The sequence below is a fragment of the Oncorhynchus kisutch genome, linkage group LG9 (assembly GCF_002021735.2).
Source record: "Oncorhynchus kisutch isolate 150728-3 linkage group LG9, Okis_V2, whole genome shotgun sequence".
NCBI lineage: Eukaryota > Metazoa > Chordata > Actinopteri > Salmoniformes > Salmonidae > Oncorhynchus > Oncorhynchus kisutch.
The window spans coordinates 43,418,995-43,561,494 of record NC_034182.2 but is presented as its reverse complement, the minus strand read 5'-3'; the positions used below and the strand labels follow the sequence as shown (position 1 = coordinate 43,561,494).

The 142,500-nt window shown below is 45.5% G+C and overlaps 3 protein-coding genes, 1 non-coding gene and 1 pseudogene across 5 annotated transcripts in view; 1 reads left to right on the top strand and 4 right to left on the bottom strand.

Moving 5' to 3' along the window:
- LOC109876775 (tyrosine-protein kinase TXK-like) overlaps window positions 1–5,035 on the top strand; it is a 29,196-nt gene extending 24,161 nt beyond the window's left edge. Inside the window, 4 exon segments of the mRNA XM_031832645.1 lie at window positions 2,635–2,699; window positions 3,874–3,992; window positions 4,482–4,639; window positions 4,869–5,035. Coding sequence (XP_031688505.1) covers window positions 2,635–2,699; window positions 3,874–3,992; window positions 4,482–4,639; window positions 4,869–4,940 — 414 coding nt within the window. The 3' untranslated portion in view covers window positions 4,941–5,035.
- A 32,149-nt stretch (window positions 5,036–37,184) lies between these two features.
- On the bottom strand, window positions 37,185–49,287 carry LOC109887450 (RING finger protein 150). Of its 2 annotated transcripts, XM_031832644.1 has the most exons (7): window positions 49,064–49,287; window positions 48,461–48,826; window positions 45,310–45,560; window positions 44,271–44,425; window positions 43,304–43,400; window positions 41,907–42,159; window positions 37,186–39,704 (listed from the first exon to the last, which is right to left on the bottom strand). In XM_031832644.1, exons 2-6 carry the CDS (start codon window positions 48,750–48,752, stop codon window positions 42,136–42,138), a joined length of 819 nt encoding a protein of 272 aa, XP_031688504.1. In that variant the 5' UTR covers window positions 48,753–48,826; window positions 49,064–49,287; the 3' UTR covers window positions 37,186–39,704; window positions 41,907–42,135. The 2 variants fall into 2 exon arrangements, with proteins under 2 accessions (XP_031688503.1, XP_031688504.1); XM_031832643.1 differs by having other exon boundaries at window positions 37,185–39,704; window positions 48,461–49,287.
- A 10,077-nt stretch (window positions 49,288–59,364) lies between these two features.
- On the bottom strand, window positions 59,365–124,896 carry LOC116375239 (FRAS1-related extracellular matrix protein 2-like; annotated as a pseudogene).
- A 1,029-nt stretch (window positions 124,897–125,925) lies between these two features.
- On the bottom strand, window positions 125,926–135,703 carry LOC109909809 (uncharacterized). The gene is made up of 7 exons (XM_031832641.1): window positions 135,532–135,703; window positions 132,477–132,908; window positions 129,987–130,025; window positions 127,658–127,737; window positions 127,446–127,533; window positions 126,973–127,080; window positions 125,926–126,469 (listed from the first exon to the last, which is right to left on the bottom strand). The coding sequence occupies exons 1-7, from the start codon at window positions 135,584–135,586 to the stop codon at window positions 126,198–126,200; spliced, it is 1,074 nt and encodes a 357-aa protein (XP_031688501.1). The 5' UTR covers window positions 135,587–135,703; the 3' UTR covers window positions 125,926–126,197.
- Window positions 135,704–140,020: 4,317 nt separating this feature from the next.
- trnah-gug (transfer RNA histidin (anticodon GUG)) lies at window positions 140,021–140,092 on the bottom strand. Its single transcript has one exon. It is a non-coding gene; the product is annotated as a tRNA-His (tRNA).
- Between the last annotated feature and the right edge of the window lie 2,408 nt (window positions 140,093–142,500).

Genomic DNA, 142,500 nt, shown 5'->3' with positions numbered 1-142,500 from the left:
ACAGAATACAAAACACATAACCAATAGGGAGAGACCTGGGCTCATATCCACAAAGCATCTCAGAGGAATTTAGGATGTTCAGACACTGCTCAGAGTCCTGAGACAGGAAATGTCCCACCCTCACAGCATCCTTCTGGGCCTGTGTAGGGAGCTCATTAAAATGGTATTAGGATCCTTCTGGGACTGTGTAGGGACCTGATTAGAATGGTAGGATCCTTCTGGGCCTGTGGAGGGACCTGATTAGAATGGTATTAGGATCCTTCTGGGCCTGTGTAGGGACCTGATTAGAATGGTATTAGGATCCTTCTGGGCCTGTGTAGGGAGCTGATTAGAATGGTATTAGGGTCCTTATGGACCTGTGTAGGGACCTAATTAGAATGGTATTAGCATCCCAGAGTTGCGTCTTCACTGTTGATGTTGAGACAGGACAGAGGAACTCTGCCTAGAAGGCCAGCATCCCAGAGTCGCCTCTTCACTGTTGACGTTGAGACTGAACAGTGGAACTCTGCCTAGAAGGCCATCATCCCAGAGTCGCGTCTTCACTGTTGACGTTGAGACAGGACAGTGGAACTCTGCCTAGAAGGCCAGCATCCCAGAGTCGCCTCTTCACTGTTGACGTTGAGACTGAACAGTGGAACTCTGCCTAGAAGGCCAGCATCCCAGAGTCGCCTCTTCACTGTTGATGTTGAGACTGAACAGTGGAACTCTGCCTAGAAGGCCATCATCCCAGAGTCGCGTCTTCACTGTTGACGTTGAGACAGGACAGTGGAACTCTGCCTAGAAGGCCATCATCCTAGAGTCGCGTCTTCACTGTTGACGTTGAGACTGGACAGTGGAACTCTGTCTAGAAGGCCATCATCCCAGAGTGGCGTCTTCACTGTTGACGTTGAGATTGAACAGTGGAACTCTGCCTAGAAGGCCATCATCCCAGAGTCGGGTCTTCACTGTTGACGTTGAGACAGGACAGAGGAACTCTGCCTAGAAGGCCATCATCCCAGAGTCCCGTCTTCACTGTTGATGTTGAGACTAGTGTTTTGCGCATTGACTGACCTTCAGGTCTTAAAGTAATGATGGACTGTCGTTTCTCTTTGCTTATTTGAGCTGTTCTTGCCATAATATGGACTTGGTCATTTACCAAATCTTCTGTATACCACCCTTACATTGACACAACACAACTGATTGGCTCAAACGCATTAAGAAGGAAAGAAATACCACAAATAAATTAACTTTAAACAAGGCACACCTGTTAATTGAAAAGCATTCCAGGTGACTACCTCATGAAGCTGGTTGAGAGAATGCCAAGATTGTGCAAAGCTGTCATCAAGGCGAAGGGTAGCTATTTGAAGAATCTCAAATATAAAATATATTTTGATTTGTTTAACACGTTTTTTTGGTTACTACATGATTCCATATGTGTATTTCATAGTTTTGATGTCTTCACTATTATTCTACAATGTAGAAAATAGTAAAAAATACAGAAAAACCCTTTAATGAGAAGGTGTTCAGTAGTCTAGAAGAGGAAACAGGAAAACATTATTTCAACTCAGGAACCACTGACTCACTGCCTTCTATAAACAAGACACCTGCTGGGAACTCTTAACTGGTGGGGACAGTTAATTAGGCTAATTAAGGTTAATTAGGTTAATTACAGTTAATTAGGTTAATTACAGCTAATTAGGTTAATTACAGTTAATTAGGTTAATAAAGGTTAATTAGGTCAATTAGGTTAATTACAGTTAATTAGGTTAATTACAGTTAATTAGGTTAATTACAGTTAATTACAGTTAATTAGGTTAATTACAGTTAATTTCAGTTAATTAGGTTAATTAGGTTAATTAAGGTTAATTGGGTTAATTAAGGTTAATTAGGCTAATTACAGTTAATTAGGTTAATTACAGTTAATTAGGTGAACTAAATATCTGTTGACTAGGTGGGACTATTATGACTAAAGAGTTTTCATGCATAGCTTTTTAGTTTTACCCATAAGAGTAGAGGAGTAAAATGTCTCTTCTCAGAGAGAGACACAGAGAGGCACAGACAGAAAGACACACAGAGGGAGACAGAGACAGAAAGAGAGCGAGAGAGAAGGAGAGAGACAGCAACAGAGAGAGTGTGTGTGTGTGTGTGACCATGTGGTTCGTTATCTCCTCTCTCAGGCAGCACGGAAATGTCTGGTCAGCGACAGAGAGAGTGTGTGTGTGTGTGTGTGACCACATGGTTCGTTATCTCCTCTCTCAGGCAGCACGGAAATGTCTGGTCAGCGACAGAGAGAGTGTGTGTGTGTGTGTGACCACATGGTTCGTTATCTCCTCTCTCAGGCAGCACGGAACTGTCTGGTCAGCGACAGAGAGAGTGTGTGTGTGACCACATGGTTCGTTATCTCCTCTCTCAGGCAGCACGGAACTGTCTGGTCAGCGACAGAGAGAGTGTGTGTGTGTGTGTGACCACGTGGTTCGTTATCTCCTCTCTCAGGCAGCAAGGAACTGTCTGGTCAGCGACAGAGAGAGTGTGTGTGTGTGTGTGACCACGTGGTTCGTTATCTCCTCTCTCAGGCAGCAAGGAACTGTCTGGTCAGCGACAGAGAGAGTGTGTGTGTGTGTGTGTGACCACGTGGTTCGTTATCTCCTCTCTCAGGCAGCAAGGAACTGTCTGGTCAGTGACAAGAACGTGGTGAAGGTGTGTGACTTTGGAATGACCAGGTTAGTGACAAATGTATCTCTCCGTTTTATTTATTATCTCTCCTTTTCTATTTCTCTCTCTTCCTTTCTCTTTTATGTATATTGTTGAATTACAGTATAGTACAGTGTTACAGGTCTGTCTGTCTTCCTGCCTGTCTGTCTGTCTTCCTGCCTGTCTGTCTGTCTGTCTTCCTGCCTGTCTGTCTGTCTGTCTGTCTGTCTTCCTGCCTGTCTGTCTGTCTGTCTGTCTGTCTGTCTGTCTGTCTGTCTGTCTGTCTGTCTGTCTGTCTGTCTGTCTGTCTTCCTGCCTGTCTGTCTGTCTTCCTGCCTGTCTGTCTGTCTGTCTTCCTGCCTGTCTGTCTGTCTGTCTGTCTGTCTGTCTTCCTGTCTGTCTGTCTGTCTGTCTGTCTGTCTGTCTGTCTGTCTGTCTGTCTGTCTGTCTGTCTGTCTGTCTGTCTGTCCTGTCTGTCTGTCTGTCTTCCTGCCTGTCTGTCTGTCTTCCTGCCTGTCTGTCTGTCTTCCTGCCTGTCTGCCTGTCTGTCTGTCTTCCTGCCTGTCTGTCTGTCTTCCTGCCTGTCTGTCTGTCTTCCTGCCTGTCTGTCTGTCTGTCTGTCTGTCTGTCTGTCTGTCTGTCTGTCTGTCTGTCTGTCTGTCTGTCTGTCTGGCTGGCTGTCTGTCTGTCTGTCTACCTGTCTGTCTGTCTGTTACCTGTATAGTAAAGGTACTGTTACCTGTCTGTCTGTCTGTCTGTCTGTCTGTCTGTCTGTCTGTCTGTCTGTCTGTCTGTCTGTCTGTCTGTCTGTCTGTCTGTCTGTCTGTCTGTCTGTCTACCTGTCTGTCTACCTGTCTGTCTGTCTGTCTGTCTGTCTGCCTGTCTGTCTGCCTGTCTGTCTACCTGTCTGTCTGCCTGTCTACCTGTCTGTCTGCCTGTCTGTCTGTCTGCCTGTCTGCCTGTCTGTCTGTCTGTCTGTCTGTCTGTCTGTCTGTCTGTCTACCTGTCTGTCTGTCTGTCTACCTGTCTGCCTGCCTGTCTGTCTGTCTACCTGTCTGTCTGTCTGTCTGTCTACCTGTCTGCCTGTCTACCTGTCTGTCTGTCTGTCTGTCTGTCTGTCTGTCTGTCTGTCTGTCTGTCTGTCTGTCTGTCTGTCTGTCTGTCTGTCTGTCTGTCTACCATAACATTATTAATGTGTTGTAGATACGTACTAGACAACCAGTACACCAGCTCTACAGGCTCTAAGTTCCCAGTCAAGTGGTCTCCTCCTGAGGTGTTGCACTATAACAAGTACAGCAGCAAGTCTGACGTCTGGTCCTTCGGTGAGCACAGGCAGTGTGTTCTGATGTGTGTGTGTTCTGATGTGTGTGTGTGTTCTGATGTGTGTGTGTTCTGATGTGTGTGTGTGTTCTGATGTGTGTGTGTTCTGATTTACTCTGTGTGTGTGTGTTCTGATGTGTGTGTGTGTTCTGATGTGTGTGTGTGTTCTGATGTGTGTGTGTTCTGATGTGTGTGTGTGTTCTGATGTGTGTGTGTTCTGATGTGTGTGTGTTCTGATTTACTCTGTGTGTGTGTGTTCTGATGTGTGTGTGTGTTCTGATGTTTGTGTGTGTTCTGATGTGTGTGTGTGTTCTGATGTGTGAGTGTGTTCTGATGTGTGTGTGTTCTGATGTGTGTGTGTGTTCTGATGTGTGTGTTCTGATTTTCTGTGTGTGTTCTGATGTGTGTGTTCTGATTTTCTGTGTGTGTGTGTGTGTGTGTTCTGATGTGTGTGTGTTTGTTCTGACACCCTGATGTGTGTTTATTTGTAGGTGTGTTGATGTGGGAGGTGTTTACTGAGGGGAAGACACCGTTTGATGGGCGGTCTAATGTCGACGTAGTGGATGAGATTACCAGGGGTCACCGTCTCTACCGACCTCACAAAGCTTCCAACGATGTCTACAAACTCATGTACCAGTGCTGGCACGAGGTAACACACACACACACACACACACAGAGACACACACACACACACACACACACACACACACACACACACACACACACACACACACACACACACACACACACACACACACACACACACACACACACACACACACACACACACACACACACACCTCTGCAGGCAGGTTGATTACAGAGTCAGCCTTCAGGGAATTGAGACTGAAAGATGATGTGTTTTATTGTTTTGTCAGAGACCACAGGGCCGCCCTTCTTTCTCTGAGCTGTTGAAGAGGATCAGACTACTGGCTGAATTGGCTGACTAGACACACACACACAGCTGTTGAAGAGGATCAGACTACTGGCTGACTAGACACACACACACAGCTGTTGAAGAGGATCAGACTACTGGCTGAATTGGCTGACTAGACACACACACACAGCTGTTGAAGAGGATCAGACTACTGGCTGAATTGGCTGACTAGACACACACACACAGCTGTTGAAGAGGATCAGACTACTGGCTGAATTGGCTGACTAGACACACACACACAGCTGTTGAAGAGGATCAGACTACTGGCTGAATTGGCTGACTAGACACACACACACAGCTGTTGAAGAGGATCAGACTACTGGCTGAATTGGCTGACTAGACACACACACAGCTGTTGAAGAGGATCAGACTACTGGCTGAATTGGCTGACTAGACACACACACACAGCTGTTGAAGAGGATCAGACTACTGGCTGAATTGGCTGACTAGACACACACACACAGCTGTTGAAGAGGATCAGACTACTGGCTGACTAGACACACACACACAGCTGTTGAAGAGGATCAGACTACTGGCTGAATTGGCTGACTAGACACACACACACAGCTGTTGAAGAGGATCAGACTACTGGCTGAATTGGCTGACTAGACACACACACACAGCTGTTGAAGAGGATCAGACTACTGGCTGAATTGGCTGACTAGACACACACACACAGCTGTTGAAGAGGATCAGACTACTGGCTGAATTGGCTGACTAGACACACACACACAGCTGTTGAAGAGGATCAGACTACTGGCTGAATTGGCTGACTAGACACACACACAGCTGTTGAAGAGGATCAGACTACTGGCTGAATTGGCTGACTAGACACACACACACAGCTGTTGAAGAGGATCAGACTACTGGCTGAATTGGCTGACTAGACACACACACACAGCTGTTGAAGAGGATCAGACTACTGGCTGAATTGGCTGACTAGACACACACACACAGCTGTTGAAGAGGATCAGACTACTGGCTGAATTGGCTGACTAGACACACACACACAGCTGTTGAAGAGGATCAGACTACTGGCTGAATTGGCTGACTAGACACACACACACAGCTTTGAAGAGGATCAGACTACTGGCTGAATTGGCTGACTAGACACACACACACAGCTGTTGAAGAGGATCAGACTACTGGCTGAATTGGCTGACTAGACACACACACACAGCTGTTGAAGAGGATCAGACTACTGGCTGAATTGGCTGACTAGACACACACACACAGCTGTTGAAGAGGATCAGACTACTGGCTGAATTGGCTGACTAGACACACACACACAGCTGTTGAAGAGGATCAGACTACTGGCTGAATTGGCTGACTAGACACACACACACAGCTGTTGAAGAGGATCAGACTACTGGCTGAATTGGCTGACTAGACACACACACAGCTGTTGAAGAGGATCAGACTACTGGCTGAATTGGCTGACTAGACACACACACACAGCTGTTGAAGAGGATCAGACTACTGGCTGAATTGGCTGACTAGACACACACACACAGCTGTTGAAGAGGATCAGACTACTGGCTGAATTGGCTGACTAGACACACACACACAGCTGTTGAAGAGGATCAGACTACTGGCTGAATTGGCTGACTAGACACACACACACAGCTGTTGAAGAGGATCAGACTACTGGCTGAATTGGCTGACTAGACACACACACACAGCTGTTGAAGAGGATCAGACTACTGGCTGAATTGGCTGACTAGACACACACACACAGCTGTTGAAGAGGATCAGACTACTGGCTGAATTGGCTGACTAGACACACACACACAGCTTTGAAGAGGATCAGACTACTGGCTGACTAGACACACACACACAGCTGTTGAAGAGGATCAGACTACTGGCTGACTAGACACACACACACAGCTGTTGAAGAGGATCAGACTACTGGCTGAATTGGCTGACTAGACACACACACACAGCTGTTGAAGAGGATCAGACTACTGGCTGAATTGGCTGACTAGACACACACACACAGCTGTTGAAGAGGATCAGACTACTGGCTGAATTGGCTGACTAGACACACACACACAGCTGTTGAAGAGGATCAGACTACTGGCTGAATTGGCTGACTAGACACACACACACAGCTGTTGAAGAGGATCAGACTACTGGCTGAATTGGCTGACTAGACACACACACACAGCTGTTGAAGAGGATCAGACTACTGGCTGAATTGGCTGACTAGACACACACACACAGCTGTTGAAGAGGATCAGACTACTGGCTGAATTGGCTGACTAGACACACACACAGCTTTGAAGAGGATCAGACTACTGGCTGAATTGGCTGACTAGACACACACACACAGCTGTTGAAGAGGATCAGACTACTGGCTGAATTGGCTGACTAGACACACACACAGCTGTTGAAGAGGATCAGACTACTGGCTGAATTGGCTGACTAGACACACACACACAGCTGTTGAAGAGGATCAGACTACTGGCTGAATTGGCTGACTAGACACACACACACAGCTGTTGAAGAGGATCAGACTACTGGCTGAATTGGCTGACTAGACACACACACAGCTTTGAAGAGGATCAGACTACTGGCTGACTAGACACACACACACAGCTGTTGAAGAGGATCAGACTACTGGCTGACTAGACACACACACACAGCTGTTGAAGAGGATCAGACTACTGGCTGAATTGGCTGACTAGACACACACACACAGCTGTTGAAGAGGATCAGACTACTGGCTGAATTGGCTGACTAGACACACACACACAGCTGTTGAAGAGGATCAGACTACTGGCTGAATTGGCTGACTAGACACACACACACAGCTGTTGAAGAGGATCAGACTACTGGCTGAATTGGCTGACTAGACACACACACACAGCTGTTGAAGAGGATCAGACTACTGGCTGAATTGGCTGACTAGACACACACACACAGCTGTTGAAGAGGATCAGACTACTGGCTGAATTGGCTGACTAGACACACACACACAGCTGTTGAAGAGGATCAGACTACTGGCTGAATTGGCTGACTAGACACACACACACAGCTGTTGAAGAGGATCAGACTACTGGCTGAATTGGCTGACTAGACACACACACACAGCTTTGAAGAGGATCAGACTACTGGCTGACTAGACACACACACACAGCTGTTGAAGAGGATCAGACTACTGGCTGAATTGGCTGACTAGACACACACACACAGCTGTTGAAGAGGATCAGACTACTGGCTGAATTGGCTGACTAGACACACACACACAGCTGTTGAAGAGGATCAGACTACTGGCTGAATTGGCTGACTAGACACACACACACAGCTGTTGAAGAGGATCAGACTACTGGCTGAATTGGCTGACTAGACACACACACACAGCTGTTGAAGAGGATCAGACTACTGGCTGAATTGGCTGACTAGACACACACACACAGCTTTGAAGAGGATCAGACTACTGGCTGACTAGACACACACACACAGCTGTTGAAGAGGATCAGACTACTGGTTGACTAGACACACACACACAGCTGTTGAAGAGGATCAGACTACTGGTTGACTAGACACACACACACAGCTGTTGAAGAGGATCAGACTACTGGTTGACTAGACACACACACAGCTGTTGAAGAGGATCAGACTACTGGTTGACTAGACACACACACACAGCTGTTGAAGAGGATCAGACTACTGGTTGACTAGACACACACACACAGCTGTTGAAGAGGATCAGACTACTGGTTGACTAGACACACACACAGCTGTTGAAGAGGATCAGACTACTGGTTGACTAGACACACACACACACAGCTGTTGAAGAGGATCAGACTACTGGTTGACTAGACACACACACACAGCTGTTGAAGAGGATCAGACTACTGGTTGACTAGACACACACACACAGCTGTTGAAGAGGATCAGACTACTGGTTGACTAGACACACACACACAGCTGTTGAAGAGGATCAGACTACTGGTTGACTAGACACACACACACAGCTGTTGAAGAGGATCAGACTACTGGTTGACTAGACACACACACACAGCTGTTGAAGAGGATCAGACTACTGGTTGACTAGACACACACACACAGCTGTTGAAGAGGATCAGACTACTGGTTGACTAGACACACACACACAGCTGTTGAAGAGGATCAGACTACTGGTTGACTAGACACACACACACACAGCTGTTGAAGAGGATCAGACTACTGGTTGACTAGACACACACACAGCTGTTGAAGAGGATCAGACTACTGGTTGACTAGACACACACACACAGCTGTTGAAGAGGATCAGACTACTGGTTGACTAGACACACACACACACACAGCTGTTGAAGAGGATCAGACTACTGGTTGACTAGACACACACACACAGCTAGACCAGGTGAAAGCTATGAACCATTATTGATATCACTTGTTAAAGATTTTTAAGCCTTGGGACAATAGAGTACCACAGTATAATACCCATAAAACCTAGCGGTCAAATAGGAAAATGGTTCCAATCATTTTTCCCACAGGGGATTTTCGAAACACTGACAATAAGGACTGTGTTTGGTGTAGGTTCACCCTGACGTGACATTTTGATGACTGTATATATGTTTCTAAACTCTCTTAGTGGAAAAATGAATGGAACCATTTACCTGTTCAACCGCTAGGATTTATGGGTATTATGACACCTCCACTGTGGGGCTCAATTGAGATATGGATTGTGTATGTGTGCCATTCGGAGGCTGAAAGACCAAAATGTAAGTGCCTTTGAACGGGGGTGCTGGGTTTTTCACCCTCGACTGTGTCCCTCGACTGTGTCCCTTCTGTATCAAAAGGACATCCAGCCAATTTGACACAACTGTTGGAAGTATTGGAGTCAACATGGACCAGGATCCCTGCTTTCAACACCTTGTAGAGTCAACATGGGCCAGGATCCCTGCTTTCAACACCTTGTAGAGTCAACATGGGCCAGCATCCCTGCTTTCAACACCTTGTAGAGTCAACATGGGCCAGCATCCCTGCTTTCAACACCTTGTAGAGTCAACATGGGCCAGCATCCCTGCTTTCAACACCTTGTAGAGTCCACATGGGCCAGCATCCCTGCTTTCAACACCTTGTAGAGTCAACATGGGCCAGTATCCCTGCTTTCAACACCTTGTAGAGTCCACATGGGCCAGTATCCCTGCTTTCTACATCTTGTAGAGTCAACATGGACCAGCATCCCTGTGGAACGCTTTCAACACCTTGTAGAGTCCACATGGGCCAGTATCCCTGCTTTCTACATCTTGTAGAGTCAACATGGACCAGCATCCCTGTGGAACGCTTTCAACACCTTGTAGAGTCAACATGGGCCAGCATCCCTGCTTTCAACACCTTGTAGAGTCCATGTCCTGACGAATTGAGCCTGTTCTGATGGCTAAAGGGGGCCTCAATATTAGGAAGATGTTCTTAATGTTTTGTACACTGAGTATGTAATTGCAATTTTAGAAATACTCTTGACATGGTAAAAACAAGTATTGTATTCATATAATTAGTTTGTCAATGTACATAATATTTTCGCCATTATTTTTTCAATAAAACAACTTCTGAAAGTACAGTATAGCATGGATTGTTCTTTGACTGTGCAGTTTAACAGCTTCAGGGGTGTACTAGAGACCAACAGGTGGCCTAGCAGCAACAACCAAGTATCTAACTTTCTGGGCGAACCCGAACAAAATTCACATAGAAATGTGAGTTATAGATCTGTCAAATCTACTTGAAAACAAGTCTAAGAAGCGGTAGATCTGTTCTGTGTGAGCTACTTCTATGCTTCCTGTTCTTAAATTTAGTTTTTTGCATCTTTTACTTTCTGTTTTGTACATCAATCGAAATGCTTCTAGTTTCGACACCAGTTGCAAACAGCTGAAAATAATATTTCTGTTTATGGAAAATATAGTAGACTCTGTAGATGTTACAATGACTCTCTACACTATAGTAGACTCTGTAGATGTTACAATGACTCTCTACACTATAGTAGACTCTGTAGATGTTACAATAACTCTCTACACTATAGTAGATTAATGTAGATGTTACAATGACTCTCTACACTATACTAGATTAATGTAGATGTTACAATGACTCTCTACACTATACTAGATTAATGTAGATGTTACAATGACTCTCTACACTATAGTAGATTAATGTAGATGTTACAATGACTCTCTACACTATACTAGATTAATGTAGATGTTACAATGACTCTCTACACTATACTAGATTAATGTAGATGTTACAATGACTCTCTACACTATACTAGATTAATGTAGATGTTACAATGACTCTCTACACTATACTAGATTAATGTAGATGTTACAATGACTCTCTACACTATACTAGATTAATGTAGATGTTACAATGACTCTCTACACTATAGTAGATTAATGTAGATGGTACAATGACTCTCTACACTATACTAGATTAATGTAGATGTTACAATGACTCTCTACACTATACTAGATTAATGTAGATGTTACAATGACTCTCTACACTATAGTAGATTAATGTAGATGTTACAATGACTTTCTACACTATACTAGATTAATGTAGATGTTACAATGACTCTCTACACTATACTAGATTAATGTAGATGTTACAATGACTCTCTACACTATACTAGATTAATGTAGATGTTACAATGACTCTCTACACTATACTAGATTAATGTAGATGTTACAATGACTCTCTACACTATAGTAGATTAATGTAGATGTTACAATGACTCTCTACACTATACTAGATTAATGTAGATGTTACAATGACTCTCTACACTATACTAGATTAATGTAGATGTTACAATGACTCTCTACACTATACTAGATTAATGTAGATGTTACAATGACTCTCTACACTATACTAGATTAATGTAGATGTTACAATGACTCTCTACACTATACTAGATTAATGTAGATGTTACAATGACTCTCTACACTATACTAGATTAATGTAGATGTTACAATGACTCTCTACACTATAGTAGATTAATGTAGATGGTACAATGACTCTCTACACTATACTAGATTAATGTAGATGTTACAATGACTCTCTACACTATACTAGATTAATGTAGATGTTACAATGACTCTCTACACTATAGTAGATTAATGTAGATGTTACAATGACTTTCTACACTATACTAGATTAATGTAGATGTTACAATGACTCTCTACACTATACTAGATTAATGTAGATGTTACAATGACTCTCTACACTATACTAGATTAATGTAGATGTTACAATGACTCTCTACACTATACTAGATTAATGTAGATGTTACAATGACTCTCTACACTATACTAGATTATTGTAGATGTTATAATGACTCTCTACACTATACTAGATTATTGTAGATGTTATAATGACTCTCTACACTATACTAGATTAATGTAGATGTTACAATGACTCTACACTATACTAGATTAATGTAGATGTTACAATGACTCTCTACACTATACTAGATTAATGTAGATGTTACAATGACTCTCTACACTATAGTAGATTAATGTAGATGTTACAATGACACTATACTAGATTAATGTAGATGTTACAATGACTCTACACTATACTAGATTAATGTAGATGTTACAATGACTCTCTACACTATACTAGATTAATGTAGATGTTACAATGACTCTCTACACTATAGTAGATTAATGTAGATGTTACAATGACTCTCTACACTATACTAGATTAATGTAGATGTTACAATGACTCTCTACACTATAGTAGATTAATGTAGATGTTACAATGACTCTACACTATAGTAGATTAATGTAGATGTTACAATGACTCTCTACACTATAGTAGATTAATGTAGATGTTACAATGACTCTCTACACTATAGTAGATTAATGTAGATGTTACAATGACTCTCTACACTATACTAGATTAATGTAGATGTTACAATGACTCTCTACACTATACTAGATTAATGTAGATGTTACAATGACTCTCTACACTATACTAGATTAATGTAGATGTTACAATGACTCTCTACACTATACTAGATTAATGTAGATGTTACAATGACTCTCTACACTATACTAGATTAATGTAGATGTTACAATGACTCTCTACACTATAGTAGATTAATGTAGATGGTACAATGACTCTCTACACTATACTAGATTAATGTAGATGTTACAATGACTCTCTACACTATACTAGATTAATGTAGATGTTACAATGACTCTCTACACTATAGTAGATTAATGTAGATGTTACAATGACTTTCTACACTATACTAGATTAATGTAGATGTTACAATGACTCTCTACACTATACTAGATTAATGTAGATGTTACAATGACTCTCTACACTATAGTAGATTAATGTAGATGGTACAATGACTCTCTACACTATACTAGATTAATGTAGATGGTACAATGACTTTCTACACTATAGTAGATTAATGTAGATGGTACAATGACTCTCTACACTATAGTAGATTAATGTAGATGGTACAATGACTCTCTACACTATACTAGATTAATGTAGATGTTACAATGACTCTCTACACTATACTAGATTAATGTAGATGTTACAATGACTCTACACTATACTAGATTAATGTAGATGTTACAATGACTCTCTACACTATACTAGATTAATGTAGATGTTACAATGACTCTCTACACTATACTAGATTAATGTAGATGTTACAATGACACTATACTAGATTAATGTAGATGTTACAATGACTCTCTACACTATAGTAGATTAATGTAGATGTTACAATGACTCTCTACACTATACTAGATTAATGTAGATGTTACAATGACTCTCTACACTATACTAGATTAATGTAGATGTTACAATGACTCTCTACACTATAGTAGATTAATGTAGATGTTACAATGACTCTCTACACTATAGTAGATTAATGTAGATGTTATAATGACTCTCTACACTATACTAGATTAATGTAGATGTTATAATGACTCTCTACACTATAGTAGATTAATGTAGATGTTATAATGACTCTCTACACTATACTAGATTAATGTAGATGTTACAATAACTCTCTACACTATAGTAGATTAATGTAGATGTTACAATGACTCTCTACACTATAGTAGATTAATGTAGATGTTACAATGACTCTCTACACTATAGTAGATTAATGTAGATGGTACAATGACTCTACACTATAGTAGATTAATGTAGATGGTACAATGACTCTCTACACTATACTAGATTAATGTAGATGTTACAATGACTCTCTACACTATAGTAGATTAATGTAGATGTTATAATGACTCTCTACACTATACTAGATTAATGTAGATGTTATAATGACTCTCTACACTATAGTAGATTAATGTAGATGTTATAATGACTCTCTACACTATAGTAGATTAATGTAGATGTTATAATGACTCTCTACACTATACTAGATTAATGTAGATGTTACAATAACTCTCTACACTATAGTAGATTAATGTAGATGTTATAATGACTCTCTACACTATAGTAGATTAATGTAGATGTTATAATGACTCTCTACACTATACTAGATTAATGTAGATGTTACAATAACTCTCTACACTATAGTAGATTAATGTAGATGTTACAATGACTCTCTACACTATAGTAGATTAATGTAGATGTTACAATGACTCTCTACACTATAGTAGATTAATGTAGATGGTACAATGACTCTACACTATAGTAGATTAATGTAGATGTTACAATGACTCTCTACACTATACTAGATTAATGTAGATGTTACAATGACTCTCTACACTATAGTAGATTAATGTAGATGTTACAATGACTCTCTACACTATACTAGATTAATGTAGATGTTACAATGACTCTCTACACTATAGTAGATTAATGTAGATGTTACAATGACTCTACACTATAGTAGATTAATGTAGATGTTACAATGACTCTCTACACTATAGTAGATTAATGTAGATGTTACAATGACTCTCTACACTATAGTAGATTAATGTAGATGTTAGAATGACTCTCTACACTATAGTAGATTAATGTAGATGTTACAATGACTCTCTACACTATAGTAGATTAATGTAGATGTTACAATGACTCTCTACACTATACTAGATTAATGTAGATGTTACAATGACTCTCTACACTATAGTAGATTAATGTAGATGTTACAATGACTCTCTACACTATACTAGATTAATGTAGATGTTACAATGACTCTCTACACTATACTAGATTAATGTAGATGTTACAATGACTCTCTACACTATACTAGATTAATGTAGATGTTACAATGACTCTCTACACTATACTAGATTAATGTAGATGTTACAATGACTCTCTACACTATACTAGATTAATGTAGATGTTACAATGACTCTCTACACTATACTAGATTAATGTAGATGTTACAATGACTCTCTACACTATACTAGATTAATGTAGATGTTACAATGACTCTCTACACTATACTAGATTAATGTAGATGTTACAATGACTCTCTACACTATACTAGATTAATGTAGATGTTACAATGACTCTCTACACTATACTAGATTAATGTAGATGTTACAATGACACTATACTAGATTAATGTAGATGTTACAATGACTCTACACTATACTAGATTAATGTAGATGTTACAATGACTCTCTACACTATACTAGATTAATGTAGATGTTACAATGACTCTCTACACTATAGTAGATTAATGTAGATGTTACAATGACTCTCTACACTATAGTAGATTAATGTAGATGTTACAATGACTCTCTACACTATAGTAGATTAATGTAGATGTTACAATGACTCTACACTATAGTAGATTAATGTAGATGTTACAATGACTCTCTACACTATAGTAGATTAATGTAGATGTTACAATGACTCTCTACACTATAGTAGATTAATGTAGATGTTACAATGACTCTCTACACTATACTAGATTAATGTAGATGTTACAATGACTCTCTACACTATACTAGATTAATGTAGATGTTACAATGACTCTCTACACTATACTAGATTAATGTAGATGTTACAATGACTCTCTACACTATACTAGATTAATGTAGATGTTACAATGACTCTCTACACTATACTAGATTAATGTAGATGTTACAATGACTCTCTACACTATACTAGATTAATGTAGATGTTACAATGACTCTCTACACTATAGTAGATTAATGTAGATGTTACAATGACTCTCTACACTATACTAGATTAATGTAGATGTTACAATGACTCTCTACACTATACTAGATTAATGTAGATGTTACAATGACTCTCTACACTATAGTAGATTAATGTAGATGGTACAATGACTCTCTACACTATACTAGATTAATGTAGATGGTACAATGACTTTCTACACTATACTAGATTAATGTAGATGGTACAATGACTCTCTACACTATACTAGATTAATGTAGATGTTACAATGACTCTCTACACTATACTAGATTATTGTAGATGTTATAATGACTCTCTACACTATACTAGATTATTGTAGATGTTATAATGACTCTCTACACTATACTAGATTAATGTAGATGTTACAATGACTCTACACTATACTAGATTAATGTAGATGTTACAATGACTCTCTACACTATACTAGATTAATGTAGATGTTACAATGACTCTCTACACTATAGTAGATTAATGTAGATGTTACAATGACTCTCTACACTATAGTAGATTAATGTAGATGTTACAATGACTCTCTACACTATACTAGATTAATGTAGATGTTACAATGACTCTCTACACTATAGTAGATTAATGTAGATGTTACAATGACTCTACACTATAGTAGATTAATGTAGATGTTACAATGACTCTCTACACTATAGTAGATTAATGTAGATGTTACAATGACTCTCTACACTATAGTAGATTAATGTAGATGTTACAATGACTCTCTACACTATACTAGATTAATGTAGATGTTACAATGACTCTCTACACTATACTAGATTAATGTAGATGTTACAATGACTCTCTACACTATAGTAGATTAATGTAGATGTTACAATGACTCTCTACACTATAGTAGATTAATGTAGATGTTATAATGACTCTCTACACTATACTAGATTAATGTAGATGTTATAATGACTCTCTACACTATAGTAGATTAATGTAGATGTTATAATGACTCTCTACACTATAGTAGATTAATGTAGATGTTACAATAACTCTCTACACTATAGTAGATTAATGTAGATGTTACAATGACTCTCTACACTATAGTAGATTAATGTAGATGTTACAATGACTCTCTACACTATAGTAGATTAATGTAGATGGTACAATGACTCTACACTATAGTAGATTAATGTAGATGGTACAATGACTCTCTACACTATACTAGATTAATGTAGATGTTACAATGACTCTCTACACTATAGTAGATTAATGTAGATGTTATAATGACTCTCTACACTATACTAGATTAATGTAGATGTTATAATGACTCTCTACACTATAGTAGATTAATGTAGATGTTATAATGACTCTCTACACTATAGTAGATTAATGTAGATGTTATAATGACTCTCTACACTATACTAGATTAATGTAGATGTTACAATAACTCTCTACACTATAGTAGATTAATGTAGATGTTATAATGACTCTCTACACTATAGTAGATTAATGTAGATGTTATAATGACTCTCTACACTATACTAGATTAATGTAGATGTTACAATAACTCTCTACACTATAGTAGATTAATGTAGATGTTACAATGACTCTCTACACTATAGTAGATTAATGTAGATGTTACAATGACTCTCTACACTATAGTAGATTAATGTAGATGGTACAATGACTCTACACTATAGTAGATTAATGTAGATGTTACAATGACTCTCTACACTATACTAGATTAATGTAGATGTTACAATGACTCTCTACACTATAGTAGATTAATGTAGATGTTACAATGACTCTCTACACTATACTAGATTAATGTAGATGTTACAATGACTCTCTACACTATAGTAGATTAATGTAGATGTTACAATGACTCTACACTATAGTAGATTAATGTAGATGTTACAATGACTCTCTACACTATAGTAGATTAATGTAGATGTTACAATGACTCTCTACACTATAGTAGATTAATGTAGATGTTAGAATGACTCTCTACACTATAGTAGATTAATGTAGATGTTACAATGACTCTCTACACTATACTAGATTAATGTAGATGTTACAATGACTCTCTACACTATAGTAGATTAATGTAGATGTTACAATGACTCTCTACACTATACTAGATTAATGTAGATGTTACAATGACTCTCTACACTATACTAGATTAATGTAGATGTTACAATGACTCTCTACACTATACAAGATTAATGTAGATGTTACAATGACTCTCTACACTATACTAGATTAATGTAGATGTTACAATGACTCTCTACACTATACTAGATTAATGTAGATGTTACAATGACTCTCTACACTATACTAGATTAATGTAGATGTTACAATGACTCTCTACACTATAGTAGATTAATGTAGATGTTACAATGACTCTCTACACTATACTAGATTAATGTAGATGTTACAATGACTCTCTACACTATACTAGATTAATGTAGATGTTACAATGACTCTCTACACTATACAAGATTAATGTAGATGTTACAATGACTCTCTACACTATAGTAGATTAATGTAGATGTTACAATGACTCTCTACACTATACTAGATTAATGTAGATGTTACAATGACTCTCTACACTATAGTAGATTAATGTAGATGTTACAATGACTCTCTACACTATAGTAGATTAATGTAGATGTTACAATGACTCTCTACACTATACTAGATTAATGTAGATGTTACAATGACTCTCTACACTATAGTAGATTAATGTAGATGTTACAATGACTCTCTACACTATAGTAGATTAATGTAGATGTTACAATGACTCTCTACACTATAGTAGATTAATGTAGATGTTACAATGACTCTCTACACTATAGTAGATTAATGTAGATGTTATAATGACTCTCTACACTATACTAGATTAATGTAGATGTTATAATGACTCTCTACACTATAGTAGATTAATGTAGATGTTATAATGACTCTCTACACTATACTAGATTAATGTAGATGTTACAATAACTCTCTACACTATAGTAGATTAATGTAGATGTTACAATGACTCTCTACACTATAGTAGATTAATGTAGATGTTACAATGACTCTCTACACTATAGTAGATTAATGTAGATGGTACAATGACTCTACACTATAGTAGATTAATGTAGATGTTACAATGACTCTCTACACTATACTAGATTAATGTAGATATTACAATGACTCTCTACACTATAGTAGATTAATGTAGATGTTACAATGACTCTCTACACTATACTAGATTAATGTAGATGTTACAATGACTCTCTACACTATACTAGATTAATGTAGATGTTACAATGACTCTACACTATAGTAGATTAATGTAGATGTTACAATGACTCTCTACACTATAGTAGATTAATGTAGATGTTACAATGACTCTCTACACTATAGTAGATTAATGTAGATGTTAGAATGACTCTCTACACTATAGTAGATTAATGTAGATGTTACAATGACTCTCTACACTATAGTAGATTAATGTAGATGTTACAATGACTCTCTACACTATACTAGATTAATGTAGATGTTACAATGACTCTCTACACTATAGTAGATTAATGTAGATGTTACAATGACTCTCTACACTATACTAGATTAATGTAGATGTTACAATGACTCTCTACACTATAGTAGATTAATGTAGATGTTACAATGACTCTCTACACTATACTAGATTAATGTAGATGTTACAATGACTCTCTACACTATACTAGATTAATGTAGATGTTACAATGACTCTCTACACTATACTAGATTAATGTAGATGTTACAATGACTCTCTACACTATACTAGATTAATGTAGATGTTACAATGACTCTCTACACTATAGTAGATTAATGTAGATGTTACAATGACTCTCTACACTATAGTAGATTAATGTAGATGTTATAATGACTCTCTACACTATAGTAGATTAATGTAGATGTTATAATGACTCTCTACACTATAGTAGATTAATGTAGATGTTATAATGACTCTCTACACTATACTAGATTAATGTAGATGTTACAATAACTCTCTACACTATAGTAGATTAATGTAGATGTTACAATGACTCTCTACACTATAGTAGATTAATGTAGATGTTACAATGACTCTCTACACTATAGTAGATTAATGTAGATGGTACAATGACTCTACACTATAGTAGATTAATGTAGATGTTACAATGACTCTCTACACTATACTAGATTAATGTAGATGTTACAATGACTCTCTACACTATAGTAGATTAATGTAGATGTTACAATGACTCTCTACACTATACTAGATTAATGTAGATGTTACAATGACTCTCTACACTATAGTAGATTAATGTAGATGGTACAATGACTCTCTACACTATACTAGATTAATGTAGATGTTACAATGACTCTCTACACTATACTAGATTAATGTAGATGTTACAATGACTCTCTACACTATAGTAGATTAATGTAGATGTTACAATGACTTTCTACACTATACTAGATTAATGTAGATGTTACAATGACTCTCTACACTATACTAGATTAATGTAGATGTTACAATGACTCTCTACACTATACTAGATTAATGTAGATGTTACAATGACTCTCTACACTATACTAGATTAATGTAGATGTTACAATGACTCTCTACACTATACTAGATTATTGTAGATGTTATAATGACTCTCTACACTATACTAGATTATTGTAGATGTTATAATGACTCTCTACACTATACTAGATTAATGTAGATGTTACAATGACTCTACACTATACTAGATTAATGTAGATGTTACAATGACTCTCTACACTATACTAGATTAATGTAGATGTTACAATGACTCTCTACACTATACTAGATTAATGTAGATGTTACAATGACACTATACTAGATTAATGTAGATGTTACAATGACTCTACACTATACTAGATTAATGTAGATGTTACAATGACTCTCTACACTATACTAGATTAATGTAGATGTTACAATGACCCTCTACACTATAGTAGATTAATGTAGATGTTACAATGACTCTCTACACTATACTAGATTAATGTAGATGTTACAATGACTCTCTACACTATAGTAGATTAATGTAGATGTTACAATGACTCTACACTATAGTAGATTAATGTAGATGTTACAATGACTCTCTACACTATAGTAGATTAATGTAGATGTTACAATGACTCTCTACACTATAGTAGATTAATGTAGATGTTACAATGACTCTCTACACTATACTAGATTAATGTAGATGTTACAATGACTCTCTACACTATACTAGATTAATGTAGATGTTACAATGACTCTCTACACTATACTAGATTAATGTAGATGTTACAATGACTCTCTACACTATACTAGATTAATGTAGATGTTACAATGACTCTCTACACTATACTAGATTAATGTAGATGTTACAATGACTCTCTACACTATACTAGATTAATGTAGATGTTACAATGACTCTCTACACTATAGTAGATTAATGTAGATGGTACAATGACTCTCTACACTATACTAGATTAATGTAGATGTTACAATGACTCTCTACACTATACTAGATTAATGTAGATGTTACAATGACTCTCTACACTATAGTAGATTAATGTAGATGTTACAATGACTTTCTACACTATACTAGATTAATGTAGATGTTACAATGACTCTCTACACTATACTAGATTAATGTAGATGTTACAATGACTCTCTACACTATACTAGATTAATGTAGATGTTACAATGACTCTCTACACTATACTAGATTAATGTAGATGTTACAATGACTCTCTACACTATACTAGATTATTGTAGATGTTATAATGACTCTCTACACTATACTAGATTATTGTAGATGTTATAATGACTCTCTACACTATACTAGATTAATGTAGATGTTACAATGACTCTACACTATACTAGATTAATGTAGATGTTACAATGACTCTCTACACTATACTAGATTAATGTAGATGTTACAATGACTCTCTACACTATACTAGATTAATGTAGATGTTACAATGACACTATACTAGATTAATGTAGATGTTACAATGACTCTACACTATACTAGATTAATGTAGATGTTACAATGACTCTCTACACTATACTAGATTAATGTAGATGTTACAATGACTCTCTACACTATAGTAGATTAATGTAGATGTTACAATGACTCTCTACACTATACTAGATTAATGTAGATGTTACAATGACTCTCTACACTATAGTAGATTAATGTAGATGTTACAATGACTGTACACTATAGTAGATTAATGTAGATGTTACAATGACTCTCTACACTATAGTAGATTAATGTAGATGTTACAATGACTCTCTACACTATAGTAGATTAATGTAGATGTTACAATGACTCTCTACACTATACTAGATTAATGTAGATGTTACAATGACTCTCTACACTATACTAGATTAATGTAGATGTTACAATGACTCTCTACACTATACTAGATTAATGTAGATGTTACAATGACTCTCTACACTATAGTAGATTAATGTAGATGTTATAATGACTCTCTACACTATAGTAGATTAATGTAGATGGTACAATGACTCTACACTATAGTAGATTAATGTAGATGGTACAATGACTCTCTACACTATACTAGATTAATGTAGATGTTACAATGACTCTCTACACTATAGTAGATTAATGTAGATGTTATAATGACTCTCTACACTATACTAGATTAATGTAGATGTTATAATGACTCTCTACACTATAGTAGATTAATGTAGATGTTATAATGACTCTCTACACTATAGTAGATTAATGTAGATGTTATAATGACTCTCTACACTATACTAGATTAATGTAGATGTTACAATGACTCTCTACACTATACTAGATTAATGTAGATGTTACAATGACTCTCTACACTATACTAGATTAATGTAGATGTTACAATGACTCTCTACACTATAGTAGATTAATGTAGATGGTACAATGACTCTCTACACTATACTAGATTAATGTAGATGTTACAATGACTCTCTACACTATACTAGATTAATGTAGATGTTACAATGACTCTCTACACTATACTAGATTAATGTAGATGTTACAATGACTCTCTACACTATAGTAGATTAATGTAGATGTTACAATGACTCTCTACACTATACTAGATTAATGTAGATGTTACAATGACTCTCTACACTATAGTAGATTAATGTAGATGTTACAATGACTCTACACTATAGTAGATTAATGTAGATGTTACAATGACTCTCTACACTATAGTAGATTAATGTAGATGTTACAATGACTCTCTACACTATAGTAGATTAATGTAGATGTTACAATGACTCTCTACACTATACTAGATTAATGTAGATGTTACAATGACTCTCTACACTATAGTAGATTAATGTAGATGTTACAATGACTCTCTACACTATAGTAGATTAATGTAGATGTTACAATGACTCTCTACACTATAGTAGATTAATGTAGATGTTATAATGACTCTCTACACTATACTAGATTAATGTAGATGTTATAATGACTCTCTACACTATAGTAGATTAATGTAGATGTTATAATGACTCTCTACACTATACTAGATTAATGTAGATGTTACAATAACTCTCTACACTATAGTAGATTAATGTAGATGTTACAATGACTCTCTACACTATAGTAGATTAATGTAGATGGTACAATGACTCTCTACACTATACTAGATTAATGTAGATGTTACAATGACTCTCTACACTATAGTAGATTAATGTAGATGTTATAATGACTCTCTACACTATACTAGATTAATGTAGATGTTATAATGACTCTCTACACTATAGTAGATTAATGTAGATGTTATAATGACTCTCTACACTATAGTAGATTAATGTAGATGTTATAATGACTCTCTACACTATACTAGATTAATGTAGATGTTACAATAACTCTCTACACTATAGTAGATTAATGTAGATGTTACAATGACTCTCTACACTATACTAGATTAATGTAGATGGTACAATGACTCTACACTATAGTAGATTAATGTAGATGGTACAATGACTCTCTACACTATACTAGATTAATGTAGATGTTACAATGACTCTCTACACTATACTAGATTAATGTAGATGTTACAATGACTCTCTACACTATACTAGATTAATGTAGATGGTACAATGACTCTACACTATACTAGATTATTATAGATGTTAATGACTCTCTACACTATACTAGATTATTTTAGATGGTACACTATACTAGATTAATTTGTCACATAAACTAAAATTAGACAAACTACTATAGTTTTAGCAACCAGGACATGGTTGAGTGATTTCTGCATAGTGCACCTTTGAGTTGTATTAGTTATACAGATATACATCGTACAACGAAATGCTAACTTGCAATACCACTAATCAACTAATATTTTATTTATTAACAACAAATCAATACATAAAGCACATGAGGGAACACAAGCATACATAGATTACAAACAATGGACAATCGAGCTAGGGGCGGGGCTATAGGGGCGTGGTTAGGGGGCGGGGCTAGGGCGGGGCTAGGGGGTACAATATCACATTACAATTACACAAGGACCTTAAGGGACATGTATATATTTACAGTTCTAACAGCTAGTCGAGCATTTAACCGTCTTAAAATACAGTTCAATTTCTGTTTGTAGGGTACGAAAATGTGGTTTTCTGTTTGGAAATTTACATTTGTGTATATGAAATTTGGCCAAAAGAATAATGAAAGGAATTACATAAAAATGATTCTGCTTATTTCTATTGTATGTAAAGAATCCAAACAGTACATCTCTCCACAATAGTGTAAAATCTTCATAAATGTGTTCAATTATAAACCTACTGATGTCTTGCCACACTTTTCTTACATGCATACAATGCCAAAAAAGATGCACAACTGTTTCTGGGTGGTCATTACAAAAGGAGCAATTTGAGTTGCTGTTTTCCTTAAACTTCTTCATATAGTGGTTGGCAGGATAATATTTATGAATAATTTTAAAGGAAACTTCATTCATTTTGTTAACAAGTAGGTATGTGTGTGGCAACATCCAAACTTTTTTCCAACAGATATTATCAATAAATCCATTCCAATAAGGCATGACATAAGGTATAGATACAACATCCTGCTGAAACAAGGATCGTATCGCTCTGTTGTTGAATGGACCAAAAGAGAAACAAATCTTTCCTACTGATGAGTCAACAGGGTCAACAGAAGGTAGGCTCTGAGGGTCAGGTCTTGACATGTTCCTGAATAACATAGCAACACCTGAGGGAATGGCATCAAAAAAAATTGCAAAATCTTATAACTGAGTAAAAGACCCTCTGCATTTACCAGTTGGCTCACCAATAGGATATTATTTCTGAACCAATATTCTAAAAACAGAGAGGTATTTTTATACAATATATCCCGATTAGGTGTGTTATAGTTGACAAACGGTAAACTCAGCTATATGACACAGATGCAGAATGTAAACGGCACAGTGTGTTTCCACAACAACAGAGTGTTGAAGTGTGAGGCTCAACTTCTCTCCGGGTTTAGTCCCCTGCCTACCATGTTGTGAGAGCGACATCTTGTGAGAGCGGAGTCTTGCATCTCTCTCATCTCAATATCTGCGGTGCGGCTCGTGGCGATATCGTTTCGCTGAGTCTATTACCTTCAAACTGTCACTAGTAAAGTAATGCACTACTCCATTCCCGCTGGGCACAGACGTCAGTTCAACATCTAGTTTTGATTTACATTTGGTTGAGTTGTCAACTACGGTGAATTCAACGTGAAATCAACAACAACAAAAAGTCACCATGTCGTGATCAATTCGACAGTAAATCATCTCGGTTGTCCCACGCGGCTTTACGTTGATCGATTAGAATGATATCGATCTGATAAGGATCTGAACGTCTTTGTACAGAACATTAGTCCGCTAAATCGGTCAACAAACCGTTGAAGTTTTGAAGTCGGCCTCCGGCTCAGCTGAGACAGGAAGGATCCTGGTCCTAATTCAGAACGGTTCTTTTTTATTTGATAACATTTCTAATTACAACACAAATAAACATATACTTCTAGTGATGTCCTATTTTCTTCGTGAGAAACATGAAATAACATTAAAGTAATGTTTTGCCAGTGACAACAGTTTTAAAAGTTAAAGTACCTCCAGTAAAATAAACAAACAAAAAGGTCAGGGGTTACAATTGTAAAAACCTACGATAGAGTTGTAAGAATAAATGTGTTGTTGTTGTTGTTATTGTAGTATCTGGGATCTACATCTGTTTATATTAGTTACTGTGCTGTTACTAAGCAGTAATGCATTACGGCAGTGTTACGTTACTACACCTAATAGGAAATGCACATGCGCACTGGAATGCCGGGAACTGTAGCGCACGAGGGGTTTTTGACTAAACGAAAACTAACTGTACTCCCGTCTCCTGCCTGGTCATTTCTCCACAACACAAATATCACAGTTATTGACTAATATTTGATTTCAAGTAGATTAGTTTGTGCATGTAAAATGTACAAGAGAGCATGAAGAAATTAACAACTAACTCAAGTAGCTTTGTTTTCATTTGAATAACAACAAATGACATATTTCCTTGTAAATACACGGGTCTTATTATTAATTGAAATTAAACATTTAATTACTTGACTCGCTCCTTAATAACTTCACAGAGTCACATAAAATTGTGTATAATAGTTTCCCCTTCTTTATCACCGAAAATGTGTCATGTCCTCTTAAGTCCATGAATAGTGAATCATTTTACTTGATTTGATTTACAAACATTTTGGCAGGGAGCAACCAAGCTATCTTCCATTCAATGTCATATATATTGTGTTACAGAGAATTTGCATCTGGGGGAGATCTTGTTGTTGGAGTGAAAGAAGTTCCCTTATTAAGAATGTAGGATTACATGTGTTATCCAGCAGGGGGCAACCTTCTACCATACACTGTGCATCTATCGTGACATGTTCTCCAAAACACTAATGAGTATTCATTTATCGAGTATGTTCTGAAGTTATTGCTTTTCATATAGAGTTGAATTCTTTATAATGTATTGGGAAAATAGATGTTTCTAAGAAATTCCTATAAGAGACGATATTAAAATCAAATCAACATTTATTGGTCGCAATTTATTGGTCACATGCACATATTGTATTTAACAGATGTTATTGGTCACATACTGTATTTAACAGTACAACAATACACACAAATCTAAAAGTAAAAGGCTGGAATTAAGAAATATAGCAATATTAGGATATAAATATATTCTATAAATATACTGTGCATTCGGAAAGTATTCAGACCCCTTGACTTTCCCACATTTTGTTACGTTACAGCCTTATTCTAAAAAATGTTTTGTCTTCTTCAGCCATCTACACACAATACCCCATAATGACATCACAATACCCCTTAATGACATCACAATATCCCATAATGACATCACAATACCCCTTAATGACATCACAATACCCCTTAATGACATCACAATACCCGTTAAAGACAAAGCAAAAACAGGCTTTTAGAATTTTTTGCAAATGTATAAAAATATCACATTTACAATTTAATGATGCAATTCCATAGAATTAAAATGAATAGAATGTGCGTCCTCATTCAAGTCTATGGGTGGACTGGCGTCCTTTGCAAGTGTACCCACAGGAGCAAAGCAGGAAGTAAAAGCATGAAGTGTACCCACAGGAGCAAAGCAGGAAGTAAAAGCACGAAGTGTACCCACAGGAGCAAAGCAGGAAGTATATGCAGGAAGTGTACCCACCCTTTGCTGTGATTTGTTGAATCAACAACTGACATTACAAAATATAAATTCCATTGCATGAGCCACAATCAGCATCATTTGAATGAACATTCTACATTACCATGGAAATGATTGCGTCACAATATCAGGCAGCCATTGCAATTGTACCCATGAGTTTTGAGTTTACCACTCAAATGGCCTGTTCTATTCATTCTATTTACCAGTCATATGACCAGGGTTAGAGGTTTCAAGCCTGTTCTATTCATTCTATTTACCAGTCATATGACCAGGGTTAGAGGTTCCAAGCCTGTTCTATTCATTCTATTTACCAGTCATATGACCAGGGTTAGAGGTTTCAAGCCTGTTCTATTCATTCTATTTACCAGTCATATGACCAGGGTTAGAGGTTTCAAGCCTGTTCTATTCATTCTATTTACCAGTCATATGACCAGGGTTAGAGGTTCCAAGCCTGTTCTATTCATTCTATTTACCAGTCATATGACCAGGGTTAGAGGTTCCAAGCCTGTTCTATTCATTCTATTTACCAGTCATATGACCAGGGTTAGAGGTTCCAAGCCTGTTCTATTCATCTAATTTCTATAGTCCCCCTCTTCAGAGGAGGAGCCTACAATGTTCTTTCTGTGAGTCTGTCCTCTCCTCAGGACTGACAGAAGGACAGACTGTCTGTTGCTCCTCTTCAGTAACGACACCAAGTCTCTGTTCCTCTTGCTATTGGTCCACGCCACGCTATTGGTCCCGCTGTGTTGGCGAGGGAGCCTTCCTATTGGCTTAGAGAGCAGTCTGTGTCCAGGAAACAGCCAATGAGCAGGGAGTCTGAAACAACTGAGCAAATTGTAGCGGGACAGAGCTGGCCTGCTATTGGCCAGAAGGAGGGGAAGGTGCAACTTTGGGTAAGGGCGGTTGAGGGGGTGACCAACTGTTTTGGCAAATAGTGGTTGATTAACATGGGCTTTCCTGTTCACAGTCGTAGTTGTGGTTGGAGCTGTCGTTGTAGTTGTGGTTTTAGCTTTGACCGTTTCTTGTGATTGCGGTGGTCTTGTGGTCAGATGTTGGTCCGGGTGTTGTCGTTCCCCCGGTATGACCCTGCAGGGGTGGTAATGGATCACAGGAGACCCATCTATGTCAACCACCCGGTAAGTTTTAGATGTGGTTGTAGGTTTGACCGTTGGAGTCGGCGGTGGTGGTGTAGTCGTGGCGAGGACTCTTCCACAGGGTGGGTACACCGGTGACCCGTCTAGCTGTACGACCTGGAACCGTGTCAGCCAGGGGTCAAAGGTCAGCCCAGGGTCAGGGTCTGTCTGATCTAGAGGGAGAGGTCAGTGTTCAGATTAAGGGTGCTTTTTAATTATTTATTTTTTTACAGAGGATCAACTATTCACCTCGACACAACTCAAACACTAAGGACTGGATTCAATCCGTGGTGCAGAAGATCCGCGCTGCAGCGTGATTGAAATGTGAAGGTCCTTTCCAATTGAGTCGACATACGGTGAATGGAGTATCTACAAACGTGGGAACTTCGCCTCTGAATTTTGATCGAGCAACAGCGCGCATCTTCAGTGCCCGAGGCTAACGCAAACATTTAAAACACACATTTAACAATAACACTACCATTTAACAATAACTATCAATTAACAACAACACTACCATTTAACAACAACACTACCATTTAACAACAACACTACCATTTAACAACAACACTACCATTTAACAACAACACTACCATTTAACAACAACACTACCATTTAACAACAACACTACCATTTAACAACAACTATCAATTAACAATAACACTACCATTTAACAACAACTATCAATTAACAACAACTACCATTTAACAACACTACCATTTAACAACAACTACCATTTAACAACAACACTACCATTTAACAACAACTATCAATTAACAACAACTATCAATTAACAACAACTACCATTTAACAACACTACCATTTAAAACACACATTTAACTTAACTACCTTTTAACAACAACACTACCTTTTAACAACAACACTACCATTTAACAACAACACTACCATTTAACAACTACCATTTAACAACTACCATTTAACAACAACACTACCATTTAACAACAACACTACCATTTAACAACTACCATTTAACAACAACACTACCATTTAACAACAACACTACCATTTAACAACAACACTACCATTTAACAACAACACTACCATTTAACAACAACACTACCATTTAACAACAACACTACCATTTAACAACAACACTACCATTTAACAACAACTATCAATTAACAATAACACTACCATTTAACAACAACTATCAATTAACAACAACTACCATTTAACAACACTACCATTTAACAACAACTACCATTTAACAACAACACTACCATTTAACAACAACTATCAATTAACAACAACTATCAATTAACAACAACTACCATTTAACAACACTACCATTTAAAACACACATTTAACTTAACTACCTTTTAACAACAACACTACCTTTTAACAACAACACTACCATTTAACAACAACACTACCATTTAACAACTACCATTTAACAACTACCATTTAACAACAACACTACCATTTAACAACAACACTACCATTTAACAACTACCATTTAACAACAACACTACCATTTAACAACAACACTACCATTTAACAACAACACTACCATTTAACAACAACACTACCATTTAACAACAACACTACCATTTAACAACAACACTACCATTTAACAACAACACTACCATTTAACAACAACACTACCATTTAACAACACTACCATTTAACAACACTACCATTTAATAACACTACCATTTAAAACACACATTTAACTTAACTACCTTTTAACAACAACACTACCATTTAACAACAACACTACTATTTAACAACACTACAATTTAACAACAACACTACCATTTAACAACTACCATTTAACAACTACCATTTAACAACAACACTACCATTTAACAACAACACTACCATTTAACAACTATCATTTAACAACAACACTACCATTTAACAACAACACTACCATTTAACAACAACACTACCATTTAACAACAACACTACCATTTAACAACAACACTACCATTTAACAACAACACTACCATTTAACAACAACACTACCATTTAACAACAACACTATAATTTAACAACAACACTGGAAAGTGTAAAAGTCATATGTTGTTTGTCCAAAACGTTGATATGACTGAAAGGACATAAGACTTCATGTATGTATCCCACCTCTAAGACAGCGTCACGGTGAACCCTGTTCCACACTGATTAACAGTAGCTGCTGTTGTTCTGATGAAGCCATCTGATCCCAGACATATTTCATCAAAAAATACATGTTCAACTTGGCATCAGTGTTAGTGCAGTCAACAATCTGTTTTTACTTATATTGTGTATCATATTGTACAAAAGCGAATTAAACTAACTCTGTAAAAACATTTTAAAAAATTGTTTTATCAGTGTTATTTTCTGATAGTGGCAGGTTGAAAATACAATCTACACAGGACTTTCTCATCAGCAGGTTTTGCATAGGTGGAGTTTTGGCTTGAACACCAGGTGGTCAATTAGTTAATAGGCCAATAACAGAGTTCCAAACCTCTCTGCCAATAACAGAGTTCCAAACCTCTCTGCCAATAACAGAGTCCCAAACCTCTCTGCCAATAACAGAGTCCCAAACCTCTCTGCCAATAACAGAGTTCCAAACCTCTCTGCCAATAACAGAGTTCCAAACCTCTCTGCCAATAACAGAGTCCCAAACCTCTCTGCCAATAACAGAGTTCCAAACCTCTCTGCCAATAACAGAGTTCCAAACCTCTCTGCCAATAACCGGGTTCCAAACCTCTCTGCCAATAACCGGGTTCCAAACCTCTCTGCCAATAACAGATCGTTTTCAGTTTTACACTCCCCACTCAGACCACTCCCAGGCAGTCTTAGCTAAATTCTTGCTTGAGAGTTTTTTGCCAAAAAAACTATTTTAGTTTTTTTACTTAATTATTACCCAGAAATGATTTGATATTGATATAAAAAAAAACATTTGCGTTGGATCTTTAAGCTTCATACACTATTAACACTCAGTAAATAATAACTCTACCAGACTGTCTAGAGGGATTTAGACTAGAGGGATTTAGACTAGAGGGATTTAGACTAGAGGGAATTAGGCTAGAGGGAATTAGGCTAGAGGGATTTATACTAGAGGGAATTAGGCTAGAGGGATTTAGGCTAGAGGGATTTAGGCTAGAGGGATTTAGGCTAGAGGGATTTAGACTATAGGCTAGAGGGATTTAGGCTAGAGGGATTTAGGCTAGAGGGATTTAGGCCAGAGAGATGTAGGCCAGAGAGATTTATGCCAGAGGGATTTAGGCTAGCCTGTGTTTAGGGTTCCGGTTCAGATAAGCCTGCGCACCTCAAACTTTTCTCGCAAAATTATTAATGGATGTCAATGAGTATGTTTACATGCACACGAACAATAAGATCCTAGACTGATTATGACAGTAGGCTGAGTAGGACAGTCGTGTAAACACCTTACTCATCTTAAATCAGCACGAGGTCATAGTCGACGTAAAGCAGTCGACGTCGATTAAAACACCTTGTTTTCGATATTCTGAGAAGACGTAAAAGAGCTTTAATCAGAGTTCCTGCTGTACATTTAACCTGTACGTGTACCAACAGCCTCCCTCACCTGAGTGAAGTGAGTTTTTTACAAAAACAACTGAAAGTACGGGTCTGAGAAATAGTTTTCACATACAAACTTTACAGGTCCGAACTCAGAACCAAATAGGATTCCCAAACATAACATGATCACTGTTGGGTGGAGCGTTTCTTTTCATTGGCACTTCTCTGCATTTATCAGAGTCCCATCAGGAGCCCGATGACAGACGTGTCCATGTAAACAGGATTATGAGGGAAATCGTTCTTCGTTCTCCTTGCAAAGCGTGTAAGTGTTTCAATCAAACTACAGTATTATATTAATCTGACTATTCACATTGTAACTCTAGCCAATGTTAGAAACATTGGGTTTTTAGCAGATCTCACGTCAAAACACAGCCCTTCATTTAGCTGTCGAGACAGTAAGAAGTGACAGTCTAACAGGGAGTTCAAGGTTTAGTTAGTGTAGGAAGTGACAGTCTAACAGTGAGTTCAAGGTTTAGTTAGTGTAGGAAGTGACAGTCTAACAGTGAGTTCAAGGTTTAGTTAGTGTAAGAAGTGACAGTCTAACAGTGAGTTCAAGGTTTAGTTAGTGTAGGAAGTGACAGTCTAACAGGGAGTTAAAGGTTTAGTTAGTGTATGAAGCGACAGTCTAACAGTGAGTTAAAGGTTTAGTTAGTGTAGGAAGTGACAGTCTAACAGGGAGTTAAAGGTTTAGTTAGTGTAGGAAGTCAGTCTAACAGGGAGTTAAAGGTTTAGTTAGTGTAGGAAGACAGTCTAACAGGGAGTTAAAGGTTTAGTTAGTGTAGGAAGACAGTCTAACAGGGAGTTAAAGGTTTAGTTAGTGTAGGAAGTCAGTCTAACAGGGAGTTAAAGGTTTAGTTAGTGTAGGAAGTCAGTCTAACAGGAAGTTAAAGGTTTAGTTAGTGTAGGAAGTCAGTCTAACAGGAAGTTAAAGGTTTAGTTAGTGTAGGAAGTCAGTCTAACAGGGAGTTAAAGGTTTAGTTAGTGTAGGAAGTCAGTCTAACAGGAAGTTAAAGGTTTAGTTAGTGTAGGAAGTCAGTCTAACAGGAAGTTAAAGGTTTAGTTAGTGTAGGAAGTCAGTCTAACAGGAAGTTAAAGGTTTAGTTAGTGTAGGAAGTCAGTCTAACAGGAAGTTAAAGGTTTAGTTAGTGTAGGAAGTCAGTCTAACAGGAAGTTAAAGGTTTAGTTACTTAAATACAGTAGATATTAATAGTTAGCGTTGAACTGACCTGTTCCTTTTGATGTGATGAAGGTTACTCTGAGGAGGAGGAAGAGACAGACAGAAAGAGGAGCTGATGCTAAGCTGGAACACATGGCTGGAGAGAGGGGGAGAAGAAAGAGAGAGGACCGTGGTTCTGTCTATAAGAGAGGAGATGTGGGTAGGGGAGGAGAGAGGGAGGAGAGAGGGGGAGAGGAGTGGGGGGAGGACAGTGGTTCTGTCTATAAGAGAGGAGATGTGGGTAGGGGAGGAGAGAGGGAGGAGAGGGGGGAGAGGAGTGGTTCTGTCTATTAGAGAGGAGATGTGGGTAGGGGAGGAGAGGAGAGAGGAGTGGTTCTGTCTATTAGAGACATGTGGGTGGAGTTTCCCCCTTACCTACAGACTCAGACAGTATTTACTAATTTAGCTTACTTTCATCAGGTGTAAGTGGTGACTCAGGTAATTTAACTGGTCTACCTCTGTCCCAGGTCTGTGGTAGGTGTGTCCCAGGTCTGTCTACCTCTGTCTCAGGTGTGTCCCAGGTCTGTGGTAGGTGTGTCCCAGGTCTGTCTACCTCTGTCTCAGGTGTGTCTCAGGTCTGTGGTAGGTGTGTCTCAGGTTTAAACTGTGTCTAAGGTGTTTTTTGTTTCAGGTGTTTCAGAGAGGATTCTAGATTGTTGCAACATGGAACCACAACCTCTGTGTATTTAACAAGGAGAGGAGGTGAGGAGAGGGGGAAGTGGGGAGGAGAGGAGGGGTGGGGAGGAGAGGCGGTGGAGGGTGGGGAGGTCAGGAGGGGAGGAGACACTGAAAGTATACAACATTAGCCACTTTAGTATACTGATGCAGCCTCATGCTTAACGTAGTGTGTATGTAGCCTCATAGTGTGTGTAGCCTCGTAGTGTGTGTGTGTAGCCTCGTAGTGTGTGTGTGTAGCCTCGTAGTGTGTAGCCTCAGTGTGTGTGTGTGTAGCCTCGTAGTGTGTGTGTGTAGCCTCGTAGTGTGTGTGTGTGTTGCCTCGTAGTGTGTGTGTGTTGCCTCGTAGTGTGTGTGTGTTGCCTCGTAGTGTGTGTGTAGCCTCATAGTGTGTGTGTGTAGCCTCGTAGTGTGTGTGTAGCCTCGTAGTGTGTGTGTGTTGCCTCGTAGTGTGTGTGTGTTGCCTCGTAGTGTGTGTGTGTTGCCTCGTAGTGTGTGTGTGTAGCCTCATAGTGTGTGTGTGTAGCCTCATAGTGTGTGTGTGTGTAGCCTCATAGTGTGTGTGTTGCCTCGTAGTGTGTGTGTAGCCTCATAGTGTGTGTGTGTAGCCTCGTAGTGTGTGTGTAGCCTCGTAGTGTGTGTGTGTTGCCTCGTAGTGTGTGTGTGTTGCCTCGTAGTGTGTGTGTGTAGCCTCATAGTGTGTGTGTAGCCTCATAGTGTGTGTGTGTGTGTAGCCTCATAGTGTGTGTGTGTAGCCTCATAGTGTGTGTGTGTAGCCTCATAGTGTGTGTGTGTGTGTGTGTGTAGCCTCGTAGTGTGTGTGTAGCCTCGTAGTGTGTGTACCAGGTGTTAATCGTGGTCTGAAATGTCTGTTGTCCTCCGTGCAATCGGTCTCCTCTCACATTAGCCAACCTACCACACACACACACCCTGATATGCTTCCACTGTGTTGCGGTGTCTGCTTCCACCCCCACAACAGTTACCTGTCCTCTCATCTGATGGAGCACCTACTGTGTGTGTGTGTGTGTGTGTGTGTGTGTGTGTGGAGGAACAAAGTTGCTATGAAGTTATAATGTTATATTCTGTTTTAATACTCTACATGGTTATTCAGAGGAAACCATTTGGAAGTGTAATACTTAAAACAACATCTAGGACTGTCTCCCAAATGGAACCCTAGTCCCATGGGCCCTGGTCTAAAGTAGTGCACTATATAGGGAATAGGGTTCTATAGGGCCCTGGTCTAAAGTAGTGCACTATATAGGGAATAGGGTTCTATAGGGCTCTGGTCTATAGTAGTGCACTATAGGACTCTGGTCTAAAGTAGTGCACTATATAGGGAATAGGGCCTTGGTCTAAAGTAGTGCACTATATAGGGAATAGGGTTCTATAGGGCTCTGGTCTATAGTAGTGCACTATATAGGGAATAGGGTTCTATAGGGCCCTGGTCTAAAGTAGTGCACTATATAGGGAATAGGGTTCTATAGGGCTCTGGTCTAAAGTAGTGCACTATATAGGGAATAGGGCTATGGTCTAAAGTAGTGCAGTATATAGGAAATAGGGCTATGGTCTAAAGTAGTGCACTATGTAGGGAATAGGGTTCTGGTCTAAAGTAGTGCACTATGTAGGGAATAGGGCCCTGGTCTAAAGTAGTGCACTATGTAGGGAATAGGGTTCTATAGGGCTCCGGTCTAAAGTAGTGCAGTATATAGGGAATAGGGCTATGGTCTAAAGTAGTGCACTATGTAGGGAATAGGGTTCTATAGGGTTCTGGTCTAAAGTAGTGCACTATGTAGGGAATAGGGTTCTATAGGGCTCTGGTCTAAAGTAGTGCAGTATATAGGGAATAGGGCTATGGTCTAAAGTAGTGCACTATGTAGGGAATAGGGTTCTATAGGGTTCTGGTCTAAAGTAGTGCACTATGTAGGGAATAGGGTTCTATAGGGTTCTGGTCTAAAGTAGTGCACTATGTAGGGAATAGGGTTCTATAGGGTTCTGGTCTAAAGTAGTGCACTATATATGGATTAGGGTGCCGTTTGGGATGCATCCACTGAGATTACACAGACATGTTATTTTGCAGCCAGTCCCTCCCACCAAAAACAACCAACGAACAACGTTGAAGAAAGGTTCTGAAAAGGTTTCCAGACGGTTACCGTAACATTGACTGTCATCTCTAGAACCCGCCAGGGCAAAACATTTTGTTCAGACAAAAAAATGAAACGCAACATTAAAATGATTTTACTGAGTTACTGTTCCCAGAAGGAAATCAGTCAATTTAAATAAATACATTTGGCCCTAATCTATGGATTTCCTATGACTGGGCAGAGGCCATGGATGTGCCTGGGAGGGCATAAGCCCACTCACTAGGGAGCCAGGCCGATCCACTAGGGAGCCAGGCCGATCCACTAGGGAGCCAGTCAGAGTGATCAGAATGAGTTTTTCCCCACAAAAGGGCTTAATTACAGGTAGAAATACTCGTCAGTTTCGTCAGCTGTCTGGGTGGCTGGTCTCAGATGATCCCGCAGGCGAAGAAGCTGGTTGTGAAACCTGTTAGACATACCCACATAGACATACCAAAACGACGTTGGAGGCGGCTTATGGTAGAGAAATAAACATTTCATTTTTTTAGCAGCAGATTTGCACGCTCCCTCAGGGAACTACACATTTTTAGAGTGGCCTTTTATTGTCCCCAGCACAAGGTGCACCTATGTAATGATCATACCGTTTAATCAGCTTCTTGATATGCCACACCTGGCAGGTGGATGGATTATCTTGGCAGAGAAATGTTCACTAACAGGGATGTAAACACATTTGTCCACAAAATTTGAGAGAAATCAGCTTTTTGTGAATATGGAACATTTCTGTTTAATTTCAGCTCATGAAACATGGGACCAACACTTTACATGGTGTGTTTATATATTTTAGTTCAATATCAAACAAACATGCCTCTCTGACATGTAAAATACTGAAATCACAGCGGCTCTATTCATAGAATTTTTTATCTAGAACGTTCCAAAACCTTTTCCTACTGAACATGGCCCTGGTTTTAAAAATGGCAGTTATTGGCAACACCATGGCAACAACACAACCACAACAAACTCTGATTGGCCAGTTAAGCCAGACACAACCAACTCTGATTGGCCAGTTAAGCCAGACACAACCAACTCTGATTGGCCAGTTAAGCCAGACACAACCAACTCTGATTGGCCAGTTAAGCCAGACACAACCAACTCTGATTGGCCAGTTAAGCCAGACACAACCAACTCTGATTGGCCAGTTAAGCCAGACACACCAACTCTGATTGGCCAGTTAAGCCAGACACAACCAACTCTGATTGGCCAGTTAAGCCAGACAGAGGTACTGTATGTAGTAAAAAAACAACTTTAAAAAGCAGTAATAATAAACACGAATAAAACAATGCAATACTGTGAGATGATGGTACAGACATAGACTGACCGGCAGATATATGACCATAGAAAGAGACACAGGCAGGGTATAGATAATACTGTGAGATGATGGTACAGACATAGACAGACTGACCGGCAGATATATGACCATAGAAAGAGACACAGGCAGGGTATAGATAATACTGGTGTGGTTACTTAAAAAATACCGCAGCGCTGTTGGAGCAACACTACGTAGTTGTGTGTTCGTATCCATGGTTACCGTAGGTAGAGCCCAGCCTCGTTCCAGACACAGCGGAGATAATGTCAGAGCAGGTCCACTGACTACATCTCCCAGAGGGCTTTTTCCAAAATAAAAGTCCCCGTGATATCTGCACCGGTTGTTCACGAGTATTGAGTGAACCTCGTGTCATGTAAGCTACAACAGTACTGTGTGTCTCTGCGTGATGGTGGACAAGGTCCTGTTTCAAACTGTCACTTCTAGAGATATGGGTTTAACAGATCCCAAGGTCCTGTTTCAAACTGTCACTTCTAGAGATATGGGTTTAACAGATCCCAAGGTCCTGTTTCAAACTGTCACTTCTAGAGATATGGGTTTAACAGATCCCAAGGTCCTGTTTCAAACAGTCACTTCTAGAGATATGGGTTTAACAGATCCCAAGGTCCTGTTTCAAACTGTCACTTCTAGAGATATGGGTTTAACAGATCCCAAGGTCCTGTTTCAAACTGTCACTTCTAGAGATATGGGTTTAACAGATCCCAAGGTCCTGTTTCAAACTGTCACTTCTAGAGATATGGGTTTAACAGATCCCAAGGTCCTGTTTCAAACTGTCACTTCTAGAGATATGAGTTTAACAGATCCCAAGGTTCCGTTGTTTCCATATTGGTCAGTGCGTGACCTGAACTCTTATTGTGAAACACTTGGTTCCAGATGCATTTCCTGGGCTCCATGTAACAGTTTCATGACACACAGCATAGCCCACCAGGTAACCAACCAGCCAAGTCCATATCTCAGAAAGGTATAGCCACACCTTTTGCTCCATACTCTAGCTACAGCTCCATAATCCATACAGGGCAGAGGACCATAAACCATAGCCAGTCTATTCCCCATGTAGGTAGGAGGTGAGCCATGTAATCCCATCCCAGGTAGGTCCATCCCAGATCAGTTTATCCAGGTAGGTCCAACCCAGGTAGGTCCATCCCAGGTAGCCATAGACAGGTAGGTCCATCCCAGATCAGTTTATCCAGGTAGGTCCATCCCAGGTAGCCATAGACAGGTATGTCTATCTCGGGTAGCCATCCCAGGTAGGTCCAACCCAGGTAGGTCCATCCCAGGTAGCCATAGACAGGTAGGTCCATCCCAGATCAGTTTATCCAGGTAGGTCCATCCCAGGTAGCCATAGACAGGTATGTCTATCTCGGGTAGCCATCCCAGGTAGGTCCATCCCAGGTAGGTCCATCCCAGGTAAGTCCATCCCAGATCAGTTTATCCAGGTAGGTCCATCCCAGGTAGCCATAGACAGGTATGTCCATCTCGGGTAGCCATAGACAGGTAGGTCCATCCCGGGTAGCCATAGACAGGTAGGTCCATCCCAGGTAGCCATAGACAGGTAGGTCCATCCCAGGTAGCCATAGACAGGTGTGTCCATACATGCAGCCATAGTCCAAGTAAATCTTAGCCTGCAGGTATGTCTCCGTCCTCTGTCCCAGGTTAGATTTGTCCCAGGGCCAGGCTAAACCAGACTTAACCCCGGTACAGTCATGGTTCTGGCACCAGTGTGGCCCCAATTAGGCCCTTGGTCTCAGGACTGGTTGTCCCCAGTAGGGGTTGGTGGTTCTAGTGACAGTTCTTCGTCAGACAGCCCCGTTTCCACGGTGATCACCAGGGATGCCACAGACGCACTGCTGGTCATGGGCTGGAACTCACCTAGAGAGAGAGAGACAGGGGGAGGAGGAGACAAAAGAAGGCCGAGAGAGGCAGAGGGAGAGAGAGCGAGAGAGAGAGGGAGACAGGGGGAGTAGACAAAAGGATGAGAGAGGCAGAGAGAGAGACAGGGGGAGGAGGAGACAAAAGAACGATGAGAGGCAGAGAGAGAGAGACAGGGGGAGGAGGAGACAAAAGAACGATGAGAGGCAGAGAGAGAGAGACAGGGGGAGGAGGAGACAAAAGAACGATGAGAGACAGAGAGAGAGAGACAGACAGGGGGAGGAGGAGACAAAAGAACGATGAGAGACAGAGAGAGAGAGACAGACAGGGGGAGGAGGAGACAAAAGAACGATGAGAGACAGAGAGAGAGAGAGACAGGGGGAGGAGGAGACAAAAGAACGATGAGAGACAGAGAGAGAGAGAGATACAGGGGGAGGAGGAGACAAAAGAACGATGAGAGAGACAGAGAGAGGGAGAGGAGAAAGAGGCATGAGAGAGAGAGGGAATAGAGAGAGAAAGAGGGAGAGGTGAGGATGCAATTCATTAAAGCTGCCACCAGGTGGCACTATGAGTGCTGTGCGTGCGTGCCCGCGTGCCGCTAGTCTCGCCGCCTGCCGCTAGTCTTGCCCGCCTGTCGGTAGCTGCGTGTCGCTAGTCTCGGTAATTGCTAGTCTCGCCCGCCTGCCGCTAGTCTCGCCCGCCTGTCGGTAGCTGCGTGTCGCTAGTCTCGCCCGCCTGCCGCTAGTCTCGCCCGCCTGCCGGTAGCTGCGTGTCGCTAGTCTCGCCCGCCTGTCGGTAGCTGCGTGTCGCTAGTCTCGGTAGTTGCGTGTCGCTAGTCTCGCCCGCGTGTCGCTAGTCTCGGGAGCTGCGTGTCGCTAGTCTCGGGAGCTGCGTGTCGCTAGTCTCGGGAGCTGCGTGTCGCTAGTCTCGGGAGCTGCGTGTCGCTAGTCTCGGGAGCTGCGTGTCGCTAGTCTCGGGGAGCTGCGTGTCGCTAGTCTCGGGAGCTGCGTGTCGCTAGTCTCGGGAGCTGCGTGTCGCTAGTCTCGGGAGCTGCGTGTCGCTAGTCTCGGGAGCTGCGTGTCGCTAGTCTCGGGAGCTGCGTGTCGCTAGTCTCGGTAGCTGCGTGTCGCTAGTCTCGGTAGCTGCGTGTCGCTAGTCTCGCCCGCCTGTCGGTAGCTGCGTGTCGCTAGTCTCGGTAGTTGCGTGTCGCTAGTCTCGCCCGCGTGTCGCTAGTCTCGGGAGTTGCGTGTCGCTAGTCTCGGGAGCTGCGTGTCGCTAGTCTCGGGAGCTGCGTGTCGCTAGTCTCGGGAGCTGCGTGTCGCTAGTCCGGGAGCTGCGTGTCGCTAGTCTCGGGAGCTGCGTGTCGCTAGTCTCGGGAGCTGCGTGTCGCTAGTCTCGGGAGCTGCGTGTCGCTAGTCTCGGGAGCTGCGTGTCGCTAGTCTCGGTAGCTGCGTGTCCGCTAGTCTCGGTAGCTGCGTGTCGCTAGTCTCGGTAGCTGCGTGTCGCTAGTCTCGGTAGCTGCGTGTCGCTAGTCTCGGTAGCTGCGTGTCGCTAGTCTCGGTAGCTGCGTGTCGCTAGTCTCGGTAGCTGCGTGTCGCTAGTCTCGGTAGTTGCGTGTCGCTAGTCTCGGTAGCTGCGTGTCGCTAGTCTCGGTAGTTGCGTGTCGCTAGTCTCGGTAGTTGCGTGTCGCTAGTCTCGGTAGTTGCGTGTCGCTAGTCTCGGTAGTTGCGTGTCGCTAGTCTCGGTAGTTGCGTGTCGCTAGTCTCGGTAGTTGCGTGTCGCTAGTCTCGGTAGTTGCGTGTCGCTAGTCTCGGTAGTTGCGTGTCGCTAGCTGCGTGTCAGTAGTCTCGCCTGCGTGTCACCAGTTGCGTGTCGGTAGCTGCGTGTCGGCAGTCTCGCCTGCGTCTCTGTAGGCGAGTGTCGGTAGGCTCGCCTGCGTGTCGGTAGTTGCGTCTCGGTAGTCTCGCCTGCGTGTCGGTAGGCTCGCCTGCGTGTCGGTAGGCTCGCCTGCGTCTCGCTAGTTGCGTGTCGGTAGGCTCGCCTGCGTGTCGGTAGGCTCGCCTGCGTGTCGGTAGGCTCGCCTGCGTGTCGGTAGGCTCGCCTGCGTGTCGGTAGGCTCGCCTGCGTGTCGGTAGGCTCGCCTGCGTGTCGGTAGGCTCGCCTGCGTGTCGGTAGGCCTCGCCTGCGTGTCGGTAGTCTTACCTGTGTGGGTATCAGTAGTAGCAGTAATGGGACTATCCCTCAGAGGGTCTGGGTCGTGGTAGTCTTGGGGGAGCCCCACCCTCCGCACCCCCGGGTCTAGAACCACCGACCCCCCCTCACTGAGGGTCCCGTCACTTGACCCTCCCGACACCACAGCCTCTAGGCCAGAACCCCGACCCCCCACCACCACCACCCACACTCATCATCTCATAGTCCGAGATGGCAAACCTCATCCAGACCAGTCTGCATTTAACTGTATAGAGAAGGAGACAGAGACACACACACACACAGATAGATAGAGAGAGAGACCAGAGAGATGAGAGAGAAGAGAGGACACAGAGAAGAAGGAGAGAGAGAGAGAGACAGTAGAGATAGAGACACACACAGAGAGAGCGAGAGAGAAGAGATACATCACAATAGAGAGAGCGACCAAACAGAGAGAGAGAGAGACACACAGAGAGATGAGCGAGAGACAAAACAGAGAGAGAGAGAGAACACGAGAGAGGTATACAACACAAACAGGAGAGATAGAGAGATAGGAGAGACACAACACATAGAGAGAGAGAGAAAGACAAAACAAACACAAAGAGACAACAACACAGAGTATCGAGAGAGAGAGAGACACACGAGAGATAGAGAGAGAGATACACAAACAGAGAGAGAGAGAGAGCACAACACATAGATATAGAAGAGAGAGAGAGATACACCACAGACGAGAGAGAGAGAGGCGATACACACAGAGAGAGAGAGAGAGAGTATAGAGTGTCGCGAACAGAGAGAGAGAGAGAGGAAGAGAGGACACCAGAGAGAGAGAGGAGAGAGGACACAGAGACGAAGATAGAACAACAGAGAGAGAGGAGAGACACAGAGAAGGGGAGACAGAGAGACAGAGAGATAACACACAGAGAGAGAGCAACACAGAGAGAGGAGGACACAGAGAGAGACACAGAGAGAGAGAGAGACAGAGGGAGAGAGACAGAGACAGAGAGAGACACAGGGAGAGAGACAGAGACAGAGACACAGGGAGAGAGACAGAGACAGAGACACAGAGAGACAGAAACAGAGAAACAGACAGAAACAGAGAGACAGACAGAAACAGAGAGACAGACAGAAACAGAGAGACAGACAGAAACAGAGAGACAGACAGAAACAGAGAGACAGACAGAAACAGAGAGACAGACAGAAACAGAGAGACAGACAGAAACGGAGAGAAAGATTAGAGAGAAACAGTTCAGTTCAAATATATTCAATTGTGTCGGGTGTGATGGAATCAAGTTTGGATGGATTTGGATAAACTCAATTCTGATGGTGACCAAAAGGAAAAAAGACTAAGTGACTCATTGATAACTCTGTAAATGACTCCTGAACAACTCCTGAATGATTCTGAAATGACTCACAGCGATACCCAGGGCTTTGAGGATGTTCATCTTGCACATGGGACAGGTCCTGTGGTCCAGCAGCCAGGGGTCCACGCAGTTCTTATGGAACAGATGTCTGACAGGAGATAGAGGTTATAACATGTTGATAAGCGGGGTTCAGACAGGTCGATAAGCGGGGTTCAGACAGGTCGATAAGCGGGGTTCAGACAGGTCGATAAGCGGGGTTCAGACAGGTCGATAAGCGGGGTTCAGACAGGTCGATAAGCGGGGTTTCAGACAGGTCGATAAGCGGGGTTCAGACAGGGTCGATAAGCGGGGTTCAGACAGGTCGATAAGCGGGGTTCAGACTGTTTCACTTCCCAAGGCTTCCACTAGATGTCAACAGTATTTAGAAAGTGTTTTGAGGATTCTACTCTAAAGGAGGGGCTCATAAGGGCTCTTTGAGTGAGTGGTCTCCGCAAAATCACCGCATGTTTTAAAACTACTGAACGTAAAACTCCAATGTAAACGCTGATGTTTTTATATAAATATGAACTCTATCAAACAAAACATTCATGTATTGTGTAACATGAAGTCCTATGAGTGTCATTTGATGAAGATCATCAAAGGTTAGTGATTCATTTGATCTCTATTTCTGCTTTTTGTGACTCCTCTCTCTGGCTGGAAAAAATGGCGGTGTTTATTCTGTGGCTTGGTGGTGACCTAACATAATCGTTTGGTGTGCTTTCGCTGTAAAGGCTTTTTGAAATCGGACACTGCGGCTGGATTAACGAGAAGTTAACGAGAAGTTTAGTCTTTAAAATGGTTGTAAAATACTTGTATGTTTGAGGAATTTTAATTAGGAGATTTCTGTTGTTTTGAATTTGGCGCCCTGCACTTTCACTGGCTAGCGGAACCCCAGTCCTAGACAGGTTAAGGTAGTTTGGTTACCTGCAGGGTAGTATCCTGACATAGAGGATTATAAGTGGGGTTAACGTTTGGTTACCTGCAGGGTAGGATCCTGACCACGTCGTTTGGCTTGTAACCCTCGATACACACGGCACAGTTATCAAAGTCTGACTCCGTCTCCCCATCTCCCTTCCTGATGGTCCTGACCTGCAGCTTACTGATGGCTTTCTTAGCTGCATCTCCCAGACGCCTCTGGAGAGAGGGGAGGGGGCGAGAGAGAGCGAGAGGGAGGGGGCGAGAGAGAGCGAGAGGCGAGAGAGAGGGGCGAGAGAGAGCGAGAGAGAGGGGCGAGAGAGAGAGAGAGAGAGGGAGGGGCGAGAGAGAGAGAGAGAGAGGGAGGGGCGAGAGAGAGAGAGAGGGCGAGAGAGAGAGGGGGGAGGGGCGAGAGAGAGAGAGAGAGGGGCGAGAGAGAGAGGGGAGAGGGGCGAGAGAGAGAGAGAGGGCGAGAGAGAGAGAGAGGGGCGAGAGAGAGAGAGAGGGCGAGAGAAGAGAGAGGGGCGAGAGAGAGAGAGAGGGGCGAGAGGAGAAGAGAGAGGGGCGAGAGAGGGGAAGGGGCGAGAGAGGGGAAGGGGCGAAGAGAGAGAGGGGAAGGGCGAGAGAGAGAGGGGAAGGGGGGAGAGAGAGGGGAAGGGGCGAGAGAGAGGGGAAAGGGGGAAGGGGCGAGAGAGAGGGGGGAAGGGGCGAGAGAGAGAGGGGAAGGGGCGAGAGAGAGAGGGGAAGGGGCGAGAGAGAGAGAGGGGAAGGGGCGAGAGAGAGAGGGGAAGGGCGAGAGAGAGAGGGGAGGGGCGAAGAGAGAGAGGGGAAGGGGCGAGAGAGAGAGGGGAAGGGCGAGGAGAGAGGGGAAGGGGCGAGAGAGAGAGAGGGGAAGGGACGAGAGAGAGAGGGGAAGGGGCGAGAGAGAGAGGGGAAGGGGCGAGAGAGAGAGGGGAAGGGGCGAGAGAGAGGGGAAGGGGCGAGAGAGAGAGGAAGGGGCGAGAGAGAGAGGAGAGATAGAAGACTAGGAGTTGGCCCTCAGAAATCAAATGTATGCCCTGTCTGCAACAAGTGCTGTAGCCTGGTGTGTTACTGAACCCTACCAGGTTACGGTCTCGTGCGTTGGCGTATCTGAACCTCTGTATATAGTAGAAGACGAGCCAGGCCAGAGAGATGATCATCAGGATGATGAAGGAGATGGAGACGAACACCACCGACGTCCTGCTCACGTACTTCTGGAGGTTACGCGTTCCTATGGTGATGTGCATGGTTACCGTGACGTTCCGCTCAAGCAGAGCGGCGACCTCGCGACCTTTAGGTTCTGGGATCATGACGGCGACCACATCACCCATACCTGACAGGGGAGGGAGGAGGAGAGAAAGGAGGAGAGAAAGTGAATGAGAATTTTTCATTTTATAGCCTATTTTGATTTTGCAGCTGGCCTATCTAGCGGAAATCACTCAGTTCTTCCTACAGGACAAGATTCATAAAAAGGTCAACCTGTAAAATGAATCCAATTGTATTTGTCCCGTTAACAACAACAGACTAACAGTGAAATGCTAAAGGTAAAAACACGTAATAATGAAAGTAACAATAGTTACACAACGAGTACAAGCTTTCTCTTTAGCAAACGTGTAATATTGTAATAAAATATTCTGTGTCCTCAGAGTTTCCCCAGTGAGCAAGGAACAGACAGCTGCAGGCTGGGAAAATCAGTAATCAAGCAGGCTTATTTTATGACATTTCCACTGGATCAGAGCATTTTACATTTTCCCCTTTCACACTGAGTGGTTCAGCGAAATGGAAAGATTTGTTCAAACACATTCAGGAACTATTGTCATTCTCAAAATGATTTTCTGTAAAAACAGAATTTGTTTGCTTGCTGTTTAAGCCAATCAGAAAACATTACTTTGACAAGCTCCTCCTAGTGGTGGTCAGGTGGTGAGTTAAGCCAATCAGAAATACTATCAGATCGCCAAATGGGCAGATTTACATGCCTACATTTGCAAACAGGCCAGGGAGCCTACGTAAATATCAATGATGTCACTCTTGCTGCTGGTGAGTCTCTGATCCACCTCTACGCAGACGACACCATTCTGTATACTTCTGGCCCTTCTTTGGACACTGTGTTAACAAACCTCCAGACGAGCTTCAATGCCATACAACTCTCCTTCCGTGGCCTCCAATTGCTCTTAAATACAAGTAAAACTAAATGCATGCTCTTCAACCGATCGCTGCCTGCACCCGCCCGCCCGTCCAACATCACTACTCTGGACGGTTCTGACATAGAATACGTGGACAACTACAAATACCTAGGTGTCTGGTTAGACTGTAAACTCTCCTTCCAGACCCACATCAAATATCTCCAATCCAAAATTAAATCTAGAATCGGCTTCCTATTTCGCAACAAAGCATCTTTCACTCACGCTGCCAAACTTACCCTAGTAAAACTGACTACCGATCCTCGACTTCGGTGACGTCATCTATAAAATAGCCTCCAACACTCTACTCAACAAATTGGATGCAGTCTATCACAGTGCCATCCGTTTTGTCACCAAAGCCCCATAAACTACCCACCACTGTGACCTGTATACTCTCGTTGGCTGGGCCTTGCTACATATTCATCGCCAAACCCACTGGCTCCAGGGCATTTATAAGTCTTTGCTAGGTAAAGCCCAGCCTTATCTCAGCTCACTGGTCACCATAGCAGCACCCACTCATAGTACGTGCTCCAGGAAGTATATCTCACTGGTCATCCCCAAAGCCAACACTCCCTTTGGCCACCTTTACTTCCAGTTCTCTGCTGCCAATGACTGGAACAAATGACAAAAATCTCTGAAGCTGGAGACTCATATCTCTCTCACTAACTTTAAGCACCAGCTGTCAGAGCAGCTTGCAGATCTCTGTACCTGTAAACAGCCCATCTGTAAACAGCCCATCTGTAAATAGCCCATCTGTAAATAGCCAACTACCTCATCCCCATATTTATTTATCTTGCTCTTTTGCACCCCAGTAGCTCTACTTGCACATCTGTCACTCCAGTGTTAATTGCTATATTGTAATTACCACTATGGCCTATTTATTGCCTTACCTCCCTATCTTACCTCATATGTGCACACTGTATATAGACCTTCCTATTGTATTATTGACTGTATGTTTGTTTATGTGTAACTCTGTGTTGTTGTTTGTGTCGCACTGCTTTGCTTTATCTTGACCAGGTCGCAGTTGTAAATGAGAACTTGTTCTCAACTGACCTACCTGGTTAAATAAAGGTGAAATAAATGAATGAAAAATTCTCTACTCCATGCTTCGATGGTGGCTGTTGTTGTGTTCCTGGTTCGAGCCCAGGGAGGAGCGAGGAGAGGGACGGAAGCTATACTGTTACACTGGCAATACTAAAGTGCCTATAAGATCATCCAATAGTGAAAGGTTAATGAAATACAAATGGTATAGAGAGAAATAGTCCTATAATTCCTATAATAACTACAACCTAAAACTTCTTACCTGGGAATATTGAAGACTCATGTTAAAAGGAACCACCAGCTTTCATATGTTCTCATGTTCTGAGCAAGGAACTGAAACATTACCTTTCTTACATGGCACATATTGCACTTTGACTTTCTTCTCCAACACTGTTTTTGAATTATTTAAACCAAATTGAACATGTTTCATTATTTATTTGAGGCTAAATTTATTTTATTGATGTATTATATAAAGTTAAAATAAGTGTTCATTCAGTATTGTTGTAATTGTCATTATCACAAATAAATAAATAAAATAAAAAAAATCGGCCGATTAATCGGATTAATCGGTATCTGCTTTTTTGGTCCTCCAATAATCGGTATCGGTGTTGAAAAATCATAATCGGTAGACCTCTAGAGACAGCATTCTCTACTACCTATAGAGACACACAGCATTCTCTACTCTATGCAGTGAGATAACATAAAGATAGTTGTATAGTTGGCAGAATGACCAGCGCCTTAACCAATGAGCTTGTCTCTGGCAGTCAGAACAATAAGGTCTGGATGAAAGCTCTCTCTCTGACACAAACAAGAGTAGACTGGGTTCCTCAGCCAGGGGCCATACCAGCTGCCAGAACAGCTTCAAAGCACCTTGTTATAGATTATTCAAGTGTCTTGGCAAATACTGGGAAACTACCCAGTATTTGCATGATGAGATGTGAATTGTATATAGGAAATCTACACTGTGTGAGCCGATAAATCAGATGACTATCTAGCTAGTCAATACTGTTACCTGAATATGACATGGTGATTGTATCATTGGCGTTGCTGGATCCAACGTTGAATATGACAATGGCCGAGGCGTTTTGGTTCGCTGCATGTCGAATCTTTTCCTTATAGGTGCAGTTTCCACTGGCTATCAGGGCTATCCATGCACTGCCCTGGACCGGAACCGGGAACAAGGTACCCGGATCACAGGCTTGCCAGTCCTGGGAAAGAGATGGAAGTATCACGACTCCTTTGGCGTCGCGTTTCAGTGAATGTTCCCCATATCGACCGCATTCAGTCTTCTCCGTCCGGATCATAGAGGTGATCGGATCTATGTAGGTGATATTGATGAAAGCGGTGTACCACTCCTCTCTCTCGGCCACGGTGAAATCTAAACAGAAGAAGTGGACGAAACAAAACGATAAAAGCCATGTAGATAAGACCAAACTGCGGCAGGCCTGGATCAGCGACATGGTCATAACTAACTGGGTTTGACTGTCTCTCCTTTTGTCCTTACGGCAGAATGTAATATAGTAAGATCCGACACTTAATCTAGATACTCCATAACATAGCTGGGTTATTTTTCTCCACCCTGACCGGTCTATCGTTTTGTTATTTGTGAACACACCTCAGTGCCTCTTGCTAAACGTTTAGCTTCACGGCTAAACCCAAACTCGTTTTCATTTTCAACACCTCGCCGTGTCTATAAATAAACACGAAGAAAACTGTAACTACTCTGGAACCGGTTGCATCGATGTTAACCCTAATATTATCTAGATAAGTCGTTTGGTTAGAATAATAGTGTTTGAAATGCTGTGTCTGTAAGAGACGCCTGTTGTTGTTTTTGACGGCGCAGAGAAAGGAAGAAGTGGAGCCGTGTTGACAATGTAGCTGAGGAACAGCAGTATCGCCATCTAGCGGTGTGGCGTGTTGTGGCACATTCACCTATTCGATAATAATATGGGCTTTCTTGCATAGTTAAAAAAATATAGATATTTTATTCAACCTATATTTAACTAGACAAGTCAGTTTAAGAACAAATTATGATTTACAATGACGGCCTACCAAAAGGCAAGAAGGACTCCTGTGATGACAGGGGCCTGGGATTACACATTTAAAAAAAGGGAGACCACACAACATAAAGAGAGACCTAAGACAACAACATAGCATGGTAGCAACACAACATGGTAGCAACACAACATGACAACACAGGATAAAGAGAGACCTAAGACAACAACACAACATGACAACACAACATGGTAACAACACAACATGACAACATAGCATGGTAGCAACACAACATGACAACACAGCATGGCAGCAGCACAACATGACAACACAACATGAAGAGAGACCTAAGACAACAACACAACATGACAACACAACATGGTAGCAACACAACATGACAATACACCAAGGTAGCAACACAACAAGACAACACACCATGGTAGCAACACCACATGACAACACAGCATGGTAGCAACATCACAGCATGGTAGCAACACAACATGACAACACACCATGGTAGCAACACCACATAACAACACAGCATGGTAGCAACACCACATCACAACATGGTAGCAACACAACATGACAACACAGCATGGTAGCAACACAACATGACAACACAGCATGGTAGCAGCACAACATGACAACACAGCATGGTAGCAACACAACATGGTAGCAGCACAACATGGTAGCAACACCACATGACAACACAACATAAAGAGAGACCTAAGACAACAACACAACATGACAACACACCATGGTAGCATCACAACATGACAACACAGCATGGCAGCAGCACAACATGACAACACAACATGATGAGAGACCGAAGACAACAACACAACATGACAACACAACATGGTAGCAACACAACATGACAACACAGCATGGCAGCAACACAACATGACAACACAACATGAAGAGAGACCTAAGACAACAACACAACATGACAACACAACATGGTAGTATCACAACATGACAAAACACCAAGGTAGCAACACAACAAGACAACACACCATGGTAGCAACACCACATGACAACACAGCATGGTAGCAACATCACAGCATGGTAGCAACACAACATGACAACACACCATGGTAGCAACACCACATGACAACACAGCATGGTAGCAACACCACATCACAACATGGTAGCAACACAACATGACAACACAGCATGGTAGCAACACAACATGACAACACAGCATGGTAGCAACACAACATGGTAGCAACACAACATGGTAGCAACACCACATGACAACACAACATAAAGAGAGACCTAAGACAACAACACAACATGACAACACACCATGGTAGCATCACAACATGACAACACAGCATGGCAGCAGCACAACATGACAACACAACATGAAGAGAGACCTAAGACAACAACACAACATGACAACACAACATGGTAGCAACACAACATGACAACACAGCATGGCAGCAACACCACATGACAACACAACATAAAGAGAGACCTAAGACAACAACACAACATGACAACACACCATGGTAGCAACACAACATGACAACACAGCATGGCAGCAGCAGAACATGACAACACAACATGAAGAGAGACCTAAGACAACAACACAACATGACAACACAACATGGTAGCAACACAACATGACAAAACACCAAGGTGGCAACACAACAAGACAACACACCATGGTAGCAACACCACATGACAACACAGCATGGTAGCAACATCACAGCATGGTAGCAACACAACATGACAACACACCATGGTAGCAACACCACATGACAACACAGCATGGTAGCAACACCACATCACAACATGGTAGCAACACAACATGACAACACAGCATGGTAGCAACACAACATGACAACACAGCATGGTAGCAACACAACATGACAACACAGCATGGTAGCAACACAACATGGTAGCAACACAACATGACAACACAACATGGTAGCAACACCACATCACAACATGGTAGCAACACCACATCACAAAATGGTAGCAACACCACATCACAACATGGTAGCAACACAACATTGTAGCAGAACAACACATGGTACAAACATTATTGGGCACTACATCACACAAAGCAGCCACCACTGTCAGTAAGAGTGTCCATGATTGAGTCTTTGAATGAAGAGATTGAGATAAAACTGTCCAGTTGGAGTATTTGTTGCAGCTCGTTCCAGTCGCTAGCTGCAGTGAACTGAAAAGACTGAGTGACCCAGGGATGTGTGTGCTAACATCTGCAGTGTGACCCAGGGATGTGTGTGCTAACATCTGCAGTGTGACCCAGGGATGTGTGTGCTAACATCTGCAGTGTGACCCAGGGATGTGTGTGCTAACATCTGCAGTGTGACCCAGGGATGTGTGTGCTAACGCCTGCAGTGTGACCCAGGGATGTGTGTGCTAACGCCTGCAGTGTAGTGTGACCCAGGGATGCGTGTGCTAACATCTGCAGTGTGACCCAGGGATGTGTGTGCTAACATCTGCAGTGTGACCCAGGGATGTGTGTGCTAACGCCTGCAGTGTGACCCAGGGATGTGTGTGCTAACGCCTGCAGTGTGACCCAGGGATGTGTGTGCTAACGCCTGCAGTGTGACCCAGGGATGTGTGTGCTAACATCTGCAGTGTGACCCAGGGATGTGTGTGCTAACGCCTGCAGTGTGACCCAGGGATGTGTGTGCTAACGCCTGCAGTGTGACCCAGGGATGTGTGTGCTAACGCCTGCAGTGTGACCCAGGGATGTGTGTGCTAACGCCTGCAGTGTAGTGTGACCCAGGGATGTGTGTGCTAACGCCTGCAGTGTAGTGTGACCCAGGGATGTGTGTGCTAACGCCTGCAGTGTGACCCAGGGATGTGTGTGCTAACGCCTGCAGTGCGACCCAGGGATGTGTGTGCTAACGCCTGCAGTGTGACCCAGGGATGTGTGTGCTAACGCCTGCAGTGCTACCCAGGGATGTGTGTGCTAACGTCTGCAGTGTGACCCAGGGATGTGTGTGCTAACGCCTGCAGTGTAGTGTGACCCAGGGATGTGTGTGCTAACGTCTGCAGTGCGACCCAGGGATGTGTGTGCTAACGCCTGCAGTGTGACCCAGGGATGTGTGTGCTAACATCTGCAGTGTGACCCAGGGATGTGTGTGCTAACGCCTGCAGTGTAGTGTGACCCAGGGATGTGTGTGCTAACGCCTGCAGTGTGACCCAGGGATGTGTGTGCTAACATCTGCAGTGTGACCCAGGGATGTGTGTGCTAACGCCTGCAGTGTAGTGTGACCCAGGGATGTGTGTGCTAACGCCTGCAGTGTGACCCAGGGATGTGTGTGCTAACGCCTGCAGTGCGACCCAGGGATGTGTGTGCTAACGCCTGCAGTGCGACCCAGGGATGTGTGTGCTAACGCCTGCAGTGCGACCCAGGGATGTGTGTGCTAACGCCTGCAGTGCGACCCAGGGATGTGTGTGCTAACGCCTGCAGTGTGACCCAGGGATGTGTGTGCTAACACCTGCAGTGCGACCCAGGGATGTGTGTGCTAACGCCTGCAGTGTGACCCAGGGATGTGTGTGCTAACGCCTGCAGTGTGACCCAGGGATGTGTGTGCTAACATCTGCAGTGTGACCCAGGGATGTGTGTGCTAACATCTGCAGTGTGACCCAGGGATGTGTGTGCTAACGCCTGCAGTGTGACCCAGGGATGTGTGTGCTAACATCTGCAGTGTGACCCAGGGATGTGTGTGCTAACATCTGCAGTGCGACCCAGGGATGTGTGTGCTAACGCCTGCAGTGCGACCCAGGGATGTGTGTGCTAACGCCTGCAGTGTGACCCAGGGATGTGTGTGCTAACGCCTGCAGTGTGACCCAGGGATGTGTGTGCTAACGCCTGCAGTGTAGTGTGACCCAGGGATGTGTGTGCTAACGCCTGCAGTGCAGTGTGACCCAGGGATGTGTGTGCTAACATCTGCAGTGTGACCCAGGGATGTGTGTGCTAATGCCTGCAGTGTAGTGTGACCCAGGGATGTGTGTGCTAACGCCTGCAGTGCGACCCAGGGATGTGTGTGCTAACGCCTGCAGTGCGACCCAGGGATGTGTGTGCTAACGCCTGCAGTGCGACCCAGGGATGTGTGTGCTAACGCCTGCAGTGTGACCCAGGGATGTGTGTGCTAACACCTGCAGTGCGACCCAGGGATGTGTGTGCTAACGCCTGCAGTGTGACCCAGGGATGTGTGTGCTAACGCCTGCAGTGTGACCCAGGGATGTGTGTGCTAACATCTGCAGTGTGACCCAGGGATGTGTGTGCTAACATCTGCAGTGTGACCCAGGGATGTGTGTGCTAACGCCTGCAGTGTGACCCAGGGATGTGTGTGCTAACATCTGCAGTGTGACCCAGGGATGTGTGTGCTAACATCTGCAGTGCGACCCAGGGATGTGTGTGCTAACGCCTGCAGTGCGACCCAGGGATGTGTGTGCTAACGCCTGCAGTGTGACCCAGGGATGTGTGTGCTAACGCCTGCAGTGTGACCCAGGGATGTGTGTGCTAACGCCTGCAGTGTGACCCAGGGATGTGTGTGCTAACGCCTGCAGTGTAGTGTGACCCAGGGATGTGTGTGCTAACATCTGCAGTGTGACCCAGGGATGTGTGTGCTAACGCCTGCAGTGCAGTGTGACCCAGGGATGTGTGTGCTAACGCCTGCAGTGCAGTGTGACCCAGGGATGTGTGTGCTAACGCCTGCAGTGTAGTGTGACCCAGGGATGTGTGTGCTAACATCTGCAGTGTGACCCAGGGATGTGTGTGCTAACATCTGCAGTGTGACCCAGGGATGTGTGTGCTAACGCCTGCAGTGCGACCCAGGGATGTGTGTGCTAACGCCTGCAGTGCGACCCAGGGATGTGTGTGCTAACGCCTGCAGTGTAGTGTGACCCAGGGATGTGTGTGCTAACGCCTGCAGTGTAGTGTGACCCAGGGATGTGTGTGCTAACGCCTGCAGTGCGACCCAGGGATGTGTGTGCTTTGGAGACCTTTAAGCTGTGGTGTTGTTTTTACCATCGAGGACCACTTTGGAAACAAGCGTTTTAATTGATACTTTCAAGTGATATCTTCTGGGTCCACATTGTACATTTTGTTGAATATGTCTGTTACCCAAATAAATTAAATTAATAGTAAACCACTTTTTATCCGAGCCCTATATTTGACTGATACATACTGACTTCATTAACATCAGAGATAATCTTGTCTCTTTACCTCTCCTCCTCATCCTGGCCTTGGTGAGGGAGGTGTCATGACGTCGGCCTGTTGGTGAAGTTTATGACCCCCATAAATACCTTCCCCCCTTTCCTCTCTCTCTCTTTACTCTACAGAGTGACTCTTGGAAAGCCCTGAAAACATCAAAAGGATGGGGGCCAGAACCATATTTCGGTAATCTAACCAGTTAAAAAGATGCGTTGGTACTTAATGAATATGATGTCAGATCAGTTGTCATCTGAGACATTATTACTGATGACAGGACGACATAAACTGTAACTTGGAAAGTCTACACATTCTAGCTATCGGATTCACATGAAATTGTTGTGCAATTTAAATGTTTAAATATGAAACAATTTATGAAAATATGAAATGTAATTTTAGGTTTTAAATGAGAGAATTTGTTTTCATAAGTGAACTAGGCTCAACTCAGTGGCCCCGCCCATGTGAACAGACATTGGTTGTGAACTATGAAACACGCCCTTCTCTCCCTACTACATAAGCCCTTTACGAAAATGTAACATTTGTGTTCCCGAGGACATGAGGACAACAGTCCATACGTTAAAAGGGCTAATATCAAACTACAGAACAAAGCCAACTTCTACGTGAGCTTAAAGTACGGCCATTTGGTATGAACTTGGAACTCTTATTCACTAAAGAAGTGATACCTCCTGAGTGATCAGCAGCAGCAGCTGTAAATGTGGGCTAGGGAAAGATGGACAAAGTATCCATATTACCAAACACACGACACATGACAACACATCCATTCTACCAAACACACGACACATGACAACGCATCCATTCTACCAAACACACGACACATGACAACACATCCATCCTACCAAACACACGACACATGACAACGCATCCATTCTACCAAACACACGACACATGACAACGCATCCATCCTACCAAACACACGACACATGACAACGCATCCATTCTACCAAACACACGACACATGACAACGCATCTATTCTACCAAACACACGACACATGACAACGCATCTATTCTACCAAACACACGACACATGACAACGCATCCATTCTACCAAACACACGACACATGACAACGCATCCATTCTACCAAACACACGACACATGACAACGCATCTATTCTACCAAACACACGACACATGACAACGCATCTATTCTACCAAACACACGACACATGACAACGCATCCATATTACCAAACACACGACACATGACAACACAACCATTCTACCAAACACACGACACATGACAACGCATCCATTCTACCAAACACACGACACATGACAACACATCCATTCTACCAAACACACGACACATGACAACGCATCCATTCTACCAAACACACGACACATGACAACGCATCCATTCTACCAAACACACGACACATGACAACGCATCTATTCTACCAAACACACGACACATGACAACGCATCCATTCTACCAAACACACGACACATGACAACGCATCCATTCTACCAAACACACGACACATGACAACGCATCCATTCTACCAAACACACGACACATGACAACGCATCTATTCTACCAAACACACGACACATGACAACGCATCTATTCTACCAAACACACGACACATGACAACGCATCCATTCTACCAAACACACGACACATGACAACGCATCCATCCTACCAAACACACGACACATGACAACGCATCCATTCTACCAAACACACGACACATGACAACGCATCTATTCTACCAAACACACGACACATGACAACGCATCCATTCTACCAAACACACGACACATGACAACGCATCTATTCTACCAAACACACGACACATGACAACGCATCTATTCTACCAAACACACGACACATGACAACGCATCTATTCTACCAAACACACGACACATGACAACGCATCTATTCTACCAAACACACGACACATGACAACGCATCTATTCTACCAAACACACGACACATGACAACGCATCTATTCTACCAGACATTCTTCAGAGGACAGGAAGATCTATGACCAACCTATTGAAGCACGGCTCAGAGTAAATATTTCTAGCATTTTCCTTTTCCAAATGGGCGGTTATTTAGAATGCATAAGATTCTGTATTTACGATAGCACAGCTTTACAAGGTTCCATCAGAGACCAAATTCCTTTGTTCCTCAGTCTTCCCGCGCTTTCATTCAAAACCCAACCCCATTTCTTTGTGTAACCAGCCGTCATATCTGTTCCGTCCGCTAGGAATGTTTTCCTTTATGACAGGATTAGTAATCAATGTATGACCCATCCTGTGTATGTGTAATTCTGTGTGATTGTCTTTACCAGCGACAGGAGGGCACTTTTATTCTGAAACACAGACCTTTATTTTGACAGTTTCTTTTCCTAATTTACCAGGTTAGTTCTTTAGGAACTAAGCACATTTCTAATACCTTTCTATGGTATGGCGCTGCATATCTGTTTCAAAATAAAAGTATGTTTTCAGAATAACAGTTTTTCATTCAATATAAAAAAGTATGTGTTTCAGAATAAAAGTCCCTCCTGTCTTTTTGTTTTCAGAAAAAGAGCGTGTTGGATCGATGGGTTCGAGCGAAGGTGAGCGTGTGGACTATGTGGTAGTTGATCCTGAGAGCCATTTTGCCACAACTTTGGAAGTATGCTAGGGGTCATTGTCCATTTGGAAGACCCATTGGCGACCAAGCTTTAACTTCCTGACTGATGTCTTGAGATGTTGCTTCAATATATCCACATACTTTCTTCCCTCATGATGCCATCTATTTTGTGAAGTGCACCAGTCCCTCCTGCAACAAAGCACCCCCACAACATGATGCTGCCACCCCCGTGCTTCACGGTTGGGATGGTGTTCTTCGACTTGCAAGCCTCCCCCTTTTTCCTCCAAACATAACGATGGTCATTATGGCCAAAAGGTTCTATTTTTGTTTCATCAGACCAGAGGACATTTCTCCAAAATGTACGATCTTTGTCCCCATGTGCAGTTGCAAAACGTAGTGGGTCTTTTTTATGGCGGTTTTTGAGCAGTGGCTTCTTCCTTGCTGAGCGGCCTTTCAGGTTATGTCGATATAGGACTCGTTTTACTGTGGATATAGATACTTTTGTACCTGTTTCCTCCAGCATCTTCACAAGGTCCTTTGCTGTTGTTCTGGGATTGATTTGCACTTTTCGCACCAAAGTACGTTCATCTCTAGGAGACAGAATGCGTCTCCTTCTTGAGTGGTGTCTCGTCTTTGGCATCATTAAAACTGAAGACTTATTTATCAAACAACTCTCTGTAATTATTATTACGCGATTAAACTGATTAATCATGTAACTGTAATTAACTAGGAAGTCGGGGCACCAAGGAAAATATTCAGATTACAAAGTTATAATTTTCCTAATATAACTTTTCAGATATTTTAATATCTGATCAATTAGTCTTCTGATTAATGACTTATTCTTTATTTTACCTTTTTTTTTACCTTTATTTAACTAGGCAAGTCAGTCAAGAACAAATTCTAATTTTCAATGACGGCCTAGGAACAATGGGTTAACTGCCTGTTCAGGGGCAGAACAACAGATTTTGTACCTTGTCAGGTCGGGGGTTTGAACTTGCAACCTTCCGGTTACTAGTTCAACGCTCTAACCACTAGGCTACGCTGCCTCACGTTAGTCTCATTCCAAACGTAGTAAATTGTTGGTTATCTGCACAAACCCAGTCTTCACTATGAGTCATCCATACGTCAATTGTCTTAAATCATTTATTTACTAACTAATTCATTCACAGAAATGCATAAACAAACAGTAGATAGTTACAAGGAAATGATAGGGGAATGTGCCCTAGTGGGCTAAACCGGTATCGCGGCTTGGTGGACAACAGGGAAGAGGGGGTCGACAGAGATGAGACACTACAAAGTTGATAATTATAACAATTGAAATGATAATCCTTTACACATGAACGCTCACTCATTCGGGAATAATTACGATCAATAAATATATTTACGCTCAGTGTGTCGTCGGGATCTCTGTTGAAAAGTTTGATGCTGTTGGAGAGTCTGTCTGTCCTGTCTCTCTCTCTGTCGTGGTTAGAATGGATAGTTCAGAGTGACATTTGTTCATGTCGTTATAGAATAGATGTTTTGCCGGTTGTCGGTCTTCGCGTTCAATGGTACCGAATATACATCCACCTTACACCTTCAATTGACTCAAATGATGTCAATTAGCCTATCAGAAGCTGCTAAAGCCACAATGAGGACATAGTCCTACCGAGCAAGTTTTCAAAAATCATTGGGTACATCGTACGAAAAACATCAGAGTAATCTGAAATAGGGGCATAGTTCATGTTCAAATTCACAACATAACATACAAAGGCATTTCATCATTAAGACCTTTCGGAAATGATATCTGGAGGGTGAAAATCCCCAAACATTCCCTTCAACTCAGAGTTAATATCATCTCCCCCTGTCTGATATCTTAACTTTCTCTACCCCACAAAATCTAAAGGTGGAAATGTCCTGCTTCAGGTCATAATGGGCCTCTGTACACGCCTATGTTGACATTCCTCCCAAAAATCTGCCGTTTCCAGCTACAATAGTCATTAACAACATTAACAATGTCTACACTGTATTTCTGATCAATTTGATGTTATTTTAATGGACAACAAATGTGCTTTTCTTTCATAAATAAGGACATTTTTAAGTGACCCCAAAATTTTGAACGGTAGTGTGTATTTGTGGTTACACCACATAACTATCTTTGTGGCAATGGTCCCCTGGAAAAGTAGAAAGAAGAGGAGGAGGAGGAAGAAGAGGAAGATGAAGAGGAGGAAGAGGAGGAGAAAGAGGAGGAAGAGGAGGAGAAAGAAGTGGAGGAGGAGGAAGAGGAGGAGGGGGAGTAAGAAGGGGAGGAGGAGGAGGAAGAGAAAGAAGAGGCGGCGGAAGAAGAGGAGGAAGAGAAAGAAGAGGAGGAGGAAGAGGTGGAGGAGGAGAAAGTAGAGGAGGAGGAAGAAGAGGAGGAGGAGGAGGAGGAGGAGGAGGAGGAGGAGGAGGAGGAGGAGGAGGAGAAAGAAGAGGAGGAGGAGGAGAAAGAAGAGGAGGAGGAGGAGGAGGAGGAGGAGGAGGAGGAGGAGGAGAAAGAAGAGGAGGAGGAGGAGAAAGAAGAGGAGGAGGAGGAGGAAGAAGAGGAGGAGGAGGAGAAAGAAGAGGAGGCGGAGGAGGAGGAGGAGGAGGAGGAGAAAGAAGAGGAGGAGGAGGAGGAGGAAGAAGAAGAGGAGGAGGAGGAGAAAGAAGAGGAGGAGGAGAAAGAAGAGGAGGAGGAGGAAGAGAAAGAAGAGGAGGAGGAGGAAGAGGTGGAGGAGGAAGAAGAGGAGGAGGAGGAGAAAGAAGAGGAGGAGGAGGAAGAGAAAGAAGAGGAGGAGGAGGAGGAGGAAGAAGAGGAGGAGGAGGAGAAAGAAGAGGAGGAGGAGGAAGAGAAAGAAGAGGAGGAGGAGGAAGAGGCGGAGGAGGAAGAAGAGGAGGAGGAGGAGTAGGAGGAAGAAGAGGAGGAGGATGAAGAGGCAGAGGAGGAGAAAGTAGAGGAGGAGGAAGAAGAGGAGGAGGGGTAATAATCAGAACTCGTTACACCTCTGAACTATCTGCATCACTACCTTCTCCTCTCCTGTTCCTCCCATCTCCTCCTCTTCCTCTTCTTTCTCCTCCTCCTCCTTCTCTCCTGTTCCTCCCATCCCCTCCTCTTCCTCTTCTTTCTCCTCCTCCTCCTCCTCCTCTCCTGTTCTTCCCCTCCTCTCCTCCTTGGGGCAATGCTCTCCTTGAGGAAGAGGTGAAACAAGAGGAGGAGAGGCAATCCGCGGAGCTCCTAACAAACACAGCGTACACCACCACCCCTCCCAGACACCCTACTACCAGCACCACCACCGCCAGTGTCACGGACGCCTTGGCCCCATCCAAGGTCTCCCTTTCTGGGCTTCCCATCGGACCTTCCCCCCTCTCCTGGAGCTCCCAGTCCATCAGGGGACCTTCGGCCCAGCTCTGCCCGAGGCTGGGCGCTCTCTGCAGGTGGACATGTCGGAGGTTGGTCCCCCTGTCCTGGCCCTCTCCTCTCGCTTTCTCTGGAGCTGCTCTCTTCTGGCGCCCCCTACTGGAGATGACGTGGTGCTGCAGGAACAGACTCCGCTTGCCGACAGCGTGATTGTGGTTGTTGTAGTTGCGGTTGCCGTGGTCCCTGGAGCGCACGGTGTAGACAGCATGGATGTACCACTCATGACCAGCAGCCACCTGATGGAAGAGATGGATGAAGGGAGGAGCGATGTGGTTGTCTGACCGAGCTATCTTAAGATAAATGCACTTATTGTAAGTAGCTATTGATAAATGACAAAAAATGTAAATGTAGATGTAGGGAGGATAGAAGGAAGAGTGGAGGGAGAGAGGAGGAAGAGAGGAGGGAGAGAGGAGGGAGAGAGGAGGAAGAGAGGAGGAAGAGAGGAGGGAGAGAGGAGGGAGAGAGGAGGAAGAGAGGAGGAAGAGAGGAGGAAGAGAGGAGGGAGAGAGGAGGGAGAGAGGAGGGAGAGAGGAGGAAGAGGAGGGAGAGGGGAGAGAGGGGGAGAGAGGAGGGAGAGAGGAGGGAGAGAGGAGGGAGAGAGGAGGGAGAGAGGAGGGAGAGGAGGAAGAGAGGAGAGAGGAGGGAGAGAGGAGGGAGAGAGGAGGAAGAGAGGAGGGAGAGAGGAGGAGGGAGAGAGGAGGGAGAGAGGAGGGAGGAGGAGGAGAGAGAGGAAGAGAGGAGGAAGAGAGGAGGAGAGAGAGGAGGAAGAGAGGAGGGAGAGAGGAGGAAGAGAGGAGGGAGAGAGGAGGAGAGAGAGGAGAGAGGAGGAAGAGAGGAGGGAGAGAGGAGGAAGAGAGGAGGGAGAGAGGAGGGAGAGAGGAGGGAGAGAGGAGGAAGAGAGGAGGGAGAGAGGAGGGAGAGAGGAGGGAGAGAGGAGGGAGAGAGGAGGGAGAGAGGAGGAAGAGAGGAGGAAGAGAGGAGGAAGAGAGGAGGGAGAGGAGGAGAGAGAGGAAGAGAGGAGGAAGAGAGGGAGGGAAGAGAGGAGGGAGAGAGGAGGAGAGGGAGGAAGAGAGGAGGAAGAGAGGAGGGAGAGGAGGAGGGAGGAGAGAGGAGGAAGAGGAGGGAGAGAGGAGGAAGAGAGGAGGAGAGAGGAGGAAGAGAGGAGGGAGAGAGGAGGGAGAGAGGAGGAAGAGAGGAGGGAGAGAGGAGGAAGAGAGGAGGGAGAGAGGGAGAGAGGAGGGAGAGAGGAGGGAGAGAGGGGGAGAGAGGAGGGAGAGAGGAGGAAGAGAGGAGGGAGAGAGGAGGAAGAGAGGAGGGAGAGAGGAGGGAGAGAGGAGGAGAGAGGAGGGAGAGAGGAGGAAGAGAGGAGGGAGAGAGGAGGGAGAGAGGAGGGAGAGAGGAGGGAGAGAGGAGGAAGAGAGGAGGGAGAGAGGAGGAAGAGAGGAGGGAGAGAGGAGGAAGAGAGGAGGAAGAGAGGAGGAAGAGAGGAGGGAGAGAGGAGGAAGAGAGGAGGAAGAGAGGAGGGAGAGGAGGGAGAGAGGAGGAAGAGAGGAGGGAGAGAGGAGGAAGAGAGGAGGGAGAGAGGAGGGAGAGAGGAGGGAGAGAGGGGAGAGAGGAGGGAGAGAGGAGGAAGAGAGGAGGGAGAGAGGAGGAAGAGAGGAGGGAGAGAGGAGGGAGAGAGGAGGAAGAGAGGAGGGAGAGAGGAGAAGAGAGGAGGGAGAGAGGAGGAGAGAGGAGGGAGAGAGGAGGGAGAGAGGGGGTTTATATGTATGTAGTGGAGATTACAATTTTTTATTCAAAGTGAAAGCTTTGACTGACTGACTGACTGGCTGGCTGACTGACTGGCTGACTGGCTGGCTGACTGACTGGCTGATTGACTGGCTGACTGGCTGATTGACTGGCTGACTGGCTGACTGGCTGAGTGGACTGACTGGCTGACTGGCTGACTGGCTGAGTGGACTGACTGGCTGAGTGACTGACTGGCTGACTGGCTGAGTGGACTGACTGGCTGACTGACTGACTGGCTGAGTGGACTGACTGGCTGACTGGCTGACTGGCTGACTGACTGGCTGATTGACTGGCTGACTGACAGACTGACTGGCTGAGTGGACTGACTGGCTGACAGACTGACTGGCTGACAGACTGACTGGCTGACTGGCTGACTGGCTGATTGACTGACTGGCTGACTGACTGACTGACTGAGTGGCTGACTGACTGGCTGAGTGGACTGACTGGCTGAGTGGACTGACTGACTGACTGACTGACTGACTGACTGGCTGACTGACTGGCTGACTGGCTGACTGACTGGCTGAGTGGACTGACTGACTGACTGGCTGACTGACTGGCTCATTGATTAACTGACTGATTGGCTGATTGACTGGCTGAGTGGACGGACTGACTGACTGACTGGCTGAGTGGACTGACTGGCTGAGTGGACTGACTGACTGACTGACTGGCTGACTGATTGGCTGACTGGCTGACTGGCTGAGTGGACTGACTGACTGACTGGCTGACTGACTGGCTCATTGATTAACTGACTGATTGGCTGATTGACTGGCTGAGTGGACGGACTGACTGACTGACTGGCTGACTGGCTGACTGGCTGAGTGACTGACTGGCTGACTGACTGGCTGACTGGCTGACTGGCTGACTGGCTGACTGACCTGGAAGAGAGGAGCTGAGGAGAGGCTGAACCCGTCAGCATCAGGTTGAGAGACCAGGGGGAAAGCACCGGGTGTGTCCCCAGCCAGACGGGCCTCAAATCGGATACCTCCAAACTCTACCTCCTGGCTCTCTGGCTCAGCCTTGTCCTGGGAGAGGGAGAGGTGAGAGGGAGCAAGTGGGGGGCGGGGGAGTGAGAGAGGGGAGGGGGAGTGAGAGAGAGAGAGAGAGAGAGAGAGAGAGAGAGAGAGAAGGAGAGCCAGAGACAGAGAGAGAAAGAGAGGGAGAGAAGAGGGGGAGTGAGAGAGAGAGAGAGAGAGAGAGAGAGAGAGAGAGGGAGAGAAGAGGGGGGAAAACAGAAATCCTGTTGTTGGTTTAACAATTTTATAATGTTGATAAAGCACACACAGACACACACAGACACACACTGTACACATTGTTACATACCAGTATCTTCAGCCTGTAGAGCAGAGACGAGGCATCGGCAAGGCAACCGTACTCTCCGTTGCCGGGGCGATATTTTGGTATGTAGCCCTCAGCGCCGGTACACAGGAAGACCTGCTGTATGTGACACTGGAAGGAGTTGCCTAGCGACTGGACGGGGTCAACCATCACACGACCGTAGATCACAGCATCTAGGAGGAGAGGGACAGGTAGGGTGATGACATTTAAAATACCCAGATGCAGGACAAACGGATCACTTTGCCAGACAGTGTACTGTACATTAATCATACGCGGGACAGTGTACTGTACATTAATGCCCTCCCCACATACACACACAACCCCCTTCCTGGTGTAGTGATAAACCCCCTCATGGTGTAGTGACAAACCCCCTCCCCCTCATGGTGTAGTGATAAACCCCCTCATGGTGTAGTGATAAACCCCCTCATGGTGTAGTGATAAACCCCCTCATGGTGTAGTGATAAACCCCCTCATGGTGTAAGTGATAAACCCCTTATGGTGTAGTGATAAACCCCCCTCATGGTGTAGTGATAAACCCCCTCATGGTGTAGTGATAAACCCCCTCATGGTGTAGTGATAAAACCCCTCATGGTGTAGTGATAAACCCCCCTCATGGTGTAGTGATAAACCCCCTCATGGTGTAGTGATAAACCCCCCTCATGGTGTAGTGATAAACACCCTTATGGTGTAGTGATAAACCCCCCTCATGGTGTAGTGATAAACCCCCTCATGGTGTAGTGATAAACCCCCTCATGGTGTAGTGATAAAACCCCTCATGGTGTAGTGATAAACCCCCCTCATGGTGTAGTGATAAACCCCCTTATGGTGTAGTGATAAACCCCCCTCATGGTGTAGTGATAAACCCCCTCATGGTGTAGTGATAAACCCCCTCATGGTGTAGTGATAAAACCCTCATGGTGTAGTGATAAACCCCCCTCATGGTGTAGTGATAAACCCCCTCCCCCTCATGGTGTAGTGATAAACCCCCTCATGGTGTAGTGATAAAACCCCTCATGGTGTAGTGATAAACCCCCCTCATGGTGTAGTGATAAACCCCCTCCCCCTCATGGTGTAGTGATAAACCCCCTCATGGTGTAGTGATAAACCCCCCTCATGGTGTAGTGATAAATCCCCCTCATGGTGTAGTGATAAACCCCCCCCATGGTGTAGTGATAAATCCCCCTCAGGGTGTAGTGATAAACCCCCTCATGGTGTAGAGATAAACCCCCTCCCCCTCATGGTGTAGTGATAAACCCCCTCATGGTGTAGTGATAAACACCCCTCCCCCTCATGGTGTAGTGATAAACCCCCTCATGGTGTAGTGATAAACCCCCCTCATGGTGTAGTGATAAATCCCCTTCAGGGTGTAGTGATAAACCCCCTCCCCCTCATGGTGTAGTGATAAACCCCCCTCATGGTGTAGTGATAAACCCCCTCATGGTGTAGTGATAAACCCCCTCCCCCTCATGGTGTAGTGATAAACCCCCCTCATGGTGTAGTGATAAACACCCCTCCCCCTCATGGTGTAGTGATAACCCCACTCATGGTGTAGTGATAAACCCCCTCCCCCTCATGGTGTAGTGATAAACCCCCCTCATGGTGTAGTGATAAATCCCCTCCCCCTCATGGTGTAGTGATAAATCCCCTCGTGGTGTAGTGATAAACCCCCTCCCCCTCATGGTGTAGTGATAAACCCCCCTCATGGTGTAGTGATAAACCCCCTCCCCCTCATGGTGTAGTGATAAACCCCCCTCATGGTGTAGTGATAAACCCCCTCATGGTGTAGTGATAAACCCCTCTCATGGTGTAGTGATAAACCCCCTCATGGTGTAGTGATAAACCCCCCTCATGGTGTAGTGATAAATCCCCTCATGGTGTAGTGATAAACCCCTCTCATGGTGTAGTGATAAACCCCCCTCATGGTGTAGTGATAAACCCCCTCCCCCTCATGGTGTAGTGATAAACCCCCTCCCCCTCATGGTGTAGTGATAAACCCCTCCCCCTCATGAGGTAGTGATAAACCCCCTCATGGTGTAGTGATAAACCCCCTCCCCCTCATGGTGTAGTGATAAACCCCCTCATGGTGTAGTGATAAATCCCCCTCATGGTGTAGTGATAAATCCCCTCGCCCTCATGGTGTAGTGATAAACCCCCTCCCCCTCATGGTGTAGTGATAAACCCCCTCATGGTGTAGTGATAAACCCCTCATGGTGTAGTGATAAATCCCCCTCATGGTGTAGTGATAAACCCCCCTCCCCCTCATGGTGTAGTGATAAACCCCCTCCCCCTCATGGTGTAGTGATAAACCCCCTCATGGTGTAGTGATAAACCCCCCTCATGGTGTAGTGATAAAGCCCCCTCATGGTGTAGTGATAAACCCCCCTGATAAACGGTACCACTACACCCCTGTAGTCTACTAAACCCAACGGTACCACTACACCCCTGTAGTCTACTAAACCCAACGGTACCACTACACCCCTGTAGTCTACTAAACCCAACGGTACCACTACACCCCTGTAGTCTACTAAACCCAACGGTACCACTACACCCCTGTAGTCTACTAAACCCAACGGTACCACTACACTCCTGTAGTCTACTAAACCCAACGGTACCACTACACCCCCGGTAGTCTACTACCGTACCACTAACGGGTGGTAACCCAACGTACACTACACCCTGTAGTCTACTAAACCCAACGGTACCACTACACTCCTGTAGTCTACTAAACCCAACGGTACCACTACACCCCCGGTAGTCTACTATACCCAACGGTACCACTACACCCCCGGTAGTCTACTAAACCCAACGGTACCACTACACCCCCGGTAGTCTACTAGACCCAACGGTACCACTACACCCCCGGTAGTCTACTAGACCCAACGGTACCACTACACCCCCGGTAGTCTCCTAAACCCAACGGTACCACTACACCCCTGTAGTCTACTAAACCCAACGGTACCACTACACCCCCGGTAGTCTACTAGACCCAACGGTACCACTACACCCCCGGTAGTCTACTAGACCCAACGGTACCACTACACCCCCGGTAGTCTACTAGACCCAACGGTACCACTACACCCCCGGTAGTCTACTAAACCCAACGGTACCACTACACCCCCGGTAGTCTACTAAACCCAACGGTACCACTACACCCCCGGTAGTCTACTAAACCCAACGGTACCACTACACCCCCGGTAGTCTACTAGACCCAACGGTACCACTACACCCCCGGTAGTCTACTAGACCCAACGGTACCACTACACCCCCGGTAGTCTACTAAACCCAACGGTACCACTAACGAGCGACTAATGTGTATGGAGAGGTTCACAACCATGTTTCAGTGTAGTAGGGCTCTTTATTTACTTAGTTAGGTCTTTAACTGTCTGTCTTCTACAAGTTTAGCTGGAATTTTAACCCGAAAGGGTTTTGAGAAACTTAACTGATTGTCGAAAGGCCTATGACATTGGCCTACGTCTCGTGTTGCTCTGCAACGAATATCAGAATCTCAACAGCGATTGGAGAAGTGGTTAAGTTAGATGAGGAGCAGCGGTGAACAGCAATCTTCAAGTCTTTCCACAGATTTTCAATGAGATTCTGGTCTGGTCTTTGGCTGGGCCACTCAAAGCCTTTCACATTCTTGTTCTGAAGCCATTGCAGCATTGCTTTGGCTGTGTGCTTGGGGTCATTGTCCTGTTGGAATGTAAATCTTCACACCAGTCTAATGTTGTTTGCACTCTGAAGCAGGTTCTCTTCAAGGATTTGAATGTATTTGGCTTCATTCATTGTTCCCTATATCCTTACCAGTCTCCCAGTCGCTGAAAAGCATCCCCATAGCATGATGCTGCCACCACCATGCTTCACGGTAGGGTTGGTGTTAGATGGGTGATGAGCTTTGTCTGGTTTTCTCCAGACATAGGGCTTTCACGTGCCAAACTCCAGGCATGCTGTCATGTGCCTTTTTCTCAGGAGTGGCTTCTGTCTGGCCACTCTCCCAGAAAGCCCAGATTGGTGAAGTGCTGCAGAGACTGTTGTCCTTCTGGAAGGTTCTTCCATCTCAGATAAAGAACTCTGTAGTTCTGTCAGAGTGGTCATTGGGTTCTTGGTCACCTCCCTGACCAAGGTCCTTCTTGCCTGGTTCCTCAGTTTGGTTGGACGGCCAGCTCTAGGCAGAGAGTCTGGGTAGTTCCATATTTTTTCTCTTTCCCAAAGATGGAGAACACTGTGCTCTTGGAAACTTTCAACGCTGTAGAAATGGTTTTATACCCTTCCCCAGATAAAGAATTATGATGAGGCATAGGTTATATCAGAGATCTACAGACAGTTCCTTGGAATTTGTGGTATAGTTTCTGCACTGTCGACCGTGGGACCTTATATAGACAGGTGTGTGTCAAGGATGATCAAAGGCGATTGGATGAACCTGAGCTCCATTTGGAGTGTCATAGCAAAGGGCCGAATAATTATGTAAATGAGATATTTCTGTATTTCATTTTTAGTACGTTATGGGGTATTGTGTGTAGGTGGGGAATTAAAAAAAATCTATGTTGAATTCAGGCTGTAACAACAACATGTGGAATAAGTCGAGGGGTTGTAAATACCTTCTGAAGGCTCTGTACCAGTCAAGGGGTGTGAATACCTTCTGAAGGCTCTGTATCAGTCAAGGGGTGTGAATACTTTCTGAAGGCTCTGTACCAATCAAGGGGTGTGAATACCTTCTGAAGGCTCTGTACCAGTCAAGGGGTGTGAATACCTTCTGAAGGCTCTGTACCAGTCAAGGGGTGTGAATACCTTCTGAAGGCTCTGTACCAGTCAAGGAGTGTGATTACCTTCTGAAGGCTCTGTATCAGTCAAGGGGTGTGAATACCTTCTGAAGGCTCTGTACCAGTCAAGGGGTGTGAATACCTTCTGAAGACTCTGTACCAGTCAAGGGGTGTGAATACTTTCTGAAGGCTCTGTACCAGTCAAGGGGTGTGAATACCTTCTGAAGACTCTGTACCAGTCAAGGGGTGTGAATACCTTCTGAAGGCTCTGTACCAGTCAAGGGGTGTGAATACCTTCTGAAGGCTCTGTACCAGTCAAGGGGTGTGAATACCTTCTGAAGGCTCTGTATCAGTCAAGGGGTGTGAATACTTTCTGAAGGCTCTGTACCAGTCAAGGGGTGTGAATACCTTCTGAAGGCTCTGTACCAGTCAAGGGGTGTGAATACCTTCTGAAGGCTCTGTACCAGTCAAGGGGTGTGAATACCTTCTGAAGGCTCTGTATCAGTCAAGGGGTGTGAATACCTTCTGAAGGGTCTGTACCAGTCAAGGAGTGTGAATACCTTCTGAAGGCTCTGTACCAGTCAAGGGGTGTGAATACCTTCTGAAGGATCTGTACCAGTCAAGGGGTGTGAATACCTTCTGAAGGCTCTGTATCAGTCAAGGGGTGTGAATACCTTCTGAAGGCTCTGTATCAGTCAAGGGGTGTGAATACCTTCTGAAGGCTCTGTATCAGTCAAGGGGTGCGAATACCTTCTGAAGGCTCTGTACCAGTCAAGGGGTGTGAATACCTTCTGAAGGCTCTGTATCAGTTAAGAGGTGTGAATACTTTCTGATGGCTCTGTATCTTTTCATAAGCACAACATGACTGCAAGAGACAGGTTGGAATGTCTGCCTTAAATACGGGGACAAATCAACCTTTTATTCTAAATCAGTGGTGTTTGAATTTCTTGACAAGATTCGGGAACGTGATTGTTTAGTTGCGGAACGTGGGACATAGGGCCAAAATGCGGGACTGTCCGATACAATCCTGGACATGTGGTCACTTGAGGGACAGAGTGAAGGGGGGGGGGGAATAATTGAGTGTGTGTGTGTTCTAGGTGTCTGTGTTGTGCGTACCTTTACTAAAAGCTATGTCGTCATCCTGTCCGAATCCCATGGACCCATCAGACAGCCAAAGTTCTCTCTTAGACAACAACACCAGGACTGTGTTCAGACTGAACTCTACTGGGACTGGATCACTAACCTGGAAGAGCGAAAGAGAGAAAAAGAGGGCTTTTATTCTGAAACAAAGACTTTTATTTTGAAACGTACATACAGATTCCGATGGGACTGGACCACTGACCTGGAGGGGTGTGGAGTGAGAGAGAGAGTGAAAGATAGAGAGAAAGGTAGAGAGAGAAAGAGAGCGAGAAAGGTAGAGAGAGCAATAGTGTAGACGATCATAGTAAGCACATGAATGTCCTACTAAATATACACTATATATACAAAAGTATGTGGACACCCCTTCAAATTAGCGAATTTGGCTATTTCAGCCACACCGGTCAGGTGTATAAAATCGAGCACACAGCCATGCAATCTCCATAGACAAACATTGGCAGTAGAATGGCCCTGCTGAAGAGCTCAGTGACTTTCAACGTGGCACCGTCATCGGATAACACCTTTCCTTTCAAATTTCTGCCCTGCTAGAGCTGCCCCCGGACAACTGTAAGAGTTGTTATTGTGAAGTGGAAACGTCTAGGAGCAACAACGGCTCAGCCGCGAAGTGGTAGGCCACACAAGCTCACAGAACGGGACCGTCGAGTGCTGAAGCACGTAGAGCTTAAAATTCATAACCGAGTTCCAAACTGCCTCTGGAAACAATGTCAGCACAGTAACTGTTTTGTCGGGAGGATCATGAAATTAGTTTCTGTGGATGAAGAGCCGCACACGAGCCGTGCGCAAAGCCAAACGTCTGCTGGAGTGGTGCTGGAATACCATGCAAGGGCTGGAGTGGTGCTAGAATACCATGTGGGGGCTGGAGTGGTGCTAGAATACCATGTGGGGGCTGGAGTGGTGCTAGAATACCATGTGGGGGCTGGAGTGGTGCTGGAATACCATGCGGGGCCTGGAGTGGTGCTGGAATACCATGCGAGGGCTGGAGTGGTGCTAGAATACCATGAGGGGGCTGGAGTGGTGCTAGAATACCATGTGGGGGCTGGAGTGGTGCTAGAATACCATGTGGGGGCTGTAGTGGTGCTGGAATACCATGAGGGGGCTGGAGTGGTGCTAGAATACCATGTGGGGGCTGGAGTGGTGCTGGAATACCATGAGGGGGCTGGAGTGGTGCTGGAATACCATGTGGGGGCTGTAGTGGTGCTGGACTACCATGTGGGGGCTGGAGTGGTGCTAGAATACCATGTGGGGGCTGTAGTGGTGCTGGAATACCATGTGGGGGCTGGAGTGCTGCTGGAATACCATGCGAGGGCTGGAGAGAAGCTGGACTACCATGAGGGGGCTGGAGTGGTGCTGGACTACCATGAGGGGGCTGGAGTGGTGCTAGAATACCATGTGGGGGCTGGAGTGGTGCTAGAATACCATGTGGGGGCTGGAGTGGTGCTGGAATATCATGAGGGGGCTGGAGTGGTGCTAGAATACCATGCGAGGGCTGGAGAGGTGCTGGACTACCATGCGGGGGCTGGAGTGGTGCTGGACTACCATGAGGGGGCTGGAGTGGTGCTAGAACACCATGCGAGGGCTGGAGAGGTGCTGGAATACCATGCGAGGGCTGGAGAGGTGCTGGACTACCATGCGGGGGCTGGAGTGGTGCTGGACTACCATGAGGGGGCTGGAGTGGTGCTAGAATACCATGCGAGGGCTGGAGAGGTGCTGGAATACCATGCGAGGGCTGGAGAGGTGCTGGACTACCATGCGGGGGCTGGAGTGGTGCTGGACTACCATGAGGGGGCTGGAGTGGTGCTAGAATACCATGCGGGGGCTGGAGTGGTGTAAAGCTCACTACCATTGGACTTTAGAACAGTGGAAACATGTTCTCTGAAGTGATGAATCACACGTCACTATCTGGCAGTCTGACGGACATATCTGCGTTTGGCGATTCCAGGAGGACGCTACCTGCCGAATGCATAGTGCCAACTGTAAGGTTTGGTGGAGGAGGAATAATGGTCTGGGGATGTTTTTCGTGGTCCGGGCCCCTTAGTTCCAGTGATGGGAAATCTATAGAATACAATGACATTCTAGATGATTCTGGACTTCCAACTTGTGGCAACAGTTTGGGGAAGACCCTTTCCTGTTTCAGCATGACAATACCCCCGTGCACAAAGCGAGGAACATGCAGAAATGGTTTGTCGAGATAAGTGTGGAAGAAGGCCTGCACAGAGCCCTGACCTCAACCCCAGCGAACATCTTTGGGATGAATTGGAACAGCGACCTCACTAATGCTCTTGTGGCTGAATGGAGCAAGTCCCCACAGCAATGTGGAAAGCCTTCCCAGAAGAGAGGAGGCTGTTATAGCAGCAATGTTCCATCATCTAGTGGAAAGCCTTCCCAGAAGAGAGGAGGCTGTTATAGCAGCAATGTTCCATCATCTAGTGGAAAGCTTTCTCAGAAGAGTGGAGGCTGAGTGGAGGCTGTTATAGCAGCAATGTTCCTACATCTAGTGGAAAGCCTTCCCAGAAGAGAGGAGGCTGTTATAGCAGCAATGTTCCATCATCAATGTTCCATCATCTGCCTCATTGCCTGGAGGCCACGGAAGGAGTGTTGTATGGCATTGAAGCTTGGATCACTGCCTCATTGCCTGTATCCGCTACGGAGCCGCAGTCAAACGACCACCCCTCATCACTGTCAAGCGCTCCCTAAAACACTTCTGTGAGCAGGCCTTTCTAATCGACCTGGCCCGGGTATCCTGGAAGGACATTGACCTCATCCCGTCAGTTGAGGATGCCTGGTCATTCTTTAAAAGTAACTTCCTCACCATTTTAGATAAGCATGCTCCGTTCAAAAAATGCAGAACTAAGAACAGATACAGCCCTTGGTTCACCCCAGACCTGACTGCCCTCGACCAGCACAAAAACATCCTGTGGTGGACTGCAATAGCATCGAATAGTCCCCGTGATATGCAACTGTTCAGGGAAGTCCGGAACCAATACACGCAGTCAGTCAGGAAAGCTAAGGCCAGCTTCTTCAGGCAGAAGTTTGCATCCTGTAGCTCCAACTCCAAAAAGTTCTGGGACACTGTGAAGTCCATGGAGAACAAGAGCACCTCCTCCCAGCTGCCCACTGCACTGAGGCTAGGTAACACGGTCACCACTGATAAATCCATGATTATCGAAAACTTCAATAAGCATTTCTCAACGGCTGGCCATGCCTTCCGCCTGGCTACTTCAACCTCGGCCAACAGCTCCGCCCCCCCCGCAGCTCCTCGCCCAAGCCTCTCCAGGTTCTCCTTTACCCAAATCCAGATAGCAGATGTTCTGAAAGAGCTGCAAAACCTGGACCCGTACAAATCAGCTGGGCTTGACAATCTGGACCCTCTATTTCTGAAACTATCTGCCACCATTGTCGCAACCCCTATTACCAGCCTGTTCAACCTCTCTTTCATCTCGTCTGAGATCCCCAAGGATTGGAAAGCTGCCGCAGTCATCCCCCTCTTCAAAGGGGGAGACACCCTGGACCCAAACTGTTACAGACCTATATCCATCCTGCCCTGCCTATCTAAGGTCTTCGAAAGCCAAGTCAACAAACAGGTCACTGACCATCTCGAATCCCACCGTACCTTCTCCGCTGTGCAATCTGGTTTCCGAGCCGGTCATGGCTGCACCTCAGCCACACTCAAGGTACTAAACGACATCAAAACCGCCATCGATAAAAGACAGTACTGTGCAGCCGTCTTCATCGACCTCGCCAAGGCTTTCGACTCTGTCAATCACCATATTCTTATCGGCAGACTCAGTAGCCTCGGTTTTTCGGATGACTGCCTTGCCTGGTTCACCAATTACTTTGCAGACAGAGTTCAGTGTGTCAAATCGGAGGGCATGCTGTCCGGTCCTCTGGCAGTCTCTATGGGGGTGCCACAGGGTTCAATTCTCGGGCCGACTCTTTTCTCTGTGTATATCAATGATGTTGCTCTTGCTGCGGGCGATTCCCTGATCCACCTCTACGCAGACGACACCATTCTATATACTTTCGGCCCGTCTCTGGACACTGTGCTATCTAACCTCCAAACAAGCTTCAATGCCATACAACACTCCTTCCGTGGCCTCCAACTGCTCTTAAACGCTAGTAAGACCAAATGCATGCTTTTCAACCGGTCGCTGCCTGCACCTGCATGCCCGACTAGCATCACCACCCTGGATGGTTCCGACCTAGAATATGTGGACGTCTATAAGTACCTAGGTGTCTGGCTAGACCGCAAACTCTCCTTCCAGACTCATATCAAACATCTCCAATCGAAAATCAAATCAAGAGTCGGCTTTCTATTCCGCAACAAAGCCTCCTTCACTCAAGCCGCCAAGCTTACCCTAGTAAAACTGACTATCCTACCGATCCTCGACTTCGGCGATGTCATCTACAAAATGGCTTCCAACACTCTACTCAGCAAACTGGATGCAGTCTATCACAGTGCCATCCGTTTTGTCACTAAAGCACCTTATACTACCCACCACTGCGACTTGTATGCTCTAGTCGGCTGGCCCTCGCTACATATTCGTCGCCAGACCCACTGGCTCCAGGTCATCTACAAGTCTATGCTAGGTAAAGCTCCGCCTTATCTCAGCTCACTGGTCACGATGGCAACACCCATCCGTAGCACGCGCTCCAGCAGGTGTATCTCACTGATCATCCCTAAAGCCAACACCTCATTTGGCCGCCTTTCGTTCCAGTACTCTGCTGCCTGTGACTGGAACGAATTGCAAAAATCGCTGAAGTTGGAGACTTTTATCTCCCTCACCAACTTCAAACATCAGCTATCTGAGCAGCTAACCGATCGCTGCAGCTGTACATAGTCTATTGGTAAATAGCCCACCCTTTTCACCTACCTCATCCCCGTACTGTTTCTATTTATTTACTTTTCTGCTCTTCTGCACACCAATATCTCTACCTGTACATGACCATCTGATCTTTTATCACTCCAGTGTTAATCTGCAAAATTGTAATTATTTGCCTACCTCCTCATGCCTTTTGCACACATTGTATATAGACCCCCCCTTCGTTTTCTACTGTGTTATTGACTTGTTAATTGTTTACTCCATGTGTAACTCTTTGTTGTATGCTCACACTGCTATGCTTTATCTTGGCCAGGTCGCAGTTGCAAATGAGAACTTGTTCTCAACTAGCCTACCTGGTTAAATAAAGGTGTTCTCAACTAGCCTACCTGGTTAAATAAAGGTGAAATAAAAAATAAAAAAATAAAAAAAAGTTTAGTCTCATGATTTCTCAACCTTGCAGTTCGTTTGCCAATCGGTTGTGCAGCCTTCCCAGAAGAGTGGAGGCTGTTATAGCAGCAATGTTCCAACATCTAGTGGAAAGCCTTCCCAGAAGAGTGGAGGCTGTTATAGCAGCAATGTTCCAACATCTAGTGGAAAGCCTTCCCAGAAGAGAGGAGGCTGTTATAGCAGCAATGTTCCTACATCTAGTGGAAAGCCTTCCCAGAAGAGTGGAGGCTGTTATAGCAGCAATGTTCCAACATCTAGTGGAAAGCCTTCCCAGAAGAGTGGAGGCTGTTATAGCAGCAATGTTCCAACATCTAGTGGAAAGCCTTCCCAGAAGAGTGGAGGCTGTTATAGCAGCAATGTTCCAACATCTAGTGGAAAGCCTTCCCAGAAGAGTGGAGGCTGTTATAGCAGCAATGTTCCAACATCTAGTGGAAAGCCTTCCCAGAAGAGTGGAGGCTGTTATAGCAGCAATGTTCCTACATCTAGTGGAAAGCCTTCCCAGAAGAGAGGAGGCTGTTATAGCAGCAATGTTCCAACATCTAGTGGAAAGCCTTCCCAGAAGAGTGGAGGCTGTTATAGCAGCAATGTTCCAACATCTAGTGGAAAGCCTTCCCAGAAGAGTGGAGGCTGTTATAGCAGCAATGTTCCTACATCTAGTGGAAAGCCTTCCCAGAAGACTGGAGGCTGTTATAGCAGCAATGTTCCAACATCTAGTGGAAAGCCTTCCCAGAAGAGTGGAGGCTGTTATAGCAGCAATGTTCCAACATCTAGTGGAAAGCCTTCCCAGAAGAGTGGAGGCTGTTATAGCAGCAATGTTCCTACATCTAGTGGAAAGCCTTCCCAGAAGACTGGAGGCTGTTATAGCAGCAATGTTCCAACATCTAGTGGAAAGCCTTCCCAGAAGACTGGAGGCTGTTATAGCAGCAATGTTCCAACATCTAGTGGAAAGCCTTCCCAGAAGAGTGGAGGCTGTTATAGCAGCAATGTTCCTACATCTAGTGGAAAGCCTTCCCAGAAGAGTGGAGGCTGTTATAGCAGCAATGTTCCTACATCTAGTGGAAAGCCTTCCCAGAAGAGAGTAGGCTGTTATAGCAGCAATGTTCCATCATCTAGTGGAAAGCCTTCCCAGTAGAGTGGAGGCTGTTATAGCAGCAATGTTCCAACATCTAGTGGAAAGCCTTCCCAGAAGAGTGGAGGCTGTTATAGCAGCAATGTTCCTACATCTAGTGGAAAGCCTTCCCAGAAGAGTGGAGGCTGTTATAGCAGCAATGTTCCTACATCTAGTGGAAAGCCTTCCCAGAAGAGAGTAGGCTGTTATAGCAGCAATGTTCCATCATCTAGTGGAAAGCCTTCCCAGTAGAGTGGAGGCTGTTATAGCAGCAATGTTCCAACATCTAGTGGAAAGCCTTCCCAGAAGAGAGTAGGCTGTTATAGCAGCAATGTTCCATCATCTAGTGGAAAGCCTTCCCAGAAGAGTGGAGGCTGTTATAGCAGCAATGTACCATCATCTAGTGGAAAGCCTTCCCAGAAGAGTGGAGGCTGTTATAGCAGCAATGTTCCTACATCTAGTGGAAAGCCTTCCCAGAAGAGTGGAGGCTGTTATAGCAGCAATGTTCCTACATCTAGTGGAAAGCCTTCCCAGAAGAGTGGAAGCTGTTAAAAGCTCTTGACCACTTTAAGATTTCCACTTTAACCTTCATGGACAATAAAGTTTTAAAAACTTGAACTTGACCTCACCTGTTGGAAGCGTACGTCCAGGCTGAATGAGAGGGGGGGTCTAGGGTGGCAGACCGGGGGGTCAGTGTGCCCCCCCTCAGGGATCAGACAGGGGAGCAGAGCCACCGTGTAGGAGCCAGAGTAGTCACGTACCTGACACAGGTAGATACACACACACACACACACACACACACACACACACACACACACACACACACACACACACACACACACACACACACACACACACACACACACACACACACACACACGGACTTGTAAGTAAGCATTTCACGGTAAGGTCTACACATCTAATCAAATCCAATGTGTTTATAAAGCCCTTCGTACATCAGCTGATATCTCAAAGTGCTGTACAGAAACCCAGCCTTAAACCCCAAACAGCAAGCAATGCAGGTGTAGAAGCACGGTGTCCACCTGTTGTATTCGGCGCATGTGACAAATACAATTTGATTTGAAGGGAGAATGTTGGAGGAGATGCATAGAAAAGTAGGATGTGGTGGAGTGTGTGTGTGTGTGTGTGTGTGTGTGTGTGTGTGTGTGTGTGTGTGTGTGTGTGTGTGTGTGTGTGTGTGGACTCACAGCCAGCTGAGACACAAAGCTCCAGGCCTGCAGGGTGTGTGTGAGGGTGGTCTCAGACCGGACCAGAAATAGAGAGAACAGCAGGCCGGAGTGGGCATCTGATGTTACTACTGAGGACCCTGATACACCTGGGGTGGGGGGGTAGAGAAGGGAGGCAGGGAGGAGAGGTATGGAGGGAGGCGAGGGAGGGAGGGAGGGGTAGAGAAGGGGTGTGAGAGAGGGAGGGAGGAGAGGGAGGGGTAGAGAGGGAGGGAGGGGGGAGAGGGAGGTAGGTAGGTAGGAGAGGTAGGAGGGAGGGGAGGGAGAGGTAGAGAAGGGGTGTGAGAGAGAGGGAGGGAGGAGAGGGAGGAGAGGTAGTGGAGGGAGGGGAAGAGAAGGGGTGTGAGAGAGAGGGAGGGAGGAGAGGGAGGAGAGGTAGTGGAGGGAGGGGTAGAGAAGGGGTGTGAGAGAGAGGGGTGGAGGAGAGGTAGGGGAGGGAGGGGTAGAGAAGGGGTGTGAGAGAGAGGGAACGTTGGCCAATCCCTCCTAAATGACTTGAAGAGGATCTGCCATGGGAGTGCCACATGGTGACATTAGCAGAGTATACTAGAAATTGTAAACATTCTGGTAGTACCTGGGTGCGACAGGATAAAGTGTCCCCGGAAACGAGCCTCTGTCCTGAAGGTGACCACCAGACGTCCCTCTCCGTTGATACGCATGCTGGTGGGGTGCAGAGAGCCTGGAGAGAGAGAGGGAAGTCATGAACTCTCAGTGAAATGCTCAGTGTCTGTCTGTCTATGTTCCAGTGTCTGTCTGTCTGTCTGTCTGTCTGTCTGTCTGTCTGTCTGTCTGTCTGCCTATGTTCCAGTGTCTGTCTGTCTGTCTGTCTGTCTGTCTGTCTGTCTGTCTGTCTGTCTGTCTGTCTGTCTGTCTGTCTGTCTGTCTGTCTGCCTATGTTCCAGTGTCTGTCTGTCTGTCTGTCTGTCTGTCTGTCTGTCTGTCTGCCTATGTTCCAGTGTCTGTCTGTCTGTCTGTCTGTCTGTCTGTCTGTCTGTCTGTCTGTCTGTCTGTCTGTCTGTCTGTCTGTCTGCCTATGTTCCAGTGTCTGTCTGTCTGTCTGTCTGTCTGTCTGTCTGTCTGTCTGTCTGTCTGTCTATGTTCGTCTGTCTGTCTGTCTGTCTGTCTGTCTGTCTGTCTGTCTGTCTGTCTGTCTGTCTGTCTGTCTGTCTGTCTGTCTGTCTGTCTGTCTGTCTGTCTGTCTGTCGGTCTCTACTGTCTGTCTGTCTGTCTGTCTGTCTGTCTGTCTGTCTGTCTGTCTGTCTGTCTGTCTGTCTGTCTGTCTGTCTGTCTGTCTGTCTGTCTGTCTGTCTGTCTGTCTGTCTGTCTGTCTGTCTGTCTGCCTATGTTCCAGTGTCTGTCTGTCTGTCTGTCTGTCTGTCTGTCTGTCTGTCTGTCTGTCTGTCTGTCTGTCTGTCTGTCTGTCTGTCTGTCTGTCTGTCTGTCGGTCTCTACTGTCTGTCTTGTCTGTCTGTCTGTCTGTCTGTCTGTCTGTCTGTCTGTCTGTCTGTCTGTCTGTCTGTCTGTCTGTCTGTCTGTCTATGTTCCAATGTCTGTCTGTCTATGTTCCAATGTCTGTCTGTCTATGTTCCAGTGTCTGTCTGTCTATGTTCCAATGTCTGTCTGTCTATGTTCCAATGTCTGTCTGTCTATGTTCCAGTGTCTGTCTGTCTGTCTATGTTCCAGTGTCTGTCTGTCTATGTTCCAGTGTCTGTCTGTCTGTCTGTCTATGTTCCAGTGTCTGTCTGTCTATGTTCCAGTGTGTGTCTGTCTGTCTGTCTATGTTCCAGTGTGTGTCTGTCTGTCTGTCTGTCTGTCTGTCTGTCTGTCTGTCTGTCTGTCTGTCTGTCTGTCTGTCTGTCTGTCTGTCTGTCTGTCTGTGTTCCAGTGTCTGTCTGTCTATGTTCCAGTGTCTGTCTGTCTGTCTGTCTGTCTGTCTGTCTGTCTGTCTGTCTATGTTCCAGTGTCTGTCTGTCTATGTTCCAGTGTGTGTCTGTCTGTCTGTCTATGTTCCAGGGTGTGTGTGAGCCTGCGTTCCATCCGTTCCTGTCCGTCCTTGTGTCTGCCTACCTTGCAGCGGAGCATTGGGAGGGCTGCCTATCCCGTCACGCCACAGGATAGACGTGTCATAGGTGAAGGTCAAGCGGAGGTCAGATCGGAGGTCAAAGGTGAGCCAGCCGCCAGGGGCCGACGGGGAGTGGAACACGTAGGAGACGAATAGAGGGACACGTAACGTCACATACGACTGGACCGCATTCAGGACCTAAAGACAGGAGAATGGATGGAGACACGTTGATGAAAACAGGGGAATGGAGACAGACACGTTGAGGACCTGAAGACAGGAGAATGGATGGAGACACGTTGATGAAGACAGGAGAATGGATGGAGACACGTTGAGGACCTAAAGACAGGAGAATGGAGACACGTTGATGAAGACAGGAGAATGGATGGAGGACACGTTGATGAAGACAGGAGAATGGATAGAGACACGTTGATGAAGACAGGAGAATGGAGACAGACACGTTGAGGACCTGAAGACAGGAGAATGGAGACACGTTGATGAAGACAGGAGAATGGATGGAGACACGTTGATGAAGACAGGAGAATGGAGACAGACACGTTGAGGACCTGAAGACAGGAGAATGGATGGAGACACGTTGATGAAGACAGGAGAATGGAGACAGACACGTTGAGGACCTGAAGACAAGAGAATGGATGGAGACACGTTGATGAAGACAGGAGAATGGAGACAGACACGTTGAGGACCTGAGGACAGGAGAATGGATGGAGACACGTTGATGACCTGAAGACAAGAGAATGGATGGAGACACGTTGATGACCTGAAGACAAGAGAATGGATGGAGACACGTTGAGGACCTGAAGACAGGAGAATGGATGGAGACACGTTGAGGACCTGGAGACAGGAGAATGGATGGAGACACATTGATGACCTGAAGACAGGAGAATGGATGGAGACACGTTGATGAAGACAGGAGAATGGAGACACGTTGATGACCTGAAGACAGGAGAATGGAGACACGTTGATGACCTGAAGACAGGAGAATGGAGACAGACACGTTGAGGACCTGAAGACAAGAGAATGGATGGAGACACGTTGATGAAGACAGGAGAATGGAGACACGTTGATGACCTGAAGACAGGAGAATGGAGACAAGTTGATGCCATGAAGACAGGTGAATGGATGGAGACACGTTGATGAAGACAGGAGAATTGAGACACGTTGATGACCTGAAGACAGGAGAACGGAGACACGTTGAGGACCTGAAGACAGGAGAATGGAGACACGTTGAGGACCTGAAGACAGGAGAATGGATGGAGACACGTTGAGGACCTGAAGACAGGAGAATGGATGGAGACACGTTGATGAAGACAGGAGAATGGATGGAGACACGTTGATGACCTGAAGACAGGAGAATGGATGGAGACACGTTGATGACCTGAAGACAGGAGAATGGATGGAGACACGTTGATGACCTGAAGACAGGAGAATGGATGGAGACACGTTGATGACCTGAAGACAGGAGAATGGATGGAGACACGTTGAGGACCTGAAGACAGGAGAATGGATGGAGACATGTTGAGGACCTGAAGACAGGAGAATGGATGGAGACATGTTGAGGACCTGAAGACAGGAGAATGGATGGAGACACGTTGATGAAGACAGGAGAATGGATGGAGACACGTTGAGGACCTGAAGACAGGAGAATGGAGACATGTTGATGACCTGAAGACAGGAGAATGGATGGAGACACGTTGAGGACCTGAAGACAGGAGAATGGAGACACGTTGATGACCTGAAGACAGGAGAATGGATGGAGACACGTTGAGGACCTGAAGACAGGAGAATGGAGACAGACACGTTGAGGACCTGAAGACAGGAGAATGGATGGAGACACGTTGATGACCTGAAGACAGGAGAATGGATGGAGACACGTTGATGAAGACAGTAGAAGTAGAGATAAGGGGAGGAAGTAGAATTAGAGATAAAGGGAGGAAGTAGCATTAGAGATAAGGAGAGGAAGTAGCATTAAAGATAAGGAGAGGAAGTAGCATTAGAGATAAGGAGAGGAAGTAGCATTAGAGATAAGGAGAGGAAGTAGCATTAGAGATAAGGGGAGGAAGTAGAATTAGAGATAAGGAGAAGAAGTAGCATCAGAGATAAGGGGAGGAAGTAGCATTAGAGATAAGGAGAGGAAGTAGCATTAGAGATAAGGAGAGGAAGTAGCATTAGAGATAAGGGGAGGAAGTAGCATTAGAGATAAGGGGAGGAAGTAGCATTAGAGATAAGGAGAGGAAGTAGCATTAGAGATAAGGAGAGGAAGTAGCATTAGAGATAAGGAGAAGAAGTAGCATTAGAGATAAGGGGAGGAAGTAGCATTAGAGATAAGGGGAGGAAGTAGCATTAGAGATAAGGGGAGGAAGTAGCATTAGAGATAAGGGGAGGAAGTAGCATTAGAGATAAGGAGAGGAAGTAGCATTAGAGATAAGGGGAGGAAGTAGCATTACTTAAGAGACACACCCTATCTCCTCAGCCCTCAAATTAAGTGGACACTTCTGATGACGTATCATGACGTCTGACGAGTTGACACTTGCTGGGCGAGGGGGCGAGGGAGGAAGGAATTATTTTTAAATGGATCACCCTTGCCCGGAAAGATTGGTTCCCAAGTTTATGTAATACTAGTTCCTACCTGTCCGTCCGTCCTTACGGTCCCCCCAGTCAGACAGCAGGTCGCTGATGCTGTAGTATCCAGAGAAGATTGGTTCCCAAGTTTATGTAATACTAGTTCCTACCTGTCCGTCCGTCCTTACGGTCCCCCCAGTCAGACAGCAGGTCGCTGATGCTGTAGTATCCAGAGAAGATTGGTTCCTACGTTTATGTAATACTAGTTCCTACCTGTCCGTCCGTCCTTACGGTCCCCCCAGTCAGACAGCAGGTCGCTGATGCTGTAGTATCCAGAGAAGATTGGTTCCTATGTTTATGTAATACTAGTTCCTACCTGTCCGTCCGTCCTTACGGTCCCCCCACAGTCAGACAGCAGGTCGCTGATGCTGTAGTATCCAGAGAAGCTCCAGACACACGTCTCCAGGTCCAGACTGTTATAGAAACCCAGGGAGAGAGCTCCGTCCTGGGCTATGCTGTTCCGGAGGTGAGACCCTCCCACCACGCCGGCCACGGCCACCCCAGCCGAGGTGAGCCCCAGACGGGTAGCACTGGCATCGCCTGGCCCCCCCTGGAGGTTGGAACAACGGTGGTTCCCCAACCGAGAGGGGTCGTGGTTCAGGGTTAGTGCCAGGTTGGAAAGGGGACGGGTGGAGATGAAAGGCAGCATACCTGGGGAGAGACAGGTGAGGGGTTAGACCCAGAGGGGTCAAAGGTTGGAGGTCAGGTATGGTGTCAATGTGACCGATTGTGGTTGAGTGATCAAAAAAGGGGAGAGGTGAGAGCTGAGAGTTCAAAGGGGAGAGGTGAGGGGTGAGAGTTCAAAGGGGAGAGGTGAGGGGTGAGAGTTCAAAGGCGAGAGGTACGGGGTGAGGGGTCAGGGGTGAGAGGTGAGAGTTCAAAGTTGAGAGGTGAGGGGTCAGGGTCAATTGAGAGATCAAGGATAGGGCCAGGATGGAAAGAGGACAGCTGGTGATGTGATGGGTGAGAATTAAAAGTTTAGGGGTCAAAGGCGTGAGGTCAGGTACCATCTACATGTGGCATAGTGACGGTTAGCCTGATGAGGTTGGGGTGCTGTGAGTCGTCTGGTCCAGTGTAGCGGATCTTAGCAGAGAACGGTTCAGCCCCTATTGCCCCAGGGGTATGAGGAGGGCACAGACCTGTAGGAGGACATGACAACAACTTTTAGGGTGACACAATAACTAATCAATCAATCAATCATGAAGAGGGCAGAGACATGAGGATGAAAGGAGAACAACAGTTAGGATAGACGGTAATGTAGTCTACTGCATCTAGTCTGAAGCAGAGACTTTTATTTTCTCTTATTTCACTTATACTACTCACCCTCCTCCATGCTGACCTCCACCTGAGGGCTAGTCAGCCCCAGTCCTCCCCGTCCCGGAGTGCTCACAGCTCGGGCAGAGCACTGCACCCTGGCCCCTGCCTGAAGGTAAACAGCATCCAGCAGCATGGACCTGGTGGAGGAAAGGAAAGGGCTCAACTCTAACCTGGTGGAGGAAAGGAAAGGAAAGGCCTCAACTCTAACCTGGTGGAGGAAAGGAAAGGGCTCAACTCTAACCTGGTGGAGGAAAGGAGAGGGATCAACTCTAACCTGGTGGAGGAAAGGAGAGGGCTCAACTCTAACCTGGTGGAGGAAAGGAAAGGGCTCAACTCTAACCTGGTGGAGGAAAGGAAAGGAAAGGCCTCAACTCTAACCTGGTGGAGGAAAGGAAAGGGCTCAACTCTAACCTGGTGGAGGAAAGGAGAGGGCTCAACTCTAACCTGGTGGAGGAAAGGAAAGGGCTCAACTCTAACCTGGTGGAGGAAAGGAAAGGGCTCAACTCTAACCTGGTAGAGGAAAGGAAAGGGCTCAACTCTAACCTGGTGGAGGAAAGGAAAGGGCTCAACTCTAACCTGGTGGAGGAAAGGAAAGGGCTCAACTCTAACCTGGTGGAGGAAAGGAAAGGGCTCAACTCTAACCTGGTGGAGGAAAGGAAAGGGCTCAACTCTAACCTGGTGGAGGAAAGGAAAGGCCTCAACTCTAACCTGGTGGAGGAAAGGAAAGGAAAGGCCTCAACTCTAACCTGGTGGAGGAAAGGAAAGGGCTCAACTCTAACCTGGTGGAGGAAAGGAAAGGGCTCAACTCTAACCTGGTGGAGGAAAGGAGAGGGCTCAACTCTAACCTGGTGGAGGAAAGGAAAGGGCTCAACTCTAACCTGGTGGAGGGAAGGAAAGGGCCCAACTCTAACCTGGTGGAGGAAAGGAAAGGGCTCAACTCTAACCTGGTGGAGGAAAGGAAAGGGCTCAACTCTAACCTGGTGGAGGAAAGGAAAGGGCTCACTCTAACCTGGTGGAGAAAGGAAAGGAAAGGCCTCAACGCTAACCTGGTGGAGGAAAGGAGAGGGCTCAACTCTAACCTGGTGGAGGAAAGGAAAGGAAAGGGCTCAACTCTAACCTGGTGGAGGAAAGGAAAGGGCTCAACTCTAACCTGGTGGAGGAAAGGAGAGGGCTCAACTCTAACCTGGTGGAGGAAAGGAAAGGGCTCAACTCTAACCTGGTGGAGGAAAGGAAAGGGGCTCAACTCTAACCTGGTGGAGGAAAGGAGAGGGCTCAACTCTAACCTGGTGGAGGAAAGGAGAGGGCTCAACTCTAACCTGGTGGAGGAAAGGAAAGGGCTCAACTCTAACCTGGTGGAGGAAAGGAAAGGGCTCAACTCTAACCTGGTGGAGGAAAGGAAAGGGCTCAACTCTAACCTGGTGGAGGAAAGGAAAGGGCTCAACTCTAACCTGGTGGAGGAAAGGAAAGGCCTCAACTCTAACCTGGTGGAGGAAAGGAAAGGAAAGGGCTCAACTCTAACCTGGTGGAGGAAAGGAAAGGGCTCAACTCTAACCTGGTGGAGGAAAGGAAAGGGCTCAACTCTAACCTGGTGGAGGAAAGGAAAGGGCTCAACTCTAACCTGGTGGAGGAAAGGAAAGGAAAGGGCTCAACTCTAACCTGGTGGAGGAAAGGAAAGGCCTCAACTCTAACCTGGTGGAGGAAAGGAAAGGGCTCAACTCTAACCTGGTGGAGGAAAGGAAAGGGCACAACTCTAACCTGGTGGAGGAAAGGAAAGGGCTCAACTCTAACCTGGTGGAGGAAAGGAAAGGAAAGGGCTCAACTCTAACCTGGTGGAGGAAAGGAAAGGGCTCAACTCTACCTGGTGGAGGAAAGGAAAGGGCTCAACTCTAACCTGGTGGAGGAAAGGAAAGGGCTCAACTCTAACCTGGTGGAGGAAAGGAAAGGGCACAACTCTAACCTGGTGGAGGAAAGGAAAGGGCTCAACTCTAACCTGGTGGAGGAAAGGAAAGGGCTCAACTCTAACCTGGTGGAGGAAAGGAAAGGGCACAACTCTAACCTGGTGGAGGAAAGGAAAGGGCTCAACTCTAACCTGGTGGAGGAAAGGAAAGGGCTCAGCTCTAACCTGGTGGAGGAAAGGAAAGGAAAGGGCTCAGCTCTAACCTGGTGGAGGAAAGGAAAGGAAAGGGCTCAACTCTAACCTGGTGGAGGAAAGGAAAGGCCTCAACTCTAACCTGGTGGAGGAAAGGAAAGGGCTCAACTCTAACCTGGTGGAGGAAAGGAAAGGGCACAACTCTAACCTGGTGGAGGAAAGGAAAGGGCTCAACTCTAACCTGGTGGATGAAAGGAAAGGGCTCAACTCTAACCTGGTGAGGAAAGGAAAGGGCTCAACTCTACCTGGTGGAGGAAAGGAAAGGGCTCAACTCTAACCTGGTGGAGGAAAGGAAAGGGCTCAACTCTAACCTGGTGGAGGAAAGGAAAGGGCTCAACTCTAACCTGGTGGAGGAAAGGAAAGGAAAGGGCTCAACTCTAACCTGGTGGAGGAAAGGAAAGGCCTCAACTCTAACCTGGTGGAGGAAAGGAAAGGGCTCAACTCTAACCTGGTGGAGGAAAGGAAAGGGCACAACTCTAACCTGGTGGAGGAAAGGAAAGGGCTCAACTCTAACCTGGTGGAGGAAAGGAAAGGGCTCTACTCTAACCTGGTGGAGGAAAGGAAAGGGCTCAACTCTAACCTGGTGGAGGAAAGGAAAGGCCTCAACTCTAACCTGGTGGAGGAAAGGAAAGGAAAGGCCTCAACTCTAACCTGGTGGAGGAAAGGAAAGGGCTCAACTCTAACCTGGTGGAGGAAAGGAAAGGGCTCAACTCTAACCTGGTGGAGGAAAGGAAAGGGCTCAACTCTAACCTGGTGGAGGAAAGGAAAGGGCACAACTCTAACCTGGTGGAGGAAAGGAAAGGAAAGGCCTCAACTCTAACCTGGTGGAGGAAAGGAAAGGGCTCAGCTCTAACCTGGTGGAGGAAAGGAAAGGAAAGGGCTCAGCTCTAACCTGGTGGAGGAAAGGAAAGGAAAGGGCTCAACTCTAACCTGGTGGAGGAAAGGAAAGGCCTCAACTCTAACCTGGTGGAGGAAAGGAAAGGGCTCAACTCTAACCTGGTGGAGGAAAGGAAAGGGCACAACTCTAACCTGGTGGAGGAAAGGAAAGGGCTCAACTCTAACCTGGTGGATGAAAGGAAAGGGCTCAACTCTAACCTGGTGGAGGAAAGGAAAGGGCTCAACTCTACCTGGTGGAGGAAAGGAAAGGGCTCAACTCTAACCTGGTGGAGGAAAGGAAAGGGCTCAACTCTAACCTGGTGGAGGAAAGGAAAGGGCTCAACTCTAACCTGGTGGAGGAAAGGAAAGGGCTCAACTCTAACCTGGTGGAGGAAAGGAAAGGGCCTCAACTCTAACCTGGTGGAGGAAAGGAAAGGGCTCAACTCTAACCTGGTGGAGGAAAGGAAAGGAAAGGGCTCAACTCTAACCTGGTGGAGGAAAGGAAAGGGCTCAGCTCTAACCTGATGGAGGAAAGGAAAGGAAACGGCTCAACTCTAACCTGGTGGAGGAAAGGAAAGGGCTCAACTCTAACCTGGTGGAGGAAAGGAAAGGGCTCAACTCTAACCTGGTGGAGGAAAGGAAAGGGCTCAGCTCTAACCTGGTGGAGGAAAGGAAAGGGCTCAACTCTAACCTGGTGGAGGAAAGGAAAGGCCTCAACTCTAACCTGGTAGAGGAAAGGAAAGGCCTCAACTCTAACCTGTTGGAGGAAAGGAAAGGAAAGGGCTCAGCTCTAACCTGGTGGAGAAAGGAAAGGGGCTCCACTCTAACCTGGTGGAGGAAAGGAAAGGGCTCAACTCTAACCTGGTGGAGGAAAGGAAAGGAAAGCCTCAACTCTAACCTGGTGGAGGAAAGGAAAGGGCTCAGCTCTAACCTGGTGGAGGAAAGGAAAGGAAAGGGCTCAGCTCTAACCTGGTGGAGGAAAGGAAAGGGCTCAACTCTAACCTGGTGGAGGAAAGGAAAGGCCTCAACTCTAACCTGGTGGAGGAAAGGAAAGGGCTCAGCTCTAACCTGGTGGAGGAAAGGAAAGGAAAGGGCTCAACTCTAACCTGGTGGAGGAAAGGAAAGGCCTCAACTCTAACCTGATGGAGGAAAGGAAAGGGCTCAACTCTAACCTGGTGGAGGAAAGGAAAGGGCACAACTCTAACCTGGTGGAGGAAAGGAAAGGGCTCAACTCTAACCTGGTGGATGAAAGGAAAGGGCTCAACTCTAACCTGGTGGAGGAAAGGAAGGGGCTCAACTCTACCTGGTGGAGGAAAGGAAAGGGCTCAACTCTAACCTGGTGGAGGAAAGGAAAGGGCTCAACTCTAACCTGGTGGAGGAAAGGAAAGGGCTCAACTCTAACCTGGTGGAGGAAAAGGAAAGGGCTCAACTCTAACCTGGTGGAGGAAAGGGCTCAACTCTAACCTGGTGGGGAGGAAGGGCTCAACTCTAACCTGGTGGAGGAAAGGAAAGGGCTCAACTCTAACCTGGTGGAGGAAAGGAAAGGGCTCAACTCTAACCTGGTGGAGGAAAGGAAAGGGCTCAACTCTAACCTGGTGGAGGAAAGGAAAGGGCTCAGCTCTAACCTGGTGGAGGAAAGGAAAGGAAACGGCTCAACTCTAACCTGGTGGAGGAAAGGAAAGGGCTCAACTCTAACCTGGTGGAGGAAAGGAAAGGGCTCAACTCTAACCTGGTGGAGGAAAGGAAAGGGCTCAGCTCTAACCTGGTGGAGGAAAGGAAAGGGCTCAACTCTAACCTGGTGGAGGAAAGGAAAGGCCTCAACTCTAACCTGTTGGAGGAAAGGAAAGGAAAGGGCTCAGCTCTAACCTGGTGGAGGAAAGGAAAGGGCTCCACTCTAACCTGGTGGAGGAAAGGAAAGGGCTCAACTCTAACCTGGTGGAGGAAAGGAAAGGGCTCAACTCTAACCTGGTGGAGGAAAGGAAAGGGCTCAGCTCTAACCTGGTGGAGGAAAGGAAAGGACTCCACTCTAACCTGGTGGAGGAAAGGAAAGGGCTCCACTCTAACCTGGTGGAGGAAAGGAAAGGGCTCAACTCTAACCTGGTGGAGGAAAGGAAAGGGCTCAACTCTAACCTGGTGGAGGAAAGGAAAGGTGCATTCATTCACAACCTCATGTTGCATTAACTTTCAGAGCAGATTCCCTGTTACCTGTCTTTCCCCTTTCTACATGTTACATACTGGTCATTTAGCAGACGCTCTTATCCAGGGTAACTTACTCTATATAGTTAGTGCTTTCAACTTAAGGTAGCTAGGTGAGACAGACTCATATCACAGTCATTGTAACTAAAGCTCTCCTCAACGAAGCAGCTATCAGTAAAGACAGAGCTTGTAAGACATGTGCAGTAATAAGGTGTTAGCTGTACAGTTTATTTCGGGGGCTTTCTTGGATTCTGAACCTGGTAGAGGTGAGGAATGTCCCAGCGTCGAGCTCCCTCGGTGGGCTAGCTACACCATCAGGAGTCCCTGGGGACCCCAGGAGCCAGCGGTACTCTGTCAGGGTGTTGTTGATACCCTCGGAGACGCAGAGAGACAAGGTACGACTATAGTCTGGGTAGCGGGGGTCACAGGCCTGAAAGGCGGGTGGGGGAGGGGTACAAAACACAGTTACCATGGAGATATTTGGGGGTTTCCCAACCATATATGGTCCTAAGGTGCATTCAGAAAGTATTCAGACCCCCTTCACTTTCTCCACATTTTGTTACCTTACAGCCTTATTCTAACATGGATTCAATAAAACATGTCCCATCAATCTACACACAATAGCCAATAATTACAAAGCCAAAACAGGTGTTTAGAACTGTTTGCAAATGTATTAAAAAAATACCTTATTTATTTACATAAGTATTCAGACCTTTTGCTATGAGACTCGAAATTGAGCTCAGGTGCATCCTGTTTCCATTGATCATCCTTGAGATTGGAGTCCACCTGTGGTAAATTCAATTGATTGGACATAATTTGGAAAGGCACACAACCTGTCTATATAAGGTCCCACAGTTGAGAGTCTATGTCAGAGCAAAAACCAAGACATGAGGTGGAAGGAGTTGTCCATAGAGCTCTTGAGACAGGATTGTGTCGAGGCACAGATCTGGGGAAGGGTACCAATAATGTCTGCAGCATTGAAGGTCCCCAAGAACAAAGTGGCCTCCATTTTTTATACCCCCTTTTTCTCCCCAAAGGGCCAGGGAGGCGAAGGTCATGTCATGCGTCCTCTGTAACCTTTTTCTCCCCAAAGGGCCGGGGAGGCGAAGGTCGTGTCATGCGTCCTCTGTAACATGACCAAACCGCGCTTCTTAAAACCCCGCGCTCTTAATCTGGAAGACACCTGCGCCAGTGTGTTTTGAGGAAACACCGTTCAACTGACAACCGGCGTCAGCCTGCAGGCGCCCTGCCCGCCACAAGGAGGCGCTACAAGCGCAATGAGCCAAGTAAATCCCCCCCAGCAAAACTCCCCTAACCCGGACGGCGCTGGCCAAACCCTCCCCTAACCCGGGCGACGCTGGGCCAAACCCTCCCTAACCCGGACAACGCTGGGCCCACAAGCGCAATGGGCCAAGTAAATCACCCCCAGCAAAACCTTTCCCTAACCCGGACGGCGCTGGGCCAAACCCTCCCCTAACCCGGGCGACGCTGGGCCAAACCCTCCCTAACCCGGACAGCGCTGGGCCCAAACCCTCCCCTAACCCGGACGACGCTGGGCCAAACCCTCCCCTAACCCGGACGACGCTGGGCCAAACCCTCCCCTAACCCGGAAGACGCTGGGCCAAAACCTCCCCTAACCCGGAAGACGCTGGGCCAATTGTCTGCCACCCTATGGGACTCCTGATCACGGCCGCTTGTGATACAGCCTGGGATCGAACCCAGGTCTGTAGTGACGCCTCTAGCACTGCGATTCAGTGCCTTAGACTGCTGCACCACTCGGGAGACCGAGCTCCATCATTCTTAAATGGAAGAAGTTTGGAACCACCAAGACTCTTCCTAGAGCTGGCCTCCTGGCCAAACTGAGCAATCAGGGGAGAAGGTCCTTGGTCAGGTAGGTGACCAAGAACACGATGGTCACTCTAACAGAGCTCCAGAGTTTCTCTGTGGAGATGGGAGAACCTTCCTGAAGGAGAACCATCTCTGCAGCACTCCACCAATCAGGCCTTTATGGTAGAGTGGCCAGACGGAAGCCACTCCTCAGTAAAAGGCACATGACAGACCGCTTGGAGTTTGCCAAAAGGCATCTAGAGGACTCGAAGACCATGAGAAACAAGATTCTCTGATCTGATGAAACCAAGATTGAACTCTTTGGCCAGAATGCCAAGCGTCACGTCTGGAGGAAACCTGGCACCATCCCTTCGGTGAAGCATGGTGGTGGCAGCATCATGCTGTGGGGATGTATTTCAGCGACAGGGACTGGGAGACTAGTCAGGATCGACGGAAAGATGAACAGAGGAACGTACAGAGAGATAAAAAAATGTGGATTTGGATATTGTGTGTAGATTGTTGAGAAAATAAAACAATTTTATCAATTTTAGAATAAGGCTGTAACGTAACTGAATGTAGAAAAGGTCAAGGGGTCTGAATACTTTCTGAATGCGCTGTATTCAGGAACTCACCGTCACACACACAAGGGGGTACCCGGTGGGGGGGTGGGGGCTGGTTGGGGTTGAGGCGAGAGTTGGGTCATCATAGACCAGTAAGGACACCACGAGGGGTACAGCAGGGAACGTGATGCCCCCCACATCACCCCCCTCCTTCTCCTCAATGAACACTGTCGCCTTGGTCACCTGGAGGAGGGAGGCAAAAAACAGATGCAAAGTCTTTTATCCATCCTGTGGTCTCTACTGGTCTCTACTGGTCTCTGCTGGTCTCTACTAGTCTCCACTAGTCTCTACTGGTCTCTACTGGTCTCTACTGGTCTCTGATGATCTCTACTGGTCTCTACAGGTCTCTGCTGGTCTCTACTGGTCTCTACATGTCTCTACTAGTTTCTACTGGTCTCTACAGGTCTCTTCTGGTCTCTACTGGTCTCTACTAGTCTCTACTAGTCTCTACTGGTCTCCACTGGTCTCTGCTGGTCTCTACTGGTCTCTACTGGTCTCTACTAATCTCTACTGGTCTCTACTGGTCTCTACTGGTCTCTACTAGTCTCTACCGGTCTCTGCTGGTCTCTACTGGTCTCCACTAGTCTATACTGGTCTCTACTGGTCTCTACTAATCTCTACTGGTCTCTACTATTCTCTACTGGTCTCTACTAATCTCTACTGGTGTCTACTGGTCTCTACTAGTCTTTACTGGTCTCTACTGTTCTCTACTAGTCTATACTGGTCTCTGCAGGTCTCTGCTGGTCTCTACTGGTCTCTACTAGTCTCTACTGGTCTCTACTAGATTATATTGGTCTCTACTAGTCTCTACTGGTCTCTACTGGTCTCTACTATTCTCTACTGGTCTCTACTGGTCTCTACTGGTCTCCACTGGTCTCTACTAGATTATATTGGTCTCTACTAGTCTCCACTGGTCTCCACTGGTCTCTACTAGATTATATTGGTCTCTACTAGACTCTACTAGATTATATTGGTCTCTACTAGTCTCTACTGGTCTTTACTGGTCTCTGCTAGTCTCTACTGGTCTCTACTGGTCTCTGCTGGTCTCTGCTGGTCTCTGCTGGTCTCTAATGGTCTTTACTAGTCTCTACAGGTCTTTACTGGTCTCTGCTAGTCTCTACTGGTCTCTACTAGTCTCTACTAGTCTCTACTAGTCTCTACTAGTCTCTACTGGTCTTTACAGGTCTCTATTGGTCTCTACTAATCTCTACAGGTCTTTACTGGTCTCTGCTAGTCTCTACTGGTCTCTACTGGTCTCTACTAGATTATATTGGTCTCTACTAGTCTCTACTGTTCTCTACTGTTCTCTACTAGACTCTACTGGTCTCTACTAGTCTTTACTGGTCTCTATGGGACTCTACGGGACTCGACATGACTCTACTGGTCTCTACAGGTCTCTACTGGTATCTACTGTTCTCTACAGGTCTCTACTAGACTCTACTGGTCTCTACTGGTCTCTACTAGTCTCTACTAGTATGTACTGGTTGTAATGGACTCTACTAGATTCTACTGGTGTCTACTAGATTATACTGGTCTCTACTGGACTCTACTAGATTCTACTGGTCTCTACTAGATTCTACTGGTCTCTACTGGTCTCTACTAGATTTTACTGGTCTCTACTAGATTCTACTGGTCTCTACTAGATGATACTGGTCTCTACTAGATTCTATGGGTCTCTACTAGATTCTACTGGTCTGTACTAGATTCTACTGGACTCTATTAGATTCTACTGGTCTCTACTGGACTCTTCTGATCTCTACTCAACAATTTACTTTCATCAGCTTAATCACAGAGTTAGATGTTCAACTAAATTGGAGTGATTTTGGATTTGGTTTGGTGTCTCACCTGTCTCATGTCTCTCACCTGTGTGTCAGCCACCATATGTTGGTCAGGTGTGAGCTGTAGGGTGAAGGTCTCTCTCATCTCTCCCTCCTCGTCATACAGAACCTCTACCTCTACCAGATGCTCTGTCTGGCCCTCAGAAAACACCAGCTCTGGGGAAACGGGCAAACAGCAAGTTATAGTTGTTTGTTTTTATAGTTGTCGATTTTTTTTCATATTTCGGAAATCGATACTCTCTCTGTATTGTGTACCACTCTTTCACTCTCTTTCTCTCGATTATCTCTCCCCCTCCTCCCCTCTCTTCCCCCTCCTCCCCTCTCTTCCCCCTCCTCCCCTCTCTTCCCCCCCTCCCCTCTCTTCCCCCCCTCCCCTCTCTCCCCCCCCTCCCCTCTCTCCCCCTCCTCCCCTCTCTTCCCTCTCCTCCCTCTCTCCCCCCCTCCCCTCTCTCCCCTTCCCCTCTCTTCCCATCCTCCTCTCTCTTCCCCCCCTCCCCTCTCTCCCCCCCTCCCCTCTCTCCCCCCTCCCCTCTCTTCCCCTCCTCCCCCCCTCCCCTCTCTCCCCCTCCCTCCCCTCTCTTCCCCCCCTCCCCTCTCCCCCCCTCTCTCTTCCCCTCCTCCCCTCTCTTCCCCTCTCCCCCCCTCCCCTCCCCCCCTCTCTTCCCCTCCTCCCCTCTCTTCCCATCCCCCCCTCCCCTCTCCCCCCTCCCCTCTCTCCCCCTCCCTCCCCTCTCTTCCCCTCCTCCCCTCTCTTCCCATCCCCCCCTCCCCTCTCCCCCCTCCCCTCTCTCCCCCTCCCTCCCCTCTCTTCCCCTCCTCCCCTCTCTTCCCCTCCTCCCCTCTCTTCCCTCTCTCCCCCTCCCTCCCCTCTCTTCCCCTCCTCCCCTCTCTTACCCCCCTCCCCTCTCTTCCCCTCCTCCCCCCCTCCCCTCTCCCCCCCCCCTCTTCCCCCCCTCCCCCTCTCCCTCCTCCCCTCCTCCCCTCTCTCCCCCCCCCCCCCCCCCTCCCCTCTCCCCCCCCTCTCTTCCCCTCCTCCCCTCTCTTCCCCTCCCCCCCCTCCCCTCTCCCCCCCCCTCTCTTCCCCCCCTCCCCTCTCTCCCCCCCCTCCCCTCTCTTGCCCCTCCTCACCCTGTGACAGAGGGTTGTAGTCTTGTCCAGAGTGGGCAGAGCCATCTTTAGTGTGCACACGCACTACCGACACCCTGGAGACGTCGCCATGGCGCCGCACGGCAACCCTCAGTACGGTTATCTCGCCGTGGGCAACCGGCTCACTCACCGTGTATCGAGGCTCGGAGAACCTGATCACAGACTCTGGAAACATCAATTAATGAATCAATCAATTCATAAATCAATCAATCAGACATTCAGGCAATCAATCAGGCAATCAGCCAGTCAGTCAATCAATCAAACAGTCAGTCAGTCAGTCAATCAATCAGCCATTCAGTCAGTCAATCAATCAAACAGCCAGTCAGTCAATCAATCAGCCATTCAGTCAGTAAATCAATCAGGAAATCAGCCAGTCAGTCAATCAATCAGCCAATCAGTCAATCAGTCAGTCAATCAATGAATCAATAAATCATCAATCAAATCAATAATTTTTCTTACTGTCTCTACTATCAGTGATCCTGATGACTATCTCCTTCTGCTCACCCAGCAACAAGCCCAGATCTGATTGGCTTCTGGGGATTCCGAGGACCAGGCGAAACTCTTCCTCTTCCTCAAACTCTAAGTCGTCAACCAGAGTCACGATACATTGCTGCTCACGCTCACCTACACACACACACACACACACACACACACACACACACACACACACACACACACACACACACACACACACACACACACACACACACACACACACACACACACACACACACACACACACACACACACACACACACACACAAACACAAACAGTCTTGTACAGCTAACCTTGTGGGGACACACAATTCAGTCCCATTCAAAATCCTATTTTCCCTAACCCCTAAACCTAAACCGTACTCTTACCCTAACCCTAACCTTAACCCTAAATCTAACCCTAGCTCCTAACCCTAAAACTAACTCTAGCTCCTAACCCTAAAACTAACCCTAGTTCCTAACCCTAAAACTAACCCTAGTTCCTAACCCTAAAACTAACCCTAGCTCCTAAACCTAGTTCCTAACCCTAAAATTAACCCTAGTTCCTAACCCTAAAACTAACCAGCTCCTAACCCTAGCTCCTAACCCTAAAACTAACCCTAAAACTAACCCTAAAACTAACTCTAGCTCCTAACCTTAAAACTAACCCTAGTTCCTAACCCTAAAACTAACCCTAGCTCCTAACCCTAACCGTAAAACTAACCCTAGTTCCTAACCCTAAAACTAAGCCTAGCTCCTAACCCTAAAACGAACCCTAGTTCCTAACCCTAAAACTAACCCTAGCTCCTAACCCTAGCTCCTAACCCTAAAACTAACCCTAGCTCCTAACCCTAGCTCCTAACCCAAGTTCCTTATTCTAACCCTAACCCTAAAACTAACCCTAGTTCCTAACCCTAGCTCCTAACCCTAAAACTAACACTAGCTCCTAACCCTAGCTCCTAACCCTAGCTCCTAACCCAAGTTCCTAATTCTAACTCTAACACTAATTCTAACCTTAACCCTAAACCCCCTTAGAAGTAGCATCTGACCTTGTGGGGACCAACAAAATGTCCCCAGTTGGTCAATTTTTTGTTAGTTTACTATTCTTGTAGGGACTTCTGGTCCCTACAAGAATAGTTAAACATGTCCACACACACAAACAAACACACACACACGTTTATGTGACAAATGGGGACATCAGATGAAAAACAGCAAAATGAGGACACCTTCCAATCTGTCCTGATGTCCATGTGTTTGTACTGTCTCTCTTACCTGGCCTGAAGGTGACGACGGAGTCATCCGTGTCTGGTCTCTCCTCATAGTCCATCATCACCTGGGCGGAACCCTGGCGCGTGTAACATCTGACAACGGAGGTGAGGCCTAGGTCGCCGTCACGGGTTACCACGGCAACCGCCCGTCCGTCGGCCTCGTCCACCCGCAGCTCCACTTCCCTGAACTGCACCCTGGGTACTGAGGCAGAGACAGAGGAACAATGAGATGTTATGAACACGTTATACAGCCTAATGTAGCCACTCTGAAGAGCACAGTATAGACAATGCTAAAAAGTAAGGTATATACTGTGTCTCCTAACTCCTAGAACTCACAATAAGATATATACTGTGTCTCCTAACTCCTAGAACTCACAGTCAGACATGGTGTCATTGATAGTAATGGTAGCCAGGCTAGGTCGTCCTAGTGATGCGTTACTGGGCATGCTCAGAACCAGCTGGAAAGACTCCTCCCCCTCCATCACCGGACCACCCAGGTCATCCAAGATGGCCACCTTCACCGTCACTACGGTGATGCCCGGTGGGAAGTCAACACTCTGGCCAATGCCCACGTAGTCCAACCCCGCTTGGAGAAAGAGAGAGGGGGGGGGGGGTGGAGAGAGAAAGAGATTTTGATAAACTCCCATAACTACTGGGTGAAATACCACAGTGTGCCATCACAGCAGCAAGATGTGTGACCTGTTGCCACAAGAAAAGGTCAACCAGTGAAGAACAAACACCATTGTAAATACAACCCTTTTGTACTTTAACTATTTGCACATCTTTGCAACACTGTATAGAGACATAATATGACATTTGAAATGTCTTTATTCTTTTGAAACTTCTGTATGTGTAATGTTTACTGTTCATTTTTATTTGTTATTTCACTTTTGTTTATTATCTATCTCACTTGCTTTGGCAATGTTAACATATGTTTCCCATGTCAATAAAGCACCTTGAATTGAATTGAGAGAGAGGAGATGGTTGGTGAAAGAGAGGAGGGGGAAGGATAGAAAAAGAGGGGGAGGAGAAAGAGAGGAGAAAGAGGTAGAGAGAGATTGATAGAGACGAAAGAGAGACAGAGAAGGGAGAGTGAAAGAGAGATAGAAGAGAGATCAATAGAGAAGAGAGACTGAAGAGACAGAGAAAGAGAGAGAGCAAAAGTGAAAGATTGAAAGAGAGCGAAAGAGAGAGTTAGAGAAGGGAAAGAGAGAGAGAGAGAGAGAGAGAGAGAGAGAGAGAGAGGGAAGGAAGGAGAGAGAGAGAGAGCAGGAGAGAGAGACAGATGAGTAAGAGAGATAAATAGTGTGTCCTCCTACCCAGAGCGCTGACCGGCTGTGTTGATCGGGAGCGTAGTGTGACTGATGCATTATGGGACAGGTCAGTACCAGACCTCCACACTGAAACCTCCAGGTAACCACAACTCTCATCTACTGAGTACTCTGACCTCCCCAGATACACCACAGGCTCTGGGACAGAGGGAGACCTCATCAGAGATAGTAAATGACAGTACAGGGGGGAAACTGTAATATTTTAGACTATTTTAGACTGTACACTAACAAAATGTACTGAAACAGAAAAATAACTCTCTCACACACACTCTGCACGCCACCCTACTCACCGTCGGGTGTATGAGGCAGTATGACCACGCGTGTACTGTTATGCTCCGCCCTCACCAGCCCCCCCATGGCGTCGCCCAGGGTTACGGCGAAGGTCTCCGCCCCCTCGTATAGCGAGTCGTCTATGACGAGTACACGACACGCCCTCTCGGCATCGCCGCGGTCAAAACGCAGAGCGCTGCGCTGGTCCTCCGGACGAGCGATGTAGTCAGAGTACGACAACACTGTGCTGGGAACAGTTCCTCTGGCTGAGCCTTTGGAGGAGAGAAAGAGACCAGAGCTTTACTCTGAGGAGAAAGAGACCAGAGCTTTACTCTGAGGAGAAAGAGACCAGAGCTTTACTCTGAGGAGAAAGAGACCAGAGCTTTACTCTGAGGAGAAAGAGACTGGTGCTTTACTCTGAGGAGAAAGAGACCAGAGCTTTACTCTGAGGAGAAAGAGACCGGTGCTTTACTCTGAGGAGAAAGAGACCAGAGCTTTACTCTGAGGAGAAAGAGACTGGTGCTTTACTCTGAGGAGAAAGAGACCAGAGCTTTACTCTGAGGAGAAAGAGACCAGTGCTTTACTCTGAGGAGAAAGAGACCAGAGCTTTACTCTGAGGAGAAAGAGACCAGAGCTTTACTCTGAGGAGAAAGAGACCGGTGCTTTACTCTGAGGAGAAAGAGACCAGAGCTTTACTCTGAGGAGAAAGAGACCAGAGCTTTACTCTGAGGAGAAAGAAACCAGAGCTTTACTCTGAGGAGAAAGAGACCACAGCTTTACTCTGAGGAGAAAGAGACTGGTGCTTTACTCTGAGGAGAAAGAGACTGGTGCTTTACTCTGAGGAGAAAGAGACCAGAGCTTTACACTGAGGAGAAAGAGACCAGAGCTTTACTCTGAGGAGAAAGAGACCAGAGCTTTACTCTGAGGAGAAAGAGACCAGAGCTTTACTCTGAGGAGAAAGAGACCAGAGCTTTACTCTGAGGAGAAAGAGACTGGTGCTTTACTCTGAGGAGAAGAGACCAGAGCTTTACTCTGAGGAGAAAGAGACCGGAGCTTTACTCTGAGGAGAAAGAGACAAGAGCTTTACTCTGAGGAGAAAGAGACCAGAGCTTTACTCTGAGGAGAAAGAGACTGGTGCTTTACTCTGAGGAGAAAGAGACCAGAGCTTTACTCTGAGGAGAAAGAGACTGGAGCTTTACTCTGAGGAGAAAGAGACCAGAGCTTTACTCTGAGGAGAAAGAGACCAGAGCTTTACTCTGAGGAGAAAGAGACCAGAGCTTTACTCTGAGGAGAAAGAGACCAGAGCTTTACTCTGAGGAGAAAGAGACCACAGCTTTACTCTGAGGAGAAAGAGACTGGTGCTTTACTCTGAGGAGAAAGAGACTGGTGCTTTACTCTGAGGAGAAAGACACCAGAGCTTTACTCTGAGGAGGAAGAGACCAGAGCTTTACTCTGAGGAGAAAGAGACCAGAGCTTTACTCTGAGGAGAAAGAGACCAGAGCTTTACTCTGAGGAGAAAGAGACTGGTGCTTTACTCTGAGGAGAAAGAGACCAGAGCTTTACTCTGAGGAGGAAGAGACCAGAGCTTTACTCTGAGGAGAAAGAGACCAGAGCTTTACTCTGAGGAGAAAGAGACCAGAGCTTTACTCTGAGGAGAAAGAGACCAGAGCTTTACTCTGAGGAGAAAGAGACCAGAGCTTTACTCTGAGGAGAAAGAGACCAGAGCTTTACTCTGAGGAGAAAGAGACCAGAGCTTTACTCTGAGGAGAAAGAGACCAGAGCTTTACTCTGAGGAGAAAGAGACCAGAGCTTTACTCTGAGGAGAAAGAGACCAGAGCTTTACTCTGAGGAGAAAGAGACCAGAGCTTTACTCTGAGGAGAAAGAGACAGGAAACAAATATCGAAGAAGAAGACATCATTGTTTACCTTCCTGTGTGTAACAGAGGACCGTGAGTTCGTTATTGAGATCTCCAGTCCTCCTGACAGGGATCAAAACCTCTCCAATGTCCTCCTCTACCCTGAACTCTACCTGTGGGATAAACACTACTGATTCTACAGAGAGGAGAGGAGAGGAGGGAGGGAGGGAGGGAGGGAGGGAGGGAGGGAGGGAGGGAGGGAGGGAGGGAGGGTGGGAGGGAGTGAGTGAGGGAGGGAGGGAGGAGGGAGGGAGAGACAGAGAGAGAGACAGAGAGAGAGACAGAGAGAGAGACAGAGAGAGAGACAGAGAGAGAGAGACACACACACAGGCAGTATTTAAATCGCTAGCAGCTAGTAGAGCTGGAAGGTTAAGGATGGAGGTTAAGACACAATCACAATCTATCATTGTCAATAACAAATGTGATCATGATCAATAATGTATTGATTATGCATTGATGAACCGATACTGTATTGATAAACAATACGTCTTCCCTACCATCCTCAGGGTCTAGTATCTCCACGGGTAACAGAGCTGGACTGTCCTATCAGCGCCATCACCGGTTCAGACAGGACCAATCGGAAGCTTTCGGTACCCTCATACACCTGGTCATCATGGATACGCAGCCGCCAGACGGCCTGGGTCTGACCGGGGTTAAACTGCACCTGTCTCGGGGGCGAGGCCTGGTAGTCCTGCCCTCTCTCCGTTGTGATGTCATGCACGCTGACAGCTGGTTTGAAAGGGATTTGTATCGATCAGAGGTGCATTCAACAAGGGAAATAGTTCACAAACGTTAACATATTGCATTTGTTTTGTGTTAGCCACAAACCTTTATATAATAAATACAAATATAGTACAACACAGCATGGTAGCAACATGAAGAGAGACCTAAGACAACAACACAGCATGGTAGCAACATGAAGAGAGACCTAAGACAACAACACAGCATGGTAGCAACATGAAGAGAGACCTAAGACAACAACACAGCATGGTAGCAACACATAACAACACAACATGAAGAGAGACCTAAGACAACAACACAGCATGGTAGCAACATGAAGAGAGACCGTCAGACAACAACACAGCATGGTAGCAACATGAAGAGAGACCGTCAGACAACAACACAGCATGGTAGCAACATGAAGAGAGACCTAAGACAACAACACAGCATGGTAGCAACACAACATGAAGAGAGACCTAAGACAACAACACAGCATGGTAGCAACATGAAGAGAGACCTAAGACAACAACACAGCATGGTAGCAACATGAAGAGAGACCGTCAGACAACAACACAGCATGGTAGCAACATGAAGAGAGACCTAAGACAACAACACAGCATGGTAGCAACATGAAGAGAGACCTAAGACAACAACACAGCATGGTAGCAACATGAAGAGAGACCTAAGACAACAACACAGCATGGTAGCAACATGAAGAGAGACCTAAGACAACAACACAGCATGGTAGCAACATGAAGAGGACCTAAGACAACAACACAGCATGGTAGCAACATGAAGAGAGACCTAAGACAACAACACAGCATGGTAGCAACACAACATGAAGAGAGACCTAAGACAACAACACAGCATGGTAGCAACATGAAGAGAGACCTAAGACAACAACACAGCATGGTAGCAACATGAAGAGAGACCTAAGACAACAACACAGCATGGTAGCAACATGAAGAGAGACCTAAGACAACAACACAGCATGGTAGCAACATGAAGAGAGACCTAAGACAACAACACAGCATGGTAGCAACATGAAGAGAGACCTAAGACAACAACACAGCATGGTAGCAACATGAAGAGAGACCTAAGACAACAACACAGCATGGTAGCAACATGAAGAGAGACCTAAGACAACAACACAGCATGGTAGCAACATGAAGAGAGACCTAAGACAACAACACAGCATGGTAGCAACATGAAGAGAGACCTAAGACAACAACACAGCATGGTAGCAACACATAACAACACAACATGAAGAGAGACCTAAGACAACAACACAGCATGGTAGCAACACATAACAACACAACATGAAGAGAGACCTTAGACAACAACACAGCATGGTAGCAACACATAACAACACAACATGAAGAGAGACCTAAGACAACAACACAGCATGGTAGCAACATGAAGAGAGACCTAAGACAACAACACAGCATGGTAGCAACATGAAGAGAGACCTAAGACAACAACACAGCATGGTAGCAACACAACATGAAGAGAGACCTAAGACAACAACACAGCATGGTAGCAACACAACATGAAGAGAGACCTAAGACAACAACACAGCATGGTAGCAACACAACATGAAGAGAGACCTAAGACAACAACACAGCATGGTAGCAACACAACATGAAGAGAGACCTAAGACAACAACACAGCATGGTAGCAACACAACATGACAACAACACAACATGAAGAGAGACCTAAGACAACAACACAGCATGGTAGCAACACATAACAACACAACATGAAGAGAGACCTAAGACAACAACACAGCATGGTAGCAACACATAACAACACAACATGAAGAGAGACCTTAGACAACAACACAGCATGGTAGCAACACATAACAACACAACATAAAGAGAGACCTAAGACAACAACACAGCATGGTAGCAACACATAACAACACAACATGAAGAGAGACCTAGGACAACAACACAGCATGGTAGCAACACATAACAACACAACATGAAGAGAGACCTAAGACAACAACACAGCATGGTAGCAACACATAACAACACAACATGAAGAGAGACCTAAGACAACAACACAGCATGGTAGCAACACATAACAACACAACATGAAGAGAGACCTAAGACAACAACACAGCATGGTAGCAACACATAACAACACAACATGAAGAGAGACCTAAGACAACAACACAGCATGGTAGCAACACATAACAACACAACATGAAGAGAGACCTAAGACAACAACACAGCATGGTAGCAACACATAACAACACAACATGAAGAGAGACCTAAGACAACAACACAGCATGGTAGCAACACAACATGAAGAGAGACCTAAGACAACAACACAGCATGGTAGCAACACATAACAACACAACATGAAGAGAGACCCTAAGACAACAACACAGCATGGTAGCAACACAACATGAAGAGAGACCTAAGACAACAACACAGCATGGTAGCAACACAACATGAAGAGAGACCTAAGACAACAACACAGCATGGTAGCAACACAACATGAAGAGAGACCTTAGACAACAACACAGCATGGTAGCAACACAACATAAAGAGAGACCTAAGACAACAACACAGCATGGTAGCAACACAACATGAAGAGAGACCTTAGACAACAACACAGCATGGTAGCAACACAACATAAAGAGAGACCTAAGACAACAACACAGCATGGTAGCAACACATAACAACACAACATGAAGAGAGACCTTAGACAACAACACAGCATGGTAGCAACACATAACAACACAACATGAAGAGAGACCTAAGACAACAACACAGCATGGTAGCAACACATAACAACACAACATGAAGAGAGACCTAAGACAACAACACAGCATGGTAGCAACACATAACAACACAACATGAAGAGAGACCTAAGACAACAACACAGCATGGTAGCAACACATAACAACACAACATGAAGAGAGACCTAAGACAACAACACAGCATGGTAGCAACACATAACAACACAACATGAAGAGAGACCTAAGACAACAACACAGCATGGTAGCAACACATAACAACACAACATGAAGAGAGACCTAAGACAACAACACAGCATGGTAGCAACACATAACAACACAACATGAAGAGAGACCTAAGACAACAACACAGCATGGTAGCAACACATAACAACACAACATGAAGAGAGACCTTAGACAACAACACAGCATGGTAGCAACACATAACAACACAACATGAAGAGAGACCTAAGACAACAACACAGCATGGTAGCAACACATAACAACACAACATGAAGAGAGACCTAAGACAACAACACAGCATGGTAGCAACACATAACAACACAACATGAAGAGAGACCTAAGACAACAACACAGCATGGTAGCAACACATAACAACACAACATGAAGAGAGACCTTAGACAACAACACAGCATGGTAGCAACACATAACAACACAACATGAAGAGAGACCTAAGACAACAACACAGCATGGTAGCAACACATAACAACACAACATGAAGAGAGACCTAAGACAACAACACAGCATGGTAGCAACACATAACAACACAGCATGGTAGCAACACATAACAACACAACATGAAGAGAGACCTAAGACAACAACACAGCATGGTAGCAACACAACATGACAACAACACAGCATGGTAGCAACACATAACAACACAACATGAAGAGAGACCTAAGACAACAACACAGCATGGTAGCAACACATAACAACACAACATGAAGAGAGACCTAAGACAACAACACAGCATGGTAGCAACACATAACAACACAACATGAAGAGAGACCTTAGACAACAACACAGCATGGTAGCAACACAACATAAAGAGAGACCTAAGACAACAACACAGCATGGTAGCAACACAACATGAAGAGAGACCTTAGACAACAACACAGCATGGTAGCAACACAACATAAAGAGAGACCTAAGACAACAACACAGCATGGTAGCAACACATAACAACACAACATGAAGAGAGACCTTAGACAACAACACAGCATGGTAGCAACACATAACAACACAACATGAAGAGAGACCTAAGACAACAACACAGCATGGTAGCAACACATAACAACACAACATGAAGAGAGACCTAAGACAACAACACAGCATGGTAGCAACACATAACAACACAACATGAAGAGAGACCTAAGACAACAACACAGCATGGTAGCAACACATAACAACACAACATGAAGAGAGACCTAAGACAACAACACAGCATGGTAGCAACACATAACAATACAACATGAAGAGAGACCTAAGACAACAACACAGCATGGTAGCAACACATAACAACACAACATGAAGAGAGACCTAAGACAACAACACAGCATGGTAGCAACACATAACAACACAACATGAAGAGAGACCTAAGACAACAACACAGCATGGTAGCAACACATAACAACACAACATGAAGAGAGACCTTAGACAACAACACAGCATGGTAGCAACACATAACAACACAACATGAAGAGAGACCTAAGACAACAACACAGCATGGTAGCAACACATAACAACACAACATGAAGAGAGACCTAAGACAACAACACAGCATGGTAGCAACACATAACAACACAACATGAAGAGAGACCTAAGACAACAACACAGCATGGTAGCAACACATAACAACACAACATGAAGAGACCTTAGACAACAACACAGCATGGTAGCAACACATAACAACACAACATGAAGAGAGACCTAAGACAACAACACAGCATGGTAGCAACACATAACAACACAACATGAAGAGAGACCTAAGACAACAACACAGCATGGTAGCAACACATAACAACACAACATGAAGAGAGACCTTAGACAACAACACAGCATGGTAGCAACACAACATGACAACACAGCATGGTAGCAACACCACATGACAACACAGCATGTTAGCAACACAACATGACAACACAGCATGGCAGCAACACAACATGACAACACAGCATGGCAGCAACACAACATGACAACAACACAACATGGTAGCAACACAACATGACAACACAACATGGTGGCAACACAACATGACAACACAGCATGGTAGCAACACAACATGACAACAACACACATGGTAGCATCACAACATGACAACACAGCATGGCAGCAACACAACATGACAACAACACAACATGGTAGCAACACAACATGACAACAACACACATGGTAGCAACACAACATGACAACAACACAGCATGGTAGCAACACAACATGACAACAACACAACATGGTAGCAACACAACATGGTAGCAACACAACATGACAACACAACATGGCAGCAAAACAGCATGGTAGCAACACAACATGACAACAACACAACATGGTAGCAACACAACATGACAACAACACAACATGGTAGCAACACAACATGACAACAACACAACATGGTAGCAACACAACATGACAACAACACAACATGACAACACAACATGGCAGCAACACAGCATGGTAGCAACACAACATGACAACAACACAACATGGTAGCAACACAACATGACAACAACACAACATGGTAGCAACACAACATGACAACACAACATGGTAGCAACACAACATGACAACAACACAACATGGTAGCAACACAACATGACAACAACACAACATGGTAGCAACACAACATGTCAACAACACAACATGACAACAACACAACATGGTAGCAACACAACATGACAACAACACAACATGACAACAACACAACATGGTAGCAACACAACATGACAACTACACAACATGGTAGCAACACAACATGACAACAACACAACATGGTAGCAACACAACATGACAACAACACAACATGGTAGCAACACAACATGACAACAACACAACATGGTAGCAACACAACATGGTACCAACACATGGTAGCAACACAACATGACAAAACAACATGGTAGCAACACAACATAGTAGAAACACAACATGACAACACAGCATGGTTTGCTGGGGTTCTGCTACTACAACGTTGTGTGGTGGTTGTGTGTTTGCTGGGGTTCTGCTACTACAACGTTGTGTGGTATTTGTGTGTTTGCTGGGGTTCTGCTACTACAACGTTGTGTGGTGGTTGTGTGTTTGCTGCTACTCACTGACGAAAGACGTCTCCCCCAGATGGCCCCTCCTCATCAGAGTGACCTCTAGAAACTGGGAGCTCTCCTGCACCGTGTAGAGCCGTGTCTCCATGGAAACCCAGGCCCACTGCACCCGGAATGGCTGCTGGGTCACACGGTTTCCTCCTGGCAAATGGAGCATAATAGCACAGATAGAACAAGGAGCCATGTTGTGATGTGATGAGAGGAAGCCCAGTGGCCGGCAGTGGGAAGAGCTGGAGGGAGTGGGAATAGCTGGAGGGAGTGGGAATAGCTGGAGGGAGTGGGAATAGCTGGAGGGAGTGGGAATAGCTGGAGGGAGTGGGAATAGCTGGAGGGAGTGGGAATAGCTGGAGTCATGTCATGTAGTGTACACGCTAGAATGTGCCAATAAGATCTTGCTAGCTTGTGCTTGGCTCTGCCCACCTCCTTGCTTGTTCTGCCCACTATGATTCATTTTCTCCTATTGGAAACTAAAGGCTGTGGTCTATCTTGGGTTAATTAAAAAACATCTTTGATAATAGTAGAGTACACCATGCATTAGAACCAAAATGGCCGTTGTTTCAGTCTACTGACTTGCCTAGTTAAATAAAGGTCAAACGTATCTCTGTCTTCTCTCTCTCTCTCTCTGTCTGACTAAGCAGTCCCAAAGCATGTCCCAAAGCATGAGACTGCTGAGAAGTTCAGATCAACACCAGAGTCCCAACAGCTGTCTAAATAGATGGTAAATAAACAAAGAGTTGATTGGTTGTTTGCTCTTCTCAATGAGGTACATTCTTTACAAACTGGTGTCATTTTGGGCAACAAACAAGAACAAAAACCACTAATAGAATCAACTATTAAAGACTACCAGAACCCACTGGATTCTCCATTTACATTGAATGAACTACAGGACAACATACAAACCCTCCAACCCAGAAAGGCCTGTGGCGTTGACAGTATACTCAATGAAATGATAAAATATACAGATTACAAATTCCAAATGGCTTAAACCCTTTAACATCATCCTCAAAACTGGCATCTTCCCTAATATTTGGAACCAAGGACTGATCACCCCAATCCACAAAAGTGGAGACAAATTTGACCCCGATAACTACCGTGGGATATGCGTCAACAGCAACCTTGGGAAAATCCACTGCATTATCATTAACAGCAGACTTGTAAATTTCCTCAGTGAAAACAATGTCCTGAGCAAATGTCAAATTGGCTTTTTACCAAATTACCGTATGACAGACCACGTATTCACCCTGCACACCCTAATGACCGTATGACAGACCACGTATTCACCCTGCACACCCTAATGACCGTATGACAGACCACGTATTCACCCTGCACACCCTAATGACCGTATGACAGACCACGTATTCACCCTGCACACCCTAATGACCGTATGACAGACCACGTATTCACCCTGCACACCTTAATTGGCAAACAAACCAAAACAAAGGCAAAGTTTTCTCATGCTTTGTTGATTAAAATTTTTTTTTTTGACTCAATGTGGCATGAGGATCTGCTATACAAATTGATGGAAAGTGGTGTTGAGGGAAAAACATACAACATTATAAAACCCACGTACACAAACAGCAAGTGTGCGGTTAAAATTGCCAAAAACACACAATTCTTTCAAAAGAGCAGTGGGGTGAGACAGGGATGCAGCTTAAGCCCCACCCTCTTCAACATATATATCAACGAATTGGCGTAGGCACTAGAAACGTCTACAGCACCCGGCCTCACCCTACTAGAATCTGAAGTCAAAATGTCTACTGTTTGTTGATGATCTGGTGCCTCTGTCCCCAACCAAGGAGGGTCTACAGCAGCACCTAGATTTTATGCACAGATTCTGTCAGACCTGGACCCTAACAGTGGATCTCAGCAAGACAAAAATAATGGTGTTCCAAAAAAGGTCCAGTTGCCAGGACCACAAATACAAATTCCATCTAGACACTGTTGCCCTAGAGCACACAGAAAACTATACATACCTTGGCAAAAACATCAGCGCCACAGGTAACTTCCACAAAGCTGTGAACGATCTGAGAGACAAGGCAAGAAGGGCATTCTATGCCATCAAAAGGAACAAAAAATTCAACATACCAATTTGGATCTGGCTAAAAATACTTGAATCAGTCATAGAGCCCATTGCCCTTTATGGTTGTGAGGTCTGGGGTCCGCTCACCAACCAAGAATTCACTAAATGGGACAAACACCAAATAATGCATGCAGAGCAGAATTAGGCCGATACCCAGAAATTATCAAAATCCAGAAAAGAGCCGTTAAATTCTATAACCACCTAAAAGTAAGCGATTATTCCCAAACCTTCCATAACAAAGCCATCACCTACAGAGAGATGAACCTGCAGAAGAGTCCCCCAAACAAGCTGGTCCTGGGGCTCTGTTCACAAACACAAACAGATCCCACAGAGCCCCAGGACAGCAACACAATTAGACCCAATCAAATCATGAGAAAACAAAAAGATAATTACTTGGAAAGAATTAACAAAAACACAGAGCAAACTAGAATGCTATTTGGCCCTAAACAGAGAGTACACAGTGGCAGAATGACCACTGTGACTGACCCAAACTTAAGGAAAGCTTTGACTATGTACAGACTCAGTGAACATAGCCTTGCTATTGAGAAAGGCCGCCGTAGGCAGAACTTGCTCTCAAGAGAAGACAGGCTATGTGCTCACTGCCCACAAAATGAGATGGAAACTGAGCTGCACTTCCTAACCTCCTGCCAAACCTATGACCATATTAGAGACACATATTTCCCTCAGATTACACAGATCCACAAAGAATTAGAAAACAAACCCAATTTTGATAAACTCCCATATCTACTGGGTGAAATACCACAGTGTGACATCACAGCAGTAAGATGTGTGACCTGTTGCCACAAGAAAAGGGCAACCAGTGAATAACAAACACCATTGTAAATACAACCCATATTTATGTTTATTTATTTTCCCTTGTGTACTTTAACCAATGTTAACACATGTTTCCCATGCCAATAAAGCCCCTTGAATTGAATTGAATTGAATTGAATTGAATTGAGAGAGAGAGAGAGAGAGAGAGAGAGAGAGAGAGAGAGAGAGAGAGAGAGAGAGAGAGAGAGAGAGAGAGAGAGAGAGAGAGAGAGAGAGAGAGAGAGAGAGAGAGGCAGGCCTTACCATTGTATTGGACAGTGAAGTAGAACACATCACTGGTAGATTTGACTCCAGCAGGAAGAATATAACAGATCCTTCTCTGGTCGATATCATCTGACAGAGACAAAGTGAGGTCTGAATATCATCTGACATTTTTCCCACCTTCCCACCTTCCCCCCCAGTTTTGAGTCCATCATAACTTAATCTCCCAAAATATTACTACAGACCAGTGCAGTTCGCCACGGAAAATGTTGATCATGGAGAATAAGAAATACATGAGTCAGATATAAAAATCTCCCAGTCCAGTCGTCCTGGTCCTACCCTGAGTGAAGGAGCTGACACTGCCGTTCCCCAGAGCTGTGTTGACGATGACCCCCCAGCGCGGTGCCTCTGACACCCAGAACGTGATGTCATGCCTGGGCTGGCCTCGCTCCTTGGTCCCCTGGCCCCTCCGGTCCTCTTGGTTCACCACCCTCAGGACCTTACTGGTGAACAGCAGCCCCAACTGTCCTGTATAGATAGGGTACAAGCTGTCCTGTATAGATAGGGTACAAGCTGTCCTGTATAGATAGGGTACAAGCTGTCCTGTACAGATAGGGTGTAGTCTAGTAACACATGCTGTCCTGTATAGATAGGGTACAAGCTGTTCTGTATAGATAGGGTACAAGCTGTCCTGTATAGATAGGGCACAAGCTGTCCTGTATAGATAGGGTACAAGCTGTCCTGTATAGATAGGGCACAAGCTGTCCTGTATAGATAGGGTGTAGTCTAGTAACACATGCTGCCCTGTATAGATAGGGTGTAGTATAGTAACACAAGCTGTCCTGTATAGATAGGGCACAAGCTGTCCTGTATAGATAGGGTACAAGCTGTCCTGTATAGATAGGGCACAAGCTGTCCTGTATAGATAGGGTACAAGCTGTCCTGTATAGATAGGGCACAAGCTGTCCTGTATAGATAGGGTACAAGCTGTCCTGTATAGATAGGGTACAATCTGTCCTGTATAGATAGGGTACAAGCTGTCCTGTATAGATAGGGTACAAGCAGCTGTCCTGTATAGATAGGGCACAAGCTGTCCTGTATAGATAGGGTACAAGCTGTCCTGTATAGATAGGGCACAAGCTGTCCTGTATAGATAGGGTACAAGCTGTCCTGTATAGATAGGGCACACGCTGTCCTGTATAGATAGGGTACAAGCTGTCCTGTATAGATAGGGTGTAGTCTAGTAACACATGCTGCCCTGTATAGATAGTGTACAAGCTGTCCTGTATAGATAGGGTACACGCTGTCCTGTATAGATAGGGTACAAGCTGTCCTGTATAGATATGGTACAAGCTGTCCTGTATAGATAGGGTACAAGCTGTCCTGTATAGATAGGGTACAAGCTGTCCTGTATAGATAGGGTACAAGCTGTCCTGTATAGATAGGGTACAAGCTGTCCTGTATAGATAGGGCACAAGCTGTCCTGTATAGATAGGGTACAAGCTGTCCTGTATAGATAGGGTACAAGCTGTCCTGTATAGATAGGGTACAAGCTGTCCTGTATAGATAGGGTACAAGCTGTCCTGTATAGATAGGGTACAAGCTGTCCTGTATAGATAGGGTACAAGCTGTCCTGTATAGATAGGGTACAAGCTGTCCTGTATAGATAGGGTACAAGCTGTCCTGTATAGATAGGGTACAAGCTGTCCTGTATAGATAGGGTACAAGCTGTCCTGTATAGATAGGGTACAAGCTGTCCTGTATAGATAGGGTACAAGCTGTCCTGTATAGATAGGGTACAAGCTGTCCTGTATAGATAGGGTACACGCTGTCCTGTATAGATAGGGTACAAGCTGTCCTGTATAGATAGGGTACACGCTGTCCTGTATAGATAGGGTACAAGCTGTCCTGTATAGATAGGGTACAAGCTGTCCTGTATAGATAGGGTACACGCTGTCCTGTATAGATAGGGTACAAGCTGTCCTGTATAGATAGGGTACACGCTGTCCTGTATAGATAGGGTACAAGCTGTCCTGTATAGATAGGGTACAAGCTGTCCTGTATAGATAGGGTGTAGTCTAGTAACACTTGCTGTCCTGTATAGATAGGGTACAAGCTGTCCTGTATAGATAGGGTACAAGCTGTCCTGTATAGATAGGGTGTAGTCTAGTAACACATGCTGTCCTGTATAGATAGGGTACAAGCTGTCCTGTATAGATAGGGTACAAGCTGTCCTGTATAGATAGGGTACACGCTGTCCTGTATAGATAGGGTACAAGCTGTCCTGTATAGATAGGTTACAAGCTGTCCTGTATAGATAGGGTACAAGCTGTCCTGTATAGATAGGGTACAAGCTGTCCTGTATAGATAGGGTACAAGCTGTCCTGTATAGATAGGGTACAAGCTGTCCTGTATAGATAGGGTACAAGCTGTCCTGTATAGATAGGGTACAAGCTGTCCTGTATAGATAGGGTACAAGCTGTCCTGTATAGATAGGGTACAAGCTGTCCTGTATAGATAGGGTACAAGCTGTCCTGTATAGATAGGGTGTAGTCTAGTAACACATACGGCCACTTAGTAAGAGAAAGAACATTTAAAAAAGCTACTTATCCAAGATAGGGTTGCAAAATGTAGATCACTTTACTGGTTTTTTTCATCCTGGTTCATGGAATCTTTCAACTGGGATTTGTGGAAAACTGGGAATTTTGGTGTAAATTTCCAGGAATTTACCAATCATAACACAATATGATAAGAGTTGAGCATTTACCTGTATGGAGAACCTTCAGGGTCGAAACAGGCTTGTTCACTACGACCCGCGGTCCTGTCCGGTCGACCACGTTAACTTGTATCTCCAGTTTCTGCGGTTGAACCGTAACGTGACCGGTCTCTGGGTAGACGTAGAACCCGGTGTGCGCTCCATCGGTCACGGTAAACAGGAAACTGTCATGTCGGGTGTTTGACATTCCGTGGTGTTTGTAACAGATGAGGTTCTCAATCAGATCCAGCTTGGTGAACGTCGTGGCAACGCGGGTCCCGTTGTAGAGCAGACGGCCGTGGAGAGGTTGTTGGGTGACGGTGAAGATTAACTGACCGTCTGGAGTGTCTCTGTCCTTTACACTCAGCTCAAACGGTGTGACCAGCTTGGTCTCACCTGCTACCAGGACCAACCTACAATAATGATAATAATACATGGATGGAGAGATGGATGGATGGATGGAGGGAGGGAGGGAGGGAGGGAGGGAGGGAGGGGAGGGGAGGGAGGGAGGGAGGGAGGGAGGGAGGGAGGGAGGGAGGGAGGGAGGGAGGGAGGGAGGGAGGGGAGGGAGGGAGGGAGGGAGGGAGGGAGGGAGGGAGGGAGGGAGGGAGGGAGGGAGGGAGGGAGGGAGGGGAGGGATAGATAGATAGATAGATAGATAGATAGATAGATAGATAGATAGATAGATAGATAGATAGATAGATAGATAGATAGATAGATAGATAGATAGATAGATAGATAGATAGATAGATAGATAGATAGATAGATAGATAGATAGATAGATAGATAGATAGATAGATAGATAGATAGATAGATAGATAGATAGATAGATAGATAGATAGATAGATAGATAGATAGATAGATAGATAGTAACCTGTGAATGGTCAGAACAGGCTTCTTATTGTCAACGTCTGTGATGGAGACTCTGAACGTCCGGTAGACCACGTTATGCCCGTCTGTGATCTGGAACAGGAGAGAAATGTGTGATGACATAGACCACGTTATGCCCGTCTGTGATCTGGAACAGGAGAGAAATGTGTGATGACACCTAAAAAATGTGTCTAATAACATGAAAATACTTCACTTTGATAACACTTTGATGTTGCAATCAATCTATCTATCAATCTGCCAATTAATCAATAGGATATCTGAAGACATCGAAGCCCCTCTGATCTGGAACTGGAAGCTGACCACACACACACACCCCCACACCCACTCAACCACCCACACCCACAACCACCCAACCACCCACACCCACAACCACCCAACCACCCACACCCACCCACCCACCCAACCACCCACCCACACCCCCACACCCACTCAACCACCCACACCCACAACCACCCAACCACCCACACCCCCACACCCACTCAACCACCCACACCCACAACCACCCAACCACCCACACCCACAACCACCCACCCACACACCCACACCCACCCACACACCCACACCCACCCAACCACCCACACCCACACCCACACCCAGAACCACCCAAACACCCACACCCACACACCCACACATACACCCACAACCACCCACACCCACCCAACCACCCACACGCACACCCACAACCACCCAACCACCCACACCCACAACCACCCACACCCACACACCCACACATACACCCACCCCCACAACCACCCACCCACACCCACCCAACCACCCACACCCACCCACACCCCCACACCCAACCAACCACCCACCCACACCCACACATACACCCACAACCACCCACACCCACCCAACCACACCCACCCACACCCCCACACCCAACCACCCACCCACAACCACCCAACCACCCACTCACACCCATACAACCACCCACACCCACACACCCACACGTACACCCACACCCACAACCACCCACACACCCACACCCACAACCACCCAACCACCCACAGCCACAGCCACCCACACCCACACATACACCCACCCCCCACAACCACCCACACCCACCCAACCACCCACACCCACCCACACCCCCACACCCAACCACCCACCCACACCCCCACAACCACCCAACCACCCACCCACACCCACCCAACCACCCACACACCCACACATACACCCACACCCAACCACCCACACCCACAACCACCCAACCACCCACACCCACCCACCCACCCAACCACCCACCCACACCCCCACACCCACTCAACCACCCACACCCACAACCACCCAGCCACCCACACCCCCACACCCACTCAACCATCCACACCCACAACCACCCAGCCACCCACACCCCCACACCCACTCAACCACCCACACCCACAACCACCCAACCACCCACACCCACAACCACCCACCCACACACCCACACCCACCCACACACCCACACCCACCCAACCACCCACACCCACACCCAGAACCACCCAAACACCCACACCCACACACCCACACATACACCCACAACCACCCACACCCACCCAACCACCCACACGCACACCCCCAACCACCCAACCACCCACACCCACAACCACCCACACCCACACACCCACACATACACCCACCCCCACAACCACCCACCCACACCCACCCAACCACCCACACCCACCCACACCCCCACACCCAACCAACCACCCACCCACACCCACACATACACCCACAACCACCCACACCCACCCAACCACACCCACCCACACACCCACACCCAACCACCCACCCACAACCACCCAACCACCCACTCACACCCATACAACCACCCACACCCACACACCCACACGTACACCCACACCCACAACCACCCACACACCCACACCCACAACCACCCAACCACCCACACCCACAGCCACCCACACCCACACATACACCCACCCCCCACAACCACCCACACCCACCCAACCACCCACACCCACCCACACCCCCACACCCAACCACCCACCCACACCCCCACAACCACCCAACCACCCACCCACACCCACCCAACCACCCACACACCCACACATACACCCACACCCAACCACACACACACACCCAACCACACACACCCACACCCACACACCCACACCCACACCCACACACCCACACCCACACACCCACAACCACCCACACCCACCCACCAACACCCACACACCCGCACCCACACAACCACAACCACCCCCACCCCCCCACCCCACCCACACTCCTCTGACCTACCTGGAACTGGAAGCTGTCCATCCTGGCCTCGTCCTCCGCCGTGTGAACATAGAACACCTTACTCCCCGCCAACTGGAGCTGTGTAAACGTCGTGACGGCGACGCCGGGCCGGTCTGTGACCTCTAAACGACCTCTGGCAGGGTCACGGGTCAGGGTAAAGGTCAGGCGCTCGTCTGGGGAGTTGAGGTCGGAGGTGCTGAGGAGGTCTGTGGTGAGGAGCGCCCGCCCCCCCTCTTTTAACGACACGCCCCTATTCACCACGACAACCGGGAACACCGCGTCCACCCCCCCGACTGTCACGTAGAAGTACCGGTCGATTAAAGGGTTCACGCCGTCGGTGACGTCGAACTTGACGAGGTCACGAACTCCTCCGAGCCCAGTGTGAATGTAGCGGATCAGACCAGAGTCGAGGTCGTCCTGGGTAAAGTTCATACCCACCGTCATGGTTAATAAAACCTTACGTGAAGCGACTACACCTGAGGAAGGGAAGTAAGATTAGTTTAGGATAGGTCTGGGTCTGAAATGGGCCCTGGTACAAGATTAGTTAGGTTAGGTTTAGGATTTGATTAGTTTAGGATAGGTCTGGGTCTGAAATGGGCCCTGGTACTAGATTAGTTAGGTTAGGTTTAGGATTTGATTAGTTTAGGATAGGTCTGGGTCTGAAATGGGCCCTGGTACTAGATTAGTTAGGTTAGGTTTAGGATTTGATTAGTTTAGGATAGGTCTGGGTCTGAAATGGGCCCTGGTACTAGATTAGTTAGGTTAGGTTTAGGATTTGATTAGTTTAGGATAGGTCTGGGTCTGAAATGGGCCCTGGTACTAGATTAGTTAGGTTAGGTTTAGGATTTGATTAGTTTAGGATAGGTCTGGGTCTGAAATGGGCCCTGGTACTAGATTAGTTAGGTTAGGTTTAGGATTTGATTAGTTTAGGATAGGTCTGGGTCTGAAATGGGCCCTGGTACTAGATTAGTTAGGTTAGGTTTAGGATTTGATTAGTTTAGGATAGGTCTGGGTCTGAAATGGGCCCTGGTACTAGATTAGTTAGGTTAGGTTTAGGATTTGATTAGTTTAGGATAGGTCTGGGTCTGAAATGGGCCCTGGTACTAGATTAGTTAGGTTAGGTTTAGAATTTGATTAGTTTAGGATAGGTCTGGGTCTGAAATGGGCCCTGGTACTAGATTAGTTAGGTTAGGTTTAGGATTTGATTAGTTTAGGATAGGTCTGGGTCTGAAATGGGCCCTGGTACTAGATTAGTTAGGTTAGGTTTAGGATTTGATTAGTTTAGGATAGGTCTGGGTCTGAAATGGGCCCTGGTACTAGATTAGTTAGGTTAGGTTTAGGATTTGATTAGTTTAGGATAGGTCTGGGTCTGAAATGGGCCCTGGTACTAGATTAGTTAGGTTAGGTTTAGGATTTGATTAGTTTAGGATAGGTCTGGGTCTGAAATGGGCCCTGGTACTAGATTAGTTAGGTTAGGTTTAGGATTTGATTAGTTTAGGATAGGTCTGGGTCTGAAATGGGCCCTGGTACTAGATTAGTTAGGTTAGGTTTAGGATTTGATTAGTTTAGGATAGGTCTGGGTCTGAAATGGGCCCTGGTACTAGATTAGTTAGGTTAGGTTTAGGATTTGATTAGTTTAGGATAGGTCTGGGTCTGAAATGGGCCCTGGTACTAGATTAGTTAGGTTAGGTTTAGGATTTGATTAGTTTAGGATAGGTCTGGGTCTGAAATGGGCCCTGGTACTAGATTAGTTAGGTTAGGTTTAGGATTTGATTAGTTTAGGATAGGTCTGGGTCTGAAATGGGCCCTGGTACTAGATTAGTTAGGTTAGGTTTAGGATTTGATTAGTTTAGGATAGGTCAAGGGTAGTGCACTAGATAGGGGACAGCATTTGGAAGAGTAATCAGTAGAGTAAATGATTCTTTTCTTCCAATCTTCCTACTCTAACATGGTTTACTTTCAGAACACCTTGACATTGCTATTATTTTCACTTCCAATTATAACTGTAATTAACTTTGCTAATACAGTTGAATATTGTACGTACATTTGAATTGTGTGTTGTATGTTTTATGTTGTTGTTGATCTAAATGTTGGTTACTGTCAACTATTGACAATATAAAATAAAATGTTTGGAAAAAAAGGTAAGACAGTAGACCTTGATATGAAGTTGGAGACACCAGACGTTGCAGGCAGCCCTGCTCCGGATCCCTGCGGATGATAAACATCAGAGTCCCGTCCTCTGAGTCCAGATCGGTGGCTTTGAGGATCTTATTGGTGATGACTTTCCATTCCCTGAACTCCACCTCCAGCCCAGTGTTGATCGCCAGGCGAGGGGTCTCGTCGTCGACCGGTATCACCGTGACGATGACCTCCTTCTCTACGATGTGTTTCCCGTCCGTTACTTTCACCGAGAAGTTGTCGTGTCTCGTCTCAGAACCATCGTGCTCATAGACGATGGTGGAACCGGTTTGGATCTGATCCAAGGTGAACGTCACAACGATAACGGTCCCTGTCGCCAGGTGCTGGACGATCTTCCCGTGTTTTGGAGGAACCACAACCTCGAATTCCAAAACATCGCCCGGAACGTCGAGGTCGACCACATTGAGGATCGGAACGTCGACAGCGAGGCTCATCCCTTCCATGACCACGAACTCTCGCGTGAACACCTGAGGCTCCTCATCATTGTCTGGGAAGATCACAAAGGTCAAAATGCTCATCTCTGATTGGTTGATACCGTCTGAACACTGGAGCGTCGTCCTATCCTCGACGGGTTCCGTTCCTTTATGTATACTCTGAACGTAGACGACATTCCCGAGTTGAACGTCTCGGTAGTGGAACGCCGTCACAGCGATTCCCACTCTGGACTTCTCCGAGCCAGGACTGGCTGAGGTGATCTCTAAGTATCCGAATGTCGGCTGGACCAGGATGGTACAGAGAACAACGTCAACGTCAGTGTCAGAGTCCTCTACTCTGATGTTCTCTACTGTTACCACCTTCTTCTCTCCTTCCGTGACCTTTAACAGATCCCCGACACTGATTATGGGTGGAACGCTGTCAACAGGAAGTATCGACACCTGCACTTTGACCTTCTGAATGACCCTGTTGCCCCCGGAGATCCACGGACCAATCACGGTGAGCGTGAAGGTGTCGTTATGTTTCCCAGGTCCGACCTCGCCACTGGTGTGGACATAGGTCACCTGGCCGTCGATGATGTCACGCAGCGTCAGCCTATCAGAGGGCACGCCCTGCACCTGGACGACCCCGAAGCGAGGAGGTTGTTCGATGAGAAAGGTGAGGTCATCAACGTGCATCCTGCCGCTGACCTGGACTTTGTCTCCTGTGATTTGAATCTGTCCGTTCTCGTTTACCTCTATGATTATATGGAGTTCACGCGGCGTTGCCACGACAGCCGGAGTAACAACGTTGATTCTGATCGTCACGGGGACCTTGTGGTATCCATCGCTAACGTCTACTTTTACGACATCACTCCCTGGACCGTTACCCCGGTGAATGTACACTACCACACCCCTGTGGATGTCTGCTAGCGTGAAATAGTTCCATACAGACAGATCTACACCAACACATCTCAGAACGCCAAACTTTGGAACCTGGGTCACGATGAACGTGATATTATCAGCACTCGTATCCTGATCTGTAGCATCCAACACATCCTTAGTGAACACATACGTATTCTTTACATTGACGTTGAGGTCGACACCAGTTTTGGTGACTGGGGGTTTGTTGTCCACTGGTTGCAGGTTGATAGTAAAGACTCCATCTACAGAGTGTCCTACTGGATCTTTCACAATAAAGGTGAACTGGACCACTCTAGGTGTGGTTCCCAACTCCAGATCTGGTGGCTTATAGGCTACTTTGAGGTGGTTGACCTGTGCCTGGGTGAACTCAGTGACAACAACATTAGGGTTGTCAGTCAGGACGATATGGCCCAGTGGGGTTGGGTCGTTCTGGTCTGTGTTAGTGGGTGGGATAACGATAATATACCTCAGGTCTCTGTCGTCAGAGTCTAGATCTGTGAAATGTAAACACGTCTTCTGTATCGGAGTGAGTTGGTACTCGTTGACGGTCAGGACTAGAGTGGAACCGGGGAAGGGTTCCGGTGCGAGGTCGTCGACCGGGTGGATTCCGACGAGGAACATGTTGTCGCCTGATTGGTTGGGAGGGACGTTGTCGTCCTGGCAACGGAACACTAATTGGTCAGTGAAGGTGGAGGTGAGTTGAGGTCCGGTGTGTTGGTAGAACACCCTACCCTCTGTTACGTCTCGTTGGAGCCATTCGGTGACGACGCATTCGTAGACTCGCTCGGCGGTGTTGAATGTCCATCCAGTGAGGTCCACAGGTGGGTGTGATTGTCTGAGAAACACCTAATAATAATACAATGCATTTCATAAAAGAAGAATCACAAAGCTCCAGACAAAATATAATAATGAAGGCAACATACATTAAGAATCAAGGAACTCACCTGTCCGATGGTCGAGAACGGCGCCACGAGGACAAACTTCACTGTCGAGACTTCGGAATCAACATCCGTCGCACTTAGAACCACCGATGATATCATCTTGGTCTCCTTCCGGGACAGGATCAACCCGGTGTTGACATTGATGACCGGAGCCTCGTCATCCATGGCGACAATCGTCACTGGGAACAGGAAGTCTACGTCGAGTTGCCCGTCCGTCATGCGGAATAGGATGTTATCGGAGAACGTTTCGGAACCGTCGTGTTCGTAGACAACCACTCCGCTGTCGAGTTGCGCCGGTGTAAAGAACTCCCGTTGCCGCGGTGACCCGAGAGGCGACCCGAGGACTGTCAGGAAGCCGTGTTTACATCCTCGGAGGACGGTGATCCTGACGTCTGACAGGTTGTCTTCGTCGCTGATTCGGAGGTTATGGTTGGACGACAGCGGTCTGGACTGGCCCTTAAACAGCATCTGGGAAGGACAGAGAGAGAGAAAGGCAGAGGCCTCATAAGACATTATGTACCTTTGAAAATTATTCAGACCCCTTGACTTTTTCCACATTTTGTGATGTTACAACCTTATTCTAAAAATGTATGAATTAGTTTTTTTCCCTCATCAATCTAAGCACAATACTCCATAATGACAAAGCAAACACATTTATTGTTATATTTTTGCTCATTTATAAAAGCTTGGCACACCTGTATTTGGGGAGTTTCTCCCATTCTTCTCTGCAGATCCTCTCAAGCTCTGTCAGGTTGAATGGGGAGCGTTGATGCACAGGTCTCTCCAGAGATGTTTGATTGAGTTAAAGTCCGAGGTCTGGCTGGGCCACTCAAGGACATTCAGAGACTTGTTCTGAAGCCACTCCTGCGTTGTCTTGGCTGTAGGGATGGTGCCAGGTTTCCTTCAGACGTGACGCTTGGCATTCAGGCCAAAGACTTTCATCTTGGTTTCATCAGAGCAGAGACTATTGTTTCTCATGGTCTGAGAGTCTTTAGGTGCCTTTTGGCAAACTCCAAGCTTGCTGTCATGTGCCTTTTACTGAGGAGTGGCTTCCGTCTGGCCTCTCTACCATAAAAGTCTGAGTGGTGGAGTGCTGCAGAGATGGTTGTCCTTCTGAAAGGTTTCCTATCTCCACAAAGGTACTCTGGAGCTCTGTCAGAGTGACCAACGCGTTCTTGGTCACCTCCTTGACCAAGGCCCTTCTCTCCCGATTGCTCAGTTTGGCCGGGCGGCCAGCTCTAGGAAGAGTCTTGGTGGTTCCAAACTTCTTCCATTTAAGAGTGATGGAGGCCACTGTGTTCTTGGGGACCTTCAATGCTGCAGACATTTTTTTGTCACCCTTCCCCAGATCTGTGCCTCGACACAATCCTGTCTCGGAGCTCTACGGACAATTCCTTCGACCTGGCTTGGTTTTTGCTCTGACATGCACTATCAACTGTGTGACCTTTATATAGACAGGTGTGTGCCTTTCCAAATCATATCCAATCAATTGAATTTACCACAAGTTGTAGAAACATCTCAAATATGATCAATGAAAACAGGATGAACCTGAGCTCAATTTTGAGTCTCATAGCAAAGGGTCTGAATACTTGTGTAAATAAGGTATTTCATGTGTATTGTTTTATACATTGATGCATTATGGGGTATTGTTTTATACATTGATGCATTATGGGGTATTGTTTTATACATTGATGCATTATGGGGTATTGTTTTATACATTGATACATTATGGGGTATTGTTTTATACATTGATACATTATGGGGTATTGTTTTATACATTGATGCATTATGGGGTATTGTTTTATACATTGATACATTATGGGGTATTGTTTTATACATTGATACATTATGGGGTATTGTTTTATACATTGATACATTATGGGGTATTGTTTTATACAGTGATGCATTATGGGGTATTGTTTTATACATTGATGCATTATGGGGTATTGTTTTATACATTGATACATTATGGGGTATTGTTTTATACAGTGATGCATTATGGGGTATTGTTTTATACAGTGATGCATTATGGGGTATTGTTTTATACAGTGATGCATTATGGGGTATTGTTTTATACAGTGATACATTATGGGGTATTGTTTTATACAGTGATGCATTATGGGGTATTGTTTTATACAGTGATGCATTATGGGGTATTGTTTTATACAGTGATGCATTATGGGGTATTGTTTTATACAGTGATGCATTATGGGGTATTGTTTTATACAGTGATGCATTATGGGGTATTGTGTGTTGATTGCTGAATATTTTTATTTATTTCATCCGAGGTTTTAAAGTAACACAACGTGGAAAAAGTCAAGGGGTCTGAATACTTTCCGGACAATTACACAATTTGATGGCGCATGTGTGTGTGCGTGTGTGTGTGTGTGTGTGTGTGTGTGTGTGTGTGCATGCGTTGTGTGTACCTGTCCAGTATTGATGGTGACTACAGGAGCCAGTGTGTTCATGGGTTTGACTACTATCATGAAGGAGAACCGTTCTGAAGTGACCCCGTCTGAATCCACGACCTCCATCTCTACATGGACGATCCTCTCAGAGGGACGACCAGAATCCTGGGGCAACAATGACTTTATTTATACTATGTTCTCATTTATATTTGACACGTTTGAAATACTTTGATCACTCCAAATATACGTCATAAATAATGTAATTGGGAAAATTAACAGAATATGCAAATAGTCAAAGACTCGCCTCTGCTGGAGGTCTGTAGGCGATCTTCAGGTCTTTGACGTCCCGCTGACGGAACGACGCGATTGGCTGGTTCTGGTCGTCCGTGCTGATGATGTCACCTTGGTCTGGAGCCAATGTAGTGAGGATGTTGAAGATGAGGTCATCAGAGGCGGACTCTGCGTCTTCCGCTGCCAACACGTCACCTGTGATGGCCGTCATCACAAACTGGTCCACCTATATAGTGAATAAACTTTATTTTTAAAAATACATAAATAAATATTTTGATCAGAATAGGATGTTGCGTCGTTGTATTTTACACGTGTAAAGTTGTCTTGTTGTTGGGTGATTGTGATACGGTGTAAGTGTTAATCATTGAATAAATAAATCGACCGATCAATCACTCAATCCGTCCGTCAATCAATGAATCAATGATAGGTGTACCTCCATCATCATCATGGTGAGAAAGCTGGGTCTGGGAGGGCTGTTGGTGATACCCTCTCGGATCCTGAATAGAATACATCACACATACATCACACAAGATGACCCCAGAGATGACCCCAGAGATGACCCCAGAAGGTCACATATGGTAACACATGTATGAAAGCATTTAAGTGAACCCAGAGATGACCCCAGAGATGACCCCAGAAGTGACCCCAGAGATGACCCCAGAGATGACCCCAGAAGTGACCCCAGAGATGACCCCAGAAGGTCACATATGGTAACACATGTATGAAAGCATTTAAGTGAACCCAGAGATGACCCCAGAGATGACCCCAGAGACGACCCCAGAGATGACCCCAGAGATGACCCAGAGATGACCCCAGAGACGACCCCAGAGATGACCCCAGAGATGACCCCAGAGACGACCCCAGAGATGACCCCAGAGATGATCCCAGAGACGAGCCCAGAGATGACCCCAGAGATGACCCCAGAGATGACCCCAGAGATCATGTATGAAAGGGCTCCTCGACGGAAAACCAGATACAGTGGGGCAAAACCAGATACAGTGGGTCAAAACCAGATACAGTGGGTCAAAACCAGATACAGTGGGTCAAAACCAGATACAGTGGGGCAAAACCAGATACAGTGGGTCAAAACCAGATACAGTGGGTCAAAACCAGATACAGTGGGTCAAAACCAGATACAGTGGGGCAAAACTGTGGCATCTAATGACAAAGGACTGGACTATTCTCTACATAACACCCTGTTCTCTACAAAGTACCCTATTCTCTATATAGTACCCTATTCTCTATATAGTACCTTATTCTCTACCATGTACCCTATTCTCTACAAAGTACCATATTCTCTATAAAATATCATATTCTCTACATAGTACCCTATTCTCAATGTAGTACCCTATTCTCTATATAGTACCCTATTCTCTGCATAACACCCTATTCTCTATATAGAACCCTATTCTCTGCATAACACCCTATTCTCTACATAGTACCCTATTCTCTGCATAACACCCTATTCTCTATATAGAACCCTATTCTCTGCATAACACCCTATTCTCTACATAGTACCCTATTCTCTGCATAACACCCTATTCTCTACATAGTACCCTATTCTCTGCATAACACCCTATTCTCTATATAGAACCCTAATCTCTACATAGTACCCTAATCTCTATATTGTACCCTATTCTCTACATAGTACCCTAATCTCTATATTGTACCCTATTCTCTACATAGTACCCTAATCTCTATATTGTACCCTATTCTCTACATAGTACCCTATCCTCTACATAGTACCCAAAGCCAAAGTTAGAAAACACAAACAATGCAAACCTGACTGTGATGAGGACGTACTCCTGCTGTGTGGTCCTCCCGTGTTGGTCCAGTAACTCTGCTAGCATGGGGATGTAGTCGATATAAGGTGAGTCAGAGGTAGGGGTGAGTTTATAACGAACACCCATGTTGACGAAAGCATGGCAGTCCGTCGGTTGACCGTTGGTGACGTAATTCAAAAGAGTTCCATGTCTGGGGAAACCGCCCGTTCCGATCAACAAGGTGAGTTTACACCGCGACGCGGAACCGGCGGAACCGAAACCGGACCGGCTGAATGGAATCCCCAAGCTCTGACCATTGATGGCGCTAGAGATCCCGTCCAGCTCGCTCACGATCAGCGGAGTGTTCGTGGTCACGACCTCTCGACCGTTCGCGGTCGCCTCGACCTCTAAGGTCAGCGGTATAACCAGCGTGTCCGTCTGCGTGTCATACCTCACCTGTAACCTCACCGTATCCCTGGTGATGACCTTTGACCCGAAATGCACGTACTTCACCTGGCCTTTCTCGAACGCGCATGGGAACTTCTTTGGGGTGAGTGTTCCCGGTATGACAGCGCGGTCGAAGACCGTGACGTAGCAGGAGTCGCCTGGAAGGACTCTGGTCACCAGGTCACAGAGAGGATCCAGGTAGGCCCAACTCCCCCGGGGGACCTTCAGCCCTCTGTTGCCCAGGATGATGGACCCTGGCTGGGGTCGGGGGCGATGGTGGTAATGGTGCCAGTTGGTCCCTTCTACAGACGGACAACAGAGATCCAGAATGAGAGAGATACAGAGGTATATCAGAGGTTGCCGTTTCTGTTTGGCCGGTGTTGTTTGGTGTCGGTGTTGACGTCCACGGCTGGATTCAGGATCCAGCTCTTCTCCTGCCGTTGTTGTAGCCATAGTGTTCGCTTTCTCTCTGTCTGTCAGGACTGTGGCTGCTGGAGGCCCTTTATATACCAAGACCCTCCTCTGAGACCCTCCTCTGCCTCCCTTTCCCAAACCGACTCCTCATATCTCGCTCTTTTACAGACCCTTCTCTCTCCCTCCAACCCTCTCTCCATGCAGACTTTTTTCTCACACCCCTCCCTCACTCTACAAACATTTACCGAGGGGGGCGGAAGGCACTCCAAAGTCACTCCCACCAAACTGAGTAAAACCCCCTTAGAACAAATACCTCTCCACACATGACCTCTCCACACATTACCTCTCCACACATTACCGCTCCACACATTACCTCTCCACACATTACCTCTCCACACATTACCTCTCTGCACATTACCTTTCCACACATTACTTCTCCACACATTACCTCTCCACACATTACGCCTCCACAGATTACCTCTCCACACATTACCTCTCCACAGATTACCTCTCCACACATGACCTCTCCACACATTACCTCTCCACACATTACCTCTCCACACATTACCTCTCCACATTACCTCTTCACACATTACCTCTCCACAGATTACCTCTCCACACATGACCTCTCCACACATTACCTCTCCACACATGAACTCTCCACACATGACCTCTTCACACATTACCTTTTCACACATTACCTCTTCACACAGTACCTCTTCACACAGTACCTCTCCACACATTATTCCTCATCACACATTACCTCTCCACACATGACCTCTCCACACATGACCTCTCCACACATGACCTCTCCACAGATTACCTCTCCACATTACCTCTTCACACATTACCTCTCCACACATTACCTCTCCACACATTACCTCTCCACACATTACCTCTCCACACATTACCTCTCCACACATTACCTCTCCACGCATTACCTCTCCACACATGACCTCTCCACACATTACCTCTCCACACATTACCTCTCCACACATTACCTCTCCACACATTACCTCTCCACAGATTATTACCCAAACACATTACATCAAGACACAACGCCTAGAATTCTGTAAAGTATGTTTTATTCCAAAAACAATCGCCGTGTGACTTGGCATCATCTCCTGCGATTATTATAATGCGCAAAACATTATTAAAATGAATAACAAAAAAACAATAAACATTCGTTTTTTTATCTTGAAATACTAAAAAAAACATACGGAATGAAAACCGTAAAAAATATAAAAGATAGGGAAGTAAAAGTTATTTGAAGCTTTTTACATGAATCTCTAAATCAACCACAACAGAACATTACCATTTTACAACACTGTATGTGTCTTCTATATATCCAGGTTGACTTCAATGAAGACGTCACCTGGACCTACAGGGTCAAAGGTCAGGCCTGGAGGCTCAGGGGTCATCTCCATGGCAACGTTGTTGTTGTTCCCATTCTGCTCCCCGTTGTCTGATTTGTCCGACTGCTTGTCACTCAGGTCCAGGTCCAGGCTAAAGCCCACCCTCTTTAAGGGCGGAGTCAGAGTAATCGCACAGTCACAGAAGTTGTCGAAGCTGTCGCCATCACCATCACTATCACCATGACCCTGCTTCTCTCCTTTTGTTAGAGAGAGATGAGATGCCATAGAGAGAAAAAGGAGAGAGAGCGAGAGAGAGAGGAGAGAGAGAGAGAGAGAGAGAGAGAGAGAGAGAGGGGAGGATGAGAGACAGAGAGAGAGAGAGGGAAGGATGAGAGAGAGCGATATCGATCTTACTCACGTTTTTACCTTTTATCAGGATAGGTTCGAATATTGTCCATCCTACCTCCTCCCCAGAGGACCTCTTAGGAAGAGAGAGAGAGAGAGAGAGAGAGAGAGAGAGAGAGAGAGAGAGAGAGAGAGAGAGAGGGAGAGACAGACAGAGAGACAGAGAGAGAGACAGAGAGAGAAAGAGAGAGAGAGAGAGACAGAGAGAGAGAGAGACAGACAGACAGAGAGACAGAGAGACAGAGAGAGAGAGAGAGAGAGAGAGAGAGAGAGAGAGAGAGAGAGAGACAGAGAGAGACAGAGAGACAGACAGACAGACAGAGAGACAGAGAGACAGAGAGTAATCTATCCTTACCGTTCTCTCCAGTGGACCCCGCCTCCCCAGCTGAGCCATTGGCTACAGGGCTCATAGCCTGGTGGTCATCACCACCACCCATCACGTACTCAAAACCTCCAGCTTTCTCTGGAAACATAATACAACACACACTTACAGCAGAGCCATCATCACCACACACTTACAGCAGAGCCATCATCACCACACACTTACAGCAGAGCCATCATCACCACACACTTACAGCAGAGCCATCATCACCACACACTTACAGCAGAGCCATCATCACCACACACTTACAGCAGAGCCATCATCACCACACACTTACAGCAGAGCCATCATCACCACACACTTACAGCAGAGCCATCATCACCACACACTTACAGCAGAGCCATCATCACCACACACTTACAGCAGAGCCATCATCACCACACACTTACAGCAGAGCCATCATCAAATTCAAAAATAGACAGAGACAGGTAAGTCACCATGGTTACCATTGGGTTCGAAGGTTCCGGCTTGTTCCATGCAGGTGAGTGGGGTGTCGTGGTCGTATCCCGCAAGGTGCAGGTCAAACGAATACTTCTGTTGGAGAAATATAAACAAATAACTAAATAGTTTAATAGGGTTTTCTGACCATGATTTTCCTAGACATACATTCTAGCAGTATAGTAACAAGATCACAAGTACTTGTTGTTAAATGCCTCACCCTTGACTTCTTCCTCAGGATATAGAGAACCACCACCAGACACACAATGACTAACAATATGAGAATCAGGATTACATAGCCTACAGGAGAGAGAGAGGGGGAGGGAGAGAGAGGGGAGGGAGGGAGGAGGGAGGGAGGGAGGGAGGGAGGGAGGGAGGGAGGGAGGGAGGGAGGGAGGGAGGGAGGGAGGGAGGAGGGAGGGAGGGAGAAGGGAGGGAGGGAGGGAGTTTAGAGGGAGGGGGAGGGAGGGAGGTGGGAGGGAGTTTAGAGGGAGGAGGAGGGAGGAGGGAGGGAGGGAGGGAGGGAGGGAGGGAGGGAGGGAGGGAGGTGGGAGGGAGGAGGGGAGGGAGGGAGGGAGGGAGGGAGGGAGGGGGGAGGGAGGGAGGGGGGAGGGAGGGAGGGAGGGAGGGAGGGATGGGAGGTGGGAGGGAGGGAGAGAGTTTAGAGGGAGGGAGGGAGGGAGGGAGGGAGGGGAGGGAGGGGGAGGGAGGGAGGGAGGGAGGGAGGGAGGGAGGGAGGGAGGGAGGGAGGGAGGGAGGGAGGGAGGGAGGGAGGTGGGAGGGAGGGAGGGGAGTTTAGAGGGAGGGAGGGAGGGAGGGAGGTGGGAGGGAGGGGGAGGGAGTTGAGGGAGGGAGGGAGGGAGGGTAGGGAGGGGAGGGAGGGAGGGAGGGAGGGAGGGAGGGAGGGAGGGGAGGGAGGGAGGGAGGGAGGGAGGGAGTTAGAGGGAGGGAGGGAGGGAGTTGGTAGGGGAGGGAGGAGGGGGAGGAGGGAGGGAGGGAGGGAGGGAGGGAGGGAGGGAGGGAGGGAGGTGGGAGGGAGGGAGGGAGGGAGGGAGGGAGGGAGGGAGTGTAAATAGTGTTGCAGTTCATTCCAATTTCAAATAAGCGTAAAAATGTATAAACGTTTACAGTACCAGTCAGAAGTTTGGACACTGAAATAACACATGTGGAATCATGTAGTAACCAAACAATTCTTCAAAATAGCCACCCTTTGCATGATGACAGCTTTGCACACTCTTGGTATTCTCTCAACCAGCTTCATTAGGTAGTCACCTGGAATGCATTTCAATTAACAGGTGTGCCTTGTTAAAAGTTCATTTGTGGAATTTCTTTCCTTCTTAATGCGTTTGAGGCAATCAGTTGTGTTGTGACAAGGTAGGGGTGGTATACAGAAGATGGCCCTATTTAGTAAAAGACCAAGTCCATATTATGGCAAGAATAGCAAAGAGAAATGACAGTCCATCATGAAGGTCAGTCAATATGGAAAATTTCAAGAACTTTGAAAGTTTCTTCAAGTGCAGTCGCAAAAACCATCAAGTGCTATGATGAAACTGGCTCTCATGAGGACCGCCACAGGAAAGGAAGACCCAGAGCTACCTCTGCCTCAGAGGATAAGTTCATTAGAGTTACCAGCCTCAGATTGCAACCCAAATAAATGCTTCACAGAGTTCAAGTAACAGACACATCTCAACATCAACTGTTCAGAGGAGACTATGTGAATCAGGTCTTCATGGTCGAATTGCTGCAAAGAAACCACAACTAAACGACACCAATAAGAAGAAGAGATTTGCTTGGGCAGAAACACGAGCAATGGACATAAGATTGGTGGAAATCTGAGATCTTTGAGTCCTAATGAGACCTAATTTGAGATTTTTGGCTCTAACCGTCGTGTCTTTGTGAGACGCAGAATAGGTGAACAGATGATCTCTGCATGTGTAGTTCCCACCGTGAAGCATGGAAGAGGAGGTGTGATGGTGTGGGGGTGCTTTGCTGGTGACACTGTCTGTGATTTATTTATAATTCAAGGCACACTTAACCAGCATGACTACCACAACATTCTACAGTGATACACCATGCCATCTGGTTTGTGCTTAGTGTGGCTATCATTTGTTTTTCAACAGGACAATGACCCAACATACCTCCAGGCTGTGTAAGGGCTATTTGACCAATATGTGTGATGGAGTGCTGCATCAGATGACCTAGCCTCCACAATCACCTGACCTCAACCCAATTGAGATGGTTTGGGATGAGTTGGACTGCAGAGTGAAGGAAAAGCAAGTGCTTAGCATATGTGGGAACTCCTTCAAGATTGTTGGAAAAGCATACCAGGTGAAGCTGGTTGAGAGAATGCCAAGAGTGTGCAAAGCTGTCATCAAGGCAAAGGGTGGCTACTTTGAAAAATCTCAAATATATTTTCATTTGTTTAACACTTTTTTTGGTACATGATTCCATAGTTTTGATGTCTTATTATTTTACAAAGTATAAAATAGTAACAAATTAACAAAAAACCCTTGAATGAGTGACTGGTACGTTGATCATATTGATGGTACCTGCTGTGGCACTGCCTCCTCCAGTAGATTCTATCAGCACTGAAACAACATCAACCGTCAACCATCAACATCAAACACAGAAACACTCATATAAGCCAGAGGGGGTGTGGTATATGGCCAATATACCACGGCTTAGGCCCGACGCCACGCCTGGATACAGCCACTTAGCCGTGGTATATTGGCCATATACCCCAAACCCCTTTGGTGCCTTATTGATATTATAAACTGGTTACCAACCTAATTAGAGCAGTACAAGTAAATGTTTTGTCATACCCGTGGTATACGGTCTGATATACCAAGGCTGTCAGCCAATCAGCATTCAGGGCTCGAACCACCCAGTTTATAAATGGCAATATATCCATTAAATGGCAATATATCACATATATATATATATATATATATACAGTGGGGCAGAAAAGTATTTAGTCAGCCACCAATTGTGCAAGTTCTCCCACTCTAAAAAAATCTGAGAGTCCTGTAATTTTCATCATAGGTACACTTCAACTATGACAGACAAAATGAGAAAAACAAATCCAGAAAATCACATTGTAGGATTAATTTATTTGCAAATTATGGTGGAAAATAAGTATTTGGTCACCTACAAACAAGCAAGATTTCTGGCTCTCACAGACCTGTAACTTCTTCTTTAAGAGGCTCCTCTGTCCTCCACTCGTTACCTGTATTAATGGCACCTGTTTGAACTTGTTATCAGTATAAAAGACACCTGTCCACAACCTCAAACAGTCAAACTCCAAACTCCACTATGGCCAAGACCAAAGAGCTGTCAAAGGACACCAGAAACAAAATTGTAGACCTGCACCAGGCTGGGAAGACTGAATCTGCAATAGGTAAGCAGCTTGGTTTGAAGAAATCAACTGTGGGAGCAATTATTAGGAAATGGAAGACATACAAGACCACTGATAATCTCCCTCGATTTGGGGCTCCACGCAAGATCTCACCCCGTGGGGTCAAAATGATCACAAGAACGGGGGGAGAACGGGGGGACGGGGGGACCTAGTGAATGACCTGCAGAGAGCTGGGACCAAAGTAACAAAGCCTACCATCAGTGACACACTACGCCGCCAGGGACTCAAATCCTGCAGTGCCAGACGTGTCCCCCTGCTTAAGCCAGTACATGTCCAGGCCCATCTGAAGTTTGCTAGAGAGCATTTGGATGATCCAGAAGAAGATTGGGAGAATGTCATATGGTCAGATGAAACCAAAATATAACTTTTTGGTAAAAACTCAACTTGTCGTGTTTGGAGGACAAAGAATGCTGAGTTGCATCCAAAGAACACCATACCTACTGTGAAGCATGGGGGGTGGAAACATCATGCTTTGGGGCTGTTTTTCTGCAAAGGGACCATGACGACTGATCCGTGTAAAGGAAAGAATGAATGGGGCCATGTATCGTGAGATTTTGAGTGAAAACCTCCTTCCATCAGCAAGGGCATTGAAGATGAAACATGGCTGGGTCTTTCAGCATGACAATGATCCCAAACACACCGCCTGGGCAACGAAGGAGTGGCTTCGTAAGAAGCATTTCAAGGTCCTGGAGTGGCCTAGCCAGTCTCCAGATCTCAACCCCATAGAAAATCTTTGGAGGGAGTTGAAAGTCCGTGTTGCCCAGCAACAGCCCCAAAACAGCACTGCTCTAGAGGAGATCTGCATGGAGGAATGGGCCAAAATACCAGCAACAGTGTGTGAAAACCTTGTGAAGACTTACAGAAAACGTTTGACCTCTGTCATTGCCAACAAAGGGTATATAACAAAGTATTGAGATAAACTTTTGTTATTGACCAAATACTTATTTTCCACCATAATTGGCAATTAAATTCATTAAAAATCCTATAATGTGATTTTCTGGAGAAAAAAAAAAAGTGTACCTATGATGAAAATTATAGGCCTCTCTCATATTTTTAAGTGGGAGAACTTGCATGATTGGTGGCTGACTAAATACTTTTTTGCCCCACTGTATGTGTGTGTGTATGTATGTATATATATATTCAGAAAGTATTCACACTATGTAAGTTTACATTTTTAATTTTTTTTTGTTATTTTTCAAAAAGGGACCCAAGAAAACAGGTCTAACGGCCTGGTGGTCTGTCTTTCCTGTGACAGATGGGAGCTAGCTAGCTCAGTGTGAGCTCAGGCGTGACGGCTGTGGTTACATGCACAGGAAGACTGAAGACTGCAGCTAGCTAGCTACAGGACTCTCGGCCCTACCTCAAGCACGCGGGCACACACACACACAGACACACACACACACACACACACACACACACACACACACACACACACACACACACACACACAAACATACACACACACACACACACAAATATACACACACACACAGACACACACACAGACACACACACACAAACATACACACACACACAAACACACACACAGACACACCGACACACACACACACACACACACACACACATACACACACACACACACACACATTGTCCATTACGTTACCCGGTGATGATGTCGTGGTATACTTGTCATCCACTTCCTCAAATTCCTCAGATTGGCTGGTGGTCACCTCCGATGACATCTTTTCCATGGCAAACGTTGTCACGTCGTCCAACAAGGTTCCAATACCCCCATCTTCGTTCTGGTCTTGGGATTGGTTGCCATCTCTACCGACGGTGATGTTGTTGGTAAGGTTAGCGTCACGGTTGTCTGGCTGGAGCAGGGTAGTAACTGTAGGACTGTTCTGATTGGCTGAGGGGGTATGAGCAGGAGTGGTAGTAAGGGTGGTAGTAAGGGTGGTAGTAAGGGTGGTAGTGGGGATGATAGTAAGGGTGGTAATGGGGATGATAGTAAAGGTGGTAGCGGGGATGGGGTCATCCTTGTTGGGCCCTGTTTTTTCATCTGCTTTGACTATGTGGAGGATCAGAACCACACCTAGAAGAGAGGAAAACATTAATTCTCACAAATACCGACTAAACACACACACGACATGATCAAAAGTCTCGTGTGTGTTCATCTATTAGTTACAAAAGTATGTGGACACCTGCTTGTTGAACATCTCATTCCAATATCATGGGCATTAAAATGGAGTTGGTCCCCCCTTTGCTGCTACAACAGCCTCCACTCTTCTGGGAAGGCTTTCCACTAGATGTTGGAACATTGCTGCTATAACAGCCTCCACTCTTCTGGGAAGGCTTTCCACTAGATGTTGGAACATTGCTGCTATAACAGCCTCCTCTCTTCTGGGAAGGCTTTCCACTAGATGTAGGAACATTGCTGCTATAACAGCCTCCACTCTTCTGGGAAGACTTTCCACTAGATGTAGGAACATTGCTGCTATAACAGCCTCCACTCTTCTGGGAAGACTTTCCACTAGATGTAGGAACATTGCTGCTATAACAGCCTCCACTCTTCTGGGAAGGCTTTCCACTAGATGTTGGAACATTGCTGTGGGGACTTGCTCCATTCAGCCACAAGAGCATTAGTGAGGTCGGGTACTGATGTTGGGCGATTAGGCTTGGTGTTCCAATTCATCCCAAAGGTGCTTGATGGGATTGAGGTCAGGGCTATGTGCAGTCCAGTCTAGTTCTTCCACACCGATCTCGACAAACCATTTCTGTATGTTCCTCACTTTGTGCACGGGGGCATTGTCATGCTGAAACAGGAAAGGGCCTTCCCCAAACTGTTTCCACAAAGTTAGAAGCACAGAATCGTCTAGAATGCCATTGTTATGCTGTAGTGTTCAGATTTTCCTTCACTGGAACTAAGGGGCCCGAACCATGAAAAACAGCCACAGACCATTATTCCTCCTCCACCAAACTTTACAGTTTGACACGACGCATTCGGGCAGGCAGGTTCTCCTGGCATCCGCCAAACCCAGATTCATCTGTAGGCCAGATGGTGAAGTGTGATTCATCCCTCCAGAGAACACGTTTCCACTGCTCCAGAGTCCAATGGTGGTGAGCTTCACACCACTCCAGCCGGCGCTTGGCATTGCGAATGGTGATCTTAGGCTTGTGTGCAGCTGCTCAGCCATGGAAACCCATTTCATGAAGCTCCCGACTAACAGTTCTTGCGCTGACGTTGCTTCCAGAGGCAGTTAGGAACTTGGTAGTGAGTGTTGCAACTGAGGACCGACGATTTTTACCACCTACGCGCTTCAGCCCTCAGCAGACCCATTCTGTGAGCTTGTGTGGCCTACCACTTTGTGGCTGAGCCGTTGTTGCTCCTAGACAGTTCCACTTCACAATAACAGCACTTACAGTTGACCGGGGAAGCTCTAGCAGGGCAGAAATTTGACAAACTGACTTGTTGGAAAGGAGGCATCCTATGACGGTGCCACGTTGAATGTCACTGAGCTCTTCAGTAAGGCCCATTCTACTGGCAATGTTTGTCTATGGTGATTGCATGGCTGTGTGCTCAATTTTATACACCTGTCAGCAACGGGTGTGGCTAAAATAGCCAAATCCACTAATTTGAAGGGGTGTCCACATACTTCTGTATATTTGGCGTATTAGGCAACATCAACTGAAGGCTATGGAAGGAGAGTGATAACAGAGAGAGAGAGATAACAGAGAGTGAGAGTGATAACAGAGAGAGAGAGAGATAACAGAGAGAGAGAGAGATAACAGAGAGTGAGAGTGATAACAGAGAGAGAGAGAGAGAGATAACAGAGAGAGAGAGAGATAACAGAGAGTGAGAGTGATAACAGAGAGAGAGAGAGAGAGAGAGAGAGAGAGAGAGAGAGAGAGATAACAGAGAGAGAGAGATAACAGAGAGTGAGAGTGATAAGAGGGTGAGAGTGATAACAGAGAGAGAGAGAGAGAGAGAGAGAGATAACAGAGAGAGAGATAACAGAGAGAGAGAGTGATAACAGAGAGAGAGAGAGAGAGATAACAGAGAGAGAGAGATAACAGAGAGAGAGAGAGATAACAGAGAGAGTGATAACAGAGAGAGAGATAACAGAGAGAGAGATAACAGAGAGTGAGAGTGATAACAGAGAGAGAGAGAGAGAGAGAGAGAGAGAGAGAGAGAGAGAGAGAGAGAGAGAGAGAGAGAGAGAGAGAGAGAGAGAGAGAGAGATAACAGAGAGAGAGATAACAGAGAGAGAGAGTGATAACAGAGAGAGAGAGTGATAACAGAGAGAGAGAGAGAGAGAGATAACAGAGAGAGAGAGTGATAACAGAGAGAGAGAGTGATAACAGAGAGAGAGAGTGATAACAGAGAGAGAGTGATAACAGAGAGAGAGATAACAGAGAGAGAGAGATAACAGAGAGAGAAAGTGATAACAGAGAGAGAGTGATAACAGAGAGAGAGAGAGTGATAACAGAGAGAGAGTGATAACAGAGAGAGAGAGATAACAGAGAGAGTGATAACAGAGAGAGAGAGATAACAGAGAGAGAGATAACAGAGAGAGAGAGATAACAGAGAGAGAGAGATAACAGAGAGAGAGATAACAGAGAGAGAGAGATAACAGAGAGAGAGAGATAACAGAGAGAGAGAGATAACAGAGAGAGAAAGGTGCTGTTGAACCATAAACATAAATAAATAAACTCACCCAGGATATAAAGGGGAATGAAGATCGATATATTGTTGATTGTTGTTGTTGCCATATTGTTGATTTATCAATAGTTCCGTCTGCACCTGAAGGGTTGAGGCAGAACCAGGTCCGTCACACGTGAAGACAAGAAAGTCTTTTTTCTCTTCTTCAGTGTCTCTCTGACAGGAATTGAGTCACAGACCACAAACAGCTGGGCTGTCTCTCAACAGTGTAAAGTGACTTCCTCCCCTCGTCTCCTCTCCTTCATCTGCACTGAATCCTCCTGACTCAGAATCAACGTGCTGAAAACAATATATTTTACAGGATGCTTGCAAATGTATGGTTTCATCTGCCCAGTGGGTTCATAAAGGAGAGAAATTAGAGGAGAAGAGAGGAGATGAAAAGAGGAGATGAGGAAAGGAGATGAGGAGATGAAGCTGCTTCAGACTATTGAGATGCAGCCCTGGTCCTCCTCTGACAGGATGCTGAGCACTCTGACACTCTCTCTCTCTCTCTTTCTCTCTCTGACACTCTCTCTCTCTCTTTCTGACACTCTCTCTCTGTCACTCTCTCTCTCTGACACTCTCTCACTCTCTCTCTCTCTCGCTGTCGCTGTCTCTCTCTCTCTCTCTCTCTTGCTCTCAATCAAAATTCAATTCAAGGGGATTTATTGACATGGGAAACATATGTTAACATTGTCAAAGCAAGTGAGGTAGATAATATACAAAAGTGAAATAAACAATACAAATTAACAGTAAACATTACAGTCACAGAAGTTCCAAAACAATAAAGACATTTCAAGTCATATTATGTCTCTATACAGTGTTGTAACGATGTGCAAATAGTTAAAGTACAAAAGGGAAAATAAATCATCATTAATATGGGTTGTATTTACAATGGTGTTTGTTCTTCACTGGTTGACCTTTTCTTGTGGCAACAAGTCACACATCTTACTGCTGTGATGGCACACTGTGGTATTTCACCCAGTACATATGAGAGTTTATCAGAATAGGGTTTGTTTTCTAATTCTTTGTGGATCTGTGTAATCTGAGGGAAATATGTGTCTCTCTCTGTCACTCTCTCTCCCTGTCACTCTCTCTCGCTCTCCCTCTCTCTGTCACTCTCTCTCCCTGTCACTCTCCCTCTCTCTGTCACTCTCACTCCCTGTCACTCCCCCTCTCTCTGTCACTCTCTCTCCCTGTCACTCTCTCTCTCCCTGTCACTCTCTCATAGTGCACTACTTTAGACCAGAGCCCTCTAGAACCCTATTCCCTATATAGTGCACTACTTTAGACCAGAGCCCTATAGAACCCTATTCCCTATATAGTGCACTACTTTAGACCAGGGCCCATAGTGAATAGAGTGCCAATTGAGACGCAGGCAGAGACCGGAATGTCCTGCAACCAAAACCCCTGCACTGGTCACTATAACTCCTGCTATACCCACCTATTCCAATACTGTCCACACCCTTCACACACCTACATTCGGAAAGTATTCAGTCCCCTTGACCTTTCTACATTTTGTTATGTTTCAGCCTTATTTTAAAATGGATGAAATCGTTTTCCCCCCCTCATCAATCTACACACAATATCCCATAATGACGAAGCAAAAACTGTTTTTAGACAATTTTACTAGTTTATAAAAAATAACAAATAAATTATTTTTACATAAGTATTCAGACCCTTTACTCAGTAGTTTGTTGAAGCACCTTCGGCAGCGATTACAGCCTCCAGTCTTCTTGGGTATGACGCTACAAGCTTGGCACACCTGTCGGGTTCAAGTCCGGGCTCTGACTGGGCCACTCAAGGACATTCAGAGACTTGTCCCGAAGCCACTCGTGCGTTGTCTTGGCGGTGTGCTTAGGGTCGTTGTCCTGTTGGAAGGTGAACCTTTGCCCCAGTCTGAGGTCCTGAGCGCTCTGGAGCAGGTTTTCATCAAGGATCTCTCTGTACTTTGCTGCGTTCATCTTTCCGTCTATCCTGACTAGTCTCCCATTCCCTGTCGCTGGAAAACATCCCCACAGCATGATGCTGCCACCACCATGCTTCACCGTAGGGATGGTGCCAGGTTTCCTTTACACGTGACACTTGGCATTCAGGCCGAAGAGTTCAATCTTGGTTTCATCAGATCAGAGAATCTTGTTTCTCATGGTCTTCGAGTCCTCTAGATGCCTTTTGGCAAACTCCAAGCGGGCTGTCATGTGCCTTTTACTGAGGAGTGGCTTCCGTCTGGCCACTCTACCATAAAGGCCTGATTGGTGGAGTGCTGCAGAGATGGAGTGCTGTCAGAGTGACCATCGGGTTCTTGGTCACCTCCCTGACCAAGGCCCTTCTCCACCGATTGCTCAGTTTGGCCGGGCGGACAGATCTAGGAATAGTTTTGGTGGTTCCAAACATCTTCCATTTAAGAATGATGGAGGCCCCTGTGTTCCTGGGGACCTTCAAATCAAATCAAATGTATTTATATAACCCTTCGTACATCAGCTGATATCTCAAAGTGCTGTACAGAAACCCAGCCTAAAACCCCAAACAGCAAGCAATGCAGGTGTAGAAGCACGGTAGCTAGGAAAAACTCCCTAGAAAGGCCAAAACCTAGGAAGAAACCTAGAGAGGAACCAGTCTATGTGGGGTGGCCAGTCCTCTTCTGGCTGTGCCGGGTGGAGATTATAACAGAACATGGCCAAGATGTTCATATGTTCATAAATGACCAGCATGGTCGAATAATAATAAGGCAGAACAGTTGAAACTGGAGCAGCAGCATGGCCAGGTGGACTGGGGACAGCAAGGAGTCATCATGTCAGGTAGTCCTGAGGCATGGTCCTAGGGCTCAGGTCCTCCGAGAGAGAGAGAGAAAGAAAGAGAGAAAGAGAGAATTAGAGAGAGCATACTTAAATTCACACAGGACACTGGATAAGACAGGAGAAGTACTCCAGATATAACAAACTGACCCTAGCTCCCCGACACATAAACTACTGCAGCATAAATACCTTCAATGCTGCATAAATGTTTTGGTACCCTTCCCCAGATCTGTGTCTCGACACAATCCTGTCTCGGAGCTCTACGGACAATTCCTTTGACCTCATGGCTTGGTTTTTGCTCTGACATGCACTGTCAACTGTGTGACCTTTATATAGACAGGTGTGTGCCTTTCCTAATCCTTTCCAATCTATTGAATTTAGGTGGAACAAATAATGTATGTAAATAATAATGTAAATAAGGTATTTCTGTTTTTATTTTTAACCCTAAATTTGCACAATTCTCAAATTCTGGATTTGATTTGATTTGTGCCATAAACAAGAAACACGTATTTTCTAATACACAGTAAGTTATATTACCTTACTACGATGTCTTGGTCTTCCTGGTCATTTTAACTGGTCATGGCATTGTTGAAATGAATATAAAATTGCTGCTTGTTTAGCTACTTCGAATCTCCACTCTCCATGCCAATGTCACAGTATAGCTTCTTTCCCTCTCCTCGCCCCTACCTGGGCTCGAACCAGGGACCCTCTGCACACATCAACAACTGCCTCCAACGAAGCATCGTTACCTATCGCTCCACAAAAGCCGAGGCTCTTGTAAAGCAAGGGAAACAACTACTTCAAGGTCTCAGAGCGAGGGACGTCACCGATTGAAACGCTATTAGCGCACACCCCGCTAACTAGCTAGCCATATCACACTGGTTACACCAACACACCATCTTACTGGGGGTCTCCACTAACCATGCTAGATCAACACAACACACCATCTTACTATGGGTCGCCATTTGCCATGCTACTCCAACACAACACACGAGACAACAGAGGCTGTTTTGCTGTAGCTAGTCACTGCTCACCAAACTGACTCAGGTCATGTACAGCAGAGGTGCATACATGTATTGTACCACACTGCTCAACACAGGATTTGTCACACGTTTACATACTCATCTCATATGTATATACTGTACTCAATATCATCTACTGTATCTTGCCTATGCCGCTCTGTACCATCACTCATTCATATATCCTTATGTACATATTCTTTATCCCCTTACACTGTGTATAAGACAGTAGTTTTGGAATTGTTAGTTAGATTACTTGTTGGTTATTACTGCATTGTCGGAACTAGAAGCACAAGCATTTCGCTACACTCGCATTAACATCTGCTAACCATGTGTATGTGACAAATAAAATTAGATTTGATTTGATTTGTTGTAGACTTAGATCACATTCTACAGCTGAGGTGCATACATGTATTGTACCACGCTGCTGGAGGTTGAGACAGGAGGAGTCAGGAGACACTGTGGCCCCATCCGATGACTCCCCCGGACAGGGCCAAACAGGAAGGATATATGACACAGATCACATTCTACAGCTGAGGTCTATAAATGTGGCACACTGTTTTGAGATGATGTTAGTGGGTGCTGCCTTGTCATGCTTAACAAGATGTGACATTTACAATTATTTCTGAAATATCATTAGCTACTCTATTCATTCAAAACAACCCATATGCCGTGACATTGTGTATGGCAATGCCGTGACCCGGATTCGAACCGGGGTTGCTGCGGCCACAACGCAGAGTACTAACCACTATACGATCACGGCGAGCTACCAGGGACCCCAGGAGCAAAGGGAGAGCAGGGGATTTCCATTCATGGTCACGTCTGTTATGGGTGTAAGATGGCACAGTGATGCCATCTGTTGGTAAATGTTCATTACTGCAACTCTTGTGTTTTACCGGTGTGCTTGAGATACCCGGATGTGTTGTCATGTACTGAACAAGACTGGTTACTCGCATCAATGCCTCTGTCTCGTCATTTAACATTCAAACAACGTGCACTAGTAGCAATATGCAAAAGAAGTATCCGATGACAGCAGGAGCAGTGTTGCCAACTTAGCGACTTTGATGCTATATTTAGCGAGTATTTCAGACCCCACTAGCAACACATTTTCAAAGAAGCGATTAGCGACAAATCTAGCGACTTTTTTCTGGTGTTATTGGAGACTTTTGGAGACTGACGTGAAAGTATCGTTCTTACTCTTCTCAACGAGCCAGCGGGTGCTGCCGTGGGCCCCATCCCCGTCCCAAAGCCCCCACAGGCGGCCCAGTCCTCAGGCAGCAGTCCCTCCCAGCTGCAGCCAGAACAGGAGATGTTCACCCCTCCACGTCCAGACTGCAAATGAATCGCGCATGCGGGAAGCAACAGCTGGCTGATCCCATCCTGGCTTACATAAAAATAAAAATAAACTATTAACCTGAATTGGGTCCAGACTAGCCTTTTCACATCTCTTGTCAAGTTAGTTAACTAGCTAGCTATGCTAACAGTCATGCAAAACCATTTGTGCCATAAACAAGAAACACAAACCTATAAATTACACACAACACACATCTATAGATTACACACAACAAACATCTATAGATTACACACACACACATCTATAGATTACACACACACACATCTATAGATTACACACACACACCTATAGATTACACACATGCACCAATAGATTACACACAGACAACTATAGATTACACACACACCTGTAGATTACACACACACACCTATAGATTACACACAGACAACTATAGATTACACACACACCTATAGATTACACACACACACCTATAGATTACACACAGACAACTATAGATTACACACACACCTGTAGATTACACACACACACCTATAGATTACACACAGACAACTATAGATTGCACACACAAACCTATAGATTACACACAGACAACTATAGATTACACACACACCTGTAGATTACACACACACACCTATAGATTACACACACACCTATAGATTACACACAGACAACTATAGATTACACACACACCTATAGATTACACACACACCTATAGATTACACACACACACACAAACCTATAGATTACACACACACACCTATAGATTACACACACACACATATAGATTACACACACACCTATAGATTACACACACCTACAGATTACACACACATCAATCAACCGGTCAGTGTGTTTGTTGCGGGGTTGAAGCTACGACTCCAAGGCTCTTGTGAGTGTAATGTTTACTGTTAAATTTATTTTTTAATTGTTTCATTTTTTTAAATGATCTACTTCACTTGCTTTGGCAACATTAACATATGTTTCCCATGTCAATAAAGTCCTTTGAATTCAGAGAGAGAGAGAGAGAAAGAAACACAGAAAGAAGGAGAGGAAGAGTGGGAAGAGAGAGAGGAGAGAAAGAGGGAAGAAAGAGAGAGAGAGGAGAGAAATAGGGGAGAGAGAGAGAGAGAGAGAGAGAGAGAGAGAGGAGAGAAAGAGGGGAGAGAGAGGGAGAGAGAGAGGAGAGAAAGAGGGGAGAGAGAGGGAGAGAGAGAGGAGAGAAAGAGGGGAGAGAGAGAGAGAGAGAGAGAGAGAGGAGAGAGAGAGAAAGGGGGGTGGAGATGGGGGGCAGAGAGAGGAGAGAGAGGGGGTGGAGATGGGGGGCAGAGAGAGGAGAGAGAGGGGGGCAGAGATGGGGGAGGCAGAGAGAGAGATCCTGGAAGATGTGTCTTCAGCTGGTGCACATCCTTGAGAAGGGGGGTCTGACCCCTTAAATAATCCCCTAGAAACACATTAAATAGACCTTCTACCGTCTGCTTCTGTGCAGCTACAGACAACAAACTAACTGCACTCAGTTCTATCTATACAGACAACAAACTAACTACACACAGTTCTGTCTATACAGACAACAAACTAACTACACACAGTTCTATCTATACAGACAACAAACTAACTACACTCAGTTCTATCTATACAGACAACAAACTAACTACACACAGTTCTATCTATACAGACAACAAACTAACTGCACTCAGTTCTATCTATACAGACAACAAACTAACTACACACAGTTCTGTCTATACAGACAACAAACTAACTACACTCAGTTCTATCGATACAGACAACAAACTAACTACACACAGTTCTATCTATACAGACAACAAACTAACTACACTCAGTTATATCTATACAGACAA

What these genes read in the sequence shown, in the direction of transcription:
- LOC109909809 (XM_031832641.1), bottom strand. Translation starts at nt 135,586, where the DNA reads ATGGCAACAACAACAATCAACAATATATCGATCTTCATTCCCCTTTAT. An exon ending in AGGAGGCAGTGCCACAGCAG is followed by an intron (nt 127,738 to 129,986) that starts GTACCATCAATA and finishes TCTCTCCTGTAG; the next exon opens with GCTATGTAATCCTGATTCTC. An exon ending in CGGAACCTTCGAACCCAATG is followed by an intron (nt 127,081 to 127,445) that starts GTAACCATGGTG and finishes TTATGTTTCCAG; the next exon opens with AGAAAGCTGGAGGTTTTGAG.
- LOC109887450 (XM_031832643.1), bottom strand. Translation starts at nt 48,914, where the DNA reads ATGACCATGTCGCTGATCCAGGCCTGCCGCAGTTTGGTCTTATCTACA. An exon ending in AATCACCATGTCATATTCAG is followed by an intron (nt 45,561 to 48,460) that starts GTAACAGTATTG and finishes CTCCCCTGTCAG; the next exon opens with GTATGGGTGATGTGGTCGCC. An exon ending in GTCAGGATCCTACCCTGCAG is followed by an intron (nt 43,401 to 44,270) that starts GTAACCAAACGT and finishes ATCTCCTGTCAG; the next exon opens with ACATCTGTTCCATAAGAACT.